The sequence below is a fragment of the Zeugodacus cucurbitae genome, chromosome 3 (assembly GCF_028554725.1).
Source record: "Zeugodacus cucurbitae isolate PBARC_wt_2022May chromosome 3, idZeuCucr1.2, whole genome shotgun sequence".
Taxonomy (NCBI): Eukaryota; Metazoa; Arthropoda; class Insecta; order Diptera; family Tephritidae; genus Zeugodacus; species Zeugodacus cucurbitae.
The window spans coordinates 51,475,427-51,581,502 of NC_071668.1; the positions used below are offsets into that span (position 1 = coordinate 51,475,427).

Genomic DNA, 106,076 nt, shown 5'->3' on the forward strand with positions numbered 1-106,076 from the left:
TAATTGGGAAGGTGCCTCTGCCCAGCTGGTTGATGTCCTCATACAACTAAAGGCTGACATCACCGCCGTTCAAGAAGTGCGATGGACGGGACAAGGACGGAAGAAGGTGGGTCCTTGTGACATCTACTACAGCGGCCATATAAAGGAGCGCAAATTTGGTGCTGGATTTGTGGTGGGCGAGAGACTCCGTCGCCGAGTACTGGCATTCACCACGGTGGATGAACATCTTGCCACAATCCGCATCAAAGCGAGGTTCTTCAACATATCGCTGATTTGCGCCCACGCCCCAACGGAAGAGAAGGACGATGTGACCAAAGATGCTTCCTATGAGCGCCTAGAATGCACCTATAAGGGCTGCCCCCGCCACGATGTCAAAATCGTGCTTGGCGATTTTAACGCCAGGGTGGGTAAAGAAGGTGTCTTTGGCACAACAGTCGGAAAATTCAGCCTCCATGACAAAACATCGCCTGAGGCTGATCGACTTCGCTGGGGCCCGAAATATGGTTGTCTGTAGTAACAGATTCCAGCATAAAAAAATTCATCAAGCAACGTGGCTGTCCCCTGATCGAAACACGCGCAATCAAATCGATCACGTTGTGATAGACGGAAGACATGTCTCCAGTGTTTTAGACGTGCGTACGCTCCGAGGGCCAAACATTGACTCGGACCATTATCTAGTAGCAGCAAAGATACGCACTCGCCTCTGTGCAACAAAGAACGCCCGTCAACAAACTCAAGGAAGGTTCGACTTCGAAAAGCTGCAATCACAACCGACAGCCGAACGATTTTCTACTCGACTTGCACTCCTGCTCTCTGAGAGCACTCATCAGCATCTCGATATAAAGGAGCTGTGGAACGGCATCTCAAACTCACTGCATACCGCTGCAGCCGAAACAATTGGTCTCCGGCAACGCCAAAAAACCAGTTGGTACGATGAGAATTGTCGTTCCGCAGTGGAGAGAAAACAGACTGCCTACCTCGCAACGTTGCGATCGACCACAACACGTTCGGGGTGGGATAGATATCGAGAACTGAAGAGGGAAGCGAGACGCATTTGCAGACGTAAAAAGAAAGAGGCCGAAATGCGTGAGTATGAAAAGCTTGAAAAGCTGGCCGACATGGGTAATGCTCTAAAATTGTATGAAAAGATGAGGCGATTTACAAAAGGTTTCAAGACCGGAGGAGAAGGGACCGAGGAGGAAATCTGGTAACGGATGTCCAGAGCATACTGGGATTATGGAGGGAACACTTTTCCGACCTGCTCAATGGCAGTGAAAGTACAACTCCAGGAGATGGCGAACTATTCGATTCTCCAATCGATGACGATGGAACAGATGTTCCATTACCCGACCATGAAGAAATTCGAATAGCAATTACCCGCTTGAAGAACAACAAAGTGGCGGGGGCCGATTGATTACCGTCCGAGCTATTCAAATACGGCGGCGAAGAACTGATAAGGTGTATGCATCAGCTTCTTTGTAGAATATGGTCGGAAGAAAGCATGCCTGACGATTGGAATCTTAGTGTGCTCTGCCCAATCCATAAGAAGGGAGACCCCACAATCTGCGGCAACTACCGTGGTATAAGTCTCCTCAATATCGCATATAAGGTTTTGTCGAGCGTATTGTGTGAAAGACTAAAGCCCACCGTCAACGAACTGATTGGACCTTGCAGTGTGGCTTTAGACCTGGAAAATCGACAATGGACCAGATATTCACCATGCGCCAAATCTTGGAAAAGACCCGAGAGAGAAGAATCGATTCTCACCATCTTTTTATCGATTTTAAAGCTGCCTTCGATAGCACGAAAAGGAGCTGCCTTTATGCCGCGATGTCTGAATTTGGTATCCCTGCAAAACTAATACGGCTATGTAAGCTGACGTTGAGCAACACCAAAAGCTCCGTCAGGATCGGGAAGGACCTCTCCGAGCCGTTCGATACCAAACGAGGCTTCCGACAGGGTGACTCACTATCGTGCGACTTCTTCAATCTATTGCTGGAAAAAATAATACGAGCTGCAGAGCTAAATAGAGAACGTACAATCTTCTACAAGAGTGTATAGCTCCAGGCGTATGCCGATGATATCAATATCATTGGAAGCAACAATCGCGCCGTTTGTTCTGCGTTTTCCAGACTAGATAAAGAAGCGAAGCGTATGGGTGGAAAGACCAAGTGCAAAGTGACCTGGCTTCACTTGGTGTTTCCAGTTGGCGCCAAAAAGCAAAAAGGAGGAATGAGTGGCGCGCTCTGGTGGATTCGGCTATAATCGCTTAAAGCGGTTCCTACGCCAAATATATATATATAATGTATGGTATGGAAGCATGGGTGATGACGAACAGCGATGAAAAGTTCTCCGTAGGATTTTTGACACTCTTTTGACAATTAATTGTCTTGTAGATATGTATCTCGAAAACTACTAAATACATATACGTTACTTACCAGAAACCTTAGTCCCCATATAACCAACATAAAAAATTGTAAACTACCGGATAACTTTACATCGTATATATTACCCACAATGTAAGATATTTTAACAAAATAATGTAAGCTTATAATCCTATATATGGTATTTATTTTTGGGGGCGAAAACATGTGACATCGGTCATAAACCTGCGCATGCACTATGAAGGTTTGAGCGCCATCTAATGTAACTGGGATCTACTTGAGCATATGCGCTAAGCCCACACTTTGAGGTAGAAGAGCAAAAAAGAGAATAGCAAAAATATAAAGAGGAAGCTATGAAAAAAACTAAAATTAGGAGACAATAAAGAACTACGAACGTATGTGTATTTGTAATGTAGTTGTGAATACAATAATGTTGTGCAGCTTGCAAAAAATCGTAGAAGTAATTGGCAAATACAGAGAGTTTTTTTTCCTCGTCATGGAAACCATATGCGTCTGTATGTAAGTTTAATTTACCTATTCTCATTTATCACTGTTGTTTTCATTTCACACACCCCTCACTCTAAGGTACGCATCCGTCAAAGCGAAAGGCTTGTCAACTTGCTAGCTCCTGTAACAGGAAGCAAGTGAGACAATGTGAAGAGCAAGCCGATATGTGGCTTCCGATGACTTGCTGTGCTATCCTGCATTCGAAGAGCATGATGGATCAATAAAACAAAAAATAGGATTTCAAAACTGTTCAAAGCGTTGCTGATGAAGTGCCCACAAAACTGTGCAAAAAACGATTTGAAAAGGCCTTGAGACCCACAGCAGCGACCAAAGCTAGTGTAAGGAGAGTTGAAGGGAGCGAGTGTGAATTTGCTTAAGTACAGATGGGTGTATGTACGCATGAGCTTATGTATGTATATAAGAAATTTCTTGAATGTTGGAAGGAAATGAGGTAAAATTTAAAATGGCCTACCCATTGCAGCATGCTGTGAAAACTGATGACGAACTGGGTATGTAAATTTGCAGATATGTGTGTATATATGTATGTAGCTGTATGTAATTGATAGCACTTGCTTAGAAATTGTATTAAAACGAAAACGAAAAAAATGGGAAAATAATTCGTACCACTTTTTATGCGCAAATATTTTGCAAACTCAATACAAACAAATCTTCGCTTCGGAAATTTGCTCGTGCATAGTATCTGTTGAAAATCAGTAAGCATATCTCTTCATTGTAATGACTTTTTTAAATTTTCTTCACAGAAATTCCATCAGTGGCAGATATGCAAGAGCTGTTCAACGCTCGAAAAACCAATCAGTCAATGCAAATGCGTGTACGTGTACTACATTTCGGATGTACAAGTGTATTAATTCCAGCATCCATCTGCTGGAAATGATTCAAAGAAAAGGGGGATTTTTTAGGAATGCGGTTTTCAAGAAGAAATAAAATGCATTTAATCTAATGTTATGGGTATAAGGGGTTGTTGTTTATTATAAATATTAGCGGTTGTTATTATGTCGTAAAAATGATTTCGAGTGAGTGACCACCGCAGCTGGCTCGAATATCTTTCAACCGAGTGGCTAATAACGGGTGATTTTTTTGAGGTTAGGATTTTCATGCATTAGTATTTGACAGATCACGTGGGATTTCAGACATGGTGTCAAAGAGAAAGATGCTCAGTATGCTTTGACATTTCATCATGAATAGACTTACTAACGAGCAACGCTTGCAAATCATTGAATTTTATTACCAAAATCAGTGTTCGGTTCGAAATGTGTTTCGCGCTTTACGTCCGATTTATGGTCTACATAATCGACCAAGTGAGCAAACAATTAATGCGATTGTGACCAAGTTTCGCACTCAGTTTACTTTATTGGACATTAAACCAACCACACGAATGCGTACAGTGCGTACAGAAGAGAATATTGCGTCTGTTTCTGAGAGTGTGGCTGAAGACCGTGAAAGAACAATTCATCTCAAGAAATGGACCCGTAAGTTGGCCACCAAGATCATGCGATTTAACGCCTTTAGACTATTTTTTGTGGGGCTACGTCAAGTCTAAAGTCTACAGAAATAAGCCAGCAACTATTCCAGCTTTGGAAGACAACATTTCCGAAGAAATTCGGGCTATTCCGGCCGAAATGCTCGAAAAAGTTGCCCAAAATTGGACTTTCCGAATGGACCACCTAAGACGCAGCCGCGGTCAACATTTAAATGAAATTATCTTATTATTAAAGAACCGATGAGATTTTGCAAATTTTATGCGTTTTTTTTTTAAAAAAAGTTATCAAGCTCTTAAAAAATCACCCTTTATTTCGTCCACAATTCATTCATTATGAAATGGGAAACCAAACTTATTATAAATAAAATGTAATGCTGTAAAAAGACCAACACCGAAAAACAATCTTACATCATTGAAAAACAAAAGTCTTTAATAACACCCGTAACTGATATGTATGTAATATAACAAATACATATAGACGTATGCGTGGAAGCTAGAAATACGAAAAATACAACAACAAATACGCAGTGTTGAAAACATCAATTCCCAGGGCAGAAAAAATGGAGGTGGCAACGTGAAAAATCCTCTTGACTATGCCGATCGCCAAGCCGTCCGAGTACCAGCAGTAGACAAACAAAAACAACTAAAATAACTGAAAACGAAAAAAAGCAAACTACAACAGCTGCAACTAAAACTCATGCTGTCCAATTTTTTTGTTCTCTACTTTATTTCGAGGGTTTTCCATGCAAATGTGCATTCAAATGCTTCCTCATGCATACATACATTCATATGTTAAGAACATATGCGTTGGATTACTGTGTTGGCCACTAGTGAGTTAAAGTAAGTTAGAAATTAAATTTTATGTCAATTTGTATGATTTTTAAATTAATTCCAAGTTTGTGAGTATCTGATTCCTTAATATAAGTATTACAGATTGCAACTCTTTTATATTTCTTTTATTCTTTGATGTTGTAATAGTGGTTTGATTTTTAGTTTTATTGAATAAAGTTTTTTAAATCGAATTCCAGATTGTTTTATTTCTTTATCTCGATCTCGAAGTATTCGGTCAATTTGTCAAACCATTGTATATTTAAAGTCACTCAGCATGATCATTAAGATCCCAATATGATTTTATGGAAACATGTAAATTTATATGCACATACGTATAGCTACGGTGATCTGTTGATATTGGTATGAATGCAGCAACGGCCTGTGATGACATCGCATGTGGAGTATCTGGTATACAACGACTATCGAATTTTGTTAAAGCAAAAACTCAGCACGAAGAACGGAGAATATACTAAAACACCCGCATATATGCGTTATAAATTTGACCATGACCATATCCAATAGGCCTCAAGTGTTATTGAAGTGCCTGCCTTATCTGGATCCATAGTTATTACAAGATTTCTATGGCAAGTTTTTACAAGCATAATGTAATGGGTAGCTTGAACTTCCCCTTTGAGCGAAGGAAATCCTCCCATGGTACCAACTGTTCCTGTTCCAATATCAGTCCTATACTACAGAACTTAATACAGCCAAAAGAACCTGGTTTTGCGTTAGTAAAATATGAATGATATTGGAATTAGAATCAAATTAAACCGATAGATCTTTATTAGGTCTTGGTCAACATCAACTTATTGTAAATTTCTGCTTAGAGTCGTCATGAGTGGGTCAATTGTGCTGACAGAAAACATTTTTTTTTTAACTGAACATATTTACGATAGATCTTTCCGTAAAGGCTAAACTTCATAGGTATGGTCTCTCATTGGAGTTTGCCAGAGTAGATTTATAATTGTATCGGTTGAACTTCAGGTTTTGAAACCTTTAAATTAGAAGACAGAAAAACTGTTGATAGTTTGGCTTACATCTGGCAATTGCATCATTTTCTTTTTCTACCTTTACTGATAATTTCACAATTATACAATTTGAACAACATCTCTTAATACTTGAATAAAAGTGATTTCAAGTCCTTTCAATTATTAAAAATTTCAAATCTGGACCTTTACAACAGAGAAAGTCTACAAAGCCTGGAAAAGAGTCTTCAGGCTTAAATAATGAACCTTTCTAAACCCTGAAGATTACGAAAGGCGATTTGGTTAAATGAGTGCGTCGGACTAATTAAGAATTCCAAGAACTTTTTTCGATTTATCTCTATTTCGCCACTTTTGTTTACGCCACAATGAACGAGCATGCGAGTTCCCTAATGTCGGCTGCTGCTTTAGTGGCGACAGTGATAATTTAGTTGTTTGCCGAGTGTATGCAAACTGACATTGACGCATTGCCTCCGATGTAAGTTTCCTTCAATTCAAAGGGCCTATATTTCAGTTTTTGTGTGTTGCATCAACTCGCTCATTGTCGTTGTTTTTGTCAAGTGTGTTCTTAAGTGCGTTTGTATTTAGGTATTATTAAGTTGCAACTATTGTATGTATTCCGACTGATATCCGAAGCACAACTCCGTTGCATTTATTTCGATGTGAATTGCTGAAAGTGTACAAGGAATTCTGTTACTCTGTTGCATACATCATTTTACTTACATATAATAGCGTAGCATATCAGCAATTCTCGCATGAATGCATGACGAATGACATCGTTATTACATTGTCCATTTTTACTCAATCTACAAGGAAAACCATCAAATATTTAAATTCCGTCAACAAATATGAACTAACTAATTTTAAGATGGTTTTATTTAAACTATAACAAGGACATCGATATGATGATTTGACGTTTTTGACTTCTCTTATTTGTTGACGATATTCTTCAGATATTTTTGTTGTATATTTCGATGAGATCCGGCAGCCTCAGTTAGTCTTTTAATTCAAAGGAAAAATGTGCATGCCAAACATAATATCAATGGTTTGTCTTATCTGAAGGATTGAACAACTATTGAGAATATTGAAAATTTCACCAGACTTTTAAATCAAAACGCACCAAGAGTTTAATTTTTATACTCTCGCAACAAAAGTTGCTACGCGAGTATTATAGTTTTGTTCACATAACGGTTGTTTGTAACACCTAAAACTAAAAGAGTTAGATATAGAGTCATATACACCAAAGTGATCAGGGTGACGAGTACATTTGAAATCCGGATGTCTGTCCGTCCGTCCGTCTGTCCCTCTGTCCGTCTGTGCAAGCTGTAAAAATTAAGATATTTTGACGAAACTTGGCACAAATATTCCTTGGCACCATAAGAAGATCAAGTTCGAAAATGGGCAGAATTGGACCATTGCCACGCCCACAAAATGGCGAAAACCAAAAACACATTAAGTGTCATAACTATGCCATAAATGAAGATATAAAAGTAAAATTAGGAATAAGGGATCGCAGTAGAAGGGGGCATCTTTTTGGGGAAGTGGGCGTGGCCCCGCCCACAAATCGGTTATTTGTATTTAACTCGTAAACTAATAAAGCTATATAAACCAAACTTTCTGCAGTCGGTCCTCTTGCATACCCCACCACACACCATGAAAATAGTTGAAATCGGATAATAACCACGCCCACCTCCCATACAAAGGTTAGGTTGAAAATTACTAAAAGTGGGTTAACTAACTAACGAAAAACGTCAGAAACACTAAATTTTGCAGAAGAAATAGCAGAAGGGAGTTGTACTCAGATTTTTTTACAAAATGGAAAATGGGTGTGGCATCGCCCACTTATGGGTCAAAAACCATATCTCAGGAACTACTGGACCGATTCGAATGAAATTCGGTATATAATATTTTCTTGACTCCCTAATAACACGGACAAAAAATGGGCGAAATCGGTTCACAACCACTACTACTTTCCTTATAACTCAATTTTGAATTCCATCTTATTCCTTCATTTTATAATGTAAACATAAGGAACCAATGAAGATAACGGAATAAAACTTTACACAATTAGTGCATATTATCTCTGGCTTCACTTGTGAAAAAATTGTCGAAAACGGACCACAACTTTTCAAGGCCCCAGATATCGAACATGTTGAACTCAGCGCCTAAGGATAAATTTTAACCGTAAAAAAAGGGTAAATCTCTCAGATATCTCAATTTAATTCAGAGGAAATTGTTTTCTTCTAATAGTGTGTCTCTGTCTGTTTCATTGTAGGTTTTTCAAAAGTATCTTCTCCTAGCTCCCATATACCTAATTATAGGTTTTTCAAAAATACGGTGAGCTTTATTCCGCATATATGTATTGGTTAAATTTCTTCAATAAATTGCGAGAGTATAAAATGTTCGGTTGCACCCGAACTTAGCCTTTCCTTACTTGTTTATTTTAAGGTTTACAAAGTTGGCGTGGAACGATATTAATGTTTTCAAATATGTCCATCTCGGTACTACTTTACAAATATTAAACAGTTTGAGTCCCATATTAATATGTGTCGCTAATGTGGAAGTGGTTTTCTCAAATAATAGCACGATTTCCATTAGAAAATTCTATTAGAGATAAAGAAGGAAAGGATAGAAAGAACACCTAGAATAGTTGGCGAAAAATGGACTCGTTTTATTTAAACATTTCTTTCGACAAGCGATTTAAAGACTAAAAGAACATACCACAAGACTATCACCAAACACGTTGTAAAAATGAATCAAATTAAATAATTGAAATATTTTTGCCTTCTGTGTACAATGCGGTGGCATTGTGTTTGATTATTGTTATATACAATTATTTTATAGCATGTCAATGCACTGAACTGCATCAAATGTAACGTGGTCCTGGGAAAATCGCAACATATTTACATACACATATGTGATTAGATAAAAATCCATATGTTCCACAGCATGTTACGTATACGCCACGGTAACACGCAAATAGATAAAAGCCATAGTGGTGGAAATTCATCTGGCATTTCATTTCATTGCTTGGTCGAATACTGAATATTTTTTACTTTTTTATTTATTTATTTAGAAGAGAAATAATTATAAATAATTACTCCACTTATATATACCGTACAAAGCACTGGCTGCCAGGGCCTTCGGCTTGAATAATCATAGATCTAAAGTGTAAAATTAATACGATTCCAATTCAAATAATTAATAGTGTGTTAAGAATTAATATATACAATTACTTAAAATTTAAATATTTAACTTGCTACATATTTACAATTTTTCAAAGAGGTTAACGTTATTGTCATCTGTACAATTAAGTAAGTCCGAGGGTTTCGTGTTGCCAAAAATCAAAACTCTGGGCTGTTGTAGAGGTGAGCACCTGTCGAGAATATGGTTTATTGTGAAATCTCCCGAGCCACATAAAGGACACTTAGGTTTGTTTGTACCATTCAAAAGGTGTCCACGTGTGGCAAGTTTATGTCCAATCTTGATGCGTACAAATGTTTTTATATTCTTGCAGGTGTTGTTATTTGAATAATGTGGTGTTTTCCCTAATGGGTTTGCAAGTTTGTCATGATGGTTGTAGCTTATCCAATCGTTTTGAAAACAGTAGGTGTGTTGTTTGACATACTGCTTAATATCTTTCGTTGTAAAATAAGCTCGACGTGTGTAGTGGTTCTTTGCTTGCTGCTTTTGCACGTATGTCGGCCATTCATTTCCTTTGATTCCAACGTGTCCAGGAACCCACATAATTATTATGATCCTCTTATTACATTTGTTTATGAGGTTTCGAATTTTAGTGATCATAGGGCAGTCGTTTAATTGGTTGAAAATGGCATCTATTGCGGATTTACTGTCGCTGCAAATAATTGTTTTATTTCCACTATTCGAAGCAAAAAGTTCAGCTTTTGTTTCAGCTGTGAATATTGAGCAGTACGATGACAAACGTGGTAGAGGTATCACTTTTAGATCCGTCTGTAACAATAAACTCCCAATCATCTCTATATGGTCGTATACTTTATTATATTAATAAATATATTCGGTGTTGCTGGTGGAATCCTTCTGGTGCTACTGTATGGCGTTAATGCGGCATGACGATAATGTCAGCGATGCACAGTGGTTCGGCTTGTATGAAGGCGCGGTCATAAATACTTCCCGTTGAGATATCGCTATGAAATTTTCACCAAAAATCTAGAAAAATATATTATATATTATAGGCAATGATACGCAAAAATACTTCTCATGGTCATAGTTGGAGCGTCAAAACTTTTAGTAAGGCTTTGCAAAAACATTTAAGAAAGCGAAACATAAGCTGAACATGATTTGTCGTTTTAGTTTCCCCCATCCAACCCCACATTCAACCTATAAGAATAATATCATATAAAACAAGTAAGGAAAGGCTAAGTTCGGTACATATATGCGGAATAAAGCTCACCGTATTTTTGAAAAACCTATAATTAGGTATATGGGAGCTAGGAGAAGATACTTTTGAAAACCTACAATGAAGTATATGGAAATGTTATGACCCGATTCTAATAATTTTTCGAACAGAGACACACTATGAGAAGAAAAAAATTCCTCTGAATTAAATTGAGATATCTGAGAGATTTACCCATATTTTCGGTTAAAATTTATCCTTAGGCGCTGAGTTCAACATGTTCGATATCTGGGGCCTTGAAAAGTTATGGTCCGTTTTCGACAATTTTTTCACAAGTGAAGCCAGAGATGATATGCACTAATTGTGTAAAGTTTTATTCCGTTATCTGCATTAGTTCCTTATGTTTACATTATAAAGTGAAGGAATAAGATGGATTTCAAAATTGAGTTATAAGGAAAGTAGTAGTGGTTGTGAACCGATTTCGCCCATTTTTTGTCCGTGTTATCAGGGTGTCAAGAAAATATTATATACCGAATTTCATTGGAATCTGTCGAGTAGTTCCTGAGATATGGTTTTTGACCCATAAGTGGGCGATGCCACGCCCATTTTCTATTTTGTAAAAAAATCTGAGTGCAGCTCCCTTCTGCTATTTCTTCTGCAAAATTTAGTGTTTCTGACGTTTTTCGTTAGTTAGTTAACCCGCTTTTAGTAATTTTCAACCTAACCTTTGTATGGGAGGTGGGCGTGGTTATTATCCGATTTCAACTATTTTCTTGGTGAGTGGTGGGGTACATAAGAGAACCGACTGCAGAAAGTTTGGTTTATATAGCTTTATTAGTTTGCGAGTTATATATAAATAACCGATTTGTGGGCGGGGCCACGCCCACTTCCCAAAAAAAAATACACCCAAATATACCCTTTCCTAGTGCGATCCCTTATTCCAAATTTTACTTTTATATCTGTATTAAAGGCTTAGTTATGACACTTTATGTGTTTTTAGTTTTCGCAATTTTTGGGCGTGGCAATGGTCCGATTTCGAAAGCAACCCTCTCACTGCCCCAAGGAACATGTGTTCCAAGTTTCATTAAGATATCTTAATTTTTACCCAAGTTACAGCTTGCACAGACGGACGGACAGACATCCGGATTTCAAATCCGCTCGTCACCCTGATCACTATATATGACACTGCATCTAACTCGTCTAGTTTTAGGTGTTACAAACAACCGTTATGTGAACAAAACTATTTTACTCTCGTAGCAACTTTGTTGCGAGATTATACAAATTTTGATGTGCTTTAAAATAATACAGGTATTCATGCATTTAACTCTGTTTTTAGAAAGTACCGTTAGATTTTTAGGAAAACCCGGCTTGTAAATATGAAGTTTGGACAATTTAGAAGACATCTGTATACATTTTGACAAAAAATCGTGAGATGGTGGAGTAAATGGTGATTGAATCAATGAAGGGCATGTAAATAATCCTAGTTGTTTAGAAGTCATGAGATAGCGTACGATGGTTGAAGGTTTGTGGTACGTGCGTGAACTTTGGATAGTGCTATTTACGTCCTTAAGTATTAACTCGTTTCGACACAGAATGAGCAACATAGTGTTATATGAGATTCTCTGGGATATATCTGGTAAGAAATAAGTTTGATCGGATATATTTACAATGTTCTTTATAAGAAAAAGTTTTATCAAATATAATACCAAATATTTTTAAACTTTGGGTATGTGGGATTTGGATATTTGAAATTGAAAATTAGAAATAAACGTTTAACTTGGTTCAGGTCTTTAATTTTTGTAAAAACCACAACATCGTCTGCGTAAATAACGTGATGTGTTCGAACTTATAATAGTGCTGACTTCAATTTTCCAGCTCTTAGATATACAAGGTAAAAGGGATTGGTCGGTAATTCTCAATGTAGGAACTTGGTTTATTGGGTTTAGGAACGGGAATGATTGTGGAAATCTTCCATTGCTGAGGGTATACACCAGAGTATAGTCTTTTATTATATAGAATGACAAGTCTAAATTTAAGGGAGTATGGGATATTTTTTAGGATGGGATAGAACATTTTATCAGAACCAAGGGTTTTTCCTCCTAGCGTTGAGATTGTAGTTTCGAACTCATTAAGCGTAATATCAGCTTCAATATGAAGCGCTTTTGATGAAGGTGTTGGGTTAGTATATGTTTCATTCTCGCTTTGAGCTTCAATGTGTTAAATGGGGGGAAATTTGAATCAGAAGAGTATGATGACCAATTTTCTGCAAATTTTCCGCGATTTCGAGTTAATATGGGATATACTAAATCTTTGTGAGGACCCAGTTAGCATTTTTATGTCTGACCATATTTGTTGAGGATTCGAAGTTGGGTTTATATTGGCTGTTAACTCATCTAATGATTGCCTTTTAGCCAATTTTAACTCCCTTCTAAAGATCGCGTTAGCCATTTTTCAAATATGCTGAAATATTACAGAACTTTGTCCAGTCTACCTTATCAGTCAAAAATTTAGACCTTGGTTTGATATTGTAAGATTTAAGAATGGCGAGGGAAGTGACTATTGGAAAGTGATCGCTATTCTGAAGGGCATCTATTGTATGTGTAGAAAGTTTTGGTGCTAGAAGGGATGAGGCTAGGATAATGTCTGGATGGGTAAAGGTGCCATGTGTAGAGAAGTGTGTTGGGAGCCCATCGTTCAAAACAATAAGGTCATGTGAAAGAATTATATCTTCAATGATGATGATTCAATGTTGAGAATACTGTAGGTAGTGGAGTGAAAATTTATAACACGTGTTTTGAATGAAAAATATGACACTTTAAATATAGTTCAGAGAGAGGGAGTGAAAGAGCAAAAGAAACTCACTAATCGCACCAACATAACCGTTCGCTTCAGGCATCAGTCGATGACTGAATACTGAATATAGGTATGGAAGCTGAGAGGTATACAGTATATATTTATATATGCATATATTTAATATATTAACCTATATGTGTTTAGCAGATACCTTACAGCTTTTTCCGCGTTTGTTGCATTTTGCCTACTGGTTTTTAATTTTTCTGCTCTTTAATTTTCTGAACAGTTCTAGAAATGTAGTGGTTGGGGCTGTTACGCTAGTTGTGTAAGTTTAATTGTTCTACTCTGCCCATTACGCGCGCTTTCGCTCCACACAGCACTTGCTTTGTGGCTGCAAAGTTTTATTTTTGTGTTGATGGCAGATGTAATTGAAACTGAGGCTCCGACTGAGAATGTGATCTTATGACTTTGGAACAAGTATATTCTGCTTTCAACACTTGCTTATAAATTTCGAGATTTTAATAAAACTGAAGAATATAGTTCTAGTAACAAGTAAGGAAAGGCTATGTTCGGGTATAGCCGAACATTTTATACACTCGCATTTTATTTATTAAGATAACAAACAATTCTCAAACTCACATATTCGTCGTATAATGGAGTGTGTTTAATGGAACTCGAGGAAGTTTGGTTGATATAACTTTAGTCGTGATGAGACATCTACAAAGAATATAGTAGGGGGCGGGACGGTTAGGAATCTCTCCCACTTTCTCAAAAACCGTTCATCCAAGTATAGCATCTAGCAAGATACTGCGGGAGTATAAAAATTACAATTTAAATACCCGCACAAAGTTTACAGTGGATCCTATGAGATATTGAATATAGCTCAATGCACATTTGCCTGTATACACACATAAGTATAAGTAATACTTAATCCCGTGGACCGTGGAAGTCGGTTGTTACAGACTGACATATGTATCGATGGCATGTAAATCCATAAGGTAATGGAACCTATTATGTTCTGCTATCTTACTTCTGAATTAAATGATTGTTTCATCGATGATGCTGTTGTTTCCATTGTTGCTTCAGCTCCGGTTCTGTAACAACATGGCGTATGATTAATTGATAAGTGAATAAGTGCATGGCAGTATGCTCATGTAATCTCATTTAAAAACAAAGGATGTGAGTAATTAGCAATCATCCGTCCGTGCAACGGATAACTTGAGTAAAAATTGAGATATCTTGACGAAACTTGTCACACATGTTCCTTAGGACCGTGAGAGGGTAGCTTTCCAAAATGGGCAAAATCGAACCACTGCCACGCCCACAAAATGGCGAAAACCGAAAATCCAAAAAGTGTCATAGCTAAGTCAAAAAAAAGTTATAAAAGTGATATTTGGTATGAAGGATCGAACTAGTCAGGGTCATATTTGGATGTAATTGTTTTGGGGAAGTGGGTGTGGCCCCGCCCCAAATAGGTTTTTTGTATATATTTGGCAAACCAATAAAGCTATATAAACCAAACTATCTGCAGTCGTTTCTTTTAGCCATTTCCTTATACAGTCCAAAAATTAAAGAAATCGGATAATAACCAGGCTCACCTCCCATACAAAAGTTATGTTGAAAATTGCTAAAAGTGCGTTAACTCACTAACGAAAAACGTCAGAAACACTAAATTTTACAGAAGAAATATCGGAAAGAAGCTGTACTCAGATTTTTTTTACAAAATTTAAAATGGGCGTGGCATCGCCCACTTATGGGTCAAAAACTGAAATTCGGTACATATTATTTTCTTGGCACCCTGATGGCACGTGTGGAAAATGTATGAAATCGGTTCACAACGACAACTTTCCATATAATTCTGTGGCATCACTTGTGAAAAAATTGTCGAAATCGGACTATAACTTTTCAATGCCCCGGATATCGAATATGAAGAACTCAGTGCCTTATGGTAATTTTTCACCGAAAATATCGGTAAAATACGATGGCCTTAATAGCTTATAAATCGGGTAATGTATGAAATATCTTAGGCAAATTAAATGAGCATATAATCTTAGATATAATGTATGTTGGTGATGAAAATGAGGTTAATGGATATGATGATTTTCGTTTCTCTATTGGACTTTATTCCGAATATATGAGTCAAATTGTGTGTTATCTTAATAAAAATATAGCAACTAATTGCGAGAGTATAAAATGTTCGGTATTTAAGGTGAATAAAATAGACGACTTCGCCGCTTGATGGCCAACAAGACCAAGCACAGAAATATGTTTTATGTTTTGTATTTTTACCTCTGAGAATTGTGTTATTAAATACAACGCTTTCCCATTCCCAATGGAGAAATGTCATAACAAACAAGAAGTGAATGGAAATGAGACTATGCTGCACGTCTCACAAAATATATTAAAAACGTTTTATAAGTATGCCTGCCTGATGAAACTACCAAAGATCGCAAAGAAAAAAGTAAAGGGTGATTTTTTAAGAGCTTGATAACTTTTTAAAAAAAAAAAACGCATAAAATTTGCAAAATCTCATCGGTTCTTTATTTGAAACGTTAGATTGGTTCATGACATTTACTTTTTGAAGATAATTTCATTTAAATGTTGACCGCGGCTGCGTCTTAGGTGGTCCATTCGGAAAGTCCAATTTTGGGCAACTTTTTCGAGCATTTCGGCCGGAATAGCCCGAATTTCTTCGGAAATGTTGTCTTCCAAAGCTGGAATAGTTGCTGGCTTATTTCTGTAGACTTTAGACTTGATGTAGCCCCACAAAAAATAGTCTAAAGGCGTTAAATCGCATGATCTTGGTGGCCAACTTACGGGTCCATTTCTTGAGATGAATTGTTCTCCGAAGTTTTCCCTCAAAATGGCCATAGAATCGCGAGCTGTGTGGCATGTAGCGCCATCTTGTTGAAACCACATGTCAACCAAGTTCAGTTCTTCCATTTTTGGCAACAAAAAGTTTGTTAGCATCGAACGATAGCGATCGCCATTCACCGTAACGTTGCGTCCAACAGCATCTTTGAAAAAATACGGTCCAATGATTCCACCAGCGTACAAACCACACCAAACAGTGCATTTTTCGGGATGCATGGGCAGTTCTTGAACGGCTTCTGGTTGCTCTTCACCCCAAATGCGGCAATTTTGCTTATTTACGTAGCCATTCAACCAGAAATGAGCCTCATCGCTGAACAAAATTTGTCGATAAAAAAGCGGATTTTCTGCCAACTTTTCTAGGGCCCATTCACTGAAAATTCGACGTTGTGGCAGATCGTTCGGCTTCAGTTCTTGCACGAGCTGTATTTTATACGGTTTTACACCAAGATCTTTGCGTAAAATCTTCCATGTGGTCGAATAACACAAACCCAATTGCTGCGAACGGCGACGAATCGACATTTCACGGTCTTCAGCCACACTCTCAGAAACAGACGCAATATTCTCTTCTGTACGCACTGTACGCATTCGTGTGGTTGGTTTAATGTCCAATAAAGTAAACTGAGTGCGAAACTTGGTCACAATCGCATTAATTGTTTGCTCACTTGGTCGATTATGTAGACCATAAATCGGACGTAAAGCGCGAAACACATTTCGAACCGAACACTGATTTTGGTAATAAAATTCAATGATTTGCAAGCGTTGCTCGTTAGTAAGTCTATTCATGATGAAATGTCAAAGCATACTGAGCATCTTTCTCTTTGACACCATGTCTGAAATCCCACGTGATCTGTCAAATACTAATGCATGAAAATCCTAACCTCAAAAAAATCACCCGTTATATAAATCGGTGGCTTTGAGTGGACAGAAGCAGCAATGGTGCTTAAGTAGGTAGGGCATCATCCGCGAAAACGACAGCTGAAGCACGTTGTTGTTCTTGTCAAGCTTGAAAACTTTGAAGTAATTTCTCGCCTCCTCAAATGGTGTAGGTGAGTGATAGGGTGGTGAGTGTTGAAACAAAATTTTATTTTCATTTTTTAAAATAAATAATTTTTTTGTCATAACTTGGTTTTTTTCTTATAATATTTACATATTATCTATCGCCTTTATTATAAAAAACACTGCAACCTAAAATAAAAGAGAGTTTTCCTTCAATCAGAAGTCACCATCAATATCAAAATTGAGAAAGTTGCAAATGATGTAACTTCACTTTCATTAGCTTTGTTTTGCCAGCAGCTAAATAACAATTCATCCATCTTCCGCCCTTCATTTGGAGAGGCCTGCCCTTATATTTTCACTCGTTTTTGCTTTTGTTGTATACACAATTAATTAAGTCCCTCTTGTATATGTCCCTCGACCAATTATACGGCAGACATACAATTATTAGCATAGACCAACCATTTAACCATTTAATTATATCCTCCCACAAGGATACTCACTGACATGAAAAATACAATACTAAGAATAAAGCTGTGCTTTGTGCAATCGGCAGCAAAAATTTGATAGCCTAGCAAAACAAGTTAGCAAAATAATAAAACAAACAAAAAATCATAAAGAACGCACGCATATGCAGAAAAATATAAAAGAAGAAACGGCGAATAAGACGAAAACCCCCTCGTAGAAGCGACGAAGAACTCGGACAGCCACTTTTTACAAGCCTCTTTAAGTTCAACTTTACTCCACCAAGGGCGTTCGCCATGGACAAGATTACCACCTGTCACCTGGCTATATGGTGGATGCGACAAAACCTCCCATCCGAGCTTCTATAACTTCATCAACGAAGTGTGTGGTCTGACGTTGTCCAGGTGGAACACTACACCCTTCCTGTTGGCCAATTCTGGACGCTTCTGGTCGATCGCCTGCATCAAGCGGGCCAGTTGTTCGCAGTAGATGGTACAATTAACCGTCTGGTCATATGGGAGCAGCTCATAGTGGATAATTCCCTTCCTCCCTTCCTAAACCATTCCTCTGCTGTTCGAAGTGATAGAGTAGCATCCCCCAAAACACCATTAATCTCACGGAACGTTTTTCTAGCGGATTTGCCTTTAACGAAAGAAAACTTTAAAATAGCGCGAATTTCAGCGTTAATAAACTACATGTTTACACGTCTATTACTGTTGAACGCAATATCCAAACTAATCATGCATAGCGTCGTTTTGTAGGTTATGTCAAGACCTTTCAAAGATGTATAGTATTGGCAGATACGAGCACTTTATACATAGCCGCGAAATGCAAAAGACAAAAAGGCGGATATTTGCCAACCTAATATATTCCTCATACATACATATATTACTTAGAAGCAATAATATTTCAACAATAAATTGTTTCATATAAAATCGTATATGGAGTGGAATTCTTGTCGCAATTTAATACTTGTTTGAAATTGGAGATATGCGAAAGACTATAAATATACATTTCTTTTTGTATCTTTGCACGCCAAGAACATTATGTAAACGGCAAACCAAGAGCTTTCAATGGTGTATTGATTAATGGTATATTGCACCATTATTTAACTAATCTCAATCTTTAGACTACTTTGAAGTCGTGATTTGACATTTGAAACGAAATTAATAAGATTTGTAAAGCAAAATTTTACGTATACGCAGCGGTGTGTTCCTTATTATTTAGGTTAAAATATGCAACCTGCCATCCCTTGTATCTGTGTACCTCAAGATTGTGACTAGTATGCGGTACGAAATTGTGAATATTCGAAATTATTAGAAAATAAAAGACTAATTGTCTACCATTTCTCCAAGGTTTCTAAATAGAAACGATTAACAAATTCAGTTTAATGAAAATCATACAATTTTGCTTATTATAATAGCCTTGACGGACGGATTAGATTGAAAAACAGCTGTCAGTGTTGCTTATTTTCATTCACAATAGATTAAAAGCGGCCATTTTTAACAAAGTTGCCAACGAAAATGCCACTATCTCACGCTAATTCTCTAAAATTTTGAGGATTAAATCGGAGTTAGCAACGAAGCCAACTGAGATAGCTCTCGAATTAATCGCGATTAAAGAAATTAAACCGGATTAACGCCTCCGTCAGTCAGGGGCATAACTTAAAATAAAGTTTTTGTTGTTGGCGCTTTGTCACTACTTCTTCACTCTACAAATTTTTCCACAATAAACTTAACAATTAATATCCTTTTTTTATACTTTCGCAACATGTTGCACAAAGTATTATAGTTTTGTTCACATTGTTTGTGTCACGAAGAAATAAAAGAGTTAGATATGGGGTTATATATATATAAATGATAAGGATGACGAGTGGATTTGAAATCCGGATGTCTGTCCGTCCGTGCAAGCGATAACTTGAGTAAAAAATGAGATATCTTAATTGTACTTGGAACACATATTCCTTGGCACCCTGAACCGAAAACCAATGCAATGTCATAACTAAGCCATAAATAAAGTTATGAAAATAAAATTTGGAACATAGGATTGCATTAGGTAGGGACACATTGGATGTAATTTTTTTTTAAGTGGGCGTGACCCCGCCCCCAAAAAGGTTTAGTATATATCTTGCAAACCAAAAAACTGTATTAACCAAACTTTCCGCAGTCGTTTTTTTAGCCATTTCCTTATACAGTCCAAAAATTAAAGAAGTCTGTTAACCTCCCATACAAAGGTTAGGTTGAAAATGATCAGAAACACTAAATTTTACAGAAGAAATATCAGAAAGAATCTGCACTGAGAACACACTGAGACACAAAATGGAAAATGAGCGTGGCGTCGCCCACTTATTTGTCAAAAACCATATCTCAAGAATTTATGTATATTTCTTTTTTTTTTTTGTGGAAAAATATAAATCTTTTTTGTTGCTTACACACTCCCCCGTCCTCTTCGGGTCGAATCAGGCTTGGTCCATTTTACAATTTGATCCATTTTTTTGTCCATAAATAAAAAGTCAAACGGCATCCGTGATAGTGATATAATTAAAGCGGTTAAGAAAGACAACACTCTACAACAAAGGGAGAGAGCCTGTCGTGAATCCGAAAAACAGCTAAAAGCGAGATCCTCCTTGGGCTAATGAGAGCGCAAAAAGGAAGTGTTAATGATTACAAGGAAGAAATATGGTGGAATATGGTCACGTGGCGAGCAGGAGCACTAACGCAGAAGACCGAAACGAATGTTGTATTAAATGCTGTGAAAAAGGGCATTTTGCCAAATCCTGTATTAAAGTGAAAAGTGGCAATAAGGTGGCCGACAAAGCTGTGCAAGATAGACCACCGGTTGATAAATCTGTTTACGTAAGCGTAAAGGTTTGTGGTGTTCACATCTAAAGTTGTTACGTGACTAGGGATGGCAACGATTAATCATTTGATTAAATTAATCGATTATTTTCATTTAATTTACGATTTAATTGCATCGAAACACCTTTTCAAATTACTCGACTATTACTCGAGTAATTGCAAAATAATCGCAAACAGCATTTTCAAATTTAATACATTTTATATTCATCTACTTACAAGGGTCGAAATTGGTCACATCAGTCATTAATGAGTGCAAACGTTGTAAACATAGTTAAATTCTAATATGTCAACGTAGTTTAATATCAAAAAATGAATATCTGGTAACACTGCATTTACAGTTAAGTCAAACGCATTTTACGTTCAGTTGTTTGAAGTGCAATGGCGCCAGTTAAAAGCGAAGTATGGAAATTTAAAAAAAAATAAGCAATAACTACGTGAAATATCAACTCAAATATCAAAAGCGGGTGCAACTGCGACCGAAAAACGCAATCGTTTGACAACAAAACGTTTATCGAAATTGCTTTTTCTTCAAACTTGGTTGAATAGACTTCTAAATTTTCTTGACTTCATGAATATATTTTCCTTTTAAGACAAATGAATTTTTAATACGATATTTTAATTTTATTTACGTTTTTGTTTTTGTGTATATACCAACACAATTTGAATGTCTGAAATAAGAATATAGTCTCCTATTTACTGCTACTTTGGACTGAGTAGGCAATTGAAAAGTAAAGTCCTCTCTCGACGAACCAAAATCAAACTCTACAAGTCGCTTATCATTCCCGTCCTGCTTTATGGTGCAGAAGCTTGGACGATGTCAACATCAGATGAGACGACACTAGGAGTTTTCGAGAGGAATTTTGCGCAAGATTTACGGACCTCAGAACATTGCAGACGATTGGAAGAGTTCAGCGAATAAAAAGACAGCGGCTACGCTGGCTAGGTCATGTTGTCCGAACGGACGAAAACACTCCAGCTCTGAAAGTGTTCGATGCAGTACCCGCTGGAGGAAGTCGAGGAAGGAGAAGGCCTCCACTCCGTTGGAGGGACCAGGTGGAGAGTGACCTGGTTACACTTGGAATCTCCAACTGGCGCCGAACTTCGAAGGAAAGAGAGGAGTGGCGCGCTCTCATCGATTCGGCTATAACCGTCTAAACGGTTGAACGCCAATCACATACATACATACATATTTTATTGGTTTTATTTTTACGCAAAGTTGCAAAACATAGCCTTTCAAGCAAGAGGCAATTGTTTTACTTTAAGATTGCTGTGCATATTTTGAAAAATTTAATGTCATTGTGCTACTTAACTTCAAATGTAGGCCATTTTCTCTTTTTGGATATGTCTGGGACTCTGTGATAGAGCATTATAATACAAGATTCGGCGCTGGAACTGATGGTGGTCTTTATGCAATTTTGTATTATTTGAAAACATTGGAATTAATCGATTAATCGATTTTTTTACATTAATTGCAATTAATTGCAATTATTTTTTTATATCTTTCAATTAATCATTTGATTATTTAATCGATTAAAAAAAAATTTTTGCCATCCCTATACGTGACACCTAGCTAATCGATTGTAGATTCTTGTCGACCTAGTTAGGGATGTTCAAACAGCAACACCGAATGTAATTGTAGGCAGGGTTCTCATTTACTACTCCGTAGCAGCAAAATTTCTAGAATTATTGCTATGCTATCGCTACCGCTCTCACTTTGTCGAGAGCCACAGCATAGCCTTAGCATAACAATGTAAAAGTATGTACTCTACTCTGCTTCGAGTTTGGTTAGATAAAAAAACTATAGCTGGAACGGGAGCAAAAAATTAAATTCTGCGCTATGCTCTGGCGTAGCGGTAGCAAAAAATTGGGAGCGGTAGCACAGCAGAGCTAATGAAAATTTTCGTGCGCTACAGCTCTCGCATGTGTTTGTTGTATTTTTCATTTCATTAACAAAGTGTCATACTTATGTAGACATAACATCTTCCAGTGATTCAGATGAAATTGAGTCAGCTCAAAAAATGGAATAAGAAACGAGTGTTGGTAAAAGAGGATACAGGAAAATAAAACCTTTACTGAAACGCCTTTTTTCAAAAAAAAAAATCATAATGCTGCTGTGGGGAAATCTGTGCAACCTAATCCTTGTATGAATAAAAGATGTGGTAACTCATGTGCAAATAAATTTACTGACTTATTTGTAAATGTAAATGCAAACTTATATGTAAATGTAAAAATGTAAATAGCATAAATACTTATTAAATTTATTTTTTTTTTTCAATTATATATGTAAATGTCTGAAAAGCATTAATGTATGAGAAATTTTAAATTACTACCACATTAATGGTAAAAGTATTTAAAAAAAAACCTTCTCCTGTAAAGTTTGGTTTTTGTCGCCTACGCTAAAATGGCGGTAAAGATATGTATAACAAATGGTGTATGAGTGAAACTAGAAGTTGGAAAGACGAAGTCATTGACGAAAATTTGTTTACTTTTACGATGGACGCAGAAATGAGCAAATCAAATGACGCGAACGAGCAAGCAAAACAAGTAAGGAAGGGCTAAGTTCGGGTGTAACAGAACATTTTATACTCTCGCAATTTATTTATTTAATATTATATAATACACAATTTGACCATATTCGTCATATATATTGTATAAAGTCCATTGAAAGTTGGAAACCATAATATTAGGTTAGAAGCACCGAGGTCCTCATGTTCGATATACGGGGCCTTGAAAAAGTATGGCCCGATTTTGGCGATTTTTCTATTTTCACAACATATCATTGAGATGTAAGGAAACTATTACAAACCAAGTTTGAAATCGGTCGAGTAGTTCCTGAGATATGGTTTTTGACCCATAAGTGGGCGACGCCACGCCCATTTTCCATTTTGTAAAAAAATCTGAGTGCAGCTTTCATCTGCCATTTCTTATGTGAAATTTAGTGTTTCTGACGTTTTTCGTTAGGGAGTTAACGCACTTTTAGTAATTTTCAACCTAACCTTTGTATGGGAGGTGGACGTGGTTATTATCCGATTTTATTTTCATCATTTTTTTTTTACTAGTTTCGTTGAAATCCTGATTTGCTTTTTCACGCTGTTTTTAAATTTTTTAAAATTTTTTAACATTAAGCTCTGAAAATGATTTATTTTTGGTGAATGATGAGGCTCGGTTGGCGACATCATGATCTCTGAGGGCGAAATTACGCAAACCGGTGATGGCAATGGAGATTCAGCAACAAATGAAGGTGTCGCAACCGTTTCCACCGAAATTTGCATTGGTTCGGAGTTTGTAGAACCTATTTAAAAATGTATATACATATCTAAATAAAAATAATACACTGAATTAAAAAACGCATGTATCTTACTAAAAAAGCTTTCTTCCACTAAACTCTCGTTGTTGTAGCTAACATATGGTGATAGTACGGCGCTCATTTTCTGGTATAAATGCCACTGCGAGGAGGAGCCGCCAGTTGGACCGACTGCGGTTTTCTCCTTCCTGTAAAACATGATATTTATGTATTAAAAATACTCTATTTTTAGCAAATTTGATTACCTAAATCTTTGCGACAGATTATGCACCTTAATTTTAATTTCGGGCGCTGTGAATGGCGACTTAGCTGCCAATCAAGTCTAGCTCGCATTTTCTCATTTACAACCATTTCTATTTCATTATTATTGATCTTTTTAAAATCAACTGGTTTAATTTTTTGTTTTGGTGTAGCCAAGACAGCTGCATTAATTACACTGGTTTACAGCAAAAATGTTCCATGAACGCCACTATCCAATTTGTATGTGAAATGGCTCGCTTATTTCGAAAATCGAGTTAATTTTTTTTTATGGAAACGTTTTTGAGATATTTGCAATTTACCGTTATTCGACCAAAAAACAGGTGTCTTCATTTAATCATGTATATCTCACTGACCAGTTGAGCAATCTTACTGCAAATTAGAGAAAATAAAAGTGAATGAAATTTCCTAAAAATATTGCCTACTCCATTTTTCCATAGGCCTTATAATTTCTGAGAAATTGATTAATCACTTCGAGTTTTTAAATTTTTTTATGAAAAAATTAAAAAAAAAATAAACTTTGGCAAGAAAAAAATTTTAAAACAAAAGATATTTTTTAAATTTTTTTATTTTATATGAAGTCCTGTTTCTTTATAAAAAAATAAGCTACCAACGAACAAAATCCATGGATAAATAGGAAAGTTGTACATGATCAAATAAATATATCCAAGTCGCGGAAAGTCAATGTATACGTATATGCGTATGTAGTGTGTAAAGTAGGGGTGGGATATCTGGCTATGCGCTGTTTCTGTTAAGTAAAAAGTCAATTTTCATGTCGTTTTTAGTTTTTATAAACTCATTTATTTATATATTAGTAATATATATTAAAACAATGTGTTATTTTTGTCTTAAGTTGATGTTCTTACATTATAGTCGAAATGATTATGTGTTTTGTTTTGTCGTTTATTTAGTTTCGGATCGTTTTCTCTTATGAGAAACCAACAGTAGTCACCCATCATACCGACGTCCCAGAAACCTTGATAACGATTCTGCGCGATCGGGATCGAGGGGGCTTTTTGTTGGCATTATGCAGTTATACGGCCTTCAAGCTCAGTTTATTGCTGTCTATGAACCTATGGTTGACCAAACTCTTTGAATAATCCCGGAATGTCTTTGCAATAGCATACATTGTCTTCCTTCGTATAGTGTTTGGCAAATGGTTCGTGACGATTTCTATAATATGTCACCTTAACATGGGGTGACACGAATTGAAATTGTTGCATACGAGAGACATGTAGCTCAGCTTTTCCTTGGATAATTCCAAATCTCTAATCCAATCGTTTAGTTGCGCTTGTGATAGAACGTTTCTCTCGTTTTCCATTAAAAATTCATTACAACTTGATTTCCCATATTCAGATGATCCTTCAGATACTGCTGTTGACAACGCAACTTCAGCTGAATGTGGAACTGGCAATGAAACGGTAGGTACGTTAGCATAAATCTCTTTTCTTGATTTTTCAAAGCCAAGTACTTTTGTCATACAAATATAACAATCTTCTGAGTGGCATGTAGGTTCTCGCCATATCATTGGTACATTAAATTTCATTTATCGCCTGAAAAAGAAAAAAATTAAAAACTACTATTAAATATAAAGAAGCATAGTTTCATAATTTTAATACGTACTTTGCTGATCCTGATTCCCATTGAACCAATATTATTCGACACAAGGAACACAAAATATTCGGAGTCCATGGTTTATCAATATTTTTAGGATCAATACCAAAATATTTTGAATATATAGATTGGATCAAATCTCTAAACTGCCTCCGATGCCGTACAAGAGTATATTCACCGCATATGTAACAGAACATATCCGGATCGTTGGTACACTCAAATTCTCGCGTACGTTTACTCATTTTATTTTTAAAAATAGCTCACGGTTTTTTATATTGTAATTATAAACTGGAACCGGCGAGCCTTACAGATATTATGAACTTTCAAGGGGCATTTATCCTTATATATAGCTTGATCGCGAAAAAATAAAAAAAGGCAAAACCTACCTAAACAAAAATGTTCCTTCATATTAAAAAAAAATATACTACCTGCTGTTGATGTTGGCCTTAAAAAAATTGATGAATTTACAAAGATATATTTACCAAGATATTATTTGATTTTTTTTTAACGAATAGCGTTTTTAGTTTATTCTAATGATATTCGAAAACAATCCCACCCTACTTAACACACTACATACGCATATACGTATACATTGACTTTGCACGACTTGGATATATTTATTTGATCATGTACAACTTTCCTATTTATCCATGGATTTTGTTCGTTGGTAGCTTATTTTTTATAAAGAAACAGGACTTCATATAAAATAAAAAAATATCTTTTGTTTTAAAATTTTTTTCTTGCCAAAGTTTATTTTTTTTTAATTTTTTCATAAAAAAATTTAAAAACTCGAAGTGATTAATCAATTTCTCAGAAATTATAAGGCCTATGGAAAAATGGAGTAGGCAATATTTTTAGGAAATTTCATTCACTTTTATTTTCTATAATTTGCAGTAAGATTGCTCAACTGGTCAGTGAGATATACATGATTAAATGAAGACACCTGTTTTTTTGGTCGAATAACGGTAAATTGCAAATATCTCAAAAACGTATCCATAAAAAAAAAATTAACTCGATTTTCGAAATCAGGGAGCTATTTCATATACAAATTGAATAGTGGCATCCGTGGAACAAAAAACAAATTCAAATTTGTAATCCAGTGTTATTAAATCATTAAATTCTGTTATGCTTTCATCAATGTCTCTTCCTGTATTTATGTATGTTTAAAACAATGTTAATGTGGCTACTGATATATTTTCTATATTTCAACCAGATAGTTTTATTAGATGTTAGATATAACTTTGGTTCAAATATTATGGGCGGTTCCCACAACCTTATTAGTATAGGAGAATGATCAGTAGATAAGTCAATACATTTATCTGCTGTTATAAGCGATCTATCTATATTTTTATACTCTTGCAACAAAAGTTGCTAAGAGAGTATTATAGTTTTGTCCACATAACGGTTATTTGTAAGTCCTAAAACTAAACGAGTTAGATATAAGGTTATAACGGGTGATTTTTTTGAGGTTAGGATTTTCATGCATTAGTATTTGACAGATCACGTGGGATTTCAGACATGGTGTCAAAGAGAAAGATGCTCAGTATGCTTTGACATTTCATCATGAATAGACTTACTAACGAGCAACGCTTGCAAATCATTGAATTTTATTACCAAAATCAGTGTTCGGTTCGAAATGTGTTTCGCGCTTTACGTCCGATTTATGGTCTACATAATCGACCAAGTGAGCAAACAATTAATGCGATTGTGACCAAGTTTCGCACTCAGTTTACTTTATTGGACATTAAACCAACCACACGAATGCGTACAGTGCGTACAGAAGAGAATATTGCGTCTGTTTCTGAGAGTGTGGCTGAAGACCGTGAAATGTCGATTCGTCGCCGTTCGCAGCAATTGGGTTTGTGTTATTCGACCACATGGAAGATTTTACGCAAAGATCTTGGTGTAAAACCGTATAAAATACAGCTCGTGCAAGAACTGAAGCCGAACGATCTGCCACAACGTCGAATTTTCAGTGAATGGGCCCTAGAAAAGTTGGCAGAAAATCCGCTTTTTTATCGACAAATTTTGTTCAGCGATGAGGCTCATTTCTGGTTGAATGGCTACGTAAATAAGCAAAATTGCCGCATTTGGGGTGAAGAGCAACCAGAAGCCGTTCAAGAACTGCCCATGCATCCCGAAAAATGCACTGTTTGGTGTGGTTTGTACGCTGGTGGAATCATTGGACCGTATTTTTTCAAAGATGCTGTTGGACGCAACGTTACGGTGAATGGCGATCGCTATCGTTCGATGCTAACAAACTTTTTGTTGCCAAAAATGGAAGAACTGAACTTGGTTGACATGTGGTTTCAACAAGATGGCGCTACATGCCACACAGCTCGCGATTCTATGGCCATTTTGAGGGAAAACTTCGGAGAACAATTCATCTCAAGAAATGGACCCGTAAGTTGGCCACCAAGATCATGCGATTTAACGCCTTTAGACTATTTTTTGTGGGGCTACGTCAAGTCTAAAGTCTACAGAAATAAGCCAGCAACTATTCCAGCTTTGGAAGACAACATTTCCGAAGAAATTCGGGCTATTCCGGCCGAAATGCTCGAAAAAGTTGCCCAAAATTGGACTTTCCGAATGGACCACCTAAGACGCAGCCGCGGTCAACATTTAAATGAAATTATCTTCAAAAAGTAAATGTCATGAACCAATCTAACGTTTCAAATAAAGAACCGATGAGATTTTGCAAATTTTATGCGTTTTTTTTTTTTAAAAAAGTTATCAAGCTCTTAAAAAATCACCCTTTATATACCAAAGTGATCAGGGTGGGGAGTAAAGTTCAAATCCTGATGTCCGTCTGTCCGTCCGTGCAAGCTGTAACTTGAGTAAAAATTGAGATATCTTAATGAAACTTGGAACACGTGGTCCTTGGCACCATAAGAAGGTTAAGATGGGCGGAATCGGACTACTGCCACGCCCACAAAATGGCGATAACCAAAAACACATAAAGAGCTATAACTAAGCCACAAATAAAGTTATGAAAATAAAATTTGGAACATAGGATGGCATTAGGGAGGGGCACATTTGAATGTAAGTTTTTTGGAAAAGTGGTGGAAAAGTGGGCGTGACCCCGCCCCCAAATATGTTTTTTGTATATATCTTGCAAACCAATAAAGCTATATAAACTAAACTTTCTGCAGTCGTTTTTTTTTAGCCACATCTTAATACAGTCCGAAAATGAAAGAAATCGGATAATAACCACGCCCACCTCCTATACAAAGGTTAGGTTGAAAATTACTAAAAGTGGGTTAACTCACTAACGAAAAACGTCAGAAACACTAAATTTTACAGAAGAAATATCAGAAAGAAGCTGCACTGAGATTTTTTTACCAAATGGAAAATGGGCTTGGCGTCGCCCACTTATGGGTCAAAAACCATATCTCAAGAACTACTCGACAGATTTCAATGAATTGAAATTCAATGAATGATGAATCATAAAGAAAATAAAATTACAAAAATACTGTATTTGAGCTGTGACACCACTTGTGGAAAAATTGTCGAAATCGGATCATGAATTTTCAAGGCCCCTGATATCGAACATGAAGAACTCGGTGACGAAGTATAATTTTTCACCGAAAATATACTTAGGTAAATCTCTCAGATATTTGAATGTAATTCATTCCCTCTGAATTTTTTTCTTCTAACAGTTTGTCTATGTACCAAAAGTGGTTAAAATCGGGTCATAACTCCCCCAGATCCCATATACCTAATTATAGGTAATCTAAAATTAAGTGAGCGTATAGTCTTCGATATGTTGTATCTTGGTGGTGACAACGAGTGAAATCGGTTCAGGAATGATTATTTTCGTTATTCTTTTGAATTTTATGCAGAATATATGGGTCGAATTGTGTTATCTTTATATAATTACATTAATAAATTGCGAGAGTATAAAATGTTCGATTGCACTCGAACTTAGCCTTTCCTTACTTGTTGTTTTTTTATGTTTTGATTTGGATTTTCCGCAGTTGTTTTGTTATTTGTTTTTGATTAATTCAATTAAATCACAGAGTGCATTAAAACACCGTCCATACTCTTTGAATGCTCACAAAAAAGTGATATTTGGAAACATCTTAGTTATTAATTCCTAATTTTTTTTTAATAAAAGAATCATGAGCACGGTTGCCGTTTTGGTCCAATTGGACCAAATTTGGTAATTTTTTCCCTCATGGTCCATCATCACTTTGAGAAATGGTCCATTTTGAATGCAATATTATAAGGATATAGTTGTGGAATGGAAATTGAATAGAAAAACAATTCCACTTATGTATTTTTAGATGTGTAATCTAAATTTGTTTATCGCATACTGCAAAGATGAAAACAAAGATCGATAAGATAGCAATCATATGTATCATCATGTTGCTCATCGAAATTTTACTTAGTGATGACTCTGTTGTTTTCTATTGTCTCTTATTTAGCAAATATAGAAAAATACTATACTTACATAAACTTCTTCCGCTTCGAATTATGGCGTTATTTGTGAAAAATATATATCAAATTTGCTGTCATAAGTTAAATATATCATCATTGCTGAAAAACACAATCACCAATTTTCTTTTCTTTCTGAAATAAAACATGACTAATTCTGGCACAACTTAGATGTGTTGTTATTGTGCTTAAAAATAATTCGACATAACAAGTGGAATAACGACACATTCTTATATCGACTGTTTATTTTTTTACGCATCAGAATGCATTTTTTACACTATATGGACAATGATATTGCGAACATATGTGCATACTCAACTTAAAAATCGTGTTTTTGAGTTACGACACTATTCATGTAAATGAGGAACATTTATCTAATTTTATTTATTATACTCTCGCAACAAAAGTTGCTAAAGTGAGTGTTATAGTTTTGTTCACATAACGGTTGTTTGTAACACCTAAAACTAAAAGAGTTAGATATATAGTCATGTATACCAAAGTGATCAGGATGACGAGTAGATTTGAAATCCGGATGTCTGTCCGTCCTGTCCGTCTGTGCAAGCTGTAACTTGAGTAAAAATTAAGATATCTTGACGAAACCTAGCACAAATATTCTTTGGGACCGTGAGAGGGTTGCTTTCGAAATCGGGCGAAATCGGTCCACTGCCACGCCCACAAAATGGTGAAAACCGAAAACAAATAAAGTGTCATAACTAAGCTATAAATAACGTTATAAAAGTAAAAGTTGGTACAAAGGATCGCACTAGGAAGGGTCATAAACCCTAAATTTTGCAGAAGAAATGACAGAAGGAAGCTGTACTCAGATTTTTTTTACAAAATGGAAACTGGGAACGGTTCACAACCTCGACTACTTTTCATATAACTCAATTTTGAATTCCATCTCATTCCTTCTCTTTATAATATATACATAACGAACCAATGAAGATAGTGTAATAAAACTTTACTCAAGTACTGTATGTTATCAGTATCAGATCATAGCTTGTGAAAAAATGTAGAAATCGGACTATAACTTTTCGATACCCGAATATCGAATATGAAGAATTCAGTGCCTTCGGGAAATTTTTCACCGAAAATGACGGTAAATCTCTCAGATATCTTAATTTAATTTGGAGGGAATATTTTTCTTATAATAGTGTGTCTCCGTAACTTCCCCTAGCTCCCATATACCTAATTATAGGTTTTTCAAAAATACGATGGGCTATTTAGTGAAATCGGTTCAGGAATTACCTCAGCCCTCTTATACTATATATGATGATTTTCGTTATTCTATTGGACTTTATGTCGAATATATGGGCCAAATTGTGTGTTATCTTAAAAAAACTATATCAATAAATGGCGAGAGTATGAAATGTTCGGTTGCTCCCGAACCTAGCCTTTCCTTACTTGTTAAGTAATAAAAATATTTAAAAAACCGTTATGTGAACAAAACTATATACACGCTTAGCAAATTTGTTGCGAGAGTATAACTAGAATCAAAATTGTTATTAGATTAACCGTAAAAATCGAGTATCATGCTTTTGTGCCATCACGGATAGCTAACGGCTATGTTCGTTGGCTTTATTAGTGGCCTCATATCACAAATAATATTTTGAAATGCTTATTTATTTATCCTGTAGAACGAAATGAATCTGTAAATAATCTTCTTCTTCTTGACTGGCGTAGACACCGCTTACGCGGTTATAGCCGAGTCCACAACAGCGCGCCACGTACGCCTCCTTCTGGCAGTTTGGCGCCAATTGGTTATACCAAGCGAAGCCAGGTCCCTCTCCACCTGGTCCTTCCATCGGAGTGGAGGTCTCCCTCTTCCTTGGCTTCCACCAGCGGGTACTGCATCGAATACTTTCAGAGCTGGAGCACTTTCATCCATTCGAACAGCATGACCTAGCCAGCGTAGTCGCTGTCTTCTGCACAGTAAAGTAGGACAGGAATGATGAGAGACTTGTAGAGTTTGGTTTTTGTTCGTCGAGAGAGGACTTTACTTTTCAATTGCCTACTTAGTCCATTGTAGCACCTGTTGGCAATAGTGATTCTGCGTTGGATTTCCAGGCTGACATTGTTTTTGCTGTTAATGCTGGTTCCCAGGTAGACGAAATTATCTACAACTTCAAAGTTATGACTGTCAACAGTGACGTGGGAGCCAAGACGCGAATGCCCCGACTGTTTGTTTGACGACAGGAGATATTTCGTCTTGTCCTCGTTCACCACCAGACCCATACGCTTCGCTTCTTTATCTAGTCTGGAAAACGCAGAACAAACGGCGCGATTGTTGCTTCCAATGATATTGGCATACGCCAGGAGCTGTACACTCTTGTAGAAGATTGTACCTTCTCTATTTAGTTCTGCAGCTCGTATTATTTTTTCCAGCAATAGATTGAAGAAGTCGCACGATAGTGAGTCACCCTGTCGGAAGCCTCGTTTGGTATCGAACGGCTCGGAGAGGTCCTTCCCGATCCTGACGGAGCTTTTGGTGTTGCTCAACGTCAGCTTACATAGCCGTATTAGTTTTGCAGGGATACCAAATTCAGCCATCGCGGCATAAAGACAACTCCTTTTCGTGCTTCTCTTGAAAATGCAAGTAGACGGACAAATAAAGTTTCACAAAGATTGTACCAAGATTTTAAAAGACGTGAATTACAATTTAAAATCTTTAGTTAAATCTAATAAGAAACTTTTTGAACAAAATGAAGAAAAAATACAACTAGAAAGACAAAAACTAAAGTTTGCAAAGTTAAAGCATGAGTACAAAATTAAAAGCGACAGGGAGAGGAACAATATACTTAAAATCAAGGAACAAATGTTAAATGTTAATACCCGTTAATTTTAGTTATTGAAATTAATGAATAATTGAAATAAATGGATTGCTTTTTAGTTACTTTATTTAAATTACGAGCGCAAGCTTATTTGAATTCGGTCTCGTATTGTTTGCGCAATTTGTGAAAACCCGTTTTGAACTACGTTGGGTAAAGCCAAATTAGATAGTTCTTCATTAATTTCAATTACTGTTAGTGCTTCAACGTTGTATATGAGGCAAATGTTATGCAGGGCACAACAAACGTTCAAAATTTTAACAACTTTTTTTGGTGCATAGTGAAGCTCTCTTCCAGCAAGCAGGCATCGAAAACGATTTTTTTAAATTCCAAATACACGCTCGATTATTGATCTTGATTTTTCATTGTACAAGCTTTCAAGTGAATTTTCTTCTGCATTGCGGTAAGGCGTAAGGAGCCATGGCTCTAATGGATATCCAGAATCACCTTAAGTAGGATAGATAATGAATAATTAGTAAGCGTTATAAATACAAGTACAAACTGTTTGAATAAAATAACCGACCAATTAACCTAGAAGATTTATCTCAATTTTCGTAGTGTGCTGCTCCACCATAAACTCCATTTACAGCTCTTATATACATATTATGGTCACAAATCTAATTATAAAGTATAATAAATAAGTCTGAATAAAACGTCGTAATATCAACTTACCACCATAGCATTGACGCTATGCTTTAGCTTTCGATTAAAAAAGAGATGTTCATCTTTTACTGGTCTAACCATCTGGATGTGAGTTCCATCAAAAGCACCTATTATTCCTGGTAATCCAAATTTTGATTAAAAATAATTCTTAGCTTCACGTTTTTCTTGTGAGCTCATTTCAAATTTTATGTGTTTCGGACACATTGTTTTTTCAATAGCATTCAACACTTCTGCAATACATTTAGATGTAGTGGACTGTGCTAACCCTGCAAACCGGTCTTGCCCTATTTGATGTTGATAGCCGCCTCGACCAAGGAATTTTAAAGTAGCAGCAAGTTTTATAGCTGGATTTACTGCCGTGGATCTTATAGGTACCGTTAGTTCTTCAGTTATGCATCTTAAGACATAATCAAAGGCTTCTTTAGAAAGTCTAAAGTTTTGTATGAAGCTATATCCCAAATGCAAAAACAGTTTATAACCGAACATAATGCATACATACATATGTACATAACAAATTACCTTTTTTACGATAATTCCATAATATTAAATTCATTTCTTATATATCTTCTCGTAATCCTTTCCTCAATAATTTCCTCGTCCTCCATCCACAATGCAACGGATTCCATATTTTTCAAATAAATTTAAACTTATTTCATTTTATTTTGACATTTAGGATTCGAAAATACTGGCACAGGGTGGTACAACTTTCGCATATTTATAAACTTAATTCGATTTTGTTACAGAATGCTAAAACACATTCGAGTCGAATATTAAATTCGAATAGAATTTACATTCGAATCGAGATACAGAAGAGGCAGCTCCTTTTCGTGCTGTCGAAAGCAGCTTTAAAGTCGACAAAGAGATGGTGTGTGTCGATCCTATTTTCACGGGTCTTCTCTAATATTTGGCGCATGGTGAATATCTGGTCTGTTGTTGATTTTCCAGGTCTAAAGCCACTCTGATAAGGTCCAATCAGTTTGTTGACGGTGGGCTTTAGTCTTTCACACAGTACGCTTGACAGAACCTTATACGCGATGTTGAAGAGGCTTATCCCACGGTAATTGGCGCAAATTGTGGGGTCTCCCTTTTTGTGTATTGGGCAGAGTACACTGTAAATAATCAGATGCTGCATATTAACATTGGGCATACAGTTTATACATATGTAGTTGCACTTACACTGACTCTGGAATACCTGAGGGATTTGAGCGATCTCTTAAAATGCGTCGGGAACCTTTCTCATTAGTTTTCCAATCATGTCTGATATGAGTATGTAGTTTACATCCTCGAACTCCCGAATAAAATAAGAAAATGTGTGCTACTATTGGATTGATAAATACAAATCAAAACTTTATTTTCAACTCTCTATTATTTATACATTTAGTTTTTATTTACTTAAAGATATTTCTAAAATAAAGAATTATTTGTATATAGAGCAAAGTTATAACAATTATTCCCAAAACAAAATTATGTACCGAAAAAACAAATTAACTATGATATCATTGTTCTGTTCTCCTAGTTTTAATCTGTATTTTCAAATTTCAATAGTTTATTAGTTGATTCAATATATTATAAAATTTCACATTTATTGATATGACTATTTTAAAAATAATTCCAATATTTTTCAATATTTTCGTAAGTTATGTTATTTCATACTATTTATTCCAAAGCTTGTTAGATATGTTATTATTAAGGTCTGATTAATTACAATATTTTTATTTCAGAATAAATGGCTTACTTTATTTCTTCTATTTACATTTTTCTCTTTTAATTTTTTGCATTTTCCTTGTTTATTATTTAAAATTTCTGACAACCATGTACTTTGTTTATTTATTTTGCAATTGGTTCTTGTAATTTTCCATTTTTCAATTTTACAATTTTGTATGTATTATTACAATATGTTATGTTTTGGTCTATTATAAGCTTACCATATAATTGAGGCTATTACATCATAGTATTTACATGTTCATTTTATTCTAGGATATTTTGCATAAAGTATAATTATATCGCCTTTTGCCTTTTGGGGCTATTTTAATTTTTAAAATGTCAATTAAGTCTGTAATTGATCTTAAGCACATTTGTGTCAACATTAACACAACAAAACATTTGTAGAGATGTGTTTGCATCCCAAACTTAGTCTCAACTAAAAATGTCACTTTATGAGCCGAATTCTCGACATTTGCGGGAATTTTGCTTTTCTTTTTTAATTCCAAGGAATTGGAAGGGAGAAGATTTTCGAAGATACTGAATTGGAAGCATTACTCGACTGAAACCATCACAGGAGATCGATGCTGAACGCAATTGATGTGTTTGAGCCGAGCACTAAAAGAAAAATGGACACAGTACGAGGAAAGTCACGATAAAGTCATTCTCCAGCATGACAATGTTCGCCCTCACGTCATAAAGGTGGTCAAAAAATATTTGGAGACGCTGAAATGGGAGATCTTACCCCACCCGCCGTATTCTCCAGACGTTGCTCTATCTGACTACAACTTGTTCCGATCGATGGCACACGGTCTAGCTAACGAGCACTTCAGTTCTTATGAAGAAGTTAAAAATTGGATTGATACTTGGATCAACTCGAAAGATGAGGAGTTCTTTCGTCACGGAATACGCTTGCTGCCAGAAAGATGGTTTATATACAACAAAGCCTTAACGTTACAAAAAAAATGGCGGAAGCAAAGTTGTATAGCATCGGGCTTATCTTGGACAATCCAGAGACAGTATTGAACATATATGTACATATGTACATAAAGATAGACATACTTCATGGTAATAATGGGCCAAGATATTTACAGCTAATCATAACAAAAGAATGGATTAGACAACTCAAGAAGTAGAAGATTACATTGATAAAAATCACTACGAGCATGTAATTCAAATAATGGAAAATTCCATTCAGAATTTAAAAACTCAAAATGTTGCCAATCAATCAAGTGACTGATTGGATCTATGCAACAAGCCAATTAGTTGGAGCCACCTGACAGAAAGAAAATATCAACTTCGAGCAAAAAAGCTCAAAAATACACTTGATGAAATTCAAAAAATTGCATTGGTTTCTCTCTAGCAAATGAGAGACATTGTATATAAGGGATGACAACTGGAAAATAAAATTTAAATGAAATATTTCTCAAACAAAACAAGACAATCATTTATTTTCCCCCACCAGCGGTAAGGTAGAAGAAAAGTAGAATAAGAAGAAAACAAATCTGACGAATCACGTGAAGAATGATGTAAAATTACAAAAGAATCATGGGACGTGGCCCATGAATTCTCATTATCTGAGGAAAACCCAAATGAATTGGTTGAAGTAACAGAAGTACGAGGGCTGCTATAAATATTTTCTGGCCTAGGCAACACTAAGTGTTCCCAATCCCAAGAAGACCAATATCTACTTAAAGACAATTGGAGAGAGATGCACGTACTATAATGAAACGTTCAAAAATCACCGCCATGGACGCGATTCATTTGAAAAGAAAATCTTAAGTGAGTGGATGTAAGTGCGTATTATTAATTTGTTACTGATATTATATTATATTTATGTGGGATGGCATCCCTGACAAAAAGGGACAACACTAAATCATATAGAGAGGGTTGCTTCCATTTTTGCCGAAAAATAGCAAGCAGAGTTCCGAAGGTAGCCACCGGGCTAACAAGACACGTCGCGCGAGTTAATACAGGTATCAACGATACGAAAACACAAGTATATGAGAAACGCTGATAAAGCCAGCTATGCCCTAATCAAATAAACAAGAGTATCAAAAACAAGACTTTGAACTCACACCACACAATATCCGAATGCAAGACATGCATAGGCCGCATGATAAGCACTTCCCAGCCAGCCAGGCCTAACTAGTGTTAGGGACTATCGAATAAAAACAATCAAGTTATTCGATAGTTCAGCAATTTTCATTAATTCGGTAGTTTTCAAGAAATCACTCATTACTATTTTTTCGTTCATTCGAATTTTTTCGTTCATACCAATTTTTCGTTCAAAACGAATAATTTGTTCGATACTAATTTTTGTTCATTACTATTTTTCGTTCATTCGAATTTTTTCGTTCATACCAATATTTCGTTCAAAACGAATATTTTGTTCGCTACTAATTTTTCGTTCATTACTATTTTTTCATTCATTAGTATTTTTTCGCTATTGAATGATTTTTCGAATGAATGATTTTATGCAAGTAGATATCTAGCAAAGATTTTTTGTATGAATTCATTTATTCCATTTCAAGTAAATGGTATTATATTCAGCAAATGTACGAATAATGCTTAAATTGTGTGTATTTCAAAATTATGTTGAATGATTTATGTTGAATTATGTGTGATAATGGAAATTAAATTGAATGCATGTATGAGTGGTAGAAGTTAATAGATGCTTAAAATAGATTTAAGTGAAAAGTATTAATAATAATAAATATAGACTTATAAAGCGATAATGTAGGAGGCATCGCCAAATTAATAAGATGACTAAAGTAGATTCATATGGTCATCGGTATTTGGCAAGATTAAATGACAGTTTCTAGTCGGTTTGATAAAATCCAATGGCTTTGAATTAAGCAGGTTGGCAACTTGGTTATGTATTGCGATTCGACATTGTAGCTACATATGTACATATACATTCACTTAACCGTTTTAACTGTTGGTATTATTTGCAGCATCAATAGTAAAACATTTGAATTGGGTCGCAACTTATATAAATATTAGTATTAGATTTTTAATTGCAGTGTTTTCTGTGGTAATATAAAATGTATTTATGTATTTTGTAAAGAAAATGCTGAAAATGTTTTTATACATAATTAGATAATACAAAAATGCGCCCTGGATTAAAGAGATCAGCCGTGTGGGAGTTTTTTTACTAAAAATGGTAATAACGTCAACTGCAATATTTGTAAAAAAATTTAAAGTTTGCTGGTAACACATCAAATATGAACGATCACCTACGACGAAGGCATCCATCATCACATAGTGTGGAGAAGACTTCTTCGGCGATAGTCGAACGAGCACCTGCTGTAAGTGACTTAGATATACCAAGCTGTTCTTCAACGCAAAGAGATGTGAACTTAACAGTGGAAACTATTGAAAGTGAGATAAGTAGTGCTTCTTTGGTACCTCCTGTGAACGTAGAAACTACAAGTTCTTCAACAATACCCAGTAGAAATGTTTCAGATGGTGGACCATTAAAAAGAAGGGCAATGCAAACAAAATTATTTGTTACAAGCACGCGATCTGAGCTTTCGGAAACTGAAAAGAGAAGTATAGATGAGTATCTTATTAAAATGGTTACAAGAGATATGCAACCACTTTCTATTGTTAAAAATGAAGGCCTTTGTATTCAATCCCAAACAGAAAACTTCTTTCCAACACAATGTTGCCTTCAAAATATAACGATACACGGAAAAAGCTTCATGCCATTTTGCAAAATATTTCACACCTTTCTATAACAATAGATATGTGGACTACTGACAGCCAGAAGTCTTTTTTGTCTGTAACTAGTCATTTCATTTGGGAAAGCAAAATGAACTCAGCAGTCCTGGCAACTAAAGAAGTGTTCGGCTCACATACTGCTCAAAATATAGCCACAGAATTAAAAAGCATTTTTGAAGTTATACTTCTTATACGAGTTCGGAACAGTTGCGAGAGTTATTGCGCAACAGCAACATTATGTACATGTTTATATGTCATTGAACAAACACACAAACTTACATTTGTATATGCGTGCACGTAAGTTTGTCAACCACCAAAAATCAAAAGTAATGTTCTACAAAAACAACAAGCGCAAAAAATTTATGTCGATATGTTTCATATTCATACATATTTACAACAAGCCGTTTTTCTACCAACAACGCAAAGTAGCGTCGCGCAGTCGGCCATCAATTTTTCGACACATAGAGCTTTACAGAGTCCAGTGTGGTTATTAGCCACACATTCTATATTCTACATTCTCTGCTTTTGGTTGAAATACTCTCCGATGAAAAGGTAAGACTTCACAGCATCATTTTTGTAGACAGTGTTTATTTACTAATTAATTCGTCTTCTATATAATATTGACCTATTTGTAGTATTAGTACACAGTGAATAGTGATTCAAATGATTCAAACAAACAAAAAATAAGTGACAGTGTTAATACGTTATGTAATGGTAAGTTTCTCTTAAATATTTCAATTGTCCGTAAAAGATGCACCTTGTGGATTAAACTTGTGCTCTTGAAACTAATATCAATTGGATTGGCAACATTTTTAATGGTTTGATTTTAAATTGATTTTACAGCGGAAAAAGACAGTGTAGCCCGTGTTTCAAGAGAAGGGAAAAGAGCACAACATTATCGTGAATTCCGAGCACGAAAGACAGCCGAGCGGGAAAAGGAGAAATTGGAAATGATAGCTGGCAGTTAATCGGGGAAGTGGAAAACAACTGCGGAATATCAGAGAGAGTACCGAGCGCTTAACAAAGATTCAACGTCTGCTGTTCCATCAATCTCTGCGGGAGCATCTTTAACTTCAGATGAATCAACGATCGTCAATTCACCGATAACTGCTGGGCCTTCAACGCATGTTCATAGATTAAAGATGGCTGGACCTCCGATCAATGTTGATTCATCAATGATTGGTGGATCTTCTACGTGCATTGATCCATCAACGATTGCTGGACCTTCTTCGTGTGTTGATCCATCAACGTTTTTGTTATGTGATGGTAAGTTTCTTTTGAATATTTCAATTGTCCGTAATAGATGCACCTTGTGCATTAAACTTGTGCTCTTGAAACTAATATCAATTGTAAATATTATAGATATCAATCCGTCAGAACCCAGAAATGATAATTGATTTGGACTTTGGTTTATAAAATGTGCATAATAAATTTATAAAATGTGAATTTAAGAAAGTGTCTAGAAATATGTTCCTCAAATATCGAATTAATCATACTAGGGTTAATACATTTCGAATTTCCCAAACAGAACAAAACTAGTTATCTCATTTCTTGTTCTTATTAAATGAGTGTGAAAGAGAAAACCTAATTGTCATTGGTGCCAAAAAAAATCCCATAAAGGGAAATAAAAAAATATTGAAAAACGCGAGTCATTTGCGCACATATAATCAAAAATGTAATTCGGCCAAAAATGGAATTAACTCGTGAACATTTTCGTGCGAGTCATTTGCGCACATATAACCAAAAAGGTAATTCGGCCAAAAATGGAATTAACTCGTGAACATTTTCGTGCGAGTCATTTGCGTACATATAACCAAAAATGTAATTCGGCCAAAAATGGAATTAACTCGTGAACATTTTCGTGCGAGTCATTTGCGCACATATAACCAAAAAGGTAATTCGGCCAAAAATGGAATTAACTCGTGAACATTTTCGTGCGAGTCATTTGCGCACATATAACCAAAAAGGTAATTCGGCCAAAAATGGAATTAACTCGTGAACATTTTCGTGCGAGTCATTTGCGTACATATAACCAAAAATGTAATTCGGCCAAAAATGGAATTAACTCGTGAACATTTTCGTGCGAGTCATTTGCGCACATATAACCAAAAAGGTAATTTGGCCAAAAATGGAATTAACTCGTGAACATTTTCGTGCGAGTCATTTGCGCACATATAAACAAAAAGGTAATTCGGCCAAAAATGGAATTAACTCGTGAACATTTTCGTGCGAGTCATTTGCGCACATATAACCAAAAAGGTAATTCGGCCAAAAATAGAATTAACTCGTGAACATTTTCGTGGGAGTCATTTGCGCACATATAAACAAAAAGGTAATTCGGCCAAAAATGGAATTAACTCGTGAACATTTTCGTGGGAGTCATTTGCGCACATATAAACAAAAAGGTAATTCGGCCAAAAATAGAATTAACTCGTGAACATTTTCGTGGGAGTCATTTGCGCACATATAAACAAAAAGGTAATTCGGCCAAAAATGGAATTAACTCGTGAACATTTTCGTGCGAGTCATTTGCGCACATATAACCAAAAAGGTAATTCGGCCAAAAAATGGAATTAACTCGTGAACATTTTCGTGCTAGTCATTTGCGCACATATAACCAAAAAGGTAATTCGGCCAAAAATGGAATTAACTCGTGAACATTTTCGTGCGAGTCATTTGCGCACATATAAACAAAAAGGTAATTCGGCCAAAAATGGAATTAACTCGTGAACATTTTCGTGCGAGTCATTTGCGCACATATAACCAAAAAGGTAATTCGGCCAAAAATGGAATTAACTCGTGAACATTTTCGTGCGAGTCATTTGCGCACATATAAACAAAAAGGTAATTCGGCCAAAAATGGAATTAACTCGTGAACATTTTCGTGCGAGTCATTTGCGTACATATAACCAAAAAGGTAATTCGGCCAAAAAATGGAATTAACTCGTGAACATTTTCGTGCGAGTCATTTGCGCACATATTACCGAATAGGTAATTCGGCCAAAAAATGGAATTAACCCAAAGGATAATACGAAAACATGTTCATTAAGTATGTAAATTTCTAGAATAAAGATCATATTCTGCAAAAGAATATATATATTTTTTAACCATTCTTAAGTATATGAATTAATTCGCGCAGCAAGAAAGAAATTAAGAATAATAAACTCAAGAATACCAATTGGGAAAAGGAGAGAGAAAGAAGTCGGCGAAAAGTGTCGAACCCCACATTTATACTAAATTTCCTCTTTACAGAGAGGTACTATGTTTGACTGGGTGTTGCAGAGTATTTTAAAGGAATATAATTGCAAAAAATGGTTATTGGAAAGCAAAGCGAGAGCTAAGGAAGATAACATTCCTTATCTTACTCACGACCCCAAATATATCAACAAATCCTTATCAGCTGTAAACATAAAAACATGTATCGTGACATATACACATTATAATGTATTGTAATTATCAGTAACAGATAAGAACTTATCCAAATATATTTATCAGCATAAAATAAGAACACAACAGAACAACATGAATGTTCTGTCGATAGTACAAACAGTTTGTAAGCAAACCTAATGTTCTTTAGTCTTAGTATTGTAACCTGAAGGTTGTAATATTGAGAAGAATGAGAAATAAAATTAAAATAAAGAAAATCATAAACTCAAGAATACTAATTGCGAAAAAGAGATAGAAAGAAGTCAGCGGAAAAGTGTCGAACCCCACATTTATAGTAAATTTTCTCTTTACAGAGCGGTACTATGTTTGACTGGGTGCTGCAGAGTATTTTAAAGGAATATAATTGGAATACAAAGCGAGCTGCAACGCACATCTGGTGCGTACATGCAAAACCAAAAATAGAAGCAGAACAGGGATTATACGACTAGAGGCAGATGGGTGAGTTGATAATATCAAACCTTACATATGTATATGTGGAGATCACCACTCTACACTAATTATAATAATTTATCATAACAATTTACTTTATTTATTTATTTGTACTGTACATAATTACTTATTCGTACTCTACTTTTTAAGTTTCGCATTACATGTATTTTCTCCTAAAACTTAACGAACGTAACAGTGTAAGGATGTAAAAGCATAAGCATTGAAATAAAACACAGTTCGTCAGAGGTTAGCAAACCAATCGCACGCGTTCTTTAATTCGCTATCGCCAACGACAACTACAACAACGTCTAGTACCGCATCACCACCAAATATATACTATACTATAACATAAAATCTCTTAATAGAATTATTTTTATATAAAGCTAACTTTTATCTTTTTATTACTCTTTTCAGATAATTGCAAACTTCGGAAGAAAAACTTAACCTTAAGCTGGATACCACCTTAGACAGTACTTTTCACAGTGACACAAACGATAGTACAATAATAGCGACTCCAATAGCGGCCTTTACACGATCACACATGTATACTACTCTCCTACAGAAAAAGTGTTTATAACCCAGTTTATACTGTCTGGTTTTTATTTTGTAGATACAAGGACAGATTCACCATCGAATTGGATCATTACTACCTTTCGAAGATACACAGAATAAATTTTTACAAATATATTTCATGGGCAACATGGAAGAACAACTTGATCGACGCCTAGGGATCATTGCAGGAATGAAGCGAGCAATTCTTCAAGACTTGTAGTGTCTGCTTCATGAACATCATGCGTTGGTCAGGTTGTTTAAGAGTGCTTTAGAGCGCATGCCAAATGATGACTATAAAGTTGTCATCAAAGCAGATAAACGACCATCTGGAACACACGAACGCACATTTAATGCTCCAACAGTAGACGAAGTTGCCATCCTGATTGTTGGTGAACAATTGGAAAAACGCGATATTGTGCTTACACGTCGCGATACTGGGCAACTGCAACAAATATCGGAAACTCATCGATCATATGACGCATTGCAATACCCACTGATGTTTTGGCAAGGAGAAGATGGATATTATTTTAATATTAAAATGATAAATCCATTGAATGGTAAAGTATCAGTATCTTAATAATGGTTAATGTCTGTATTATTTGCCTTTGAAATGGTTAATTATCAAATTTTTAATTTCAGGTGAAGAAACTACAAAGAAAGTTAGCTCAATGAATTATTATGCATATCGTTTGATGATTCGTCAAAATGCTGACAACTATTTGCTGCGGTTTCGTCGATTGTTTCAGCAGTATTGCGTTGACATGTATGTAAAAATAGAAACGGAACGTTTAACATTTATTAGGTTGAACCAAGCCAAACTGCGTTCTGGGGAGTACATCCATTTACGTGATGCAGTTAGTACTGAAGGAAATGCAGCTAATATTGGTCGATTAACTATTCTGCCGGCGACGTACATTGGTAGATCACGTCATATGCATGAATATGCACAAGATGCAATGACATATGTTCGTCATTACGGCCGGCCAGATCTCTTTATTACTTTTACCTGTAATCCAAAATGGATAGAAATTACTCAATTGCTGCTTCCCGGACAAACATCAAATGATAGACACGACATCACAGCACGTATATTCAGGCAAAAAATTCGGTCCCTGATGAACTTTATTGTTAAACAACGCGTCTTTGGAGATACTCGATGCTGGATGTATTCAATCGAATGGCAAAAGCGAGGCCTGCCGCACGCACACATTCTTATTTGGTTAGTGGAAAGAATTCAGCCTGACCAAATAGATGATATCATATGTGCCGAGATTCCTGATCATGAAGTCGATCCAGACCTACATGATGTTGTTACTACTAATATGATTCATGGACCGTGTGGTGCCATCAACCCCCAATCACCTTGCATGGTCGATGGAAAGTGCTCTAAACGATATCCACGGAAATTAACGGCGGAGACTGTCACTGGCAACGATGGGTATCCGCTGTATCGGCGTCGATCACCAGATGACAACGGTCGAACTGTCACAACGAAAGTGAAAAGAATGGATTTCGTTGTCGACAACAGTTGGATTGTTCCATATTCGCCACTTATTTCTAAAACGTTCAAGACACATTGCAACGTTGAATACTGCAATTCAGTTAAGTCCATAAAATATATTTGCAAATATGTCACGAAAGGCAGTGATATGGCGGTTTTTGGATTGCAATCCTCGAATACCAACGATGAAATTTCACGCTATCAAGTTGGTCGTTATGTGAACTGTAATGAAGCGATTTGGTGTATATTCGCATTTCCCATTCACGAACGTCATCCTACTGTTATACATTTGGCGGTGCATCTAGAGAATGGTCAACGAGTATATTTCACGGCTTCGAATGCTACGCAACGTGCTGAAACACCTCCAGCAACTACATTGACCAGTTTTTTTGCAATCTGCCAAAGCGATCAGTTTGCACTAACTTTGCTTTACTCGGAGATGCCACGTTATTATACTTGGAATGCTTCATCCAAGAATTTTCAAAGACGGAAGCAAGGTGATGCGGTTTCTGGGTATCCAGATGTGCGTTCTACTGATGCTCTTGGTCGTATGTATACAGTTCATCCAAAGAATGATGAATGTTTCTATTTGCGGTTGTTGCTGGTAAATGTGCGTGGGCCAACTTCATTTGAGACACTACGAACTGTTAATGGTGTAATATTCCCAACATATCGTGCTGCATGTGAAGAATTGAACTTATTAGAAAACGATACCCATTGGGATACGACAATCGCTGAAGCCATTATCTCTGCATCTCCAAGTCAGATACGCACATTATTCGCTATCATAATTTCGACATGTTTTCCATCAAACCCATGTAACCTGTGGCACAAATACAAGGATAGTATGTCAGAAGATATTTTACATCAAAGTCGTGTCAGTTCCAGAAATCACGATATTGAGATGAATGAGGAGATACATAATCGTGCTTTACTCTTGATCAAAGATATGTGTTACCTCATATGCGGTAATTTATTAATCAGGTTAGGAATGCCAGCGCCAAATCGTGAAATGAATGACGCATTTAATCGAGAATTGGAACGGGAACGTGAATATGATCACCAGGAATTAGATTTAGTAGTTCAAAGGAATGTACCCCTGTTGAATTACCAACAAAAGGAAGTTTATGATACTTTAATGAAGGCAATCGCTGATGAAGATGGTGGTTTATATTTCCTAGATGCCCCTGGTGGAACTTGCAAGACATTCCTTATGTCATTAGTTTTAGCAACTGTTCGGGCGAGATCCAACATAGCGGTTGCAGTTGCTTCTTCTGGAATAGCAGCCACATTGTTAGAAGGATGCCGTACGGCTCATTCAGCATTCAAATTACCGTTAAATCTTCAAACTATTGAAGAACCAACGTGTAATATTGCAAAACACTCAGCAATGGCCAAAGTTTTAGCGACATCGAAAATCATCATCTGGGACGAATGCACAATGGCGCATAAACGTGCATTAGAAGCACTTAACCGAACATTAAAAGATTTACGCAATGACTCGAGATGTTTTGGAGGAGCAATGATTTTACTGTCTGGCGATTTCCGCCAAATACTGCCAGTAATTCCAAGATCTACGGTTGCCGACGAAATAAACGCTTGCCTCAAATCGTCAAATCTATGGCGCTATGTGAAGAAACTGCAGCTGACAACAAAAATGAGAGTTACATTGCTTAATGATACATCTGCTGAAGATTTCTCGGAGCAATTGCTGACTATCGGTAATGGTCAAGTACCTGTCGATGAATCGAGCGGATTAATATCATTTCCAAATAATTTCTGTAATTTTGTCTCATCAAAAGACGAACTTATCAACAATGTATTTCCAAATATTATTTCTAACTACAAAAATAATGAATGGTTGAGTGAGCGAGCAATTTTAGCGGCTAAGAATAAAGATGTAGATGACCTGAACTACATAATTCAAAATAAGATCATTGGAACAATGCATTCATTCAAATCTATTGACTGCGTCACAAATGAAGATGAAGCCACCAACTATCCAATTGAATTTTTAAACTCTTTGGACGTGCCTGGCTTACCACCGCACAATTTACGCCTAAAGGTTGGCTCCGTAGTAATCATGCTTCGAAACATAAACCAACCAAAACTGTGCAACGGTACGCGTTTGGTGGTTAGTAAATTGATGAACAATGTAATTTACGCTACGATAATGATAGGAAAATTCAAAGGTGAGGAAGTTCTCATTCCGAGGATCCCGATGAGCCCAACCGATATGCCGTTTGAATTTAAAAGACTTCAATTTCCGATACGTCTTGCATTTGCAATGACAATCAACAAATCACAAGGCCAATCCTTAAAAGTTTGTGGTTTAAATCTAGAACATTCATGTTTTTCCCATGGTCAATTATACGTGGCATGTTCACGGGTCGGAAGACCATCTGCGTTGTTTGTTTTTGCGCCTGATAATAAAACAAAAAATGTCGTGTATCACAAGGTGCTTAAGTGAAGAGCAACCTATGTACTAAAATACAGAAATAATAATGAATGATTAATGTAGTTATTTAATTTTATTTTGAATTTTTACGAATAAAATAAAAAAAAAAACGGCTTATTTATTGCCATTAAGGCGGAACAAAGTTCCCCGGGTCAGCTAGTTAAATAATAATAATAAGATAATAATATAATATAATAATGATAATAATATAATAATGAGATAATAAGAATAAAAAGTAATAACAATCAATAATAATCATGAATAGCACATTTGTATGTTAACTTGCAAGACTCAGTGTACACTGTTGTTGTGCGGACGGAAATGCTCAACTTCGTGCTTTCGCTGCTTCACACACAAATAGTAATAGTATGCGTGTACAAATGTAACAATATGTGTGAGTGCCCACCTCTGCACTACATGATCGAGAACAAATTTAATGTTATTGTTCTTGGAATGAAATCATTGGATTTCGAGAGGACAACTAGTAGCAATATTATTAAGAAACTCCAAAGAGTATTTAAAGAATTTTGAGTAGACAACATAGACTCAATTAAATTTGTAACAGATAGGGGCACTAATATTAATAAAGCATTAATTGTAATAGCCACTTACTATCCAATATAATGCAAAAACTTTTTCGGCATCCATAGAGCTTTCACAGACTTTGAAAGCTTGCAAAAGAATTACAAAATATTTTAAAAAGGCAAATTTGCAACACCTTCTTCAAACGTCCTTCAAAAATCAACTCGATGGAATTCCCATTATAGAATGCTTAAGTCAATTCATGATAACTGGGCGGACATGAATAGAATTTTAGCAACATAGGACGAAAATCGACGACTTTTAAGCACAAATTTAACTATTGTAAAATCCTTGGTAGATGTTTGCGAGAATGTTGAAGTTGTTTAAAAAACTTCAATTAACAAAGGTACCATCATTGTGTTATGTTATACCATCGGTATTAACCCTGAAGCAAAATTTAAGCCAAAATCCGGATGATGTACTCACAATAGTTAACTTAAAACTAACCATTTTAGAATATATTGATACGATATGGCTGGCGAATCTTAATATATAATATATTACGTTTGTTCTGTTCTATTTAAAATATATGTACATACAAGTGACATATCCTAATGTTGCGTTGGAGACTTTTGCCTTTATTCAGCAAAAGCATCGCAACATCATTGCCAACATGTACTTTACTCAGCATTTTTACCAATCAGCGGTCCCGTACAATAAGCGGCACCGTTTTGATCAATAGCGTTTGTCATACATTACTCATATTTCATCATCCTTCGAGTAAAGTCTTTCTATTGTCGCATTTATGTATATCATTTGTCATTTTATATTGTTTATATCATTTAATAAAAAAGAAATATATTACATTAAAAATAGAAGTGTGATTTTTATGTTTAAAAAACGAATGTTTAATGATCGAATTTCATTAAACAATCTAATAAGAAATAGCATTAAAAGCGTTACTTACATATGTATATGTATTACATAGTATGTATATATATACATAGTATGTAGAGGACATAGTATATATGTGGGTAATAAAGGGTTAAACGACAGCCGTCGAACACACTAAATAAGAAGAAGCATCGACATCCACCATCCACCGACGCCTTGATAGAAGAAGAACTTTACGAGCTTGCAACAGTTACAGTTTGAGTTTAAAGACGGACGCGAAACGACGTGGCACGTATAAGATGTGCATATAAGACGACGCGCATTAATTCTCCTTATTAAACATAACTTTAAATTTGTTCAACTAATTAATAACTTAAACCTTTTGTTAAACTTGTAACTAACTTTTTAATTTAAAAATGGATTTTAATAAATAATAATCATTTCAAAAAAGAGAAAGAACTAGGCGAATCGCGTAAGCAAGCAGTAGCGCGTCTAATATCAAATTCAAAAGCAATAATAAACTCAAAGAAGAATACCACAAATTCATCGAAGAATATATAGACCTTGGTCATATGAGAAAAGTCGATGAGAATCAAAAAGGTAAATATTATTTACCTCATCAAGCGCTTATAAGAGAAAATAATATAACAACAAAACTTCGAGTAGTATTTGATTCACCAGCAAAAACATCCAATAGTTGAAGCCTTAATGCTATTATGTGCACAGGACCCAAACTACAAAGAGACATATTCGATATCATACTCAAATGGAGACTTTGGGAAATTGTTATCACTGCTGACGTAGAAAAAATGTTCATGCAAATTAAAATAGCAAAAAAGATCAAGATTATCACAGGATTGTATGGCGTGAAAATAATATGCAAAAAATTGATGAATATGAGCTAACAGCAATAACACACGGAACCGCATCAGCACCATATCTAGCTGTTCGTACATTAATTGAAATCGCTAATAAGTATCCTAATGAAAAATTACAAACAATAATAAAAGAAGACTTTTACATGGATGATCTTATGACAGGAGCAGATTCAGTACAATCGTGTGAATATATCCAGCGAAATATGAGCAAACACCTTCAAGAGTTTGGATTTCATCTCTCAGGAAATGGTTATCAAATCATAACAGCATCACTTAAAACATTTCTAATACTGGAGATAAATAAAGGAAAATGAAGCTGTAAAAACACTTGGACTGCATTGGGACCAATTCCAATTTAAAATTAATATAAAAAATTCTAAGAGTATTACAAAAAGGAGTGTTCTTTCTCAACTTACGCAAATATTTGACCCACTGGGCTGGCTCTCTCCCATAATTATAATTGCAAAGTTATACTGTACTTTTCGTTTAATGAAGGTATACATTCATTATTAATACCCTAAGACTTAATTGTGGGTCTAATTCCCATCGCTATGCTGAAAAAATGGATGCTGCACGTGTGAAAGTGGCAGATCAGCGCGCCAACGATAACACTCGGGAAGGCAGAATGCTTCGTAGGCAACAGCAAATTGGTTACATGGCCCAGGAATTGATGACTCCGTGTAAATGATTAAATAATTAGTATTTCCGTATGTAAATATTGAGTGAGACTTTAAATGGGAAAGTGTCTCTAAGGAAACCATAAGAAACTGTTTTCGGCATGCTGGTCTGGTAAAAGACATTCCTGATGGATTAGATTTCGACCCGGAGGACGATGATCCTTTAAGCAAAATTATCGAAATTAATAACGTAGGGGTTTTAAGCAAGTTTAAAGAATATTCAAGGATTGACAAGAATATTATAGCCACAGAAGAACACTCATACAATGACTTAATTCAAGACTTTCTGCATGAGCTGTTTGAAGAAGACTCCGGGGATGAAGATTTAGCACAGCCCGAAACTATAATAAAAATAGAAATAAAAATAGAAGACGCTATGAATTATTCTAGGAAACTGAAGCTATATTTTCAACAAAAAGATAATAGTTCAGATGCAATCAATTTGCTCAATAAACTCAAAAGCAAACTACAAACTACAAATACAAATGCCAATAAGGCATTCACCCAAAAGAAAATCACCGACTTTTTCAAAAGACTTAATTAAACTTATTATGGGTTAGTTCGTAAACGCAGTAATTTTGTGCAACCCTGCTGCATTCTTGCCGGCTGTGGTTGCTACTGCACAATCAGCTGATTCTACTGCCTTCCCATTGCGATTGTGCTGCGAAGAATTTTTTCGCATTTACGAACGCCAGAGAAATGGAATTTTTAATTAACGTAATTATTGATAACTGTGAAAATATCACATCACTAAGGGCAAAACAGTGTATATATATTTATCGAGTATCGATATTTATTTGTCATCTTACTTACTGTTTCCTACTTTTATCTTTCTTCTCCTTGGTTACTTGGAACAATAAACACGTGTGTCTACAGAACATTGGAATATCTGCAACAAAGTTTTATTTTTTTTTTTGTTCCTGCTGGAAAGGGTTTTACGATTGATCTGCCTTCTAAAGAATTTTCTACAGGTTATGGTCCCAGATCCCCATCGAAGATAAGTATAACTTGTGATTTACATTTAATTATCATGGAAAAATCAAAAAGAAATATAAGGCCGTTCGACGGTGAAAAATATGCGATTTGGAAATTTCGAGTTAGGGCGCTTTTAAGCGAAAATGATTCGATTAAAGTAATTGATGAAATTGTCACAAATGATTGCAGTGCTAAAGAAATTTTTCATAATTTAGATTCAATATATGAACGCAAAAGTTTGGCTACACAGTTGTCCGTCCGTAAACAATTGCTTTCACTAAAATTAAAAGGCGATATGGATTTGATAAACCATTTTAATATATTTGATGATATAATAACAGAACTTTCTGCATCTGGCGCGAAATTAGATGACATGGACAAGGTCAGCCATATTTTGCTTTCCCTACCTGTTTCGTATGACGGCGTCATTACCGCCATCGAAACACTCGCAGAAGGAATTTGACTTTGGCTTTCGTCAAAAATAGATTACTTGATCATGAAATTAAGTTAAAGCAAAAATCTAAAGATACAAGTTTAAAAGTATTGCAAGCTGTGAATAAAATAAATAAAGTTAACAATTTTCAAAATAAAAATAATCAGTTTCAATATAAAAATAATAAGTTTCAAGATAAAGTCCAATGTAAATCCAAATTCAAATTTAATAAACAAAAATGTTTTTACTGTGGCAAGATAGGGCACTTAAAGAAGGATTGCTATAAGTATAAGAAAGAGAAAGAAAATATGAATAATAAAGAAAAACAGGCAAAAGAAAGTTTGACGAAAAGTCATGGAAAGGCATACTTGTGGGGTATGAACCAAATGGGTATAGAGTGTGGTGTGTTGAAAAAGAAATATTTGTAACAGCAAGAGATGTTGTTGTTGATGAAACAAATATGGTAAAATCTAGAGCTGTGGTTGAGGATGAAATGCATCTTAATAATGAAGATGGTGAAAGTATTCAATCAAATATTGATAATGAAGATGTCCTCAACAATAATGGGAAATCTGATCAAGCAGATAAACAGCCTAGTGATATGGTAGAATTTGAGAATGCCGATCCAGAAATGTCTGGTGAAAAGTTTTATGAAAAAGAAGACTTGGAATCGCAGATAAATATTAGAAAAAGTGATCGAATAAAGAATAAACCAAAAGTATCTTATCAAGATTTAATAAATAATTGTGTAATGCATACTCAATCTTTAATCTATTCCATACCAAATAAATTTGTCGAGGTTAAATACAGTAAAGATAGAACACATTGGGAGAAAGCTATTAAAGAAGAACTGGACTCACACTCATTAAATAAGACTTGGTCAATTGTACAAAAACCTAAAAATAAAAATGTAGTTGATTGTAAATGGGTTTTTACAATCAAACAAAATGAATTCGGCGAACCAATAAAATATAAAGCCAGACTTGTTGCTCGCGGTTTTACGCAAGAATATTAGTTGATTATAATGAAACATTTGCACCTGTAGCGAGAATCTCGAGTTTTAGATTGATTATGTCTATAGCAAATCAATATGACCTTTTAGTACATCATATGGACGTTAAAACAGCATTTTTGAATGGAATATTAAAAGAAGAAATCTATATGCAAATACCTGAGGGTCTAATAAGTAGAGAAAATGAAGTTTGTAGACTACATAAAGCTATTTATGATCTCAAGCAAGCTGCAAGGTGTTGGTTTGAAATATTCGAGAAAGCATTGACAGAAATAAGCTTTGTTAATTCACCAGTAGATCGTTGTATATAAGTTAACGACAGCCTCCACACAGCCACTTGAACATAACTGTAAACAATATTGAATCTTTACACTTTGTACTTGTGCGGGATCGTAAATTAAAATCTTTGCTTATTTAAGAATTCGATATACTTTTTCCGTTCGCATTAGAATAATCCATTCTTATACAAACAATATTTGTAGACCTCACAAGAAGGCATAATAAAATTAAAACAGAACACTTAACGTTCTGCCTAAAAATGCTGAATATGATATTAATGTAAATTGACACTTTCTTTGTTTCCAACTCAGCTTCAATATGTAATAACCCTAAGTAAATAATAAGAAAATGTATAAATATTAGTAACTTGAAAATAAAGGATAGATTTTGTCTCCGGCAATCGTACCGATATGACGTATTTTATTTCTCTGCGCGTTTGCAGATAGAAAATTATATTTTTTTATAAATTCCCGCGATACGGGAATTAATTGGCGCCCAACGTGGGGCCACGAAAAACAAAATATCCTTAGGAAAGGATACGTGATCGTGGTCATTAAATTGAACTCACACATAAAAGATCCTTATAAAGGACAAATAACGAAAAAATAAAATCCTTGTGAGAAAAGTAATAAATATGCAAAAAAAGCATAACAATAAAAGTGAGAAAAATTAAAAATTAAAAAGTTAAAACCAAAACGTGCTATATCACGTAAACTAACTTAATCTTTAATATAACACGGGTCGTGCCGCGTAAACAAAAAATAATAATTAATGTTAAAATAAAATACGTGAGAAGTGCAGGACAACATTGGAGAAAACAATTATACTCAGAAGACAATATTGAGAAAACAGCCTTTTCCGTTAATAATGGGAAATATGAATTTTTGAGAATGCCTTTTGGTTTAAAAAATGCTCCTAGAATTTTTCAGAGAGCAATGGATGACATATTGCGAGAACATATTGGAAAAATTTGTCACGTTTATATGGATGATATAATTATTTTTTCAAAAAATATAACTCAACACTTAAAGGATTTGGAAACAATTACAGAAATTTTAAAAAATGCTAATATGAAAATTTCATTAGAAAAATCAAAATTTTTCGCGAAAGAAATAGAGTTTTTGGGTTATGTAGTAGCTAAAAATGTTATCAAAACAGACCCAAATAAAATAAAATTAATATTAAATTATCCAATACCAAGAAACTTGCGGGAATTAAGAGGTTTCTTAGGGCTTGCAGGATATTATCGTAAATTTGTTAAAGACTATGCAGCGATAGCCAAACCTTTGACAAAATACCTATCGGGAGAAAATGGTAGGATTTCTAAAAATAAATCAAAAAAATTTGAAATAACTCTAGATGACGAAGGAATATCTGCATTAAATAAATTAAAGAATCATTTGGCTTCAGAAATGGAATTAACACAACCTGATTACTCAAAAATATTTGTATTAACTACCGATGCATCTAACTTTGCAATGGGTGCGGTACTATCACAAGGAGGTAAACCAATTACCTTCATCTCAAAAACTCTTAATAAAACTGAAAGAAATTACGCAACTAATGAGAAGGAGCTTTATGCCATTGTTTGGGCACTAAAAAATCTACGAAATTACCTCTACGGTGTAACCAATTTGGAAATACATACTGATCATCAACCATTAACATTTGCTTTATCACCCCGTAACCCGAATCCAAAAATGAAAAGATGGCACGCAATTATAGAAGAATTCTCTCCTAAATTTGTATACCAACCCGGTAAAACCAATGTAGTAGCAGACGCACTTTCCCGCCTTCAATTAAACCACTTAACAAACGAATCGGAAGATTCAGAACACTCAGCACAGAGTAGTGAAAACAATCAAATAAAGGAAACACAAAAACCATTAAATCAGTTTAAACAGCAAATTGTACTAAGTAAAAATAGGTTCACGATTCATGAGTTAATCGAAACATTTGGGAATAAAAGGCATTTAATAGAGTATGATACAATAGAAAATTTAATGACGATTTTGAAAGAATATATTCAACCAAAGTTAGTGACGGCGATTCACTGCACTGTTGAAGACTTGCACGAAATCCAAGAAGCTCTAAAACAAACCTTTCAAAACAAATTTGTATTTACCAAACTTTTTCCAATGGATATTATTAATAGAGAAGATCAGTCCGGATTAATCGAACAAACCCATAATAGAGCTCATCGAAGCTATAATGAAAATCTTAAACAAATAGAGAAATTGTATTATTGGCCCGAAATGAGGAAAAGAATGAAAGAATACATTCGAAATTGTATGATATGCAATAAAAATAAATATGATCGCCATCCTAAGAAAATACCAATAGGTAAAGCCCCAATTCCAGAGAAAGAAGGAGAACAGCTTCACTTAGACATTTTTTACGCACAAAAACTAAAATTTATCACATGTGTAGACGCCTATTCAAAATTTTTAATATTGAAGCATATAGAAGACAAGTCAAATATCGAAGAAAAGGTTTTAGAATTACTACAAACCTTCACAGATGTAAAACAAATTACTTTAGATAATGAACCAAGCTTTACCACACCAACATTTAAATCCTTAATGCAAAGGTTAAATATTGAAATTTACTTTTGTGATCCACGTCATAGCACAACTAATGGACAAGTTGAAAGAGTTCATTCAACTATAATTGAAATAGCCAGATGTATAAAAGAAGAATACAATATTGTCAGTAATTTAGAAACAGTACTTAGAGCAGCGCAACAATACAATAAAACAATACATTCAGTAACGAAATTTAAACCAAATGAAGTACTTTATAATAAGGTAAGCCATGAAAATTTACCAACCACTTTAAAACAAGCACAAGAAAAAATGCTAATGTCTCATAATAAACATAGGACAGATAAGCAATATCATCCTGGACAAATTATTTATGAAAAAATAATAGGAGAAAGAAATAAATTAGAACCTAGGTATAAGAAACAACAAGTTAAAGAAAACTTGGGAAATAAGATAATAATAAATAATAGAAATAGAATTATACATAAAGATAACATAAAATCATAATTATTTATAGGTTTTCAAAATGATCCTTTCAATTTTCACATTATTAATTGGCTTAACGACAGCTGATATCATAGATTATACCCGACAGGACTACGTACTTATTGAAAATGGAGACGTTTCCATTTATGAAGAATATGGAGATATATTTCACATCATTAATTTAACAATCTTTGAAAATATAATAGCAGAGGAAAAAAGAAGTTTTTATAACAATATGAAGTATAGAATAGATAATAATGATAATTTAGAAATTACCACTCAAGAAACAGAATCAGAAATATTGTTAATTGAAACTTTATTAGGACAGTTAAAACAAAACCATATTAGACAAAAAAGAGGAATAAATGAATTAGGTACACTTTGGAAATGGATAGCAGGAACTCCAGACCATGACGATTTCATAAAAATAAATGATAGATTAAATGATCTAACAATAAATAACAATAAACAATTTACTACAAATTCAGAAATTTTTAAAGTAATAACAGAATTAACTGATACAATAAATAATATTAAAGGTGATAACACAGCCAAAAAAATCAAAAGAAGAAGAAATCAATACATTATACATGAACTACAAAATATAATAAATACAATAACATTTGGGAAAATAGGAATTTTAAATCCAACAATTTTACATTTTGATGAATTAAAAAATATAACATATTACCAACATGGTACAATGACCATTACAGACTTAATGGACATTTCAAAATTTAAAATAGCACAAAAAGGAGATATAATTATACTTTATATCAAATACCCTAAAATAGAATTAACATGTAAATACTATGATGTAAGAGCCATAGCTCAATTAGATGGTAAGCTTATAATTGATCAGAACATAACGTATTGTAATAATAATTTTTTTAATATACAAAATTGTAAAACTGAAATTACAAAAACATATTGCAAATTAAATAAAAAAAGTACATGTTTATCAGAAATATTAAATAAAAAACAAGGAAAATGTAAAAAATTAAAAGAGAAAAATTTGAAAATAGAAGAAATAAAACCAGGAGCAATATTAATCTCAGGAAAAAATATTGTAGACAATCAAACATTAAATGGAACATATTTAATAACATTTGAAAATAATACAGTGATTAATAATCAAACTTATGAAAATATAGAAACAAAAATCTTGAATTATTTTAAAAACAACCATATCAATAATTTTGAAATTTTAGAATATATTGAAACAACTAATAAACTGTTAAAATTAGATAATATAAACATTTTAGCAGAACGGAATAAGGATATCAAAGTCTATTCATATTTTTGGTACATCATTTTAATCTTGGGAATACTTTTCATAATTTACATAATATTAAAATTAAAAAAATCTCGCGAAATTCCCAAACCAATAGAAAATGTGCAACTACTAGAAGTCACATATAATGCTCTTTTAGATCAAATATATAAATTAACTCAAAATAATAGTGAATCGGGGACGATTCATCTTAGGAAGGGGGGAGTTAACGACAGCCTCCACACAGCCACTTGAACATAACTGTAAACAATATTGAATCTTTACACTTTGTACTTGTGCGGGATCGTAAATTAAAATCTTTGCTTATTTAAGAATTAAGAAGAAGAAGAATAATCCATTCTTATACAAACAATATTTGTAGACCTCACAAGAAGGCATAATAAAATTAAAACAGAACACTTAACGTTCTGCCTAAAAATGCTGAATATGATATTAATGTAAATTGACACTTTCTTTGTTTCCAACTCAGCTTCAATATGTAATAACCCTAAGTAAATAATAAGAAAATGTATAAATATTAGTAACTTGAAAATAAAGGATAGATTTTGTCTCCGGCAATCGTACCGATATGACGTATTTTATTTCTCTGCGCGTTTGCAGATAGAAAATTATATTTTTTTATAAATTCCCGCGATACGGGAATTAATTTATATCTTCTTGACATAGGGGATATATTCTCTAATATATATATATATACTTTTATATGTAGATGATTTAGTAATCTCTACCAAAAATAAACAAGTAATGAAAGATTTTAAATTATACCTAATGAACAAATTTAGAATGGTTGATTTAAGTGAGATTAAATTTTTCTTAGGTATAAAAGTTGATAAAAGTGAGGGTCATATAAGTCTTAGTCAATCAGTTTACATAAAATCAATACTTTTAAAATATAATATGGAAAATTGCAATCCTGTTAACTGTCCTCTGCCAACTAAACTTAATCATATTGCTCTTAGCTCAGATGATAAGTGTGATGCCCCATGTCGAAACGTAATAGGATGGTTAATGTATATTATGTTATGTACAAGACCTGATTTAAGTACAGCCGTTAATTTTTTAAGTCGTTATTGTGAAAAGAATAACACAGAACTTTGGCAATGCCTGAAGAAAGTTTTAAGGTACCTAAAGGTCACAGTTGATTTAAAGTTATCTTTTCAGAAAAACTCAAATTTTAATGAGTTTTTGGTCGGCTATGTGGATTCAGATTGGGGTGGTAGTGAATTAGATAGAAAAAGTACTACTGGGTACATATTTAAAATGTTTGATTCTAATGTAATTTGTTGGAATACGAGGAAGCAAAATTCGGTAGCAGCCTCATCAACAGAGGCAGAATATATGGCCTTATTTGAGGCAGTTAGAGAAGCCAAGTGGCTAAATTCGTTATTAGCAAGCTTAAAAATAAAAGTAATTAATCCAATTAGATTATATGAAGATAACCAAGGATGTATAAGTATTGCCAATAACCCCTCATGTCATAAACGTTCAAAGCACATTGATATAAAATATCATTTTACAAGAGAACAAGTTGATAAGAACCTAATTGAAGTTGTTTATATTCCCACAGGTAAACAAATCGCAGATATGCTACCTAAACCATTACCAGCGCAACGTTTTTGTGATCTGCGAGATCAAATAAATTTGATAAATTGAAAAATGGAATGAAATGGATCTCATAGAAAATCAAGCGGCTGTCTCAACTTTAAGTTCTTTTTTTTTATTTATTTTTATGACTTGAAATGAAATTGTTTAACGTAAATTATAATTTTATACCTTATACAGTTTGATTGGGTTTTTGTGGGTTTTTCCCAATCCTTGCAACAAATGTTGGACTGGAATTGTACAACTCCCACTATAGCATGTTCAGACACTTCTTATCTTAAGTAAACTATAAAGAATATATATATACTGTTTTTGAGGAGGTGTGTGGAAATATCACATCACTAAGGGCAAAAACAGTGTATATATATTTATCGAGTATCGATATTTATTTGTCATCTTACTTACTGTTTCCTACTTTTATCTTTCTTCTACTTGGTTACTTGGAACAATAAACACGTGTGTCTACAGAACATTGGAATATCCGCAACAAAGTTTTTTATTTTTATTTGTTCCTGCTGGAAAGGGTTTTACGATTGATCTGCCTTCTAAAGAATTTTCTACAATAACCGGGAAACTCAGAGTGAGAATATTTTATTGAATTACAATGAAAAAAAGGATTAAACAAGTGAAGAGAAGATATCTTTTACTAAAAAGTTATTTAAAAAAGAAAAGGCGGTCCGTACCAAAAGTGAGCAATTACCTGAATATAATAAAAAACTATCCAGAGGAAATAGAATTAGAAATCATTTTACTCACTCTTCCATTTCGCCTTTGGTTTTACGCAGTTTCAAAAAAAATTACTGCAATGGCTGCGACAATTTGCCGAAGTGCTGCCAACTGCATGCATTAAAGAACTTTTGACGAAGAGCAGTATTGCCGCAGTTTTTTTGACGAACGCGTTGCCCCTGCAAATATGCAGTGCAACCAAGTTACTGCGTTTACGAACTAACCCTATTTTCTTAATTTTGTATTTTTATTCATAAACTTTATTGCTTTAATAAAAAAACACATTGAATTTACTTTTTGAGTTAAAAATTGTATATTCCGATTAGATGGACACTCGGTTATAATGGACAATTTGACATGGTCCCGTGGAGTCCATAATAACCGGATTACACTGTACGCTGATAATGGAATAGATACGTTAACACCAGGACACTTTTTGGTAGGAAAACCAATACTATCAACCCCCTCTTCGGGTACAGATGTAAGCATTTCCTCGTTAAATAAATGGAAATTAACGTAGAAAAGTCATCGAGATTTTCGGAATCAGTGAAAAGATGAATATTTATATACACTCCAACAAAGAAATAAGTGTAAAATTCCGGCAAACAATATTAAAGGAGAAATTGTCATTGTAAAAGATAAAATACACAGCCTACTAAGTGGCCTTTTGGAAAGTTAACGCAGTGCAACAGTGAGCCAAATTCCTAAAAAATACAATAATTTACCAGGCCTCACTAGGGAAAATGGACATTATTACATCTACTTGGGTTTTGCTCATATATTATGATCTTGATGCATATTTCGAACAATATAATATGTTGCCAAATTACATTATTAGAATAAAAGATCATTGCCAGCATTTATCTGAGTTTTAAGAGGCATACAAAGTCATATCCTTATCACTAGAAAACTACGAAGATTTAAGTCCCAATCACGATTTGATTGTAAATAATAAAAGACATAAAAAGTTGCATTAGAATGGGTTGGATTTATTTGAACACAGATGACCAAGAAGTAATAGAAAGTAATTTTAAAACGTTACTTGCTAATCAACATCAGATCAAGAACAGATTAAAATCTCAAATCTCTTTAATTAACTCTACCGCAAACATTATACATTAACATTTGGATGAAGTCAACTCACAGTCCTTTAAAATCCAAACACAAATATCAATCCGATTTTATAAACCGTCCATCCAATTTCAAATGTTAGTGACACAAATCACGAAATATACAAATTAATAGTAATTCCACATGAATATAATGGAAGAACGAACGAATTTTTAGTTTACAACTTTGGACTTAATTCATATTTTGAATGAATGAACACATATGTACACTAAGCATACATATGTACCTATTTATGGTATTAGAAATATAATATGTATTGAAAGAAATTTGAATAAAGAAAAACAGAGTCAAATGTAAACTCTCACAGTACAGATCAAAGCAAAGCGATGGCAGCTCTTCCATGTGTGAAACATGAAAGGCGTCAAAGACACTTGCATCCTACAAACTGACAGCAGCTGAAGATCACCGCCCTACAAGACGAAGCTCATACACCACTACACATGCAAATTTTTGCAGCTTTTACCAACACATACACGTTGCAAATATTTTGTAGTTAAGTGGCAATCTCGGTAGTTAGAGTAGCAAAATTCATTATTCGTAATTTTTGTATGTGTAAGAGAGATATACAATGAACCGTTCAAAAATCGCCGCCATGGCCGCTGTTCATTTGAAATTAAAATTTTAAGTGAATGGATGTAAGTGCGTTTTAAATATTTCTTGTATTTTGTTAAGTGTTTTTGGACATTTATGGAACTTATAAATGCATTTATTTGTGTTACATTTGTTATTTGTTTTTATAATTTAATAATAGAATTTTATAATTTCATTGTAGTTATACGTGTGTGCACAGCAAAGGAGGAGCAAGGAGGTGACAGTCAAAATTGGTGGAGGTATGTTTCATATATTTTTAATACATAATACAAATTAGTAATTTTAAATAATTTCAGATTTTTGGATTTAGAATTGGTGCAATAGATAACAACAACAACAACGCAGAAAAGAATGGAAAATAACATGGTAAATATAAATGCGTATATGTATGTGCATGTTGAGTTAGTGCGTATTAAGATGTACATATGTATTTATTTAAATAACCTATTAATTAGGATGAGCTTGATTTAAAATTTGGCAAGTTTTACCATCTAGTCGGTAGAAGACCCACTCTTTCAATCGAAAACAAGCGGTTCGGCGCTAAGTGAGAGTCAGTATTTGAGAGCGAATAACAGCTGTATCGATCAGAGTGTCAACTTTGTAATATTTTTATTATTGTTTACAAACACTTAGCCGCTCACTAATGGTTCTATAGTTCTATACAATTTGCTGATAACAAAATTGGGCGAGTAAATCTTAGCAATATTAGAAACATGGCTACCACAGTGACGAAATTTATTTTGATTTGGCAGATTTTTAATGAGAACAAAAGAGAAATAATTAAAACTTATATAGAATTTCAATATGAAAATATACAGTTACAATATACATACATATATAAAGGAAAACAAAATTTCAAAAAGTTTTGCATAATTTAAACGCTTTTAAGGTGGGGGATAACTGTAAAAAAAATAATAAAAGTGTGATTAATATTGTACAACTAACATACTTTTTTTATGTATTATAATAGAATAACGGCAATCATACAAAAAACGGTAGTTTCTAAACCCATGATTTTGGGTGTAAATTGGACGGATTTTAGTTTGAAGATCTTGGGTCAAAGAACTATATCCGTGATCATATTTCTATAGAGATTGGGTATTGTAACTCAATATAATAGTGAGAGATCTTTCTTATGACTTAAAGCATATTATTACACTTTAGTATCGAATTTCTGCACTTATAAGTTGTTGGACTTTTCGATTAAATGCTATGATTACTGTTAATAACATATTGTAGTTAGTTTATTATCAAGCTCAGAGTTCAACGCGCTACCAAAATTTCTACAAGACGACTGTGCTCGGTCGGATATAGAAAACTGTATATTTGGGCTACGTAAAACCGTTAATCGTAGTAATGGAACGAATGTATCCACGTCATTTCAAGTGGAGCTGTCAGTTCAATAAATTAAACTAGAAAGTAAAGCTCAAGTTGAATTTACGTTATTTAAAATAATTATTTTCTATTTAATATTTTATCATCACAAAAGGAAAGTCCAATAACTAAAAATGGACACAAGATCTACGCAAGCATCTGCTTCACAGCGCAATTCGAGTGAGTTGAAACCACTTTTCATGGATAAGTTAATGAACAAACTATGTTGCTTCGACGAGGAAAGTGATCTAATTGAAGTGATTCTTAAACTTTATAATCCAGAGATTTTGTCAGTATTACATAGTTTGGATCTTATATAACATTATATTGATTTATATTTATAATTTTTTTTTCAGTGATTGTAGTGTAGTGTAGTTTCACATTGTAGTTAGTTTATCGTCAAGCTCAGAGTTTAACGCGCTACCAAAATTTCTACAAGACGACTGTGCTCAGTCGGATATAGAAAACTGTATATTTGGGCTACATGAAACCGTTAATCGTAGTAATGGAACGAATGTATCCACGTCATTTCAAGTGGAGCTGTCAGTTCAATAAATTAAACTAGAAAGCAAAGCTCAAGTTGAATTTACGTTATTTAAAATAATTATTTTCTGTTTAATATTTTTTCATCACAAAAGAAAAGTCCAATAACTAAAAATGGACACAAGATCTACGCAAGCATCTGCTCCACAGCGCAATTCGAGTGAGTTGAAACCACTTTTCATGGATAAGTTAATGAACAAAATATGTTGCTTCGACGAGGAAAGAGATCTAATTGATGTGATTTTTAAAGCTTATAATCCAGAGGCTTTGTAAGTATTTCATATTTTGGATCTTACATAAAATTATTTTGATTTATATTTATATTTTTTTTCCACAGTGTATCCGCGCAGCGAGTCCTTACTTCGAGAACCTCTTCAACGACCATCAAGACAATACTCTTGTGTGTATGCGCTAGAACGTGAAACACAATATGGACTTCTGAAGCAGAAAATCGACAAATACGAAATACAGAATTTCATGGAGGTGGCTCTAATATTTCACGTAGTGAGGCACAATGGCGAAATGGAAATATCGTTTTGTCAATACTAAATCAGTCAACGCGACGAGTTTCTCAATTTTGATGTTGAGAAATTACAATGCCTTCTAGAATCGGACAATTTGAAAATAACTTGTGAGGAAGATGCCTATGGTGCCATAACTCGTTGGTTTAATCACGATGTTTCTGTGCGTCAACAACACCTACATCGTTTAGTCGCTTGCCTGCGGCTTACGCACATTCAGTCATTACCTGGCTGTGAGTTGTTGCCCCTCCAGGATCAGTAAGCCTTCAGCACGGACTAGGATAAATATCCGATTTACAGAACCACGCGTATGGCTCGGTGCCGGATATTGTGATCAGGAAACATTGCTGGCACTTTACAGGAGGGTAAGCACTCACAGCGTTTTTTATTCAAAATTTAATATCTCTAATTAATGTACATATGTACAATATATATTTTTGATATAATCAAATCATAATGCGAAGAACCCATGCGTACTGCAATATAATAAAGCTGGGGACAAATGCAAAATATAAGAAAAGAATAAGCTCTAAAGGATGGCAATTTATTATTTACTTTTACTTTTCTTTTAAGTATTATACAAATATGAGTTTTTAGGACAATATTTGAAAAGAGTAGGTTTAGTAAAATAAAATCAATAAATAAATTATGAATAGATAACTCTCACTTTGAGATGATTTTGCAAACATTTTGCAACGGCTACAGTTGTAGATAAGATATTTTTTAAATATTAAAATAATTATAAATATTCAAATTATGAATATTTATGTGCATTATCGCCAACATATATGTACATTGTAGTTTTAAGCATATATATGTATTTATCAATTACCCATTTCTATCAACACTAGAAATACATGTTCGGGTATATTGAATAGAGATTGTAGTACAACTAGTGAGTTTGCTTTACGTGAGTACCTGCCGAGTAGGCCCTCTGCCTGCATTTAGGTTTTGAAACCACAGCCACCATGAAACTCCCCGAAGGTCTAACCCATTGAGCAGGTTAGAAGCGAAGTTACCTGGACTCCTGCTCCCCATGGTACCAGGTTAAAGTCTCTGGTAAGACTTTGTAGCCGAAGCTACTACCAGTTGAGCCTTTCCATAATGCTCTACACTGGTGGACAATTGTGGCTTGAACACAATTATCTTTAATGATAGGAATTGCCGTTTCTTTGGAAAAAAACATCAAAAAGGTAATATAATTCAGTTCAAGCAATGAAATATATATATATATAAATCTATTTGTGCAGGTTTGGATTTTAGTCGCCTCTTACGACAGGCATACCTTACCTCGGGTTTATTCTGCACCCTCACCCGCAGGGTGACCAAGATTGTAGTACAATACAAATATTGCACTTCTTATTGTAGAGGATCACAATTGATCCTAAATTAACAAACAGATAAGAAACTGTTATGTTATGCTGATTAGGATTAAGATATGTACATGAATTAGGCTAAGAATATTCTATAAATAAAGGAGCTCTGGGTAACCATAGCTTGAGTGCTATATTCAAACCGAAACTGAACGCGTCTCATATACTTACAGGAAAAATGGTAGGTATTAAATATAATTTATATAATCTATAAAGAGATGTGTTATAGTTGTTTGTTTCAGAATCTCAATTTAGGCAAAATAGGCCATAATGGAAGCTCTGGCTGAGCAAAAAGTATCGCAGCAGAAATTAATTCGTCAAGAGTCAGTGGGTGCCCCCATAGGATGCAGAAAAATAGAAATGTTAAAATGGTGTCCCTTTCAAAAACTCCATAATTTGATTATAATTTTCATTCATTTTCATAAAAACATGTACTTATTCAATTGAAGTAATGTAACCTTTTTCATATAAAACATATACTTATTCAATTGAAGTAATGTACATAACTTTTTCACTCAAAACAACAAACTTATACCTGCATGTATAAATATTTCTATGACGTTTTTCCGTAAATAAATAAATTCCAAAATGAATTCAAAATTAATCGTTATGGAAGAGTTTTATTGCAATTAGTTTTTAATGCGGAAAATTGAAAAAAATTAAGCAAATTGATGTTTTGGAAACTTCCACAATGGCTGAAGAACTTATATGGCACAGGAATTGATGACTCCGTGTAAGTGATTAAATGATTAGTATTTCTGTATGTAAATCTAGTGTGCGTTTATTTCAAAACTATGTTTTTTGAACTGGTGACAACTGTAACTAGATAACCGCTCAGCTTTTAGAATACATAATAAAATCAGGCCTGATCGAAGTATTTTTTTTTTTCAAAATTTAGATTTTTTAAGACCAACGATTTTTTCCCGAAAATATAGAAAAAAATTTCCTGATGCCGCCATTTTGAAAAAAAAGCTTCGATCAGTCCCAAGATTATCTATTTATAAAATTTAAATTTTTTTAATCCGATTGATTTTAGATTACTCTCGAAGGACTTATGATTGTCACCGCAATGACCTTTTTTTGAAACTGGGTCAACACATACAGCTATAACTTTGGAAATTATATTTTTTTTTTTAATTTTCGTGACTTTATATTAAAATATTGTAATATAACATGATTTAATAGCAAAAAAATTACTGAAAATTCTCATATTTTCATGTTTCCGACTACCCCTAACCCCTTAAAGTGGACAGGTATTAAGCTAGAACTAGTACTGTCGTTAAAATAGGTAGTTCTTTCCCAACAAACACTGGAATTGAAATTCTCAAACGTTGGAGAAAATATTAATTTTCAATTTGAAGTTCAACATTTATGCAATTTGAAAGACAACATTTTCTCAAACGTTTCTCAAAGTCTATTTCTCAAATCTGTTTCCAACATTTTACAATTTGAAAGCCAACATTTTCTCAAAGGTTATTTCTCAAATTTGTTTCCAACATTTTACAATTTGATAAAAATCATTTTCTCAAATATATGGCATACCGTTTCATTCCGTTCAACAATCATCTGTCAAAAAGTATTCATAATTAAAAAAACGTAATCGTGATGTGCAGCAATTTTGAAGAATAAAAGTGAGAGGAAGTATAATATTATAAATATTTGTTATAATTGTGATATTTCGAACAGAAAATGCATACTACAAAGAAAATAAAAAGATAGTGATGTGCTCACAGATAGTGATGGAGTAGGGAAAAATAAAAGCCTGGAGATCCCAGGTGTAGATGCGGCTATGGAGGAAAGTCCTTCTACTTCCAATAGGGTGGAATATGAGTTTAGTGATATAGAAAGTGAAGATTCCGTATATGAGGAATCCAACCTAAATGACAAACACTTCAGTTAGGAAAGAGCTAGCGGAGTGGGCGGTCAAATTTAATATTTCCACCGTTGCAACTAGTAGTCTGTTAGGAATTCTACAATAATATATACGAGATATTCCAAAGGATGCACGAACTTTAAAGTGTACTCCTAAGATTCCTAACAGGAGAGTATATTCACTACGGCATAGAAGACTCCCTGACAGATTTTTTATTGAGGAAATCATTTGATTCCACCGAAATTCACCTCAACATTAATATTGATGGCCTTCCACTCGCAAAAAGTTCAAATTTGCAAGCTTGGCCCATTTTAATAAATGTAAATGGGGAACCAGTTGTCATGGTTGTGGGAGCATATTGCGGAAATAGTAAGGCACTCTGCCCGAACATCTTCTTGCAAAGATTTGTGGATGAGTTGTTGTACTTATTAGAACATGGTTTAAACTTCAATGGTAAACATTTTTCAATTTATTGCCGGTCTTTTATTTGTGATGCGCCAGCAAGATCCTATGTATTAGGTGTTAAAGGACATACTGGCTTTTTTTGTTGCTTAAAATGCACTCAAAAAGGTGAATCTGTAGGACATCGGATAATTTTCCGTAGTGAAATCTATCCTAACAGAACAGATGCAATAGCTATATTTACATTCTGATGCATTAAATTATGGAGGATTAGAATCTATTAGCGCATTTAAGTTCGAGAACTTTTTGTCCAAGCTTAAACGTAAATGTAATAGTAAAACTCATATTGCTGCCCAAATTTATAATCGTTTAGTTGAGGAAAGTTTGTTCAGTAATGATAATTTTGAGGTTGCAAATGTAAAGCAAAATCAGCCAATGAAATCAATAAACACAAATTCATTTTATTTATCCTTAAAAATGCCAGATAATTTTTACAACATAAAAAATAAGATTTTTAAAGTCATATATTTTTCACAGGAAAATGGTGTATCAAAAATTTCATCCGTGGAAGTTATCAATATGAATGACTTCTTTATTACACCAATAAAATCATCAAACTTTAATATAAGATATTGCTCTGCTTTACAATTTTCAAGTTGCGTCTATCAGCATTTATCGGAAGAAATATCACAAAAAATGATCTTGCTTAGTAATTTTGAATGTAGTCAATATGTATTTATTCCTCTTATTCACAATTAGATGGATTTCAATAGCTCGTTTAGATCGATTGGATGTGAGCAAACCACTAAATCAAGTAAGTAGTTAATACAATATCGTTTTTTTTGAAGTGGTTTTAACATTTTAATTAAATCATAGATTTTGACGACTTAAATAGCAAACTGGATAGTCTGGATAAGAAGGTAGAAGATTTGTTAAAAGGTACATACATATATTTATATAGTTATTGTACATATGCATATGATAATTTCAGAACATCATACAACTCAAAAGCTTCTGAAGAGAGTATTGGAAGAAGTTAAATCGACCTCACATAATGCTACAAAAAAAAGAAATAAAATTTTGCCACAAAAACCTTTTGCAGAAGCGCATGATTTTGCTACTTTTGAAGACAAAATTCAATCTTCCGAAACAAAATTTAACGATTTGGTAAATTCTCATTTATATTATTACATCAATAATTTGTCTATATATTTTTATAGGTGGCTGAATTGCAAATGATAATAGCATCCAATTCGAACAAATTTGTTAAAATGGCTTGGCGAAAAGTTTTTACGGACGATGTTGCCCAGATATACTGCTGGAAAGGAACGAAGACGAAAAAACCGGCAAGAGCACTTAGTGTGACGACAGCATTAAGGCGTAATATTTATTTTATTGCTTTATTCTTATTTGTAATTTTTTTCTATTATAGAGGCATACCATCAAAAATTCCCTACCGCTGCCACGGATATGGAATTCGAGCGGACTACATTGAATTTTTTCCAACACGCCAGCAACAGAATAAAAAAAGAATTGAATACGAAAACAAAAAGAATATTTCATCGGTAATCGTAAATTAATTAGTTCTTATATTATTGCGCGGCAATATTAATTTTAATTTGTAAGTTGTAATTGGATTATTTTTAAGTTTTGTACTGAAATTAACTTTTTCGTTTGTTTCCTTATCTTAAGGATGTACATTATTTTCGTTAATTTAAATTAAAAAATGAATTTTTGTTACGTTACCATGTTATTTATTGTTTAATAAAATTTATGTATATATGTATATGTACTGCGTACAATATACCTCTATAAATTCTTATATAACCCTGCAAGACGGAGGTAACAAACTGCACAAACACAATCAAACTTTTTCAGATGTTTACTCATATAATTACAACACTTACATTTGTTTACAACTTTGAATTGAATTGGAGAAAGCTTTCGTTAGAAAGAGAAAAAATATTGCCACTGTAAGCATATTGATATAATAATATGCTAAAAGAAGACAGATATGACATTAAAAAAAGAAAAACTGAAATTGAAGCCGCAATTTGGCCATTTTATAAAAAAAATGTCGCTTGAAGAGGTAAGGTTATTTTTGGTTAAATTTTATTATTAATATTAATTGATTTTAATTTTTATGCAGGAGATATATAAAAGTATTCAATTAAAAAGGTAAGTGTGATTTGTGTTTATCTAATAATTTGTGTGTTTTTACTAATACAGCTTTAATGAAATTGCAGGCAAAATCAACGCACAAAGACCGGGACTTGATACAAAAGAAAATGTAAGTTATTTTAAAATTATCTTAATTAATACCTAATTATTATTATATTTAAAGTGTGTAGTTCAAAAGTGAAAAAAAAAATAAATAAATGAATTGGGTAAACAAGCGGTTGGTACCTAACTCATTTAAATAAGTGCTTTCGGATGTCAGGGTATCTGCTCGTTTGCAGAATTCTGAACATATTAACCTCAATGGTTAAATATAAACTGATTAATTAATATTAAAAGCTATATAAAGAAATATATAAAAATTCAAGTGCTAAATTAAAGAATATTATTATTAAAAGAAAAGTGCTAAATATAAGAAGAAAAATAAATATTAAAAGCTTTGTAAATACTAGTGGCCATTGTATAGCGTGTAGTTCTATTATGTACTATTTTACATATACTCATCCTTCGTTTTGTTTTTCTGTTTTAGGTGTTATATGCCTGGATGCTGGGATGGAATTTCTTGATATGTTGTTAGCAGGTTTGCGTAAGGTGTATCCAGTCCACACCCAACATTGTTAAAATATATACATATATTTAAAATAAGAATAAAATAAGATTATATATCATTTGAATTTGTTAAATTAGAACATAAATTGCATAAATATAATAATTTATATATAAATGTAATTTTTATATTAATAACTTGTAAATGTAAAAATTTAATAATAAGTTTAACTGTTTAAGTTTATATGATTGTATTATCTATATATTTGATTTTGTAATAATTAAAAATGTAATAAAATAAAATAAAAAACAAAACGAAAATAATTATTTTTAACTGTTAGCGGAAAAAGATAACAAATATAGGTAACAAGCTGCTAACCAAAATAATGACCCGTACGGTAACAAATACATCTGTTCTGAATAACATAGGGATAACATATATGCTAACATTTGCTTCAGCAGAGGTAACATATATATAACATGCCAAATATGAAAATATATGAGGCCATTAACAGACTGTTAGTTGTCAAAACTTGACCAATAGGAGACAAGTATAAGTGTTATCGTAGAACGAGACCACTTATGCAAAATGTAATTGGATAGAGTGAGAAAACCGTTGAACGAGTAGGGGCATAGTGTTACTTCTTTCCCACGCTTCGAACAAAAGTAACACACAAATTAATTTTTGCTAATGTTTAGAGTAACATAGCTGTAACATGTTAGCTAAAAATTACCCGTCTTGCAGGGAAATAAAAATTAATTTCAAAACTTAATTTCAACCAGTTCTTATTTTTAAATCAGTGGCAACTTCAATTAATGTAATTGGAATTCGTTCCATTCCTCTCGTTTCATATTTGAGACAATGTTGGAGATTTTGACATTCTCAAATTGAGAACAAAGGAAAATTTCATATTAAAAATGTGCCTTTTTGTTTCAGAATGGCTTTGTTTTCAAATTGAAATGACTTAGAGAACAAATGTTTGAGATTTGAAATTAAGGTTGATTCTCAAACGCATCTCAATTTGAGAATCAACAAAAATGTTCATTGGGTTCTTAGATCTAGGATAGTCACATTTTCTGCAGGGCTATTACATCAGTGTTGCCATAGTGGCTACATTTGTAGCCATTTGGCTACATTTAAAATATAAGGCTACAAAGCTACACTGCTTATTAAATGGCTACTATTTCTTAAAATTTTCAAATTGACTTAATTTTTTTTTCTTCTTTGTTAAATTATCGCATCATACTACTCAATGCCACAAGAAAATATGACAATTACATTGTGATCATACCTTAATTGCATTGTATATATATGCATGGTAGGTGTAAATGTCACAAATGTAAAAGTAGGGTTGGCAAACCATCGATGGTGATAGTTTTAGTGACGAGCAACCATCGATAGTATCGATAGTGCCGTCGATGGTTTGCCAACCCTGTGACAAAGTATTTACATGCAAATGGTGGCTTGATGAAGTTTGCTTTGAGTGTTTGTTGGCTGCTGATACATTGATGATGGATAGGTAAGCTAATTTTAATGTTAATAATTATAAGAAGGAATAATTAAAAATGTTATATTTCAGATTTATAGTAAAAAAGTCACGGATTGATAAACAAAAGGAAAATGAAGAAAACTTTACTGAAGAAGACATTACTGAAGAAGAAGACCAAGGAAATAACAATGAGCCGTATGTGTTTAGAATTTTGCCATTTCCAGAATTTTATTAAAAATGTTTTGTTTATTTAGTAAAAAGAGCAAAAGAACGAGAAAGTTCAGAACTGAGTGGCTGAAAAAGTTCCCGTGGCTGGAAAACAAAAATGGTCTCGCTTTTTGCAAAGCGTGCAACAAGAACTCTTTAAATATATTGTCACATCTTAACAGACACGCCAGTTGTTCTTCTCATGTACAAAATATGGAAACCAAAAAGAGTCAATTATCGATGGAGACATTTTTGGATACCGAAAAAGAGCAGATGAGCAAAAAGGTTCAATATGCAGAATTTACACTCGTCATGTTTCTTATAACGCACAACTTGCCGTTTTTATTAATGGATGTTTTACCTGCTCTGTTAGCTGAATGTTGCCCGGACTCTGAAGTGGCCAAACGTTTGCAAATTGCCAGAACTAAAGCAACAAACATAACCAAGGAAATTGCTAGCAAAACAACATCCGAGCTTGTTTCAACGTTAAAGAACTGTAAGTTTTCAATAATCATTGACGAAACCACGGATATCTCAATTAAAAAATGTCTGGTAATGGTCGTGAGATACGTTGTGAACTTTATTGCAAAGGATCGATTTTTAGCACTTATTGAGCTACCAAAGTGTGATTCAGCTTCAGTATTTGGAGCAGTAAAAAAGTTTTTGTTAGACAACAATATTCCGCTAAAAAATATTATAGGTATGGCAACAGATGGTGCAAGTGTCATGGCCGGCCATTTATCTGGCGTAAAAGCGTTACTGGAGTCAGAAACAAATATTTTTTATTTGAAATGTACTTGCCATTCTTTGCATTTGTGTGTGAGTTATGCCACTAAAAAAATACCCGAAGATGTCAATTGGTTATGTCGAAATATATATAGCTTCTTTTCGCATAGCCCTAAACGAGTTCATGACTTTAAGGAATTTCAGGAGTATTGCTCCGTGAAACCACATAAAATATTAGGTGTTTGTCAAACACGATGGCTGTCTTTAGAGGGAGTTGTTTCCCGAATAAATGAGCAATGGGACGCCTTAAAATTCTTTTTTATTTATGCAAAATTAGAAGTCAATGCAATTCGATCAAACCAATTGGCTGAAAAAATGGAAGATAATAAAACAAAATCCTATTTCCTATTTCTTTCGTATGCGTTGCCTTTGATTAACAATTTGAACAAAGAGTTTCAGTCAGAAAAAAGTCGTCTTCCATATCTCTATTCGAGTATGAAATCATATTTCTTGTTAATTTTAAATAATTTTATTGCAAAGAACAAAGAACTTCACGTCAATATTAACTATAAAAGCACTTGTAATCATATTGAACTACCAAAAATATTTATTGGTACAAAAGCAGAAGTTCTATTAAAAAAAAAGGCAACAGCTGATGAAATAAATGAAGTGAAAGGTAACATTCTGGCATTTTACATAGAGCTTTTAGATCAAATCAAATTAAGATTTGATTTCTCCAGGAAGGATTTAGAACTTTTAAAATTAATAACACCTGAGGAGGTGATGTCAGCAAATGACAATAATATTTTAGATTTAGTTTTGGAATATGCAGACTTATTTGAATGTGAATGTGATAAAATCATTACCCAATGGACTTTATTTAAATTAAGTAATCACAATTTAAATAGTAATTTGGATATTGACTTATTTTGGGAGAAAGTCGCTTCCATGAAAGATGGACTGGGCGACTTAAAATTTCCAGATCTAAGTGGCTTTGTATTTAATTTATTGTCATTGCCTCACAGTTCTGCAGTGGCAGAGAGAAAATTCTCTTCTCTTAAATTAATTAAAACCAGCACTAGAAATAAGTTGGAAGTAAGTACTTTACATGCGATAATGACCTGTAAAGAACTAACGAATAGAAATATTGTTTGGTCAGCAAAAAAAGATTTTCCATGAAAGATGGAGTGGGCGACGTAAAATTTGCAGATCTCAGTGGCTTTGTATTTAATTTATTGTCATTCTCTTCTCTTAAATTAATTAAAACCAGCATTAGAAAGAAGTTGGAAATAAGTACTTTACATGCGATAATGACCTGTAAATAACTAACGAATAGAAATATTGTTTGGTCAGCAAAAAAAGATTTTCATTATTTTTACAACTTTGTCAATTAAACACAAGAATTGTTTTTTTTTTATTATTTTTATAATAACAACGATATATATATATATTTATAATATTTATCACCAAATGTGTTCCTTTAAGTTTAATATAATAATTTTTAAATACATAAAAAACAATGTTAACACAAAGTGGTTATTTTTTTGAGTTAAATAAAATTATATGAATAAAGAAATTCTATGAACTAACTGTCTTTTACAATTTTTAGGTGTAAAAAATGTATGGCTACATTAAGTTTCGGTTTGCTACACTTTTGGATACATAAAATATTTTGTCAGTGGCAACACTGTATTACATATGTAATAACCAATCAATCAGTCTGAAGATTGGCGTGACCGCGAAAACACATCGAATGTTAATTATTATACGGAAATTAACTCCGAAGAGTTTTTCCGCTTGTGTTATTTGTAATATTCGGATAATAAAATATATATATATTCATTTAAAAAAAGGATATATCTGTTTTAATTCATTATTATTTAAATGACAAAGCGTGATCATTTAAATAAAGATTAAGTCAAATGGTGAAACTGAAATTAATTATTTTTCACTTAAATTTGTTTCGTAAAACCGGCTGTTAGTATTTTATCATAACAACAGAAAAGTCCTATATTTAACAATGGCCACAAGTTCTAAGCAACCAATTGCTTCACAGCATAATTCGAGTGAGTTGAAACTTCATTTCATGGAGAAATTAATGAACAAAAAAATTTTGCTTCTACGAGGAAAGAGATCTAATTGATGTGATTTTTAAACTTTATAATCCAGAGGCTTTGTAAATATTACACAGTTTGGATCTTACATAAAAATATATTGATTTACAGGGTGGCTAAAGAAATCCGCTACCAAAAAAAAAAAAATAAATAACTTTTTTTCTATTTAATGAATCTGGTTAAGTTTTTTTATTTTGCAGATTGACTTCTATATTTAACAAAAATGGATAACTGGGACACTGAAACAAGAATTTGGATTGTCCGCCGCTATCACGCACTGGAGTCCGTAGTTTCGGATATATTTATATTTTTTTTTCACAGTTATTGGGTATTGTAAAGTAATATAATAGTCAGAGATCTTTTTTAAAATGACTTAAGGCATATTATTCCACCTTAGTATCGAATTTCTGCACTTAGAAGTTGTTTGACTTTTTGATTAAATGCTATGATTACTGTTAATAACATATTGTAGTTAGTTTATTGTCAAGCTCAGAGTTTAACGCGCTACCAAAATTTCTACAAGACGACTGTGCTCGACTGGATATAGAAAACGGTACATTTGAGCTACGTAAAATCATTTATCGCAGTTATGGAACGAATGTATCCACGTCATTTCAAGTGGAGCTGTCAGTTCAATAAAAGAAACTAGAAAGCAAAGCTCAAGTTGAACTTAAGTATTCAAAATAATTACTTTCCCTTTAGTATTTTATTACCGCATCAGGAAAGTCCAATAACTAAAAATGGCCACAAGATCTACGCAAGCAACTGCTTCACAGCGCAATTCGAGTGAGTTGAAACCACTTTTCATGGAGAAATTAATGAACAAAATATGTTGCTTCGACGAGGAAAAATATCGATATAGATAATTGTTGTGATTTTTAAACTTTATAATCTAAAGTCTTATTTCATAGTTTGGATCTTACATAAAATTATATTTATTTATGTTTATATTTTTGTGTTTTTGTTTTTACACTTTACCCACGCATCGTCTGGTACTCTCAGCAGCGAGTCCTTACTTCGAGAACCTCTTCAACGACGATCAAGCCAATTCTCTTATCATCGAAATAAATGATATCGATATTTTGTTATCTAATTACATAATATAAATTTGTATAATATATTATATCTTATTTTCTTATTATTGAAAATGTAGAATCAGTTAAAATTAGAAGAAGAACTGCAAAAACTTCATTTTAGAGCCATGAGTAAGGATCTAAATGAATAATTAATAAATTTAACAAATCTCCAGGAATGTTTGGACAAAAAAATGGTCGGAATTTCAACGAAACCATTTAGTATTGTACAACGATCCTAAAAATAAAAAAGCGTATGCCAAATTAACGGAATTGTTAAAATTAGTTCAAGAGAATAGTACTCCCAGGAAAATGAAATCTCTTTCAAATACTGGTTTAGTTCGATTACTTCAATTCTTACTAATTGAATTTGAAAAGAATATCGAAGATTAAACGAAGTAGGCTCTCTCGCTCTCTTGCTTTACGCTTGTACAAAAATTGGACAACAATTTAAGACTTCGGTATGAAAGTTCCCTTAAAAATCCTAAAGAAATACTGACTTTAAATTCATTGCAATAATTTCTGAATCATGAAGGGAATGCACTAGAAGCAGCAACATTTTCAAAATGCAGTTTTTAAATGCATAATGGGATGTAATACTCCATACAATATATTTAATTGTTATCAATTTCAAGCTCTCTCCACTCAAGAGAAATGGAATATATTCAAATGAAATGTTAAAAAATGAACATGTACATATGTTAGGGCCAAATGGCCGCATTTAGTTTGTGTACATACATAATTAAAGACATAACATATATAATACATATGAGGTACGCAAGTTACATGTAATATACCAGACTCTAAGTAAACACGACACGACGAGGCGAAATTCTCTTCTCTTCGTCACCCCCTCTCCAATAAACGAAGAATTGTCGCAACAGGAGTTGACACGTCTGAAACAGCTCTAAGCTTTGTTCCATATCCCACCCACACTTATTAGAATTACACACACTAGAAGCTAAGTCTATTGAATATTCAAATATGTATTAATAACCAATCCATCAGTCTGAAGATTGGCGACGCCGCGAAAACACATCGAGTGTTATTAATTATTATAATTAAATTAACTCCGAAGAGTTTTTCCGCTTGTGTTATTTTTAATATTCGAATAAATTATAAATATATTAATTTAAAAAAAGGATATAACTATTATATTTTAATTCATTCAGTCTCGATACAAAGTAACTCGCATGCATCTATGTACATATATGCAACATGCATGCACTCAAGTATTAATAATACAAACATATTTATACACATGTATGCACAAACTCTAAATAAAATCAGAATGAATTAAATTCTCACCAAGACTATGCTATCAATTATTTTCCCCCACCAGTGGTAAGAAGTATTTGACACAACTAGTCTTATTCATTTGGTCCAATCGAGCCTAAGAAAAGAGCTCTACCAAATATTAAAGCCCTGTTATTATTAAAAGTACAGGCAAGGAGAAAAACTTTACTTAGTGAAAGTATTTGTTGGAAACTTGAAATTACCATATAAGACGTATTAACAAAAAACAATACGCAATGGTTAAAAAACTGTTACTCAAAGAATTATAACAGCTTTAAGTCGAGGCACTGCAAGATCAACAAGGCGATCAAAAAATAACCTCCAATTCTTTGAGGAATAAGAACATTTTGTAATATGTCGAACACTGAGGATCTTATTAATGAGGCAAAAGCTGCTGCAAGAGGAAATTACAGCACGGTGCCAAAAAGATGACTACTAAGAAAATATTGAAATGGCGTGGAACGAATTCGTCAGCAACCATGCAAAGTTGGCAGGAAAAGTAGCGCCGAACCACGAATACTTCGTCAGTAATGTTTACCAAACTTTGCGGTTGAAATGCAAAGCCGCAAATGTAAGGAAGCGAGCTCAAGAGCAGCCAAAAATAGAACAAGCATCTAAAGCAATGGATACAGGGGATAGAGCATATAGCTCAACCGAAGACATAGCAAAAAATTTGTTGTTGCAAGCAATTGAAAAAGATCAGAAAAAATTAGATCTATCATTGAAGAGGAAAAAGCAAATAAATATTATATATGGTATCGAAGCAGACGAATTACCGGTTTGAGTCACTGCGTTATTGTATTATATTCATTATGCGAATATAAAAAAAAAAACAAAGGGAAACCAACCTAAAAACCATAAGAAAAATGGGAACAGCCAAAGATATATTGTAATTACAGAAATTTTCAGGTGAATTTAGAGAATTGCAATCATTTAAAGAGCTCTTCGAGGAGTATGTCCATAATAATAAGAACATTAGTGACTCAAAAAAACTGAGCTATTTAAAATCATGTCTGTTAGGAGATGCCAGACTTATAGTTAGTGACCTGATAACGGGGTCAGATGCAAATTACGATGGGAGTTAATGACACGTAGGTACGATAACCCACGCAAACAATTTAATGATAACCCAGAGAGGCTGAGAGCTACCACCGATGAATCAGCTTATAGAATGAATTAAATTCTCACCAAGACTAGACTATCAATTATTTTCCCCCACCAGCGGTAAGAAGTATTTGACACAGCTAGTCTTATTCAAGATATTTGGATAAAAGAAAAGAAAAAACACAACATGTGTTCAGATTTCTGAACAGTTCTTAACGGCTACAGTTGTAGATATGATATTCAGATATCATATTACGAATATTTATGTGCATTGTCGCCAACATATATATTGCACTTTTAAGCATAGATATGTATTTATCAATTACCCTTTTCTATCAACACTAGAAATACATGTTCAGGTATATTGAATAGAGATTGTAGTACAATACAAATATTGCACTTCTTATTGTAGGGGATCACAATTGATCCCAACTAACTAACAGATAAGAAACTGTTATGTTATGCTGTCGCCGTTGAGAACATTTAAGATTAAGCTATGCGTACATAATGCAGTTATGTACAGTAGATCAGGATTAAGATATGTACATGTATAACACAACTATGTGTGTGTGTCACACACATGAAATAGGCTAAGATTATTCTATAAATGAGCCCTTTAAAGCACAAGTGGTATAACTCCATTTTTTTTTTCGAGTTAGTTATGGTACTGTATTGAGGAAAATGTGTTCTATTTAATGCAATAACGTGGTAGCTTCTAGTTCCCACAGCAACCTCATAAAAAGCAGAAATTACTAGTGCAGTGAATGCTGCCGCCTATTCGTTGACAGCACAAGTGGTATAATTGACAAATTCACCATTCGTGCAGTGAATTTCATGGGAGGAAGACTTATTCTCAGTGTTTTTTTGTAATAATTTCTTTAGATGTACTCAAGTGAAGGTAACAGTAGTGAAATTAAGAATTAAGTGTTAAGCTGAAAAATGGCAAAATTTCTTCATTCGTTTGTTGTTATTGTAAAACCCAATTTAGTGCTTAATCGAAAATGCTAATTCATGTCGTAATGTTTATACTTTCTCAAATAATTGAACGTAAACTTTGGTTTCAGCCGTTGATGATCCCGGTTCCATAGGGGACAATGAAGCAGCTACTGATGTGGAGGGGAGACCCAGTACTCATGAAAGTGGTGAAGCAGAGGAAAATGCGGAAAGAAGGCCAAAGAGAGCCCGGAAAAGGCAGAGAAAGGAATGGAAGCGAGAAGAAAGGAAAAGGAAGCGAAATTCGGGAGACTCTTACGTCACTAGAAAAGGAAAGCCAATTCCAGCGAAGCAATTTAGCAATCTCGATTGCAAATGCACCAAAAAGTGTTTTAACAAAATAAAAGAAGAAGAACGAAAAAAAATATTCGAAGCATTTTGGAAAATAGGGACATTCTCTGCCCAAAATGCATTCATTTGTGGTCTTTTGAAACCAATATTACCGGTACGTCGTCGGCCAACCACCGCTGAGAAGAATCGAACAAGTTCAAATAGGTTCTATCATAATGTTGCTGGGGAAACCAAACAGGTTTGCAAGAGGTACTTCTTAGAAACATTGAAAATCTCAAATGGAAGAATGACGCGAGCTTTGGAGAAGGTCAAAATGGGCTATCCTCCAGGAGACGATAAACGGGGTAAGAAGGTGCCTGGTAACAAAACCTCCGATGAACAAATGGCACAAGTAAGAGCCCATATTTCAGCTTTTCCTTCATACGAATCTCACTACACAAGAAAACACAACCCAAATAGGAAATATTTAGCCGAGAACTTAAATATACGACTTATGTACAATCTGTACAAGGAGCACGTTGAAAGCCAAGGGCTTCAGCCTGTTAGGGAGCATATATATCGAAGAACTTTTAATAACGAGTTCAATCTGCAATTTCACGCCCATTATGTATAGCGACACATGCACAGGTCAAAACCGTAACTGGAAAATCGCTATGACGTTGATGAAATATGTCCAAAGTCCAGACAATAATGTAGAAATGATGGACCAAAAGTTCATGCAAAGTGGACATTCATTCCTCCCCAATGACTGTGACTTTGCATCTATTGAAAATTTTAGTAAGTCGCAACAAATATTTACACCTGACGACTGGTATAGAACTATTGCGTTGTCAAGGAAAAAGAATGCCTTTCATGTGACAGTTATGACGATCGATAATTTTTTGTCAGTCGAAAACATCCTAAAAAAAATCACCAGAAGAAAAAAAGATTGTGAAGGCCAACCTGTATCGTGGCTGAAAATGCAATGGATACGCTACACAAAAAGTGAGCCATTTAAAATCCTTTTTAAGGAAACTCTATCTGAAGATATGCCGTTTTCAACATTGGATTTCAAGCCAGCAGGAAAAAAAGGACGACCCGTTAATGTTTGCATCATTGATCAGGGTAAGCTGTACACAAGAGTTCGGCCTATTTCAAAAGAAAAAAGGAAAGATATGATGGACTTGCTGCCATACATCCCTCCAGTACACCACAGTTATTTCGAGGGGCTTGTTACTAGTGAGACTGCTGAAGATGTTGGCCCACTTCAGGAAGAATTTCAAGAAAGTGACGATGAATAAAAAAATATTTTTTCACTTATTATACTGTCAATAATGAAATAAATTTAAGTTTTATTGATAATACATGAAAAATTAGATGAGAAAACGAAACAGATTTTAAACTATTTATAAGTTAAATGAAATCTTAAAACCATTTACAGCACAAATGGTATAATTTATTTTCGGTACTCGATAAAACAAGAGTTAGTGGACAAAAAGTTTTAAAAACATCAATTTAAGTTAAATAACACCTTTTTCTGAAGTTTTATTGAAAAAAGTAGTCCAAAAGTTCAATATTGATTTTTATATACAACTTTTAGCAAACCCTTTAATATCTCGACAGAAGAAACAGTGGAGTTATACCACTTGTGCTTTAGGGGGCTCAAATAAAGGAGCTTTGGACAACCAGAGCTTGAGTACTATTTTCAAACCGAAACAATACCCGTCTCAATTTTAACAGGCGTACTGTCGAATAAACTGATAGAACTCGATCTATGGTGGAAGGGTCCCAAATGGTTGCGAGAAGAGAAACATCTTTGAACAACAAATAATATTATTCAAATCTATGCAACGTATGTGAAAACATCAAAGGAATTACGTTTCTTGAATAAATACACACATGTATATATATATATATATATATATATATATATATATATATATATATATGTATAAGTCCAGGGTCACGGTTTCGACGTCTATCTTACAAAGTTTTTTATAATCCTACAGCTGCTGGCCATCGAATTGCGAACGAATTTTTTTGACAATGTTTTTAATTTATGGTGAAAGTTACAAAATTACAACCTGGGTGGCATCCTTTGCCTATATTTCTACTGTATAATTAACGGTATAATATTCGAATAAGCTTGCCTACTTTATAGTTATCGGCTGACAATTATTGTAACCGTAGTTTTTTTTTTGTAATTCGTAATTGTTCGTAATTCGATGGCCAGGTACTGTACATATTTTTCAGAATATACAGTTGAACTTCCCTATCTCGAACACCATAATCCACAAAAAAAACTTCGAGTGGAAGGTAAATTGTATGAAATTTTACTTCTATTACCAATTCAAGAGTTCGCAGTATGGAGAACTACGTGTTATAGAAGTTCGAGTTATGGAAGTTCACTGTATTATATAAATATTTCACTTACATACATACATTACTACTTTTTTTAAATTGTAGGCAATTCAAAAACTTCTTCTAATTACATCTATAGTACATGTGGTATTATAATGTACATACTATAAGTTAAATACAAATTTTCGTTGGTATAAAATTAAAATTTGAATTCAAAATGGCGTAGTTGGTACTGTACCAATTCTTAATATAGTGTATACCAGTGTCGGCCAAAACGCATTTTTCCTATGCCCGGGGCATAGGCTAGCTGCTGCGACGTCAAACACGTATACTCACACGTATACTCTTCTGCCAGCTTCAGAAAAAACGAAAGAGCCAGTAAACTGCTCCTATCATATACGAATAGCTTGGTTCGGCAGCAGCGTATGGCGAAGCTAATTATTTCAGTAGCGTTTCAGAATTCTGTGAGCTAGCACGTATGCGCAAGTTTAATTTTTTACACTGCCAGAAAATACCCCCTTGCGTAATTTATAAAAATGTTTAAAATTGAATGGGAGACAAATTTTTTTTTTTGTTGAAAATATGGAGGGAGAAGCCCATTGCCTCATTTGTAATAAATTTGCACTGATCAACATTTGTACAAATTGAACTTAAATCATTTTCATTAACATTATAAAAAAAAATTGCTCATTATTTATTCAGTGTACTTTTCTGCCAACACAGTTTGCAGTAACGCTTTACGCACACAAGTGAAAGCTACATACTATTGCATTGGACAACACTGGTGTATACACATGTAATTTTATGTATGTACATGCAACTATAATTATACATACATACATATCGCTCGTTTACATAAATAGTGTCAAAAAACTTCTCTTGCTTGTTCTGCTTCGCTGCTCTGTCTGATGGCTGAACTCTACCGTTCACCGCTGTTATGCCTGATGTCTTCTTACGTTGACCGCTTATATGCCTTAAATACATAAATGTTGCCGTTAATTGCTTCACTGCTTCGATATTCCGCTTTATTGTATATGTTCCAATACAATTCCTTCCGCTGTAATGCTGCTATCATCACTCGGTGGCTCTTCTTTGTTGCCGGAGTTTCTTGAAGTTACATATTAACGCCTTAACGGAACGGACCAACGGTCACCAAAAATTCCAAGTACGGTTTCTCCGTTTGCACTTTTTACATTAATATCTTCGTATCATGTTTAAAAATATCATTGCATTCAGCTGCACACGTTTTTGTTCAGAAAAGTCACTTTTGGCCTATTGAAGAGTACAAATCATCACGTGTATGTCTTAAGGATCTAAAATTGAAAAGTACCTCTTCGACTGAGTCCTAATAATCACGTTTTATTTCTATAAAAAAATCTCTTCTGGGCCGCCTCACCGATATGCACGTACAGTTTTTATTTGGCCTTTGAGCCATCTCGGACGAGACTTTCATTTCTGCGATTTAATTTACGTCAATCGCCGGATCACAAATAATTATACAACACTCTGGTACAAATTCTGATTGTTCGTGTTCGTTTTGCATTCCCGTTGAAATAATCTTAATTACTTAATTTTAAGTACATTAGTTCAAAAATATTTGGTTTCATAGCGCAAAATTAACTTACACCATAGTAAAACGTTTAGAATGGTGTTATAATAATTCCAAATAGTACAATTCTTCACATTTCACTTATTTCTTGTGTTTATCACTTTTCAACCGCACTTATTACTGGTTCCTTACAACTGTCTTAACTTGTTCTCACACTTCCCTTTTGCCATCGTGGTCTGTCATGACCGGCGTTATAATTCCGAGTGATCTTAATAATTTTAGTCGAATTACAATGCCGCCGTAACAGCGTCAGTAGCAGCTGTTTATTTTGACCGTTTTCACACAGGCAATTTTTGTCGCGGCAATTCTTAGTTTTATAGGAGAGGGGGCGACGAAGAGACGAGAATTTCTCTCTCTCTCGCTTCCCTTGGTCGCCCCCTCTCCTATAAAACTAAGAATTGCCGCGACAAAAATTGCCCGTGTGAAAACGGTCTTTAGGATCAATATACCAATTAGCTACCTGCAGTTGTAGAAGCAGCTGTTGAACGAATGTGTAAATCAGGGTTGCTTTGGCATTTGCTTTGATTTTGCCTAAAAAATATGTGTAGTTGGTTAGAAATAATTACAATATCTATATTCGTAGAACAAACCTTGTTATTTGCCGGTTGCGTTGTGCGATTTTGACTTGTATTCTAAATTTGAATATGTATTAATTATTGCTGCTGCTGCCGGTGTGGTTGTCTGAGTAGTGATTACTTGCTGGTTGAAGGCATACACATGTTACACTATCTGGCGATTATCCACCATTATTAATATAAGCATGGGAAGTATTAATACCAACTCTGTTAAATAATAAGAATATCAAAATTATTGTTGTGTTTTAGTTTTAATTAAATGCATTTCAACAATACCTGTTGTTTTTGTATATTTTGTGTGCACTTCTGGTTCATGATTTTTGTTACTTTGAATTCTGCTTATTGTTATCACCATAAGCATCCATTACGTTGTTATTATTGCAATGTTGTTGTATATTAATGCAATCAAATCTGTTTCTATGAGTCATCTGCCTGGAATCGTTAATGTTGTACTATCGTTGTGTCACTATTAAAAGTACTGTCTAAGGGGGTATCCAGCTTAAGCTTAAGTTTTTTTTCCGAAGTTTGCAAATATTTGAAAATAGTAATAAAAAGATAAAAGTAAGCTTTACATAAAAGTATATTCTAAGAAGAGATTTTATGTTTTATATATTCATATGTAAGGTTTGATATTATCAACTTACCCATCTGCCTCCAGTCGTATAATCCTTGTTCTGCTTCTATTTTTGGTTTTGCATGTTTGTGCTTGCATGTACGCACCAGATGTGCGTTGCAATTCGCTTTGCCTTCCCAGAACCATTTTCTGCAATTATATTCCTTTAAAATACGCTACATAGTACCGCTCTGTAAAGAGAAAATTTATTATAAATATAGAATTATATCAGTAATTGCATAGACAGACGGCAGCAAAGCGAGTTATAAACTCCCATAAACAGCTGATTGGCAATAATATATTCAGTTTGGTAAAATAAAGTTGGATAGAAAGCAAGTATTGCGGTTGTTAGCCGCAGAATTAGTAGAAAATCACTAATTACCAAAAAACATACATAAATAGTATTATTTTTATATTATTTTGGGCTTTTTTGGGCAGCTTAAGTATACCGTCCCACGACTTCGAGGTTAAGGGTCGGCTTTAGTATAGTATTCCCCGATTTCAGAGATGAAATGGGTATGGTTGGAAATAGGACGATCTCCAGATTACGAATATATATAATTATAGCCGCCGCAAACTTAGATATTTGAAATTAAAGATTTAATTGCTATTTTTATTTTTATATAAATTATAATTAGAACTTTCACTTTAGAAAAATTTAGCAATTTCATTGCACGCGTATGTTTTTATTTACATTTAATTAAAAAACAGCTGTCAGTATTGCTTATTTTCATTCACAATAGGTTAAAAGCGGCCATTTTTAACAATGTTGCCAGCGAAAATGCCACTAACTCTATAAAATTTTGATGATTAAATGGGTGTTATTAAACGGAGTTAACTGAGATAACTCCAGAATTAATTAGCAGTTAGCAGTTAATACGGATTAGTACGCTAGACAGACGGCAGAGTTATTCCCGATTAACTGCGCTTTTAATCATTTCCAATTTTGTGGGTGACAGACGGCAGCAAAGCGAGTTATAAACACCCATAACAGCTGATTGGCAATAATATTTCCATTTTGGTGAAATAAAATTGGATAGAAAGCAATTATTGCGGTTGTTAGCCACACAAATAGTACAAAATCACTAATTATTAAAAAAAATAGACATAAATACGTTATTATTAGAACTTCCCTTTTAGAAAAAACTAGCATGTGTATGTTTTTGTTAACATTTAATTGAAAAACAGCTGTCAGTATTGCATATTTTCATTCACAATAGATAAAAAGCGGCCATGTTTAACAATGTTGCCAACGAAAATGCCACGAACTCCCACTAGCTCTCTAAAATTTTGAGGATTAAATAGGAGTTAGCAAACGAAGTTAACTGAGATAACTCTCCAATTAACCCCGATTAAAGCAGTTATTCCGAAATAACGCCGCCGTTTGTCAGGTGAGGTAACTCTCAAATTAACCCCATTAAAGCAGTTAATCCGAATTAACGTCGCCGTCTGTCAGGGGTATAAGAGCGACGTTATGAAATTATGTTGAATAAAACTGTGTATATTTGAAATAAATCGGATCATTCTAAATACTGTAATAATAAATTTAAAACAAAAACAAGTAAGGAAGGGCTAAGTTCGGGTGTAACCGAACAATTTATACTCTCGCAATTTATTTATTTGACTTTATTACTATTATATAATACACAATTTGCCACACTTGGGCTGCCACACTATAAACGTAGTATTTGTGCAAAGTCTTAAAATTCTGGTATATAGGAAGTAGGCGTAGTTGTGAAGCGATTTGGCCTATTTTCACAACATATCATTGGGATGTAAGGAAACTATTACAAACCAAGTTTCATTGAAATCGGTCGAGTAGTTCCTGAGATATGGTTATGGTATGGTGCCACGCCCATTTTCCATTTTGTAAAAAAATCTAAGTGTAGCTTCCAACTGCCATTTCTTATGTGAAATTTAGTGTTTCTGACGTTTTTCGTTAGTGAGTTAACCCACTTTTAGTAATTTTCAACCTAACTTTTGTATGGGAGGTGGGCGTGGTTATGATCCGATTTCTTTCATTTTTAGACTGTATTAGGAAGTGGCTAAAAAAAAGACTGCAAAAAGTTTGGTTTATATAGCTCTATTGGTTTGCGAGATATGTACAAAAAACCTAGTAGGGGGAGGGGACACACCCACTTTCCCAAAAAAATTACATCCACATATGCCCCTTCCTAGTGCGATCCTTCATACCAAATTTTACTTCCATAACTTTATTTATAGCTTAGTTATGGCACTTTAAGTGTTTTCGGTTTTCGCCATTTTGTGGGCGTGGCAGTGGTCCGATTACGCTCGAACTTAACCTTCTTATGGTGTCAAGGAACACGTGTTCCAAGTTTCATTAAGATATCTCAATTTTTATTCAAGTTACAGCTTGCACGGACGGACGGACAGACAGATATCCGGATTTGAACTTCTCTCGTCACCCTGATCATTTTGATATATATAACCCTACATCTAACTCGTTTAGTTTTAGGACTTACAACCAACCGTTATGTGGACAAAACTATAATACTCTCGTAGCAACTTTGTTGCGAGAGTATAACAAGTAAGGAAAGGCTAAGTTCAGGTGCAACCGAACATTTTATACTCTTGCAATTTATTGCTACACGTTTTTTTTTAGATAACACACGATTTGACCCATATACATATTCGGCATAAAATCCAATAGAAAAGCGAAAATCATAATATATAGTATATAGGCTGAGATAATTACTGAACCAATTTCACTCATTTTCACCACCAAGTTATGCTATATCCAAGACTATATGCTCACTTAATTGAGCTAAGATATCTCACATATCTTATAAATCGGTTAATATTTATAAGCTACTAGCAGACCCGGCCACACGTTTTGTGGCTAAGATATACAATCAATCTTGGCTTCGATGACGATACAAAGTTCATTACAAAGTCGAGGTTAATTTTTTTAAATGTAAAATTAAGTGGTGATAATCCAGGCAATTCCAATGATTATAAAAATCTGAGTGCAGCTTCTTTCTGCTTTTTCTTCTGTAAAATTTAGTGTTTCTGACGTTTTTCGTTAGTGAGTTAACGCACTTTTAGTCATTTTCTACATAACCTTTGTATGGGGGATGGGCGTGGTTGTTATCCGATTTCTTTCATTTTTGGACTGTACTAAGAAGTGGCTAAACAAAACGACTGCAGAAAGTTTGGTTTATATAGCTTTATTGGTTTCCGAGATATATACAAAAATCCTATTAAGGGGCGGAGCTACGCCCACTTCTCCAAAAAAATTACATCCAAATATGGCCCTTATTGGGAGATCCTTTGTACTAAATTTTACTTTTATAACTTTATTTATGGCTTAGTTATGACAGTTTATGTGTTTTCGGTTTTAGCCATTTTGTGGGCGTGGCAGTGGCGAGAGTATAATAGAAAAGTTCTTTATATATGTATATGCATATAATTTCCTTTAACTCCAGTTGTAGCGTAGGGCCAATCCGGGGATTGTTATCTTGACGCAATAAGGAGGATCATTAGGTGCAATGATCCTGAGAGCGATGCCAGCGGTAGTCTAACTACCGGTAGGGCAAGCCGGTTGGGTAGATGAGGAGCACCGAAGCTAGAAACAAAATACACAACCAGATTGTAGCGTCTGTCCACAGGTCAGTGGCGGCCACAACGAGCTTTTGTCTTGCATCAATGCGGCTCGCAATATAAATGTGATAGCAACGGCATGTCCATATGCCTACCATTTGCAATGCAAAAGGGGTAGCAGCCCTACCACTGGTCTAGGAAATCTGGACTAATCACCCATTCTTTCATCAACACCCGATTACTGAAACCTCAAACACAGTGAAAAAGAAGTTCTTTATACTAGACTTAATATCATCATCGTGAGGAATGACTTAATGTAAACCGATGCCGATGCTGAATTTTGTGGCCGTTACTGGTCGATGCCAATGCCAGGCCGATTAACCGGTCGGTCACTAATCCATAATAATATTTATATTAAACATTTATATATATGCATATGTATATAAAATCAAAGAAGAAGAAAGAAAATGAGTGCAAATTTGTTATATTGCATATTTTGAAAAATATGCGTAGCGAAATATGCAAATGAGATATAAATTACAAGGGAACAATGTATAAACATTGCGGAAGAGCAAGGATTAATTTGACCAAAGAAATTGTGGCGCATGCACGGATCTGCAATGGAAGTCTCCCTAGCGGGTCATAGTGTATATAGTATATACGCTAAGATCGCGCTGACCCAATGTATAATATGTATACATATACATATGTTTTATTTCAGGCAAAAGAGCGGAAGACCACGGGGTTTTGGGAATGATCGTGGATTCGACCTGCAGCCAAAATGCTCGTACCGTTAATAAAAAAGTTGCGTCAGCTACCGTTGTTCGAACGCTTTGTTGGAAAGCAAACGGGTTTGAGTCTCATCGAGTGAACCGTAGCGACCCAGACAACCCCTTTGTGGTAGAGGACGGTATATATACCCAACGAATCGAGACCCAGCAGCTAGTGTTAAAACGTTTATTTGTAAAGGACAACTACAATAACTCGGAAAGTTTCGTAGAAGTTGGTAGTGTAGAGTACGTGTGAAAGAAAAATATTGCAAATAAAGATTCTTAAGTAATTGTAGCAATAAAACATATTTATAAGCCATATAAACTTTGAATAAAAAAAAATTGTTTTTTATATGAATTTCCGTATAAAGATAATGGAAACCTCAACCGGCAACAGAGAACTTTCAATTATTATCTCCAGTTATAATTGTTTGCCAACTTTTGAGCAGTTTCTTCTTTAATAGTAAAAAGCTCATTTAAAATATACATATGTAGCTGCGGCAGGAGCAGGTGTTGTACTATGTGGACAGCTCCAAATTAGCCAAACTTGGCACAACTCCGAATTTGTGCTTTGGAACTTTTTTATATACATATAATAGTACCGAAATTTATCAAAAGTATTTAATGAAAAACAACAAAATTAAAAACGTTTTCAAACATGCTTTTAGTAAGTGTTTTTATTATAATAACATCATTTTATTTTGCTGTTTTATAACAGTTCTTATAGAAAGGAAAGTTACAAAACGATGTGAATTAAACTCACCATTACAATGTATGTATGAACTTACTGAATTAGAACTAGTTCCAACTATTAATTGTTATAACTTTGTATAAATGCATACAAGTGTCGCTGCATTATATTTAATTATATTTTAATTTCATGACAATAAGCGTTTGATAGAGTTTCAAATAAATAGAATAATTCCTTATTACAATCGATATATTATGTAAAACCTATTTTATTCAAACCTTTAGCATTTCTTAAATTTATAAAAATATGTAATAAGTTACATATGTATATGTATTTCAAAATAACGTACACAAACATATTTTATTTTCCGATTTTTGAAATTAATTTTTAGCCATCTTTGTTAACTAACTAATTGTATTTTCCATTTCATTCTTATTTACTTTTAATGGTTTTTCAAAAACATTAGCAATATATTTATTCTTATTCTGTTGCAATTTTCTCTTCTTTAAGTCCAATTCTACCTCCGACAAGTTTGGCTTTCCAGCGTGTTTTCCGAGTGGTTTCCGCGGCTGCGTCTCCTCACATTCTAATTGTTCACTAATGTTAGAATTCTCATTCTCCATTGATTTTGCATGAGCTATCGCGTCATCCAAATCTTTTTCATCTGCATCTTGCTGTTCCTTAGTCATCGGTATAGTGTTTGAGAACTTTTTCAATTTTGCAACATAAAATCCATCCATATTATGTACATGGGGATAATAACGGCGAGTCAAATTTAAACTGGGATGGAAGCGATGTTGACGATATTTTGTGAAACCTTCAACACCAAAATCTAAACCAGTTGGAACAAGCTTAACATTTCGTTTTTTGAGGGCATAGTCTATAACCCATTCATTCTCCTCCGGTAATACCGAACATGTTGAATACACTATGTATCCACCGGTTTTAGATTTAGCATCTACACAATCGATGGCTGTTAACAACAACTTGCGTTGAAGATTGTAACAACGCTGTACAACGACCTCATTCTTTGTTGATTTGACGCTTGGGTCTTTCGCCACAACACCTGTGCCTGTGCACGGTGCATCCAAGAGAATACGATCAAATCCGGACATTACATTACGAAATTTGCAGCCATCTTCACAGCTAATAATAGCATTAATAACGCCAAGGCGATGGAAATTGGCCATTACTGCTTTTATCCGCTCCCTATTGGCATCATTCGCAAAAAGAACGCCTGTATTCTTCATAATCGCAGCAATATGTGAACCCTTGCCGCCTGGTGCAGAACACATATCTAAAATACGTTCATTCTCTTGCGGTGCTAAAGCCATAACCGGTAGCATTGAGGATGCTCCCTGAATCATATAGTGGCCAGCCAAGTATTCGGGAGTAGCACCAAGTGGAACTTGTGAATTATAAACGACTAAACCGACTTTAGTCCATTTACCCAGAGGATCTAAGTTAACGCCTCGGTTAATTAATGCTGCCGCCAAATCTCTTCTACGTGTTTTTAATGAATTCGTACGAATTGTAAGTGGGCGAGGAACCTGAAGTTTTAAAATTGTTTAGTTTGAAAGTCACAAAATTAAAACTATTATTACTCACTTCTGATGTTTCTAAATACTCCATTAATTCTGTCAATGGGAAAATATCCATCAATTTTCCCATAAGAAAATCATTATAGCTATAGTAGATGCAAAGATCATGTCGCAATAGATCTAAATATTCTTGTCGAGAACGATCTACTTGGCGGTACTTTTTGAAATCAGATAATACAAGTGTAATATCCTTAATACGTTGTTGTATTTCCTGAAGTGTTATTTCCTTTTGGGTTTCATCATCTTTCTCTGGGAATTTGAAAACCTCCTGCCGATCAATCGACATTTGCATTTCCTGAGTAGCCATTTTAGATTCTTTGGCTTCAAGTTTCCTTAACCTCTTATTTTCCCGTTCAATCGGTAATAAACTGTCATCAGCTTCATTATCATCGGATTCGGTATTGGTAGAATCAGTATCTTTACCCTCTTCATCTGATAATTCAAAGTCGTCATCTGAATTATCATTTTCATCACCATAATCTGATATGTCATCTAGATTTTCAACTTTAAGATTTTCTTTACTAGAATCCTTATCGTCACTCTCTTCCCCCTCGCTTTCTGTTTGGCTTTCCCATAAATCTTTTTCGTTTTTACCATTGTTCTCTGCTTCATTAATTTCTTGGTCCTCTATACTTTTTAATGTCTTTATTTTTTTCGAATGCTTTGGTTTCAGCCAATCTTGATTATCATCAGTAAATCCCAACAATTTTTTTTTCCGAGATTTTAAATCCTGCTGGATGCCTACTTCTCCATATAGTTCTTCAGTGTCACATTTATTCTGATATTTGACATCGTCACTATATTGCCTCTTCCGATCTTCAGATTTACTATTATTTTCTTTGCTTAACTTCATATTGAATTTTTGTTTTTTTATTTTTTGGATATCTTTTTTCTGATCACGCTTAACCAAGCGTTGCTTTTGGCGATGGGATAGTTTTTTATCATCCTTATCCTCTAAAGGTGCTGTAAAATGAAACGTTATTAAACAATATTTAGGTATTGATATAAAAGATCTTACCGAACGATTTTTTCGGGAATGTAGGTGGCTTTTGCTTGCGAGCCTTCCGACCAGGACCTTTTTTTGGCTTCTCACTAAATTCCGCTTTCCGTCCCATTGTATTATTATTAATGCAAAATTTATTTGTTTCTAAAAATTCAAATTTAATTCTCACTAGTATTAACGAATAACACGTGAAGTCACGAAGTCAATATGCAGAGAGTACTTTTGACACTTGACCAAAATATGCAGAGAACGTATAACCCGCAAGTTACACGTTCAAGAATTTGCTTTAAAGTTACCACACAATCACACTTTTTTACTACATATGTATTCACATTTTCCGAACTTGAAAGCCAACTTGCTTTCAATTTTTACGAGGAAGAACTGTTTTAGTGCAGAGTACTAAAATTGTAAAATTTATGACGAACAAAGTTGAAATAAGTGAATTAATTATACGCTTTTATGAAATTGTACACAAATAGTGCATATTAAAAGTACACGAATCTTATGAATCCATTTTGGCAATAAATGGAAGCAGTTTCTTGACGACGGCATCTCTGTAACAATAATTGAATATCAAGTTTTTTCAAGCCAAGTTATTTCCAGTGTAACGGCAGCGTAATACGTTTATTTTGACAATACAGGAATCAGCTGTACTACTATGGTGAATGTATGATAAGGGAAAAGAAGAAGAGAGAATTTGTTTTCGTTTTAATTGATAAACATTTTCCCCAATTATTAATTTTTATTTTTGATTATAAGAATATCAATATTAAAAAGTGAGAATTTATTGACATATTCCAATTAATGAATAGGAGAAATTAGCATTATTGTCAGACCAATAGAATGGAAATATTTAAAATAATCTTCAACTATTGAATTTGTGGATTCATTACAGGCTGTAAGAGTAAAAAATAACCTCGAATATAGAACTCGCCTGTTTCGAATTGAGCTCCCAAGCACTAATTGCATCTTTATTTTCATTATGCGCGTTATTTTATTGCTAGAGGATGCTATTTGTATTCCTGGAAAAACTAAACATAGCTGGAAGTCTATCAAAATACTATAGAAGGTTAGAACATAAATGCATGTACAAAAATTTGAATTCGAAATTAACATTTACTTTAATAATAAAATCAAAGGTAGACATGTTATTGCAACGATTGCGAAATATTATTATCCGAATGGAAGGTCTTTTTTACGAGTACCGGATCGCATGTGGTATCATTGCTTCGAGGGTTAACTGCACCCACTTCATATAATGGAGTTGGGTGGTCGGAGACTACAAGATGCCATGCAATGGGCTGCAAAAGCCAGTATCCTAGTTGCAGGTGGGGATGGAACTGTAGCACGGGTGTTAAATGTGATATACGCGCTTAAAATAATGTAGTATGTTTAAAGTGAATATACTATATGATTTATTTCAATTATGAAAATGTAGTCTGTAGCATATTTTGGACCCTATTTCACTATTAGAAAATAATGTACTTTTAGTATATTAATTCCTTTAAAATTTTAATAATGATAAAAAACGCTCGGTCAGTAAAATTGGATCGTTTCGATTTACAAATTGAATAATTGTATTACCGTTTACCATACCAGCGACATTCCATCAAAACGATTCATATCTACAATTACTATAGTATTGGAGTGGATGCACTGGTCACTTATAATATTCACAAAACTCGAGAATCTCGATTTTACGTGTTAAGTTGTAGAATATTTAATAAGGTAATCAAAAGAAATTGACTATAACAAACTAAACTTCATTTACCACTATTTTTGTTAGTTAATATATTTTGGCTTTGGGACTCAACAAATTGTTGAACGCGACAGCGAACGAATTGAACAAAAACTAGATCCATATTTGGATGGACATATTGTAGAACTACCAGAATTGCAATCAATTATATTCCTTAATATTGATTCATGGAGAGCTGGCTATAAATTATGCGGTGGGTAAGCCACTTCACATCGTCCAAGCTAAGCAAATACGAGTATGAATACTATATAACCTATGTGTCTATGAAATACTTTGCATTTAATTCCTTAGATTGTTGTAAAGTCTGCAATCAAATGGAGAACCATGGATGCAGACACCTGCCGATATACGTTTACAATCCTGCAGTCAGATCCGCATGTTAAAGCTTGAAAGCTAGTGTATGTTTAAATATCAAAATGTACGTTACATACCATTTTCATAAATTCTAAACATGGTTTAATAATAAAAGTCTCCATAAATAATGACAGCTGAATTTTAATGCTTCACAATCTATAGTCTATATTTTGAAAGTAACGAGAAAAGATGGATAATTTTATGACTTTTAGTAAAATTTCTTAAAAAAAAATAATTAATATATACTCCTATACTACTAAAGGGTGATTTTTTAAGAGCTTGATAACTTTTTTTAAAAAACGCATAAAATTTGCAAAATCTCATCGGTTCTTTATTTGAAACGTTAGATTGGTTCATGACATTTACTTTTTGAAGATAATTTCATTTAAATGTTGACCGCGGCTGCGTCTTAGGTGGTCCATTCGGAAAGTCCAATTTTGGGCAACTTTTTCGAGCATTTCGGCCGGAATAGCCCGAATTTCTTCGGAAATGTTGTCTTCCAAAGCTGGAATAGTTGCTGGCTTATTTCTGTAGACTTTAGACTTGACGTAGCCCCACAAAAAATAGTCTAAAGGCGTTAAATCGCATGATCTTGGTGGCCAACTTACGGGTCCATTTCTTGAGATGAATTGTTCTCCGAAGTTTTCCCTCAAAATGGCCATAGAATCGCGAGCTGTGTGGCATGTAGCGCCATCTTGTTGAAACCACATGTCAACCAAGTTCAGTTCTTCCATTTTTGGCAACAAAAAGTTTGTTAGCATCGAACGATAGCGATCGCCATTCACCGTAACGTTGCGTCCAACAGCATCTTTGAAAAAATACGGTCCAATGATTCCACCAGCGTACAAACCACACCAAACAGTGCATTTTTCGGGATGCATGGGCAGTTCTTGAACGGCTTCTGGTTGCTCTTCACCCCAAATGCGGCAATTTTGCTTATTTACGTAGCCATTCAACCAGAAATGAGCCTCATCGCTGAACAAAATTTGTCGATAAAAAAGCGGATTTTCTGCCAACTTTTCTAGGGCCCATTCACTGAAAATTCGACGTTGTGGCAGATCGTTCGGCTTCAGTTCTTGCACGAGCTGTATTTTATACGGTTTTACACCAAGATCTTTGCGTAAAATCTTCCATGTGGTCGAATAACACAAACCCAATTGCTGCGAACGGCGACGAATCGACATTTCACGGTCTTCAGCCACACTCTCAGAAACAGACGCAATATTCTCTTCTGTACGCACTGTACGCATTCGTGTGGTTGGTTTACCGAACGATTTTTTCGGGAATGTAGGTGGCTTTTGCTTGCGAGCCTTCCGACCAGGACCTTTTTTTGGCTTCTCACTAAATTCCGCTTTCCGTCCCATTGTATTATTATTAATGCAAAATTTATTTGTTTCTAAAAATTCAAATTTAATTCTCACTAGTATTAACGAATAACACGTGAAGTCACGAAGTCAATATGCAGAGAGTACTTTTGACACTTGACCAAAATATGCAGAGAACGTATAACCCGCAAGTTACACGTTCAAGAAATTGCTTTAAAGTTACCACACAATCACACTTTTTTACTACATATGTATTCACATTTTCCGAACTTGAAAGCCAACTTGCTTTCAATTTTTACGAGGAAGAACTGTTTTAGTGCAGAGTACTAAAATTGTAAAATTTATGACGAATAAAGTTGAAATAAGTGAATTAATTATACGCTTTTATGAAATTGTACACAAATAGTGCATATTAAAAGTACACGAATCTTATGAATCCATTTTGGCAATAAATGGAAGCAGTTTCTTGACGACGGCATCTCTGTAACAATAATTGAATATCAAGTTTTTTCAAGCCAATTTATGTCAATTTTCAGAATTAGTTCGTGTTATTAACTTGAAAGCAAGTTATTTCCAGTGTAACGGCAGCGTAATACGTTTATTTTGACAATACAGGAATCAGCTGTACTACTATGGTGAATGTATGATAAGGGAAAAGAAGAAGAGAGAATTTGTTTTCGTTTTAATTGATAAACATTTTCCCCAATTATTAATTTTTATTTTTGATTATAAGAATATCAATATTAAAAAGTGAGAATTTATTGACATATTCCAATTAATGAATAGGAGAAATTAGCATTATTGTCAGACCAATAGAATGGAAATATTTAAAATAATCTTCAACTATTGAATTTGTGGATTCATTACAGGCTGTAAGAGTAAAAAATAACCTCGAATATAGAACTCGCCTGTTTCGAATTGAGCTCCCAAGCACTAATTGCATCTTTATTTTCATTATGCGCGTTATTTTATTGCTAGAGGATGCTATTTGTATTCCTGGAAAAACTAAACATAGCTGGAAGTCTATCAAAATACTATAGAAGGTTAGAACATAAATGCATGTACAAAAATTTGAATTCGAAATTAACATTTACTTTAATAATAAAATCAAAGGTAGACATGTTATTGCAACGATTGCGAAATATTATTATCCGAATGGAAGGTCTTTTTTACGAGTACCGGATCGCATGTGGTATCATTGCTTCGAGGGTTAACTGCACCCACTTCATATAATGGAGTTGGGTGGTCGGAGACTACAAGATGCCATGCAATGGGCTGCAAAAGCCAGTATCCTAGTTGCAGGTGGGGATGGAACTGTAGCACGGGTGTTAAATGTGATATACGCGCTTAAAATAATGTAGTATGTTTAAAGTGAATATACTATATGATTTATTTCAATTATGAAAATGTAGTCTGTAGCATATTTTGGACCCTGCTTTCGACAGCACGAAAAGGAGTTGCCTTTACGCCGCGATGTCTGAATTTGGTATCCCCGCAAAACTAATACGGCTGTGTAAATTGACGTTGAGCAACACCAAAAGCTCCGTCATGATTGGGAAGGACCTCTCCGAGCCGTTCGATACCAAACGAGGTTTCAGACAAGGTGACTCACTATCGTGCGACTTCTTTAACCTGATGCTGGAAAAAATTATAAGAGCTGCAGAGCTAAACCGAGAAGGTACAATCTTCTACAAGAGTGTACAGCTCCTGGCGTACGCCGATGATATTGATATCATCGGAAGCAACAACCGCGCCGTTTGTTCTGCTTTTTCCCGCATGGATAAGGAGGCGAAGCGAATGGGTCTGGAGGTGAATGAGGACAAGACGAAATATCTCCTGTCATCAAACAAACAGTCGGCGCATTCGCGTCTTGGCTCCCACGTCACTGTTGACAGTCATAACTTCGAGGTCGTAGATAATTTCGTATACCTGGGAACCAGCATCAACAACACGAACAATGTCAGCCTCGAAATCCAGCGCAGAATAACTCTTGCCAACAGGTGCTACTTTGGACTGAGTAGGCAATTGAACAGTAAAGTCCTCTCTCGACGAACCAAAATCAAGCTCTACAAGTCGCTTATCATTCCCGTCCTGCTTTACGGTGCAGAAGCTTGGACGATGTCAACATCAGATGAGACGACACTAGGAGTTTTCGAGAGGAAAATTTTGCGCAAGATTTATGGTCCTCAGAACATTGGCAACGGCGAATACCGCAGACGATGGAACGATGAGCTGTACGAGTTATACGACGACATTGACATAGTTCAGCGAATAAAAAGACAGCGGCTACGCTGGCTAGGTCATGTTGTCCGAATGGACGAAAACACTCCAGCCCTGAAAGTGTTCGATGCAGTACCCGCCGGAGGAAGCCGAGGAAGGGGAAGGCCTCCACTCCGTTGGAGGGACCAGGTGGAGAGCGACCTGGTTACACTTGGGATCTCCAACTGGCGCCGAACTGCGAAGGAGAGAGACAGGTGGCGCACTATCGTCGATTCGGCTATAACCGGCTAAACGGTTGCAACGCCAATCACATTTCACTATTAGAAAATAATGTACTTTTAGTATATTAATTCCTTTAAAATTTTAATAATGATAAAAAACGCTCGGTCAGTAAAATTGGATCGTTTCGATTTACAAATTGAATAATTGTATTACCGCTTACCATACCAGCGACATTCCATCAAAACGATTCATATCTACAATTACTATAGTATTGGAGTGGATGCACTGGTCACTTATAATATTCACAAAACTCGAGAATCTCGATTTTACGTGTTAAGTTGTAGAATATTTAATAAGGTAATCAAAAGAAATTGACTATAACAAACTAAACTTCATTTACCACTATTTTTGTTAGTTAATATATTTTGGCTTTGGGACTCAACAAATTGTTAAACGCGACAGCGAACGAATTGAACAAAAACTAGATCCATATTTGGATGGACATATTGTAGAACTACCAGAATTGCAATCAATTATATTCCTTAATATTGATTCATGGAGAGCTGGCTATAAATTATGCGGTGGGTAAGCCACTTCACATCGTCCAAGCTAAGCAAATACGAGTATGAATACTATATAACCTATGTGCCTATGAAATACTTTGCATTTAATTCCTTAGATTGTTGTAAAGTCTGCAATCAAATGGAGAACCATGGATGCAGACACCTGCCGATATACGTTTACAATCCTGCAGTCAGATCCGCATGTTAAAGCTTGAAAGCTAGTGTATGTTTAAATATCAAAATGTACGTTACATACTATTTTCATAAATTCTAAACATGGTTTAATAATAAAAGTCTCCATAAATAATGACAGCTGAATTTTAATGCTTCACAATCTATTGTCTATATTTTGAAAGTAACGAGAAAAGACGGATAATTTTATGACTTTTAGTAAAATTTCTTAAAAAAAAATAATTAATATATACTCCTATACTACTATTAGAAAAGAAAAGATTTGTATGTACGTTTGTAATGAATAAACTCAAAAACTACTGTGCCGATTTCAAAAATTCTTTCACCATTGGAAAGCTACATTCACCCCGAGTAACATAGGCTATATTTGATCGAGAATCTTAATCTGAAACTGAAAATCGTCTTGCAAGCCCTTCTCTTTGCATCGCAACTCGCGTGCCAGAGAGTCGAGTAAAGAGCGCTCGCAGCTGTTTGCTGAACAAAATTTCAAAAACTGCCAAGTACGTGCTTGAGAGTCGAGAACGGAGCGTGTGCAGCGGCTTGAAGAACAAAATATTAGAAATATACAAGCTCACACTAGGGCGTCGAACTCTGAGCGTTTCCAACGTCCTCATAATCAGAGAGAAATACATCGGACACCAAAGACTAGAGGTCGTAATCAAGTTTTAGCTCATTGTAAATAAAATATAATCTCATGTACAAATTTTCCTATCCAATTACATTTTGCATAAGTGGTCCCGTTGTACTATAACACTTCCCTTCAAGACGGTGGTAGCAAACTGCACAAACACAATTAAACTTTTTTAGCTGCTTACACATACAATTACAACATTTACATTTCGCTCATTTACATGAATAGTGTCATAACTCAAAAAACACGATTTTTCATTTAAGTATGCAGAAATGTGCGCAATTTCATCGTCCATATTGTACAAAAATTTCATTCTGATGCGTATAAAAATAAATCGTGAAATAAGAATGTGACGTTATTCAACTTGTTATGTTGCATTATTTTTTAACCACAACAACGACACATCTCAGTTTTGCCAGAATTAGCCATAGTTTTTTTTCGGTAAGAAAGACATATTTTGTATTACAACGGTTTGGTTTGGTTTTATTTTCAAAAAGAACTACACATTTTGTATTACAACGATATTTGTGAAAAGGTAATTAAATTTTTCATGTTGCTTTTATTCAGGAATAACGACACATTTAACTTATGCCATCGAAATTGATTTATATTTTTCACAAATAACGACATAATTCTAAAGGGATTACGTTTATGCCTAAGAAAAAGCTTTAGTACACTCGATTTAGGCCACTTATGTTCAGCATTTTATTTAATATATTACAGGCCACTAGTTTACTCAATAAACTGATGGCATTTTTCTATATTTGCTAAATAAAAGACAATTGAAAACTTTAAACCGCTCTCCTAAAAATTCGACTTTTTGAGTTGTGACACTATTCATGCAAATGAGCGATAAGAACGTGGTAAAATTAGACAGATAATACATTAAAAAATATATATTATAGAAAAATGGAAATTGAAGCGGCAATATGGCCATTTTATAAAAAATTGGCGCTTGGAGAGGTAAGAATTTTTGGTAAAATTTAATTATTCAAATTAATTGATTTGTATCTTTATATAGGAAATATTTAAAAAATTTAAGTACTAAACATAAGAAGATAAAATAAATATATAGAAAAATATGATACTTACGTATTAACGTTAACGCACCTACTTCTTCTTTTATGGATATCGCAGAGTTGAATAGTTACAATTGACTTATATGTTCGTGCATACAATACATATAATGTTATAATGTACATAACCTATTAAGTATATTATGCATATACATACATAATATAATAATTAAATCTAAACCATCGGTGACATTATATTATTAAAAGGGTATTTGTAGTTTGAACACAGAGTTTATTTCTATTATTTTCAATTTTAGTTCATTCTTCTTTATATTAGTTAGGCCTTTAATTTTTCTTTCAATTAGGAATAATATTTCAATGCTCTTACTGAGCTACTTCAAACTTGATATGATAAACCTGCTTTATCTAAAGTTTGAAGTACTTTAATACACCAACTTTATCTAAAGTTTGAAGTAGGCTTGCCATTATCAGCTAAAAAGTTTGTTAGGTACAACTAGAGAAAAAGATAGCGTTGGAATTATACCAGGAGGAGAATTTTTATATTTTGGAATAGAAGAGAACTTAAATAGTATAGAATTTGAATTTTTAGAAAATTGTGAATGATAGATATTGACGTTGGTATAGATGGCAACAATGTTAATATATATATATTCAGATATATTAATAATAAGTTTAAACTGTTTTATTTTATACGGTTGTACGATCTACATACAGTAGTTTTCCAAAATAACGAATATTCGTTTTAACGAAAATCGCTTATAACGAACCAGAAAATTTGTTACATTGAATACCTTAAATAACGAACATCGGTGATTTGTAAGTACTCGGTTTAACGCACAACATGAAGAAGACATATGAAGAAAAGCTTAAAATTATTGATCAGCACCAAATAGAAGTATAAGCGTCAGAATTGGTCCACTTTGGATGAATTCATTGGATTTTTAATTGTTACAAATAATTAATAAAACAATTTATTAAACTGCAATTTACGGATATTTAACTCATTTTTATTGAAAAGCATACCTCTAAGTGAGTACTGGAATTAATGAAAAAGTCAATGTAACACACAGGCCTGACAAAACTAGTGTATTTGAATCAATGAAATCATTGATGTGCTGAACACATAGAAGACGACAAGCGACTAGCGACATCTGTCAAATATTAAAATACAACCCTGCAAGACAGGTACCGGCGAATTCTTCGGTGAAATACGAGGGAGCGGTACTAGCACTTTCAATGAAAGTTTCTATGCCATTCTTAAGGGCGAATTGACAAACCTACCCGAAACTATTGTGTACGTGTGATCCTTCATCCTTTTCTTGCAAATTACATTCATCATTTAGCAATTTATATATACCTCTTGCACAATTCTGTGAATAATCTTGGTACAATCACGGATGAAAGACCCAAAACTGCAAATCAAAACTGCGCGTGCACTTTCAGTACTGCGACCCACAAAAGCTCAGAAACTATACCCACTATTTTCGGTTAGTTCTACCAAAATCGTAAATAAGAATTTAATAACAAAATCATTAATTATATTTCATACTAGCTGACTCCGCAGTCGTTGCACTGCGTGAAATTATTTGTTTTGAAAACAAAGTTGAATTTGTATAGTGTTGGAAAACATTTATTTGCGATTTTTCTAAATTTTTTTCAATGTAACTCAGCTTAATAAACAATATTTTTTGTTTTCTGTTCCTGTACGTAAATGTACAGAGAACATGATTTTTCAACTCGTGAATGAAATTTATGCCACACACCTCCAGCGACTGCCTTTGAGACCTGTTGATTGTCATCCCAAATGCAAGTCTCATTGGAAACTGAATACGTTTGAACTGAAATGGCAAATCGTTGGAACTCAAAGAAATTCGTGGAACAAGCCTTCTGCCCCCTTGTAAGTCCCTTTAAAAAATTCTGGCAACTATTACATTATTCGATAGCTGCTTGAAGATTGTATGTATGTATGTGATTTTGTGTTGCAACCGTTTAGCCGGTTATAGCCGAATCGACGATAGTGCGCCACCTCTCTCTCTCCTTCGCAGTCCGGCGCCAGTTGGAGATCCCAAGTGTAACCAGGTCGCTTTCCACCTGGTCCCTCTAACGGAGTGGAGGCCTTCCCCTTCCTCGGCTTCCTCCGGCGGGTACTGCATCGAACACTTTTAGGGCTGGAGTGTTTTCGTCCATTCGGACAACATGACCTAGCCAGCGTAGCCGCTGTCTTTTTATTCGCTGAACTATGTCAATGTCGTCGTATAGCTCGTACAGCTCATCGTTCCATCGTCTGCGGTATTCGCCGTCGCCAATGTTCTGAGGACTATAAATCTTACGCAAAATTTTCCTCTCGAAAACTCCTAGTGTCGTCTCATCTGATGTTGACATCGTCCAAACTTCTGAACCGTAAAACAGGACGGGAATGATAAGCGACTTGTAGAGCTTGATTTTGGTTCGTCGAGAGAGGACTTTACTGTTCAATTGCCTACTTAGTCCAAAGTAGCACCTGTTGGCAAGAGTTATTCTACGCTGGATTTCGAGGCTGACATTGTTCGTGTTGTTGATGTTGGTTCCCAGGTATACGAAATTATCTACGACCTCGAAGTTATGACTGTCAACAGTGACGTGGGAGCCAAGACGCGAATGCGCCGACTGTTTGCTTGATGACAGGAGATATTTCGTCTTGTCCTCATTCACCTCCAGACCCATTCACTTCGCCTCCTTATCCATGCGAGAAAAAGCAGAACAAACGGCGCGGTTGTTGCTTCCGATGATATCAATATCATCGGCGTACGCCAGGAGCTGTACACTCTTGTAGAAAATTGTACCTTCTCTGTTTAGCTCTGCAGCTCTTATAATTTTTTCCAGCATCAGGTTAAAGAAGTCGCACGATAGTGAGTCACCTTGTCTGAAACCTCGTTTGGTATCGAACGACTCGGAGAGGTCCTTCCCAATCATGACGGAGCTTTTGGTGTTGCTCAACGTCAATTTACACAGCCGTATTAGTTTTGCGGGGATACCAAATTCAGACATCGCGGCAAAAAGGCAGCTCCTTTTCGTGCTGTCGAAAGCAGCTTTAAAATCGACAAAAAGGTGGTATGTGTCGATCCTCTTTTCACGGGTCTTCTCCAAAATTTGGCGCATGGTGAATATCTGGTCAGTTGTCGATTTTCCAGGTCTAAAGCCACACTGATAAGGTCCAATCAGTTTGTTGACGGTGGGCTTTAGTCTTTCACACAGTACGCTCGATAGAACCTTGTATGCGGATAATTCACAGCTTCGTCTTCATTTTCAACATGATCGATTGATGTGTATGAACACAAATCTCCCGGAAGTTGACTTTAAGTCGTATAGATTAAATCATCGACATCGGTATTTTTGGCAGTTAAAAATCTGCGTGCACTCAACCAATCGTAGTTACGATAAATTTGGCTAATGTTCGGATTGATATCAAACCATTAGAAGTATTAACCAGAATTTGCCCAGTTCTTTGCAGATCTTCTGCGGTGCTTTCCTGTTGCAGGAACACACGCATATTCATGGTCAATCATATGGTTTTCGCGTACCGCCACAAGTGACTTGAGACATGCGTTCAATTCCTCCGTCGCTGTTGATTTCGAAATAAATGTGTTTGTCAATAACAGTATCATTACGCCTCCAAAGCGACGATTATTATTCCACAGATCTTTTATTGTTCTGTCAAGTGCTTCTAGAAAATTGCGCCCATCTCATAGATGTTTCATAGATTTGCATGTTTAACTGAAGCTACAGTGTCGAATGCGCCGTTCTTCCAACTTCTAGTAGCGTTGCTGCAATTCCAGTAGATGCGAGAGCCAACGTAATGCCATTTTGAGTATTGTTGCCAAAATCAATGATATCAGAATCAATCAGGATTCCCAGTTCCACCGTGCGTATCAAGAAATAAAAGTCCACCATTTCCATCATGGACAGCCTTAATCAATTCATCATAGGTTGTCTTTTGCTGCTCATTAAATAATAGAACATTTCTTTATACTTGTTGTTCCAAAGTTATTCTGTTGTATGCACGATTCAGTACATCTCTAATTTGACGATTTGGTGATGGCATACGAATTTCAATGCTTCATTGTAGATGTCACCGTTCATTTGCAATTCTGATTTCTCTGTTGCCACTTGCCAATTTCCGACTTTTCCGAATTGTTTTTTTTATAGATAGATTAAAAAAAATGTATGGAAAAAAGTCTCTTTTTGGAATTTTAAAATTTTCCGACTAAACCTTCCAAGATCCACAACGAACAACCTCTGAACATTTCATCAAGATTGAAATCTAATCTTGAACCGCTTTCGCAGCGTAAGGAACGGAAGCCCTCAAAGATAAATAATTTCCCCCGTTTTTTACACATTTACCACTGTTTCTTCGCTCCTGATGCTATGTAGCCTATAGCCTTCCTCGATAAATGGACTATCCAACACAAAAAGAATTATTCAATTCGGAGCAACAGTGCAACACTGTTTACAATGCAAAAGTGTTACAGAGTACCGATTGCCCTTCGCAACGCAATTCACTTTCGCAACGCATTGCTATTCGTAACGCCTTACAGAGTAACCCCCCACTAGTTTCGGAGATTAGCGCGTTCAAACAAACAAACAAACAAACTCTTCAGCTTTATAATATTAGTATAGATATCATGCCATTTAGGTGTTTATTATTATATTTAATTTATACATGTATTATCGTACTATACTATATACATATGTAAAACGTATTGAATAGTTGAACAATTTTTACTATCTGACAAAGGCTGGAGGAAGAGTGGCAAATGTCAAATACCCCGTGCGGCCTGGAAGTGTAAGCTGCGCACATTATGTGAAGACTCTTTTGGTTTCTTTCGGAGTTTTTATAAGATCTGTTCTTTCATTAATTTCACTAGTACTAGATTCATCTGGGAGGAGGGTTTCTATAAAATATAAAGTAAAATTTGAATATTTATAAAGTTTGTAATAAATGTTGGTAATAATTACCTTATGTTTCCGTTCAAGTCTTAACATCCATGCTCTTGCTGTAGTATTTCCATTGAACTAATTTCGGTGAATTTATGTCCTTGTAAAGCGATACAACAACGTTATGATTCCTCAATACAAGGTGAAAATGAATCAAAAAAGTCCTCCTAATTAAACATACAAAAAGTTTTTAAATTTCTATGAGCACAAACATTCACTTAAATTTACCCTTTAATTTCTGTGTTTTAGCTGCTAATGGCACGGCCAAGTGCCGGTAAGCTCAAAGATACTGAAACTGCTTTGCCCTCTAGCTCATTGGCAAAACCCAGTTGACACACGTCGCGATGATAAACGGTTACAAAATCACCTAAACCATGTCGTTCCAATTCTCGTGCTTGTGTTGACCA

At 34.4% G+C, this 106,076-nt stretch overlaps 4 protein-coding genes and 2 long non-coding RNA genes across 14 annotated transcripts in view; 3 read left to right on the forward strand and 3 right to left on the reverse strand.

The window, feature by feature from the left end:
• Nucleotides 1-22,862: 22,862 nt before the first annotated feature.
• Nucleotides 22,863-34,176, reverse strand: LOC105217062 (uncharacterized). The gene is made up of 5 exons (XR_851967.3): nt 33,678-34,176; nt 33,529-33,622; nt 30,194-33,452; nt 23,926-24,056; nt 22,863-23,856 (listed from the first exon to the last, which is right to left on the reverse strand). It is a non-coding gene; the product is annotated as an uncharacterized LOC105217062 (long non-coding RNA).
• An 8,457-nt stretch (nt 34,177-42,633) lies between these two features.
• On the forward strand, nt 42,634-48,592 carry LOC128920457 (uncharacterized). 4 transcript variants are annotated; one of them, XM_054227726.1, is made up of 5 exons: nt 42,655-42,693; nt 42,836-42,980; nt 43,386-43,514; nt 43,582-44,080; nt 44,163-48,592. In XM_054227726.1, the coding sequence occupies exons 4-5, from the start codon at nt 43,801-43,803 to the stop codon at nt 47,492-47,494; spliced, it is 3,612 nt and encodes a 1,203-aa protein (XP_054083701.1). In that variant the 5' UTR covers nt 42,655-42,693; nt 42,836-42,980; nt 43,386-43,514; nt 43,582-43,800; the 3' UTR covers nt 47,495-48,592. The 4 variants fall into 4 exon arrangements, with proteins under 4 accessions (XP_054083700.1, XP_054083701.1, XP_054083702.1 ...); XM_054227727.1 differs by lacking the exons at nt 42,655-42,693; nt 42,836-42,980 and adding an exon at nt 42,999-43,282; XM_054227725.1 differs by having other exon boundaries at nt 42,634-42,980; nt 43,386-44,080.
• A 19,759-nt stretch (nt 48,593-68,351) lies between these two features.
• On the forward strand, nt 68,352-69,270 carry LOC128920458 (uncharacterized). Of its 2 annotated transcripts, XM_054227731.1 has the most exons (5): nt 68,352-68,425; nt 68,488-68,550; nt 68,603-68,778; nt 68,832-68,991; nt 69,044-69,270. In XM_054227731.1, the coding sequence occupies exons 1-5, from the start codon at nt 68,371-68,373 to the stop codon at nt 69,178-69,180; spliced, it is 591 nt and encodes a 196-aa protein (XP_054083706.1). In that variant the 5' UTR covers nt 68,352-68,370; the 3' UTR covers nt 69,181-69,270. The 2 variants fall into 2 exon arrangements, with proteins under 2 accessions (XP_054083706.1, XP_054083705.1); XM_054227730.1 differs by having other exon boundaries at nt 68,832-69,270.
• Nucleotides 69,271-71,433: 2,163 nt separating this feature from the next.
• LOC105220574 (zinc finger protein 862) lies at nt 71,434-74,438 on the forward strand. The gene is made up of 3 exons (XM_029045886.2): nt 71,434-71,855; nt 71,916-72,020; nt 72,080-74,438. Exons 1-3 carry the CDS (start codon nt 71,755-71,757, stop codon nt 73,935-73,937), a joined length of 2,064 nt encoding a protein of 687 aa, XP_028901719.2. The 5' UTR covers nt 71,434-71,754; the 3' UTR covers nt 73,938-74,438.
• A 152-nt stretch (nt 74,439-74,590) lies between these two features.
• Nucleotides 74,591-92,648, reverse strand: LOC114804562 (uncharacterized). The gene is made up of 8 exons (XM_054227729.1): nt 92,408-92,648; nt 91,397-92,352; nt 85,461-91,338; nt 84,798-84,957; nt 84,430-84,657; nt 84,169-84,360; nt 84,039-84,109; nt 74,591-83,786 (listed from the first exon to the last, which is right to left on the reverse strand). The coding sequence occupies exons 1-3, from the start codon at nt 92,502-92,504 to the stop codon at nt 90,193-90,195; spliced, it is 2,199 nt and encodes a 732-aa protein (XP_054083704.1). The 5' UTR covers nt 92,505-92,648; the 3' UTR covers nt 74,591-83,786; nt 84,039-84,109; nt 84,169-84,360; nt 84,430-84,657; nt 84,798-84,957; nt 85,461-90,192.
• Nucleotides 92,649-105,539: 12,891 nt separating this feature from the next.
• LOC128920097 (uncharacterized) overlaps nt 105,540-106,076 on the reverse strand; it is an 8,717-nt gene continuing 8,180 nt past the window's right edge. For 4 of the 5 annotated variants that reach the window (XR_008470228.1, XR_008470227.1, XR_008470225.1 and 1 more), the window contains 3 exons: nt 105,898-106,076; nt 105,691-105,836; nt 105,540-105,626 (listed from right to left, as the gene is read on the reverse strand). The exon at nt 105,898-106,076 is cut by the window's right edge and continues 213 nt beyond it. This is a non-coding gene — a long non-coding RNA (uncharacterized LOC128920097). The remainder of the gene's footprint in view (nt 105,627-105,690; nt 105,837-105,897) is intronic. The other variant, XR_008470226.1, reaches the window with a different exon arrangement.

Excerpts from the sequence above, each read along its gene's own strand:
- LOC128920457 (XM_054227725.1), top strand. The coding sequence starts at position 43,801 with ATGCCAAATGATGACTATAAAGTTGTCATCAAAGCAGATAAACGACCA. Across the intron at positions 44,081-44,162 it reads AATGATAAATCCATTGAATG|GTGAAGAAACTACAAAGAAA; the intron begins GTAAAGTATCAG and ends TTTTAATTTCAG.
- LOC128920458 (XM_054227730.1), top strand. The coding sequence starts at position 68,371 with ATGGATTTCAATAGCTCGTTTAGATCGATTGGATGTGAGCAAACCACT. Across the intron at positions 68,426-68,487 it reads TGAGCAAACCACTAAATCAA|ATTTTGACGACTTAAATAGC; the intron begins GTAAGTAGTTAA and ends ATTAAATCATAG. Across the intron at positions 68,779-68,831 it reads AAACAAAATTTAACGATTTG|GTGGCTGAATTGCAAATGAT; the intron begins GTAAATTCTCAT and ends ATATTTTTATAG.
- LOC105220574 (XM_029045886.2), top strand. The coding sequence starts at position 71,755 with ATGGTTTGCCAACCCTGTGACAAAGTATTTACATGCAAATGGTGGCTT. Across the intron at positions 71,856-71,915 it reads GATACATTGATGATGGATAG|ATTTATAGTAAAAAAGTCAC; the intron begins GTAAGCTAATTT and ends GTTATATTTCAG. Across the intron at positions 72,021-72,079 it reads CAAGGAAATAACAATGAGCC|TAAAAAGAGCAAAAGAACGA; the intron begins GTATGTGTTTAG and ends TTGTTTATTTAG.
- LOC114804562 (XM_054227729.1), bottom strand. The coding sequence starts at position 92,504 with ATGGGACGGAAAGCGGAATTTAGTGAGAAGCCAAAAAAAGGTCCTGGT. Across the intron at positions 92,353-92,407 it reads ATTCCCGAAAAAATCGTTCG|CACCTTTAGAGGATAAGGAT; the intron begins GTAAGATCTTTT and ends TTCATTTTACAG. Across the intron at positions 91,339-91,396 it reads AGTATTTAGAAACATCAGAA|GTTCCTCGCCCACTTACAAT; the intron begins GTGAGTAATAAT and ends TTAAAACTTCAG.